Source organism: Sturnus vulgaris, chromosome 1 (assembly GCF_052056855.1).
Source record: "Sturnus vulgaris isolate bStuVul1 chromosome 1, bStuVul1.hap1, whole genome shotgun sequence".
NCBI classification, from domain to species: domain Eukaryota; kingdom Metazoa; phylum Chordata; class Aves; order Passeriformes; family Sturnidae; genus Sturnus; species Sturnus vulgaris.
Window position 1 is genome coordinate 82,359,214 of NC_142243.1, and position 129,791 is coordinate 82,489,004.

At 39.8% G+C, this 129,791-nt stretch overlaps 1 protein-coding gene across 4 annotated transcripts; it reads right to left on the reverse strand.

The window, feature by feature from the left end:
- Positions 1 to 56,449: 56,449 nt before the first annotated feature.
- BASP1 (brain abundant membrane attached signal protein 1) lies at positions 56,450 to 107,581 on the reverse strand. 4 transcript variants are annotated; one of them, XM_014893303.2, is made up of 2 exons: positions 107,339 to 107,581; positions 56,450 to 58,060 (listed from the first exon to the last, which is right to left on the reverse strand). In XM_014893303.2, the coding sequence occupies exon 2, from the start codon at positions 58,049 to 58,051 to the stop codon at positions 57,320 to 57,322; it is 732 nt and encodes a 243-aa protein (XP_014748789.2). In that variant the 5' UTR covers positions 58,052 to 58,060; positions 107,339 to 107,581; the 3' UTR covers positions 56,450 to 57,319. The 4 variants fall into 4 exon arrangements, with proteins under 4 accessions (XP_014748789.2, XP_088026923.1, XP_088026912.1 ...); XM_088170797.1 differs by lacking the exon at positions 107,339 to 107,581 and adding an exon at positions 107,081 to 107,218; XM_088170786.1 differs by lacking the exon at positions 107,339 to 107,581 and adding an exon at positions 106,174 to 106,322.
- Between the last annotated feature and the right edge of the window lie 22,210 nt (positions 107,582 to 129,791).

Sequence of the window (129,791 nt, forward strand, 5' to 3'; positions counted from 1 at the left end):
GCAGCCTTCAAAGGCTTACATTTTTCTGGAGAGGGGTGGAGAAGAGACCTTTGATTTAAAAACCACCATGGCCACAATGGATCATTTGATCTTTTGGTCCCTCCTGTTTTATTTTAATTAATGTTTCAAAGTAACGATTTAAAGTCAATCCAGCTTTATTAAAGGTTCATTGCAGGATTAAGGGAGATTTGAAACCAAGCCCAATACAGTCAGCAGAGACAGGCTCAAAATGGTCACTCAGCAAATAAAAAGCGTAGCATGCTGGTAGTGTTTTGAGCAGTCGGCCAATAAAATCAGGCAACATTTATAAATACTGTGTAAATTCTTTTCCTCCAGCAATGAAAATCTTTTAAACTCCCAGTTAATAGGCTTTTGTGCCACTTGTGAAACATTTCTTTTCATTTTCTTAAGAGAGAATTCATTCTAGTTTATTATTAAATAGAATCCTACATGTATTTGCATCAAGTACGCTGTCATTACCCAAACTAAATACAACATGTGTTAGCAACATTTTACTATTTGATTCCACTCTTTTTCCAGATTTTCAAGTTCAGAAACATCAACTAGTTTTCTAGTTGAAAGGGGTGTCAAGGCTCTAAAATACTCATGACTGAACACTCTTCTCTACATGGACCGTGTACAGGACAGAGAAGGAGCAAGGCTTGTGAAGACAATGAATTTACTTTAAATCTTTCAGAAAAAGCAGCTTTCTAACTCTTCCAGATAGATTGCATCCACTTGACAGCCTGCCTTGGTGGTATTAGAACTTTTTCTAGGAACTTGGTAGTATTTAATATAGATTAGGTCCCAATCTATTTATTTCACTCTCCGTTAAAAGAGTAGTAAATCTGAGATCTTTTATGAAAAAGCATTGTGTTTTGTTTGTCACAGGTATGAAAAATGTCCCTTTCTCCCTTCCAGGGGTAATGTTATCCAAGTCACAATACTGAGCTCCTCAGAACACATCTATAGTACAACTTCTGTTCAACGCTTCTGGCTTTTGCTGGTTTTGAGAAAAAAAGGGAGCAGCACATCAAAACTTCACATGTGGTGTAACACCTTGGAAAACACTGTACCCTTTCCACTATTTCTTCGATGGACATGTGAGAACAGAGGAATTGCCAAATCTGTATGAGATCTGGATCCAGTGGTAAGGGAGGCAGGGTATTTATTATCAGGAAAGAATGTGTAGCACAACAATATGAGCACTGGGGCTGCTGTGCAGAAGGTCCAGGATGTGCCAGCACAGCTCAGAGTTCCTCTGCTTCATTTGGCTCAGCTACTTCCCTCTCGTTCAAATGGACAACACTTCACAGCTGTGGATATATTACCCTCATTGCTTTTCCCCTGAGAGTGTGTCTACAGTGGCTATGGGGGGCCTCCATTACATTAGTGCTGCTACCAAAGCAAGACAGTGCTTACAGAAATGTATTTCAATCCTGAGGCCTGCAGACATGCTTTGGCTACTTTTGTCCACTTAATGAGAATATAATCTAGGGCCCAGCTGGTGTAAGTCGGCACAGAAGCAATGAGCCTAAGGAAACAGTGCCAATTTACCTCAGTGAGGAGCTGGCCCAGGGGATTCATAATGGATGGAGTTGTCTAGTCAAGAAGAGGCTGGAACAGCTCGAGATGACTGCATTTCTCCCCCACTTTCACAGTTCAGACAGCTTCTGCCAAATGGTATGAGCAGCTGGACATCTCTTTCAAATCCATATTTAATTCCCTAAAGCTGCATTGAAATGAAGAATCCTACTCACAAGAAAAGAAAAAAATCAATATTTTGCACTGCTTTTGCTTCAAATTTTAATGAACAAGGAAGGTGATGCTGTAGTGCAAGAAGAAATTATATAATCAGTCTCAAGATTGAGGAAAACAAGAAAAAAAAGCATTTTAAAACATTCTTTTTTTAATTGCTTATGACATAAATTTATTTATTAAGCAAATTTAACACCATTTTTACTCAAGTGAGTAGCAGTATTACAGTCTGAGAATTTAAATGATTGTGTAAATTAAAGGAGAAAATATGAGTTATTGTCATTCATGATATTGCCATCCATAGACAGAGATACTATAAATATATCAAACTGCTTGAATTGGGATCAGATTATTATTGAAATTAATCTTTCTACTTGCATTCTCTCCTTCATCAAAGAGTTTAAAAAAATTCAAATCAGTGAATAACTAGAGCTATGGATGGAAAATAGAGGTCCTTTAAATTCTGATAGAAATTTCCTTTTTCACCTTCCTAATTTAAGCAGAAGGAAGTCCTCTTCAATACCATTTGGTGCTAAAAAATTAATGAAATATACCTGAGATTCACCTGAACATAGGGAATAGAATATAGGAAAGAAATAATGATGTCAGGTAGTGTTATTGATTTTGTTGGGACTATCTAGATTATATGAGGATACATTACATTATGGAGTGGAACAGAATCCATGTAATATAGTGTCTTAGATTATATTTATAAATTCTAGTCATAAGAATCCGGTTTGAGGTCTCTCAAGTTCAATTTTCAGTCTCCTTAAAAAAGGCATTGTAATGGTATGCCCCACTAGACTTGGAAAAAAAACAATCTGAAACCCTCAGGTTTCAATTGATTAGATTAAAGAAGTCTGGTTTAACATATAGATATTTCTGAAATTTTTGTTAGCATTAAATACAACATTCCATCAAATGGACATCTGATCTCTTCTAACGCGTCACTTTTCAAAATTTAAATCTCTACATCTTTTTAATTTTCATTGATAGTCTAAACCAGAATAAGAAATTTGACCCCTTAGCAACACAGATGTAAGCTTCCACCGGAGACTATAACAACCATTCGGACTTTTTTTACAGATGGATCAAACCCTAAAAGCCCAAATAACCCTACAGTCAAACATAAGATTATATTAATCTCAATTTCTCTTTTTGTCCTTTTAAAGCTTGAAAGTGGCTTTTTCCTCTTAAACCAGTAGTTCATTTGTGGAAATAAACACAGGGAAATAGTTTTTCAGAGAAAGAGGCTCCATTTCTCAATCAGATGCAACTACACTGATCTTTTCTGCAGTGAAACAACATCATTTCAAACTCCACCAGTAAATAAACTGAAGGTGCTTTCTCTTTGTAAGTAACTTTCACTAAAAGCTAAGATATAAATGGTACACATACCTTATAAAGAGGGCATATTTGAGCAAATGTGCCTGGGCATGTCTTTTAGAACTTGTATTTTCCTGGTATACAAGGGATTCCTAAGACTGCCAGAGCTGGTGTGGTTTTGAAAGGTAAAACTGCCTAATCATCAGGCAATGAGAAATCAGATTACCTGCTTGACACAGCTTCAAGGACGACGTGCACACTCTGTTCCAAATCAAACTTCAAAAGAATACCATAATCAAACAAACTGCACATACAAGGTATCCAAGGACAGCACAACAAAGGCTGCTTTGCAGGGACAGAAAGAAAGAGGAATGGGAAGCAATATAGTTAACCCTCATGGGCAAAAGGATACAAACTCATAAAGGAAGTGAAAATTGAAGTATCCAAGTGTATTTGAACAAGGTAAAAAATGTGGAGTGAGTTTTTAATTAACTGCAAAAGTGAAAACTCTATGCACCTCCAGACCCATATGAACCAATCAGCTGTTCTTCTAAGGGTTTTCTTCACATTTAGAAAAAAGAGGAAAGCCAGAGCTGTGACTGAACTGTGTAATAATCCAGTAACTGAAAATTCTGAAGATTTCCCACCTCTGGTGACTGTTCACACCAATAGAAAAACAGTCATTTTCCATTACTGTGAGTGGGATAAGATCTGTGATAGATCTCTAGAGGATCTAGCCTTGCCAGGCAAGCATACTTCTCTATGAGTGAATCTTGGGGGGAAAAAAAAACAACCAAAAAAAGAAATCTAGAAAGCAGAGTCAGTGCAACTGCATGAAAAACCTACTTTGGATGTTGGTTGAGTCTAAGAAAATCCAATTTGGAGCAATGTTGGGTATTCTCTGTGTATAAATGAGGTTGGTGCAAGCATGACTAAACATGTTAGTTTTTCAAACCTAAGCATCTCAGTCAAACCGAATGAAACAATACAAAGAGTCTGAAAACTGCCCCTTCAAAAGGAAGATGTGTGGGTGGGGGTCAGGTGTCTTTGATGCAGGCCAGATACAGCACAGGAATGTGCAATATCCTGCTTCCTTCAACACCAGAAAAATCAAAGAGCTAGAGATCGTCTCTCTGCTCACAGCTCCAATCCTTCCAGCCAAAAAGTTCTCCACAGAGGGGACCTCTCTCAGGGGACTGCTCCAAGGCTGTGCTTGGCCATCTGTGCATCTGCTTTTTCTTTTCTTTACGTTTTCCCTTGGGGGATTTGTTGTTGTTGCTGCTGTTGTAGTTTTTTCTCTCCGCCTCCACATCCCACCACTCAAACAGCCCAGTGCCAGTCTACCCTGTCCACGGTCCTGAGAGGTGTTGGGCACATCTTTAGTTTGGAGACCAGTTCCATGCCATAAAGCAATTTAAGTTTTTGCACTCAGTGGGGTATTTATACTTACCTACCTTCTGTCTGCCTAAGCCTTGATGCTGCTGGGGGTGGGGATGTGCAGGGCATTTGGCAAGCACTGCACAGGTCCCTCCAGGCTGCAGGGCACTGAGCAAGCACAGCAGCTCCCTCAGACCCCCCTCTCTCCCCGGGAGCTGCCTCTGCGACCGGCGTGAAGCTCTCTGCCGACTCTAGCTGCATTCAGAGCAGTCACAAGGACTGCACACATATGAGCTCCAGCATTCTGCAGCTTAACACTCCACCTGTAAAGCAGCAGTCATACACCTCGACCTTCCAAAGGCTGTGGGACAGTAACATAAATTATATTTGTGAAGTACATACACGGAAATGTTATTATCAGCTGCAGAGCCCACACAGAAATTAATAATTGTTTACTCAGAACAGGCTTAGCTCTGAATGTACAGAAACAAAGGGTATTGAACAATGAAGGCTAGTGATAAAGGAAAAAAAAAATATGGCCACTTCCTCACCATCTCATGCATTGAGGCATGAGGAGCAAAATATCAAGTGATTAATCATTGAAACAATGAAATCTGCTATATAATATATGTGCAGGGATAAATTCTAGACTGAATAGAGAATATGTTCTCAAAATTCTTTTTTGTTATTTTTTCTTAAATTATCTTACTTCTACATTATATAAATTTTGCAAATATTGCTTTAAATGCAATGCAAATATTACTTGCAAAATATATTTTGCAAATTCTATTACTTACTAATGGAGTATGATGCATTTATCCACCCAGACTGTCAATCAGTAGTCCAAAACTTGCAGACACCCTTTTGCAGGAAAGTCTTAAAAGTGCCAGATAGTTGTATTTCAGTTCATACATTTGAATAGTTAGGACTGAGCAAAACCAACCATTCAACAATCTCAATAAATAAAAAAGAGCTCAGTGAAGAAGAGAAACAGCAGGAAAAAATGTCAGTGTGTGAGGGAGAAATTAGGAGAGAACACTACTGGAGGATGGAGCATACAAAGTAAGCAAGCAAACCAGAAAGTCAATTTTTCCCTCTTCCTCTGCCAGCTGCATGCCAGCTCTAATGAGAGCAGCAGCTAAGTATTCCTGCCAGCCCTCCAGGTTGGAGACGGCTATGATGACAAGGAATGTGAGGAATGAAGCACTGCTGCTGCTGTTACATCTGTTTTAAAATCTGACATCAGCCTCCCTTCAAAGCTAACTAACCCAGTGATTTTTGCAGCTATTAACAGAACACACTCGGTATTATTGAACTCAAGGTGCTGGAAGAACCAGACCCAAATCCATCCAGACTCACAGCTGGTTTGTTGTTATTTTACCCCTTAAGATTTTACTGTCCATACTTTTTGATAGAGGTGGTTCTTGGGCTTTTTTAATTCAAGTCCAGCTCATTAAAAATGGTAGAAGACAACTGTAAGCATGGTCTCCAATAAAGGTTAGAAAATGAAAATAATTTGGTCTCCGTAAAAGATACCAAAAAGTAAAAAGAATGAAGACAAAAGGTGGGAGATGAATGGCTGAGACTGGGAGTCCCCAGCCCAGTATGCCTGTCACTAGTAGTGCATTATGCCATAACAAAAAAATCAGCAAACTGGAAATTCCTCCTGCTGTGCACAAATTAAGCTAGAAATGACTGTCTCTGCTGCCTGTACAGAAAACATCAACCTCTATGTGATGCTTCACAAGCTGGGTATGTTTGGGTATCTCTAGAAGACAGAGAATGAGCAGCAATTTTCATGATTTAGCAGCACACTTAGGTACAAGGTGGTTTTATATCCATTCTGATGTGGTTCCTGTTAAAAGATCTTTTCGCAACCACAGGAGGATCTAAGATAGCCAAGGGGAAAATAATAATAATAATTTTTTGAAGTTCCAGACAGAAAAGGACTGAATGCCACTCACTGATTTAGAGCTAAAAACTAAGGCAAATTACCATTCTTATAATGCTCTTTCCCCTACCAGTTGTTCATGTTTTACCCAGGGCTTTTTAGAGGCAGAATGCTGCCCTTCTGGTCAACAACTCTACAGCTTCCTAATCTGTGCATTTGTGTGAACCACTCTTATTGACATAACTACAAAATATCACAGTCTCTTCTTACAATGTAATTAGACATTAGGCATGATAAGAGTATTAGTAATGAAAATTTATTGCCTGCCAGTATAGTTGCTGAAAGTAAGGTTATTGAACTCTCATATTACCTGATTGTATGAGGTGCAACAGCAAGCTTTATGCTTTGTATAGGATCCATGAAGGGTTAAACACAAAATTTAGACTATTAAGCAGAAACTGGTATTGCAATGTTACCTACTCCGTGATTTAGTGCCAGACTATTATCTGGAAGAGAAATTTCAAAGACTTTTTCCTTGATATATTTAGAAAGTAGACAGTTTTTACCATCTGGCAAGATTTCTCCCCAAATAAATTTCAAATAGAAGCAAAAGAATGGCAGACTGTAGTAACAAATGGAGAAATCATCTTTTTAAGCAAGTTAGAGGGTATATCTTAGGTAAGGGACAACAGGAGAAGCTTAAACAGAGCAAATCAAAAAATAAACAGTTATAAATGACCAGGATTAAGTTGATATTAAGCCCACAATTATACAGGAACTTAAGCAAACTGCTGGAAAAAAAAGAACTGTTTTTAATCTCTCTTCTATTAGTGTTTTCACCTGAGGAAAGGTAGAAAACAGGATGTCAATTTTTTAAAGGATTTCCACAAGGCAGTGCAGACTTCTAACTCTGGCCATATCTATGCTGGGAAAATTAGTAGAAATTATAGTAAATGACAATTAGTAGACATGTGGATAAAAATTATAAATTTGGGGAAAAAATAGCAGGAATTTTCATATAGATCTACCTAGAAAATTTATGGGAGTTCTTCACAGGGCCAGCAAGTACATTCATCTGATATAAACTACCTGGCTTTCTAAAGGTTTTTAACAGTATCCCTTCAGCACATTTTCAGAAAACTAATTAGTTGGGGCATTGCATGGTGAATACCTCGTTAAAAGTCAGGAAACACAAAACAGAATAAAAATAGAACAGAACAAGATCATTAAGACAGAAAAATCTTATGTTGGTGCTGCTCCACAGAGTGACAATCAACCAGAAAGGATGTGAGCAACAAGCTGAAAACATCTGCTGATGACATGAACTGATTTGAGTAGGAACAGGAGAGAATGGAGGTGAAAGAGTGCAGAGGTGATTTGCACACTGCATAATGAAACGACAGTTTTAGTTCAGTAGAGATAAATGCAAAGGAATGCAAAAAAATGCACAAGGGCAAGAAAAATCCTAAATTTGTATACAAAATCATGGGCTCTGAGCTGATTATTAAGAAATCGAGAACAAAACATTCCATGTAAGGAATCAGGGTTCCCTGCATACTAAGCTCTGTAATTCTGTCTCTGCATTTTAAAAAGGACACAGCAGAACCAGAATAAATGCATGAAAAAGATAATTAGAAATGTGAAAGAGCTCCAATAGCGGTGATGACTAAGTAGAGTAAGACTCTCATCTGGCTCAGAGGGAATCCTGGGGAATTAAGATAAGGGTCTCTAAAACCACAGGCAGCAGGAAGGAGAAACATAGAGATCAACCATTCATATTTTCTTTTAACTTAAGTACTAAATGTCATTGAAAACATTGAAGGAGCACGCTTCAAGACAGAGGCAGTGCTTCACTTAGGTGTTGTTAACTACTGGAATTCCTTGACAGAACAGTTTGTGGACCCAGAGTTTACCTGTCTTGAAGAGAATATTAGTTAAGTTCATACGAGGGAAATCCCTCAAGAATTACTATCTGTACAGAAACCACATCTAGCTCATGTCTTTTTCAGGATATTGAAGGGGGAAAAGTCCCTTTCCCCTTGCCACTTGGTCAGACAACCTGGAAGTTAATAATAAGCAGATTTGTCTCAGAGGTCTCTCCAGAGACCAGCACCAGCCAAAAAAAGTCTTTGGAGAATAGCAGGACAGGAGAGGGATTTTGAGGTAGTCCTCTAGGACTGAGGCAAGGATGTTAGAAATCTGGATTTATTATAGAATAAGTTGAACAAATTAATGAACTCTGGCAATATTAGAATTTTCTATGAAATCAAGGGAAAATCAGAGAAGTCCCTGGAGAAACCACTATATGCTCGTCCTGTCTTTACATTCTTAGCAGTAGATATCTATCAGTGGATATAGCAAATGGAGCTAGACACAGTTTTGGTCTGACCTGCTACAGGTATTTTGTTTGATCTGAACTCTGTTTTTATGGCATCATGCAAGCAGGAAGTGACATGGCTGAAAGCACATCCCCCTACTCCTGAGGCTTTGACTGCTGGGCTCAGGGCCAGCTTAGAGAGAGCACAGCTGCTGACTTTGAAAGCTGCTGTGAAGAAAACTAGAAGCTCCAGCAGACACTGCTCCTCCTTCCCTTGGGAGCTGCTTTTAGCTGTGCTGTTGCCCTTGGCCTCTCCCTGAGCTATGTTGCAGCTGTGTTATGGCCATGCCTGCACCTGGCCATGTACCCCACTGGTCAGAGCTCCTGCTCCTGGCACACAGGCTGACTGCCCACTGCACCCCAGGACCTGTCTTGTCACCTCGGCTTCACCTGGTGACCACTGGCCCCAGGTCTCCCAGCCCTTCTCTGCTTACCTTGCTGGGCAGCGTGGGTCTGCACCCAGCCAGGTGCGCAGCCCCTGCAGCCTGGGGGCACCTGCTGTGCCCTGCCCATAGCCCATGGGCCCTGCTGTACCCCAACACAGAGCAGCAGCGAAGAAGTTTGATCAGTATCTCCTGTTAATATCTACCCTGGATCAGAAGAACTCATCAATAAAACTCATCAATCTGAACAAGGAGAACTTTCATCCTTAAAAGAAGAAGTAACTCCTAGCACACAGTCACAATTCAGAAGAGCTTCATTTATGTAGATATCTACTGTGAAATTCCATTGATTGCATAATACATTTCCTTTTGGAATTGGCAGCTAAATACATAAAGCTCTTTATTGTCGGAGACTTGTGTCCAAAGTTAGTATAGAGGAAAAGTGGAAAGAAGGCTAAATACAGGCTGTTCTCTTTTTCTTTGCAGTGCGTTTAGAATAATGTTCCTCATTCCTGTGCATTTCTTCCTCCAGAAGCACTGTGAGAATAACTGGAACTGTCTGCTCTAGTAGGGTACCAAAATTGCAAAGCTCTGGCTTCTCTCTGGAGATAAAAAGTGGCTATTAGGAAGAGAATTAGAGAAAAAGACAAAGTTCAGAACAGGCTTTATTTTAATGCCTTGTATCACCAGAAATAATTCCACTTGAATTCTAACAAAACCAGAATGAGATTTCAGGTAAAGCTTTCTGAAATGAAGTTGTGTATGTAATTATGATAAATTACACAAAAGGAAAAACAAAGGTTTGTATTTGCAAACTTTGCTCTCCTTCAGGCATTACTGCAGATCAGAATTAAGACATGTCTGGGCTCAGGAAAAGCTGCTGCTGCTAACTCAGATGAGCAGCACAGGTTGCTTTCCAGCTACATTTAGATGAGAGTTCACGTGTAGTAGCAACTTTCTGTTTTTACCTTTTGTCTTCTGTTGCTAAGTGATATTTGGCTCTTTCCTTCCTTCTGCCTCTTGAGTTGAGAAAGACAGGCTAACCTCTTGTGAGCATAACTGTGAAGTGTTTAGCAACTAAGGTTTCCTTGTCAATGCCCTGCAAGGAGAAATTCACATACCTGAATTTCCATTCACAGTGCCAAAACCTAAACATCATGCCCTCACATAGTCTCTTTCTCACTATCTTTTAAACCACATATTAACAAGACTAAAAGTTTCTTTCCAAAGAAGCCTTGGAGCATTTTGGCTGGCTCACATAGGGGCTGATTTCTTCACATCTAACAGAAATACCATAGTAATCAATCCAAGGGAGAAAAATTAAATATTCCCCCAGTTACTCAACTTCTAAAGGATTCCAGCAGTTTCTGAATTTAATTACTGACGAGTTTAGATATGCTGGGAGATTCCAGGGCTGATTTTATGCACTTTCCCTTGAACCTCTCTTGTCAGACTTTCTCACAGTTCTTCATAAATGGAGGCCCCAATTGTTTAGACTAAATTGGAACACTGTGTTTATGTCCATACAGCGTAATACTAAACATAAACAAAATCACATGAAAATTCTTGGTATGAGAAAAGAACACATATCTCCAGTGTGTTTTATCAAAGAGCACATAATTTATCTTAATATCCAGAAAACAATATTGTTCTTTAAATCCAAATAAATTATACTTCAATGCAAAAGAACATATACAGATTTATTCTCAATAAAGCAAGTGAGCACTGATTTTTTCCACCAAGTATTCAGACAAGTTACTGTGGTACAAATATGTTCAACACTAAACAAAAATTCAAGACCACTGCTGAGGTTCAATTGCACATAACAAAGACCATTGAGCAAACTTGCACAAAGTCAGCTATACCAGTGCATGTATTTTCCAAGCTGGGGGATGTTTGTATGTACACAGGACCTTTGAATTTGAAATCAGAGTTCCCAGCTACTCAGAGCTGGCAGCTCTTGGCTTATGAGTACTGTAGCCTGAAGTCAAATAAATTGTTCAAAGACAGTGTAGCTGTACATTCATGCTCAGCTACGAAGGTCACGTGCTTGAGATGCAGAGATCCAAGAAAAAGAGTGAACAAGAGTTTGTGGTTGGAAGGAAAGTTCTTGAAAGGATTTTGTCCGTACATTCATAGCAAAATGCTCTGAGTAGAGCCATTTCCCTTTTATTGTTATTTAAAACACTTTGTAATGAAATACCTGAAGTTTCTTAAAATTAAAAAGTAAGATTATTAAAATATTCTCTTTACCAGAAAAAATTTACATTCCTCTTCACTCTTTCCAATATAATTATAGAGCAGTCATCTTTATTCTTTTCCTTGTACTTAAGTAAAAATGCCTAGCAGAGGGAGCTCACAACTAAACAGATACCCAACTGTAAAAAAATGCAAACATCAAGGACTGATTTCCTGACCCCTTCTCTATTCATCCTTCCACCTTCCTTCTTACTGGTGGTCCACAGACCACCAGCAATTACATTTGTGGTCCACTGGTGTTTGAAACTCCAACAAGAGGCAATGATACTCAGGAGTCATAGAAAGGTTGGGGTTGGATGTGTTTATCTTAGATGCTTGTTAACTTGCTCCATCTGGTTAATAAATTATCAGCAATCACATTATTACCAGTGAGCTACTGAAAATACTAGGAATAAGTGCAAAAATTTATGTAGCTTGAACACAGGAGGATTTGAAGGTGTTACCCTTTGCTAACGCCTATAGTGAGGTTTTCATTACCAAGGACAAGAGGTCTAAATGGATGTCTCTCAATGTCACTTGTAACTTTAACCAAACCATAATTAAACCAGCACTTTCATCTCTGAAGAATCAATGGAGCATGCAAACACACACCACAAGAGAGAAACCAAAACATGTCTGTATTTTGAGGCATTTTCACAAGATGTTTGACATACCTACTATGGGGTAATTACAAGGAAACAAATAACTGAATGCAAAAGGATTTTTTTTGTTGCAAGAGCAAAACTCAAATCCTTTGCCCTGCTTACATTCCCATGTGTGAGAACTCGTAAATCATTGCTGTATTTCCAAAGACCTACATTTTTAGCCTATGACACTGTGTTTTACCCTCAGTACACAAATACACCCATGAATCTATTTGGAGGCATTGGAAACACGCTTACGCATGTGTAAGCATGTTTCAGATTTAATGAGCAGTGAAATATTAAATGACAATGATAACGCTTCAACACAGTTTATAAACTGGTATTCGGGTATGTAGATGCACTGTAAGGGCAGTGCTATACTATCAAGTGAAACAAAAATAAACAGCTCTTGTACTTCCCCATAGAAAAATACCTCATTGACAGCCTTACTTAATGTTGCGTAAGAACACCAAATTTAGAAAACAGCAAGCAGCAGAGAACTATTTTGCAGAGGCAGGTCCTCTCAGGAGCTAAATTAGATGCAAAAGGAAATTATGTTAGCTAGAACTTGCCTTGTACCAGAACTCATTCTCTGTTGATGGGAAACAAAGATTAAGTTTCAGTTTCTTTGTGAAGATAAACTGCCTTCAGTATGAAGACCTGAGCAGGAGACCCAACTCAAATTGAATGTAAAATCACCGTTTCACCAGTAACTGCTAAGCTGGATTCTCAGACACATCCTAAGACAAGCATGATTTTTTTAACAGCATTAAAATGCAACCAGTACATGCCATGACCTCTTCACTGTGCTGTGCTAAAGAGGCAAGAAAAAATCAGAGCTTGTCCCCACAGACCCTCATCACACAGATTATTTGGCTAGGTTTGAGGCCACCAGGTGCTCTCTCATAAAAAGGACTATAAACAGGTGTTATCATGAGGATAGAGCCAGACCAGAAGATGAATTAACTTTACTTGAAATACATTAATTTTGTATAAAGGAGGTATAAAATTGAGAGAACCAGAGTTGATATATAGGTCACTGAAGTAAAAGTGGAAAAATACTGCAAGATAAAAGAAATCCATTTGTTAAAGTTAAGAACTGGTGAATGGAAGGAAAAAATACTGTACAGATGAAAAAATGCCCAGTCAAATGAAAGAGTTAACAGAAGATTTGAAATAGGGAACTACGAAAGTGTTTCCTACTGGGGATGGCTGGGGAGGATATTATTCTAATTCAGAGAAACATGATTATGTTCTCTTCTTCCTTTTTTAACCCAGCATAAAACAAACCACTGGACTTTTGCATTGTCCTTGTGTGTAAATAGAGAAAACCCCAATGAAAGATAAGGGTTAACTAGTATATTCTTTAGGGGGAATCCAAATTACCCCTAGGTGGTTCAGAATATATAGCAAAGAGCAAGTAAGGTAGAACTGTTTCTTTAAACAAAAGGGTTTGGAAGTCTGCATGATCCCAGTTTTGAAGCTGTAGCTAGGAGACATCAGCTAGCATTTTAACTACACTCAGCAGCTATTTTCTTTAGTAGATGGCTTCTCATGGACTGTGACATAGAGGGAACCAGACAAAAACTGAGCACAATACAGCCTAAGAAATAGTGCATTGTGATTTTATTGTAAAACATTTATACCCAAGTTTACAGCAATAAAAGAAAACAATAAAGGTGTTGGATGAAATTTAGGTGGAACTCTCCAGTAGGCACGTACTACAAGACATCTTAGCTAAAGAAATTGGAATGGGCATTTCCAAAAATTACAGAAAGAGAGGTGTTTGTACACACACCAACTAAGGTTTCCTTTTACAAAACAAAAGCAAGAAACAGAGACAGGAAGGAAATCATGGGGAATAGCTTGAGTAATAGCCAAAACACAGTTTCAGATCTGTGTAAATGTCAAGGTAGAGGAAAGAAAGCAGGGAGATCTCAGATGGAGAGGTTAAAACCAATTCTCCAATCAAACAAAATTTTGTGAGAAAGAGAGGAAAATAGAGAGAAAGGAACAAGCACTTTGAATAAGATATTTTCTCTCAAAAGTTATGTTTTCCACCTGTAAAAATAAAACTCAGAGTCATAGCAGTGCTGGTAGATATGAACAACAAACTGCAAACATTAGCTAAAAGAGCAAAAGTGTAATATGATAACTAACGTACAATGCACAGGAAGAAGAATTCAGAGTAAAAAGTAGTCAGATGGAGAACACTCCCAGATTAAAATTTTGTAATCTTTTTCTCTTTCAGTTCCCAGATGAAAAAGCTTGACTGAAATATTAGAACAAAGAAGGAGGAAGAAATACTAACAAATACTCTTTCTTCCATTTTCACTGAAAGTAATGAAGACTAAAGAAAATCAAATTACTGCCAAAGGCAGGAATTAATGCAAATAGGAGAACTATTTTTAAAGGAATATAAATAATATTAGAAGGAAGCACACAGTGTGAAGGCTCTCAGGTGTCAGAGAGACAGAGAGTGCAGTAGATTCATTAATTTCCTGGGTTCCTTTTAATCTATGCTTATAAAACACTATTTTAAAACTTTGCTGGGTAACTTTTCCTCTGAACTCTTTTGCATACATATTTTGTCAGATGCCAGGAAAAAAATTAGCCTCAGAAATCATAACATCATCTCTCATAAGAAAGTTTTATTTTCCCATGACCAGAAAAATGAAGTCTTACTGTAAGGTGAGAGAAAGAGAAATTAGTAATTATAAAGTGAATATGTATCATGTGACTGTAGTGGCTCTGGTGCTGCCTTCAGTAATAAACAAGAAACACAGAAACAGCCTTTTCTACAAGATCAGGCTACGTATGTTGCACAGAAACCTCATCCAGAGAAATTCTTGGAGTGTTGGCATGGGAGTGCTGTGCTCAATGTATCTTTTTTCATTCTGTATTCTTGTCCAATGTATAGCTGCTGGCATGCTGAGGCAAAATCTAAATATGGAAAAGAGTTAAACGGGAAGTACTAGAAATAAGATCTAAAATGGAGACAGAAGATGTCTTGTACTAGATCTGCCTTTTAGACTTTCAGGTTTTAGCTTTCAGCACAGCTCAGAAGCTGAAGCATACTGGAAAATCCTTCTCAAGTTCATTCAAACCATAATCAACAAATATAATCATGAAGAATATTATGCCAATTTATGTTGCTTATCAGTAACCATGGTTAATATCAGAGCCAGACTACATAAATCGTTTTGAAGTCTAATTTGAGGAATAGATTTTTGACAATGAACTCTTTGGATTAACAGTGAATGTTGAGGCATTTACTCAGTACGCCTAAGGTTTCATCATTCTCACATAGGAGTATACAGAATACAGCTTTTTGTTCCCTTAATTGTCATTTCACTGTGTGATCCAAATGGTTTCCTTCCAGTGGTCCACTGAGTGATCCACACGGTTTCCAAATGATATCAAAGTATTTAGAAAATGAGAGTGAGTTTTCACACTACCTTCAGAACTGAAGAAGGAGGTTGACAACCTGAGATGAGCATTTGGGCAATCTACACATCTGACCTAAATTAGGAGCTCTTTATGACAGCTGGAAGAAAGTGTCTGTAAAGAAGCAGCAATCTTTTCATTTCAAAACATTCAAAATATAAGTGGAAAAAACCCTATGTTTTCTTGATTGGGATTTTACATGTGTATTCTTTTTTTACAAATATAGGTTTAGAAATTGTCCAAGAAGTAGGAACACAGGAGGTGCTTAAATCAAGACTTGGGGCTTCCAAGAAACAAATAATGGCAAAAAAAATCTGGAAGGCTTCTTTTTTTTTTTTTTCTCCCTGAAATACTATGGGTAGATTTTGGGGGCTTTTCAACCTAACAATCGCCTTTAATTTTTGAAAGACATTCTGCTTGCTTGCCCTTTTTTGAAAATTCAAGTCAAGGTCAGTTAAGAAGACTGTTTAGATGGTTACCTTTACTTTTTAAAGAAAATATGGATTTAACAAGAAATTGCACAGAAAATCTTACTGTGAAGTTCAGATGGCACGTGGGCACATTAACAAGCTTGATTACTTACAGATTTCCTCAGTGAAGAAACCAGATTGAGGCCCACCATCAGTTTCCTAACACGATGCATTTCTGTGATTTGAGAAGGCTGATCCTGACAGCACTGGAATGGCTGCATTGCAGACACAAGCCATGCCCAATTACAGGTCCCGGCCTGGTAATTTTTAAAGCAACAGATAAAAGGATGCAATCCTTTCCTGGGAAAAAAAAGGAAGCTCTTTTGTCAATTAATGTGAGGAATATTTGACCTTAAAAGCCTAAAAATATGTTACAGAACTACTGACTGCCAAGTTCAATTGCAGGTGAAGCAAACGTTATGTGGTGGGAAAGAAGAGTTTCCTTTTCTGCTGCCTCTCTTTTCATGCAGGCACCAATAAATGACATCATACTATGATGCACAGTTTTTCTATGTTTGCTTTTTTGTCAGTAAAAGGTAATATTCATACATCATGTAGAACAAACACAGGGTAGAGATTTTCCACTCTAAACAAAGAAAATCTTAAATCCTTTTTAAGCACGTACAAAAGTTAAGATAAAGACAGTCTGAGAAGTTCTTTTCCCAAAAAGGGGACACAGTGGTTACTGCTACTTCTATCCAGTGAAAGGCTGAATTGTGTCTCCACATGAAACTGCTCCCTGAACACTACATCTCTTCCCCTGCTTCTCCTCAGCAAGAGAAAGAATGTACTAAACTTTCCCCAACACCTCTGATGAAGCATGCTCATTTACAGGCAGGTGTCCCATCCTGATCTATTTTACCCAGCTTTGCTGTCCCAGCAAGGGTTATTCCAATGCCTAATAACTGCAGCACCTCGGAAATTCGGATGATAGCTGAAATAGGATGAATGGTCTTTTCTGAACCTTATTATATAAGGAAAGAAATTGGCAATGAGTCATGTCTGCCTGCACATAATTTGATATTATACAGATAGGAAGATGAGCATTTATGGTACTGTTTTGGCATTAGTAGCTATTGAGCATCCCCAGAAAAATGCAACCTACTATGGGAAAGTAAGGATCACAGGACTTCAGTCTCTTTTTCATCTCTAGCTGATATGTTCCAAGTCATATGCTTTTATAAATTCTTACTGATCTCCATCAACACGTCTCTTTGATGTTTAAAGTCTCAGCTGGAGTCACATTTGTAAGCCAATAGCTCCTTTCAAAATATTTATGTCCTTTGACTCAAAGTTCAAAACAGGGCAAGATTCATTTTGCATAATCACTTTGAGCAAGCACAATATTTCTTTTACAACAATTTGAGGGACAGGCATATTGAATATTTTAAGACACTATACCTCATGCAAATTTTGACACCTGTGCCAAAGAACTATAACATTTTAGTTAAAGATAACAGTGTGTCCAGTTCTTTGCACAGTAAGAGAGTTTTGACTGTACTGAAAACAGCTTCACTGATCTATAAGCTTTCCATGACAAGAATTAAACTATAACAACATTCTGAAAGTGGTAATTGTGTACGTACTTTACTGTGGCTCCAATCTATACAAAAACTACCTATGAAAAAAATGCAGTGGAAAGAGATGGTGATTAAGTCAATAGAATTAATTAGGCCTTAATCCCACAGAATTTTATAAATAATGACATCCTTTCTCCAGAATTTTTTAAGCCATTTGTACTTTCTCTAGTAGGAAACAAAATGGTGGATTTCAGTTTATAGAGCTGTCTGCAGAATATGAATTTTATGTATATCATCACAGGATTTGCTTTGCAAGACTTTTAGATTTATGATTCCAGTGTCCTTCTGCTTCCTAGGTATTCTTGGCAAGATGCTGAAGCCCCCAACAGGATGTCAGTACTTCAGCTAGATGATCCAGAGAGGGTGTGAGACAGATAGAGAGGAGGAGTAGTTCCTTCATTTCCCATCTATTTGCATAGCTCATTCTGTCTGGGCTGCAGGGCTCAAACCAGATGCTACACAAGAGATGGCAATTGCCACATAGAAAGACACACTCCAAATCATTCCATAATCCACATCCCAGATACCCCTGCTCTCAAAGCCAGAGTCAAATAGAGGATTATATTAAACATAGGTGTCATTTTCAACCTCTTTGCAGCTGAGCCCGAGAGGCGCTGCTGTCTTCTCTCTCTCATTTGCATTCTCCCATCTGTTCTTGCTTCATTTCCTGACATCCCTCACAAATTATTACACTCCTTTCTCAGTCCTCCTCCATCTCCTTCCTTCTCCCACTGCAGCCCGTCATTGCCTTCTCACTTGCCCTTGCCTTTCCAGACTGTCACAACTCTTCCTCCTTCCCCAGCTCCAACCACCACAAGTCCTTCCCTCCCTTGCTCTGCTTTGCCTCTCCCCATCAGCAGCTGTTCCAGGGCCCAAAGCTTCCTGAACCTGCTGACTTTATGACAAATCTGTACAAATACAAAAACACGGTATTCTATAATCCTTTTGTGACAGTACATTGCAGTTTCATCACTCACCAAGCATACACATAACCTTGAAAACAGTGGTAAAGATAAAAGATGTGTCATTTAAATTAGATGTCTATTTTCTTTATGTTTCAGTTAATTATTTTTTTTCACATATTGCAAAATTGAATAAATATTTGGGTAAATTTTGCAGAAATTCTAGTGAATTTCTGGCTAGGCTATTTGAGGAACATGGGAAAATACCAATTATTTTTCAATATTTTCAGTTTTTTCCACCTGAGACCAATCTACCACACACAAAAAACCTAATGGAACATGGCTGCTTCATTAAATAAATACTTCCACATTGTCTTTCCTATATGAAATCCATTAAAAGGCAATCAGAAAATACCTAGATGATCCAACAGAGAAGGTCATGACCACTGAGGTGCTAGAGCAGGTCCAGATGTACTACAAAGACTGCTTCACATTGAAACCATCAACTACTCTCACAAGAGGCTGCCTTAGAAGACTGCCCAGTTATTGAGGATTTACCCTGCCATACTACAAGACAGAGCTTTTAACCACTGGGAAAACTGAGCTGACAGCTACAATGCTGTAGTTCTTACATCCTATATACTGTCATCCAACAGCAGCAATCCACAGAAAAATCCACTTTTTAGGACCTGCTTCTGCTTCTCTCCTGTTGCATTCACATTCTTAATGTTTCTAAAGAAATGGCGTGACACAAATCCACTGTGAAGCCAATGGGCAATTTTGTCAGTAAGGTAAGGGAGCAGAAGAGGATTTCATAAGGACATACGAGATCTACTTGACTTACACATCTCACTGTCATTCTCTAGCAAAGACAAGTCAATCCTGTGAGGAAAATTAAAATTTAGAAAAAATTGCTGTAATGCAAATTGCCTCTACTTTATTTCAGGAAGGCTTGTTTTTATCTTGTGAGTGATCACATGGGAAGGGCCTGTGGATTGATGCTCTGTGGAACAGGTTGCAAAAATATAGAAAAGAAATGTCTCTGCTTAAGAAATTTCTTCTCTCTGTGATCTGAAGCATTATCCCTGGTCTGCAGGGGCCTAGAGATTATTAGGAAAAGTTAATCAGCTTATGATATAGGGCTCCACTCCATACCAGGATTTTTATTGCTCACCAAAGAAAGTTGAAAATCACTGCTTTAGGTCCCTTACAAGCAGGTTTTGTCTGCATGGTAGCATTCCGCCAGAACAGTTACATAAGAGGAATTAACCACATTTTCACAGCTTGTTTCTCTGTACTGCCTTGTGTGTCACTATTATTACCTAATTTTACTGCTAGCAAACCCTGAGTTCAGATAGGGTCCAATGAGAGTGTGCAGAACCCACCCACACAGAGCTCCAGGAAGTTTGCTGGGATTTCCCACACTGAATCAGGAACAGAAAATGTATGTGATGTGCACAGCTGGTTGTATTTATACTCCTCTGACCAGTCACACAATTGGGGATTTTGGTGTTACAGAAGTTGCTCTACTCTCTTTGGTTTATATTAGGTGTCAAGGAAGAAAGTTGTACTGGGTTGTAGAAATAAGATGACATAAGCATCTCCACTGAGAGCACAAAAACAGATCCATTGTCATAGGGTGGCCTTGAATTAGGCCCTCGAAAAGTAATTCTACTTTGACGTCTCGAATTTTTGCTTTGATTCCAAGTGAGGAAAAGGGGATTAACACGCATGACATAATTTGACTATGAATGCCCAAAAAAGAATTTATTCTGGCTATTTACTTTGCATGCAGTCTTGCATAGGTTTATTTTTATATCTGTGACATCTTTATTTGCTGCTGCCTCTTCCTAAAAACAATAAGCCCTTCCTGTGCTTTTACAGACCATTGTAAGTAAACAATTCTCCTTTTGGTTTTAAAATTATCTTTTGCACAAGAAACATTTGTCCTACATAAAAGCCAGTAAATTAAAGAGGACGTTGAGTGGGAGATACGTCTGTGTATAATATATTACAGAAAGTTTTATAACTTCTTACATAGTGACTTCTCTACTATTTTATTGTTGTGGTTTACAGGCTATTCTGTAGTGATCCAGAAGTCAGAAACTTCTCAAGAACCATATTGAAAAAGAAAATTGCAACATGCATTTGATGTTGTATGTAGATCTGGACCTTCCATACTTTCAAGTCTATTCTTCCACATTAGTTTCTTTAGTTTATGTACATATTTTCAAAAGAGATTGAACATGGTAGTACACCACCTTGAAGACCTGTCCCAAAACCTATAAAAATCTTGGAAGCTTAAAAAACCAAACATCAGAAACTTGGAAATCCTGTCTGTATCTAGGACCTGACCTAATATTCTAGGCTATCTCTTTTTTGAAAGTTTTCAAAACCACTTGAAAAAATCTGAAGAAAAATGTTGAAACTGTTTCTGCACAAGTCTTACTCCAACTATATGGGACCCTCATAATAGTTGGAGAAAATAAAATAGATTTAGCCAAATTTTTAGCCAAATAGCTGTTTGTGAATGATTGCTCTTTAGGGTGTTTCTTTTTTCCTTAATCCCCACCACCACCCACCCAGTTTCATCCTTCTATTCTTCCTTCCATTTGCATCATTCCGCAGCTAAACTACATACTGACCCTTCTCATTTTCAGCCCACATTTCATTAAATATAAGTCCTTTACTCATGTATTCTCTCACATTTTAACAACTGTAATTACAGTCTTTATTTTCCATCTATCAGGCATGAAAGGGATAATTCTGCTTGGTAGAATAAGGTGACAAAGAACTCTTCATCTTCCATTCTCCTTTCTGCCCATGTGGAAGTGGACAGACATCTCTGATCTATGCTTTGTGCTTCTTACAAATACTGTTCCAGTTTTCCAGTTTGAATAGCTGCAGGTTTTTTGTGCAGGGAGAGACATGAAGGCAGGCCTGTGCTTAGAAGAGAGACAAAGGGTTATGAGACCACTGGAGATCAGTTTTGTTCTGAATTAGAAAAGCCTGATAGAAAGACAGCCTGTGAGCAGAAACAAGGCAAAGACAGGCTGACAGAGCCAAGCAGATTGTTGATCTACAGAAGCAATTATCAGAACGACTTTGTGAAGCACATAGAGCAAACAGAACATGCAGGACTGGGAACAGAGAAATCAGGCAGTGAGCCTGGATGAGAAGACAAGATGCACTTTGGCCAATTCCACAGGTTTGTGCTCAGGGGTTGTCAGCACAGATGCAGACCAGAAGTGACAACACAGATACTAGCCATGGAAACTTGACCTTCTAGTGCTGCTATCAAAATCACAGTGGGTTTTTGCTGACTACTGGAAAGTAGCTTCTGAAAGAGCCATGCTCTCTCATACCAGCCAGCCTGAGCAGGGGGTGGGTCCTGGCAACATATCAGGAATTCAAACATACTGCTTTATAACTATCTGTGACTTTTCAGCACAAAAATCCAGCTTAACATATCTGTCATGGCTTATCACAACATACTCTGTGATAACATACCAACAGAATAACAATAGTCAGTCAGCACTGGTATTTTATCAAGAATGTCTTTCAAACATTAATTAGGTGGGAAAAGGGAGAGGAGAGCTGCAATAACCTGATACATTTGAATTTTTTAATTTTATTTTTGCTGTCTTTAAATACATTAATCAGCTTTTTACTTTTTCCAGGTTTTTCCTCAAGTACAAATTCTCTGGTACAAATTATCACATACTGTGGTATGGAGTCTAAAAGCTTTTGCAGAATTAAAAGTCACAAACACATGCAAGCCCGGAGCACAAAAGTTAAAACTAGAGGGTTGTATGGGGAAAAGAAATGAAACATGAAGAAGTATGTAAGGGGGCACTGGGGCAGCCACAGCCCTGGCATTGGGGACCTCCCTGAGGATTGGGATGGGCCAAGACCAGCCGGGGACGTGGACCCAAGGGTGGTCTGGCTCATCAGGGCCATGGATCATGGCTGGGTAGAGTAAACCCTGCATATGGATCTAAATAATATATATATATGCATATAAATAAATATAAAAAATATATTTATTTATAAACACCAATCATTCTGTGTCATTTTACTCTAATCTGCCCCACGGGATCTATTACAAGAAGAAGAATCTATTAATAGATCAGGGACAAGTCATAAGAGGAACCATGCCCTCTCTCAGTTCCCACTGCTGATGGGGTTACCACAGCTCCCCTCACAAGGGTGCCAGCTCTCAAGCTGGCTGCTGTTGATCCCTGGACTGTGCCTTTTCCACGTTCCTCCACTGCAAATATGGATCCAAAGACTGCTGTCTGGGTGTGTAATTACAGATTATTGTCATGTAGGAGAAAAGGCATGATTTACCGTTTCATGCTATAAGTAAAAATGAATGGTTTTGATCTCTTTATCTGCCTGCTTTCAGCACTATCTTTTTTTCTCCCAGTATCCCCACCACCAGGTTTAGAGGTTATGTGTTCCCCATACTCTCCTCATATTGGCTCCACTGCTTTGCTCTCAGAGACTTGGGTGCTCAGAGACAGAGACTCCTCTGCTCTAGCATGATTTTTTTGCCCTGTGGTACATCACTGACTCATGCTCATGCTTTCCTGCATGCTTGCTGAGCTTCCAAGTGACAGAGCAGAATTTATGTACTGTGTAATGTGCACGAGTCATTTTCTATGCTGGCAACTGCAAAATAGGTGGCTATTCTCACTTGGCAACCTGTGCTGATTTTATTAAGAATTTTACTTTAGTGTATCATAAGTTACTTAATTGAGAGCAATTATTCTTTTAATTATTCTCTCTCTTTTAATTTTTAAAGTGTTTGGCTTTCTGATATCTATCATATGCTGCTTTCTGAAATTTTGCTATTCAATATGTGATCTTGAAATAAATAAAAAGATATATTAACTGTTTTTATTGTCTTAAGAGGGGGAACTTGATAATTTATTGTCTCAAAAGTCCACTCCTTCATTGCATGGATGCAGTAGGGTGTTGGCCACATGGCATGTGGTTTTTATTGGTGTGTGTCTCACAGGAATCATCTATAATTTAGGTTTAATGAGCAGGCATAATAACTCTCTTATTTTTGCTAAATGTCTTCCTGACGTCTGTACTACTTGAACTTTCACTTTGTCTGCTTCTAACTTGATGTTCTATCTTAATATACTTGGTCTCATGGCATTATTGTTATATTATCAGTGTGCCAAAAACTTGGTTGTGCTATTTTTCTGTCTCTTTATGTACACTTCTGAAGAGGTCTTTGTGCTTTTCACACCCGTTGATGCCCACTGTTCATTCGTATACTCTTTCTTACTCTGTTCTGCTGCCCTGTCTTTGCATCTGGTGTTAGTCTGAACTTCACAGTCCATTTATTTTTTTGCTCTTTTACACTTCACTGATGTCATATACATGCAAAGATCTCTGAGTCACTGACTTCTTTCTCATTATGGGGGCATTTTTTTTCTTGTCTGCTATCCTTTGCATAATGATCCTTCAGAAGTTTCGCACATGGTCTCATGTAAAGGGAATTTCATTATTATCTTTTTTCCCCCTCCTCAATAACTGTAGGTCTTTGGATTTTCTTAATCTCTTCTGCTTTGTATTTGTATATCTTTCTTCACTGAATTTTCAGTAATTTTTTCTGCTTTCCTTTCTCTACCCTCTTAAATACCTTTGTGACAGCTTTGTTTGTGTTCTCTATTTGGATGTGAGTTTCTTCACTAGCTGTGCACATCTCTGGTTCTCTGTAGAGTTAATGGGATCTCTAAGCATTCACATTTGAGTGCCTGGATTTTTGTCCTGTCATTATTCTATCACCAATTAGTCCAGCCCGTACAGTTTGATAATTGCATGAATCAGTCATCTTTGTGTAGTTTGCCAAAACTCTGACCCATTGTTCTGCATTGATGGTTTTTGATTTATGCAAAAAGGAGTCTTTCATGTAACAGGATTTTTAATGAATTGAAATGCTCAGGAGCATTAAGATTTATCCCTGCCTGCTGCTGATGTAGTGGGATGCCACTGAAGTATAAGACGCCCTTCACCCATAACAACTGTACCAATCTGCTCCCCTTGTAGCTTTTTTCCTTTTCCCCCTTTCTAGAATCATGACAAAATCTATTGTTTTCCTTCTATGTTTGAGTAGTTCTATGCATTCTCTCTTTAAATGTCCATGTGCTGAGGCACTGGACTACATTGCTCCTCAGCTTATTATTTTGGTTGTCCGTAGGATCACTTTGAATTTCCTATAATTGTCCATAAGCACAGACTAAGATAGTCAAAACAGGTCCACATTCATATCTTTTTCCTTCCCTCATGTGTAATGTCTTCAACACTCACAAAGTTGAGTATTTTATCCTGACAAAGAACTCTACATTGTTCTGACAATGTTACTCTCACCTTTCTTTCCTCTCCATCTCTTCACTCCGTTACTGGACTCTAGTCACTTGTTCCTTATCCCCTGGCTCTGTTCTGAATCTCTCACCATTTTGTATTGTGGCATCTTTGCCTCATCAGATCCATGCCCCACTTATCCATGCTTACCAAATCTGTCTCACCTGTCCCTTATGACATCTTTCTGCTGGTTTGCAGGTTTGCTGCTTCTACCCATCTTTTTGCTCCTCCTCCAGTCACCTCTTCTTGCCATATCTACTTACCTTATGTTTTGTTCTAGATAGATTCCTGTTCCTTCCTTGGGATCTGGTACATGAAATGAAGTTGGGGTGGCAAAGTGTTGCTTTATCCCTGGAAAAATGGAACAGTAGTTTTACCTGTTGAACCCTAGATGACCTCTACTATACATATGGAAAATGGAATGATTCCCCCAGCACCAGAAGCATCTGCCCAATTCCTGTCTGGAGAGATGGGACAGGCCCTGCCTGCTTCTCTGCTGTCACTCACCTAGGGGACCTCTGCCACTCCCAACACTCATCCCCAAGGAGCCACCACTGGTAATGTGCTCGGGCCACCATTCAGGCAAAATAAAATCTCATAGGTCCTGCATCAGGTATCCTCCATGCTTTTCATACTGGCAAGTTAAACAGAGTGAGGACACAGCCTGGAGCCCTCGCCCAACTGTTGAGCTGCCATCCCTGACAACCTCATTTATGAGGGGTGGGAACAGAGCAGAAGGACAGTTTTAACTCTATGGAGGTGAACCATAAAGCCTGTTTCATTTACCACTACCAGTGAAAGCCCATGATGTGCCACTCAGGTGGGAAAAGTTCAAGCTGTTTGTTCAAGGGGAGGGGACTCTGCAGGCAAAGTTTAAATACCTGTGACTACAGATAATTTTTAAAGACTGGTGCCTGTTACTCAATCTGCAATGTTAAGTATTTGATGCATGGTACACAACACAGGTATGTACTTACCAAGTTTTGCAAAGCAGCCTTACACCACAAAATAAATAGCAGCTCGGTCACAGCCCAAGATCTTCTGCCAGCTAGTACTCTTTCTGTCCTTCTATAACACAGAAATACAAAATGTAAGGCTAAGGGACTTTCCACCACACTGCCAGGGCAAGGGGATAGAAAGAGTCTAATAACAAATCCTCCAGAACAAACATGAATACATGTTCACATTTGTTGTGTTGGACACTTGCAGAGCGACCTCACCTGTCTCTCCAAACAGTAGGATTTCACATAAGCCAAACGTGTAGTGTTTTTCCCCTATATTCTAATAATATCCACACTAATGAAAGCAGAAGATCTCTTAAGCAGAGATCTCTGATCTCTCTCCTAGGAGATCAGAGTCACTCTGAAAATAGGCAAGAAAAGAGGACCATGAAGAAGCCAACAGTGGAATTCATCTTTCCTAATTATAAGCATACAGAAGTTACACATGTCCTCTAAACTACTTGCTTACTCTGCTCTTAGATATATAGACAGCTATCTATGGATGAGTTAACTGTCCTAGAGGCCCCTATTTCTTCCAGGTGATTTAAGGGGGAACCTTATAGTCAGTTTAGAGTACAGACTGGCCATTTTTCAAAAGGAAGAATCAGCAAAATCCAATTCTCCTAATACCAGTCAGAAGAACGAGCTAATTAAAATTTATTATCTACTTCCAAATGAAAGGTGGAAAAGCAAAAATTTGCAAGATCCCAGAATGGTCAAGTTGGAAGGGACCTCTGGAGGTGATTTGGTCCAGCCCCTTGCTCAAGCAGGTTGCCCAGGATCATGTGGTTTTGTAGTATCTCCAAGGATGGAGACTCTACCTCATCTCTGGGAAACCAGTGCCACTGCTCAGGCAACCTCACAGTAAAGAGATGTTTCCTGACTTTCAGGTGAAAACATCATGTCATCTTTCTTGTATTCCAAGAGATAATAATAAATAATCATAGAAATAATCATAAAAACCATGGGTCAACCGCTTTGTGACAAACTCCCTGTAACAAATAATGGCCTTGATGGAACAGGGTTGTATTTGATCAAGCCTCAGTTTTTTTCTTCACTGCCTAGTGCACCAATGTATCACAGCTGATTGTTCGAAATGCTTGAGGCAACTTGTGGAGTTCATGGGGAGTTCATGCCATAGTAATTTATAAGACTGTTTATGAAAGAAATTTTGCACTGAGCAAGAAGAGATTGAGTAAAACAGGACAAATGGCCTGATTAAAGACAACAAGTAAAACCAGAGCAAACTCTCAGGGAAAGGAAAGAGACCACATTTACTATACATGCTCTGTAAGAGAATGAATTTGATGGCAAGTGAAGGTAGATCCCTTTAAAAGGAAAAGTAATACATTTATATTCACAAAATCTCCTATATGAGGCAACCCAGTATTAAATTTGTATTTTCACTGGCAAACAAGACTGCAACATGACTGAGAAGAATAGTAGGAAAAGAGAATAGTAGGATTTAAGGTGTTTTTCTGAAATTCACTTTCATTTGGTCTTTAGCAATAAGAAGCAATGCCTTCAGTAAGTCACGATTAAGAAAGGGGTCCAGACATGCGAACTAATAAAAAAAACCCACAATGCCTTGGAAACAGTCGTCTCAGTAGGACTACTAGCAGACAACTTCTCAGAAAATATATTTCCAAATAAGTCACCAAGTTTCAAAGGCTTGATGGAATACTTTCACTTAATCTTGTATAGAAATGAGATCTTTCTTAAAATGGGCTGGCAAATTCCAGACATTACATTTTTTCCCAATACCAAATGACTCTGCTTTGAGGAGTGCACAGATACACTCCTGAAACTCTTCTGCCTTACAGGTCCATCTTGACAACCTAAAAAGCAGGAGCACATGGCTTAGCATGTGGTTGTAATGGTCAGCTTGAGTGATACTCAGGTAGAGATCAGATCAGTGCTGGGACAGCTCTTCTTTTGTTGCTTATGATGCCCTTTGTCAAAAAGCAGCTAATAGCTGTTAGATTCTAACTTTTTAAAAAACCCCAAATGTCTTAGCACAAAAATTGGATATCAAAGAACTATAACAATGGAAAATGTACCCCAAAATTTAAGGAGGACCACAAAACTGATGAAAGGGATGGAAGGAATGTCTTCTGAGGAGCAGCCAGGGATTTTGGGCTTCCATAGTTTGAGTAGAAAGAGGTTGGGTGGTGAACACATTGCTCTCTACAGCTTCTTGAGGAGGAGAAAGGGAGAGGAAAGTGCTGAGCTCTTCTCCCTGGTATCTAGTGATAGGACATATGGGAAAGGTTCAAAGCTGTGCCAGAGGAGGTTTATACTGGACATAAGGAAGCATTTTTATTACAGAGGGTGTGGTCAAACACAGGAGAGGACTTCCTAGAAAGTTGGTTGACGCCCCAAGCCTGTCAGTGTTGAAGAGGCTTTTGGACAATGCAATTAATTATATATTTTCACTTTTGATTAGCCCTGAAGTGGTCAAGCAGTCGGACAAGATGAGCATTATAGATCACTCACAACTTAAAATAATTTATTGTGTTCTATTCTATTCTATTCTATTCTAAAAAAGCATTCTTCAGACAGTCCACCAGTCTGACGTAAATAAAACATGAGACAAAAAGCAATAGATGACGAAATAAATCTAACATACGCCAGCACAAGATGAAGCAAGTAAAAAGCAGTAGCCAGTCCCCAAAAGAAAAATCTGATATTTTTTGCAGCATCTTGATAAATAAACAAAGGTTTTGTACCAAGACACAGAAGATATTATTCCCAAAAAAAATCTATTGAACTGTTGTGGTTTTGGAATGACATTCCCCAGTCTAGCATTCTCCCCAGTTTAGTGTTCCCCTGAAAACACTTTAAACCATCTGCTGCTCATTAACTTCCTTCTCCCCCTCCCTCTCCCTCTGCAAAGGCCTGGAGAGAATTGGAGGCACAAAAGCTAAAAATCACTTGTGTAGATAGGAAAAATTTATTAGAAACAATGAGATGAGAAATGAACAGTTAACAACAGCAATATTAATAACAGAGTGTACAGGAGAGGTGAACAATTCACACACAAGAGCTCAACATGCAGAGTCTGGCACTACCCTGACCACTCACCCTTGTGAGCTGGGTTAATTGGTCCCAGAGTCAAGAAAAACACCATGTATTCTGTGGAGTGATCTTAAATCCTAATCTAGTTGGGCATGACAGCTCTGTAGCAGAATTTTAATACAAAGAATCTGTACCTTTCAGCTCAACACTTCCTGAAATTTTCCCAAAAGTGGAAGCAAAGCACGGAGATGCTGAAGATTAAGACGAGTGTAATGAGAAAACAGCTTTTAATGGAGACAAAAATGTCAATTAAAATGTTTACAGTCATAGCATTTTGCTTTTCATTTCTTCATGACAACCCAATATTTGTTCAAATAGCAGGGATACGCCAATTCTACAGCCTCAAAGGAACACAAGTGAGCAAATTCAAATAATACCATAGAAAAAAAACTATAATTACCTCAGTTAAAGAAAATTGGATCCCCCTGGATCACTATGTGAACACTCAAGGTATGGACACAGAAATCCTAAAACTGATAGAACTGAGTTTAATGCATTGCTTTCATTTTTTTTTTCCTCTAGTCATCATCTAATTAGAGATGACATAAGTGGGTTTCCCCATTTTTCTACACAGCACTTTCCCGTCATGCCAGAATTCCCGGTAATTGATACAAACCTGCTTCAGCCCTGAATTGTTATCAGTTACAGCCTGGTGAAATTCTGGTTTAAGTCCATAACAATCTAATATACTTTTGAAACACCAATCAACATCACTATTCAAAGTGAAGGGTAAAAGGGAAAATGTGAAGGTCATTGTTTCTGGCAAAAAAGGACTTAAATATTTTCCCTCAAGATTAGATGAGCTCATATATGCTGGCAAGGAGGTGTGCAACATCAGAAATCCAGGGGTTCAAAACTGGAGGCAATCTGCAGGGGTCAGCAAAGAACAAATGTCAGTCAGTCAGTCACGTTTAAACACAAATAGACTGCAGCCAACTTCTGTGTCATTTATGGAATTTGCCTTTCACCTGCATGCCTCAATGATCACAGCACCTTCCCTTTCCTCCTGAAGGAACAAGGATAAGATGAGGTAGTTCACTCACTTCTGCCTAACTGAAGAGTCTGGCAAAAAAAAGAACTGACCAGGGCTGACACATGTGGCCAATGTGCCATCTCAGAGCAGATGATTCAGCTGAACACGTGCTCATGATGGATTGGGTGCTTCACATACCAGAGCCAACAAAAGGTAAGATCAATGAGAAAACAAAACAAACCCTGAGATCAGCTAAAAGTTGTACTTCATGACAAAATCCAGAAGTGTTAAGATGTGCACCCAACCTGGAAAGAAAGCCTTTTGCTCATTTAGCATAACCATTTAATTTTGAAATAGACTTAGTCTGACTGTATGTGTCCATATCATGGTCCATAAATATCCTGGCTTGAAATGGATCTCTCTATTTTGTATGGGTATCTCTTTATTAGTAGCACTATAAAGAGTGTGATTATTGTCTCTATATTGCAAATCAAAACCTCATGTTCACAGTGACACTACAATGCTACAATCTTTGACTTTTAAAATCTATATCTTTCATTCAAATTAGTGATTCTCTCTACTCAGTAGGTAAAAAAATCTTACAAAGAAAATTCAGATACCTGAAGAGGGATGCAGATGTTCTCTAAATTAAATGATTTTATTTCTTGTCATAACTACAGGAGTTTAAAAGTACTCTTAGAAGAAGAGACTTAAGATTATTCTCTTTTGCATAAATTTGTCTGCATTTACTGCATAGCTGCTACTGAGGAATATTCTTTCACCAATAGACATTTTAACTTTTAAGCAAGTCAAGAACTAAAAATATAGGTGTTTTGATAAAAGCCCAAACATTACACATATTAAAACCATCTTTTATTCTTAGAAATCGAATATACATTGATTAGAAGTTTGAGGTTTAAGTTTTATTTTACTTTCCTGGCATTTCTTAAACTGATTGAGGAACATCAAAAAGCCTACCAAATCTATCAAGTAATTAATACAAATGGAGAAAGGAAAATTACTAAATATGCTATTTGGACACTTAGCCAGCAGTTATTATAGTCCCTTCCCTCTAAAAGAAGTTTAATATACTATTGATAATCCAGAGATTTTATTCACTTTCAAAATTTAAGTGATCTTATGACTGCTACACTACGTTAAACACACACATTTCCAGCTCCAGTAGAAGGATAAAATCTAGGACAGCAGGACAATAACATCCAAGGATCCAAGATTATGCTCAAGTGGTTCCAAAGAACAATCATCTATTGCATGTTTTCCCTTTCTTTAAACATTTTTTTTTAAAAGCATAAAAGAGGAAGATGACTTTTACAAGGAGCAGTTACAACCATTTACAAAACAAACAAAAAATTGCTGTTGTTAAAATAAAAATTTGTATTTCTAAGATATCAGACTATATTGTGCAGGATTTGTTAGTTTCTTGAACCAGATTTTATCATCATGTGGGCTGGGTTCCTCATGATATCCTAATATTTACAGGATTCTCCTAACATATGCCCAAATGGAATCCACAGCCTCTGAAATTTATTGCATCCTCCCATATTAAATTATTTTACCTTAGCTGGTTTTTAATGGTTTGGCCTTTTGAGAGAAGTTCCTGCAGAAAAAATCCAACAAAACTAGACATTCTAATATGAAGCACAGTAACAATGTACAAAAAATTTCTTGGTTAGAAGAAGGAAACATTAGCAGAGAGGCAATATTTCACCTGAGATTCCAGTTACTTGAAGAACTTTTCACTGTGAATTAGAGTTTAATTTCTTACATAACTGCTCTTTCTGCTTTTTTCCCCCACTCTTCCCAAGACCCCACCACAAACTCTTAAATTTCTGCTATTTCTTCCAAGCGGGGACATGATGGAAACCAGAACATAAGGTTTGAAGAATATGGATTATTACCTATTATTTCCTATCAGCAATAGCTGCCCTTGGTGCTTTGACTGTGCAAGATTATGCTCTCAAAATTCGAAATTCAAACTCTTTTCTGTATTCTCATGATTTCCTACCATGACGAGGTTACAGAGTTTGTTTTCAACTCCTCTTCACATCCTGTAGTAAATATATGTGTCTTAATTAGTAGAGCAATGATTCTTCTGCTCAGAGAAATTACTTCCATCTTTTTAGACCACCTGTGTCATCTGGAAACAAAGCCAGTGACTAAATACAGACTATTAGTAACCAAAATTTGTGGTTTTTAAAGGAGTTGGTGGACCAAAAAGTATTATAATGTTTGAGATTAAAAAGAGATAGAAAATGTAAGAAGTACTTTTCCCCCAAACATATTTCTATTATATAGTAAAAAAATCAAGACAAAACATTTTTCTTGTATCTATCTAGGAGCATTGTCCGAGTATTACTTCAAAACAAAGAAAGAATTTTCAAATTTCATTCATTTTCAGTATAGAAGTGAGGTTCTGTTCCTGCTGGCTCACATAGTACATCTGCAAAACTATTGGGGGAGAGAATCAACCAAACACAGTCCACCCAAACACAATCCACCTTGTTGCTTATTCATTTAAAAATTACAGAAATACTGACTTACAGGACAAAAAAATTAAATCTCAGCTGAAGGAAAACAGAGAACTTTGGCACTCTGCTTCAGCACCTGAAGACCTCTAGAAATACTTTTATGACTTTTTAAAAAAAAAATATTTTCCTCTTGGAAAAGATAATAGCAGGTAATTACTCCCAAGATATTTAGAAAATAAAATTTATGCTGCAGTTCCACATATTAAAACTTAACGTAGGAAGCGTAATCCAACTGATGTAATTTTACAAGGAAAGCAAGTACGTTGGAAAACAAAACACATTAGCAATTTTTGGTATGAAATCATGGTTTTACTTCACCCACTAGTTTCAAGACATCTGTATTTCTATCAATCAGTGTTTCTGAGGACTCATCAGAGAAGACAGAAATACCTTCCAGAAGTTCTAATGGGAACCTGGCAGAAGTGAAAAGCTGTTGACCCATAAACACACTTGAAACAGCCATGATTGGTCAGCATTAATATAAAAGCAGATTTTTACTTAATTTAAATCAAATTTGGCAGAGAAGATTGTGGTTTTCATCTTGGAACATAGTACTTTGTACCAGATGAAATTTTCTGGCTCAAGCTGAGTAGGAAATTAGACGAGATAAGCTTTTAAGGTGACCATTAATTTAAAGAGAGTGATTCTTGGAAATCACAGACAACCATGAAATTGAGGCCCAATTTAAATTCACAGCTAAATACTTCATCACAGAAAAACTATGACTATGAAAAAATATGACTATGTAGAACTGCAGCAAATATCACAAACACAATTAAATTTCTTCTTCTGTTTATCAGTGTCCTCTAAGGAAACAACAGCAACAACAGAACTGTTTGGAACTGTTGCAGAGAGATGGGAAAAGCCCCAAGATAATTATTTGGACATTTTGGGTGTTTCTCTTCTCTTTGTCAAAAGCAAATACTTAAGCACTTTTCAGACTGATATAGTATTCTAATTTTACCAGCATTATTTTCCTATCAGAGAGTGAACATATTGATGAGAATATTTGCACTGCAAAATATTCTTCATGTTCTAATGTCCAGTTAATGTCCAGGGTTAAAACATCTAAGCTAACTTCAAAGAAAGAGACTACTGCATATGATGGTGTTTTGGAATTTGCTTCAAATTGGAATGCTTAATTGTTAGCAGAGAAGGAATCTCCTGAGTACCATATTTGCTTTAATCTGTTGCAAGAGATACACTAGCTTCATTAAAAAGACTGCTGCCTGTAGACATGGCTAATAAAAATGAGTTTATATCTGATAAGGCTGTTGAATGCAGAACCCTATCCTACCTTGCTTGCTTTGAATTTCTAGATATGTGCATATATGTACCTCAGCACAGATCCATTTGCTTTTATATGAAATGTATATGTTCACATATGTATCTGTCCACACATGAACTGGGTGGCGGGAAGTCCTCCCATTCTGTTTTCTTAGCATGCAACAAATACTAAAATAATACAAAGGAGGGGGGGAAAAAAGACAAAAAAACCTTACAGAAATCTGAAAATATAAATATGTATTAGACTGGAGATTTTCCTCCCTGCAAACCCAGGACTGAAGTATATTTTCTATCATTTCTACAATAAAATTTTCTAACAATTACTTACATATCTTCCAACCTTTACCTGTTTATACTGAAGCATTCCTTATGCTTGTTTTTCAGAAGTAAATAAGTGATTCCCTCAGAAATTAAACAATATGTTAGAACCACCATGGTACAGCTTTTTAAGGATAGTTTTTAGGGCTCCTCTGTTCTTTTGAGCAGGAGCTTCACATGGATCACCTGTAATAGCGTTTTTTTCTGTTCTGAGTGTCCATTCAAACAAGTTGATTGGCACTGAATGTTTCCATTTGTATCTGTTCAGTGGTTTGATAGCTAAACCTATAAAACTCTATCCTCTCTGCTCAGATGTCTACAAAGCCTGGACTTTCCCTGGAATTGCATCTGCCATGGCATAGTACCACTGCAGTGGCAGAACTACTCAGTGGTTGCTCTAAAAAGACCCAGGAGACAGAGTGATGGAAAAAGCAGCAGACTATTTTAGAGCAAATAAGAGAAGCAGAAACTGAGATGCAAAACCAGAACAGATGCTGGAGGTGTGTTAGACAATGTGATAAGAAAGTAAACAAGCAGCAAGAAGTTGCAGAACTGAGAGATAAAAGCAAGATTATCCCACGGAATATTTTCTGTGACACTCAATATACCACTGAGCCAAACATTTTTCCCACTCCCGATGATCAATGCACAGAGTCTTTTTAATGTCTATTTGCAAACTGATTTTCTGATCTGAAGAAGTGCAAAGTCTTTTATAACTACTGGGGGCCATGAGAGCTGTATTCTGAGAAGAGGAGCTGCTTTCAGGGAAGCAGATGCCTAACTTCCACGACTTCATTTTTCTGGGAACTGAGAATCTAAACATCCTTTTTTTGAGTTTTTTTCCTTTTTGTTTTGTTTCTGGGGGTTTTTTATTTATTTGGTTGTTGTTGTTGTTGTTATTGTTCCAAAAAAAAAAGATATCACTCCCAGTTTTATCTGCCAAATGGCCCAGATTTTATATCTAGGACTATTATCCAGGTGTGCCATATATTCGTCTCAATCTTTTTTACAAATCTTGTTAGTAAGTAATTTGTTCTTAGAAAGTGTTAAAATACAGCCAGAAGGGAGAGATGAAGATCTTGATTGCACAAGGTTTTCTGAATCAGCAGTGAAATCCTTTGACTACATTACTGACGCTGAAAGTCCTCACTGTTGGAACATGTTGTTTTGCTATTTCACACTATGGAAGGCACATTGTATGAAATTCACCAGCTGCTTTAATTTGAGAAATGTATGCTATAATCACAGTATCAGTTTACTCATTTTTATAACAATTTTGTATTTCACATGCTTTACAATCTGATGTGACCAGATATGCTAGAAGATATGCTCTACTTGTCAGCTTTGTTGTATCACTTCAGTTAAAAGAAGGGGGAAAAAAAAAGAGGGGAACCTTGCTCTGACTTAGCACATGACTGCTGACCTTTCTGCTATATATAATTTTTTAAAAACAACCAAAAAAATCCCCCCAAAAAACCCACCTAAAGTGGAAACTTTCTCTGTGATTTCATCACATACACAAAAAGTCCGCAGAAGTCCATATGAAGAATTAATTATATATAATTATCACTTTATCAGCTGATACTGTAATCCTGGCAGGAAGGACAAGAATAAATGACTGGATATTTCAACTGACAGCCTTTCCCTACAGAAATGGCACTGGCTTCCACCACAGGACATGTGCCTAGGACCTAAGCCATACAAGTGAACCTCTTTGTCCTACCACCATCCTCATTCTCTGGACCCTCATGTCAGTTGTTTTGTAGTAAACAGCTGTCTGGGGAAGCAGAACTCCAGGCAGGTAGCTTATAAACACTGACTTTAGCAAAATGCTTCAGCTAAAGCAAAAAACTTAATTTAATTGATTTTGGGGTTTGCTTTTATCTCTGTAAAATAGAGACCTGTCTAACTATAATAAGGAGCTATCTAATTATATCAATGCAGTCAGAAGAACACAATAAATCTAGTATCAGGAAGCACTACAGCAAAAGCCTCTCAAAGCTTTCTCAACCCCTTCCTGAAACACTATTCAATCAACTAAAGCATTATTGTGACTTACCCTTCAAAGTAAACCCACTTCCTCTTTTACTCTCAGTAAGAAAATATGTGAGCTTCATTATTTAACAATTAGCAATTGAGTTAAAGATGGAAACTGTTAGCTGAAAAAATGTACAAGGATTGCAATGGGCTTTACTGAATAAAGAAACAGCTTTTGAGTGATGGTGTGAGATATTTGGAGGTTCTGATGCTGATATTGTATTTAATGACTATACACTTACCTACAGATTCTCCTAATTTAAATCTGAGCAGAATTGTATACTCCCTAATTTTCCTCTTATCCTGAGCCATTTGCCTCTGAGAAGGTGTTTCACACCATCCATATCCCTCCCTCTCAGCCCTACATGTTCCTATTGTTATATGTCTAATTTCAGACATCTAAATATTCCTCTGTTGTATGTTAATCATCCAGAAGAAAGGACTCAAAGTGGTCTCAATTAATCCAGAATATCAAAGCTATCACATCAGAGAGACACATCATAATGGAGAACATTTTCACATGATAGTTTCTGGAGACAAAATAATTTGTTTAGAAGAATGTGAGCTTATGTGGATATTCCTCATTATTTCCAAATTAATAGTGTACATGTAAAATTAATGTAGCTTCATGCCCACTTTTATATTTTTTCCTTATTATTATAATAGTGTTGATACATGTTTCCATGTGCTTGTCAAGATAAGAGGTTAGCTCTGATTATTTAAAGGCTTCACTTAACTGATTTTCTGATACATAGCTAAATTCTCTTCTGGCTCAAATTAGAACAGCAGCACTGCATTTGATACAGGCATTTAGAGGGTCAACAGAGTTTATTGGTCAAATTCAGCTTTCAGTTGCCATAAATTGAGAGTGACTTAATTGATTTCTGCTAATGTATTGGTAGAATTGCGCTTGTACATTTAGGGGCCAAATTTAGGCCAAGGACAGTTAGGACTGCAGCCACAAAATTATTGTGACAGAGAAGTAGAATTTAAATTCAGCAGTTTAGGGGCAGGTAATAAGCAGAACAAGGCAACACCAGGCTGGGTAACTGACCTGTCAAAAAAGAAACCGGAGTTACTCTGTAGTTGGTATACTTGTAGGTTGATCCCAGCTCTAAATTTCTAGCACTACCCAGTGTATTAAGCTGTAGGAGAGCATTTTGTGTTGTACCTGCAGCATAGGTAGGTATTTCCCAGGCTATAAGATTATGAAAAACCCCCACCGATTGACCAGTCACCTACTGCTGACAACATTTTTTGAAATTAACCTCAAACAGTTTGTTACCACAGCTCCATTTCTAAAAGAGAGCTTACCACTTTCCCATGGTGTCATTTACAAAACAGCATGAAAACAGCAGCCTCCAGGTGCTGTGAATTTCAAGCTGTTCCTTGTGAGATAAGTGCCATCAAGATTCTTTCATTTAGTGTTGGCAATCCCTTATCTAACCATGTTGTTGAGTGTGCTGAAAGAAAAATCTTAAAAGGTTTTTCTCAGTGTTCATGTGAGTGTTGCTAGAGAGATTACAGAATGATTATTTTCCAAATTTCCTTTGAAGTACACTTGTTATTTGGGCTCTTCGCTTACATAAGAGCTGTTTCTTGGTTGCATTTTAACCTTAGCTGAGAGCAGGGAAGGGCTTTCCAAAGTTGCACACCAAATGTGTGCAGAATTTCTAAGACTGAGATACTTTGACTCTGGTTTCAGGTTTTAAAGGATACTGCAGCATGGTCAAAACAAGGAAAGTGTGCTCAATCCTGTGCTCAAAATCCATGCTCAAATATAGTCTTATAGATACAGATCCTGTGTTTAATATGAAATGGCTTGTTTTAAATTCACAATCAGCTTTTGGGGTTCCACTCTTCATTAATTTGTGTTTTCTCCTTGAATTAAAAAGATACAAGTATCAATGAGCCATGTAGAAGCAAAATCTATGCTTTTCCATTCATAATCATAACAATGATCTTACCAAAACCTCAGCATGATGTCCTCTCAATTTACTGGAGACTGATTATAGTTGTTTGACTTTGGCTGGATTCCAGGTGCCCACCAAAGCCGTGCACCAACCTCTGCAAGTGGATAAGGGAGAGAAAATACAGCAAAAGACTCAGAGCTGGGATAAGTGCAAGGAGAGATCACTCACCAATTACTGTCGTGGGCAAACCAGACTTCAGTTGGGGAAATTAATTTATTTCCAATCAAAATCAGTGCAGGATGACAAGTATACCAAATCTTAAAAACACCTTCCCCTCAAGCCCTCCCTTCTTTCCAGGCTCTGCCACCCCCATCCCAGCAGCACAAGGGAGACAGAGAATGGGAGTTAGGGTTAGCTCATCATAGGTTCTTTCTGCTGCTGCTCAGGGAGGGAAGTCCTTTCCCTGTTCCAGTGTGGGGCCCATCCCACGGGAGACAGTTCTTCAGCTGGTTCAATGTGGGTCCCTCTCCATGGGTCTGCAGGTCCCTGCTAAGACTCTGCTCCAGCACAGGCTTCCCCCAGGGTCACAGCCTCCTCTCAAGCATCCACCTGCTCAAGCATGAGTGCTCTCCGTGGGCTGCAGGTGGATCTGTGCACCTCTGCTGACCTCCATGGCTGCAGGGACACAGCTCCCTCACCATGGGCTGCACCAAGGGCTCCAGGGGAATCTCATCTCTGGTGCCTGCAGCACCTCCTGCCCCTCCTTCTGCACTGACCTTTGTGCCTGCAGAGCTGTCCCTCTACCTATTCTCACTCTTCTTTTTCTTCTTCACAACAACCTGTTTATTCATTCTTAAAAATGGTATCACCAAGGTGCTACTGCTGTTGCTGGTTGACTCAGCCTTGGCCAGGGACAGGTCCATCCTGGAGCCAGCTGGCATTGGCTCTATCAGACATGGAGGAACTTTCTGGCAGCTTCTCACAGAAACCACCCCTGTAGCTCCCACTGCCAAAACCTGGCCATGCAAATCCAATACACTGATGAAGAGCATCAGTGAGCACAGAGCACTCTGTGAAGCCATCTGGCTTTGAGCCAGTAAAAAGGGAGACCTTCTAGGAGCAGAGAATGGGGGATAAACCAAGACCTAAAGGTGATCCCATTATGACCATGCCCCTGATGAGAGGGAACCAGCCTGTGGCACCTCAGAAGGACTGGGCTATGACAGAGAGGTCCCATCAATGGCCTAGTGGTCATTTAATAAATGCAGATGGGTGACTTGAGACAAGTAAGGGGTCATCCCATGAAATCATAACAATTCAAAATAATCACCTGTGAAACAGCTCAAGAAAGAGCTTTAATTAGGTCCTGAGCCATCAGAATCATGAGAAAAGCCCCAAGACAGGCTAGGCAGGGACAGTCAGGGCTAACAGTGCCCTCAGATGTCATACAGCAGCCAAAATAATGAATGTCTTGGACATTATGCTTATACTATGATTTTTGGGTTCGGTTAAGTGTTACTTAAGCCAGACTTTAGTGTTCCATTCCAGGTCCAATTATTATTTCCATGCACAAATCCTAAGTCTTAAAAGCTACTATTCACAGATATTTGAGAGAAGTGTTTAATCTACAGATGGATCAAGAACAGATGCAGTTTAGTCTGTAAACTAAAAACACATCAAAAGTATACCCCTTTATACAGTATACACTGTTACAATCACCTGTAACTGTGGCATCTCTTGCACCTTAAACTTAGCATGTGACATGAAAATTACTTGATCACAAAATATCTGCTTCTAGCAGATGGAAAACTGTCCTGTACCTCGTGTTTCTGAGCCAGTGAAACTGGTGAAACCCCCTAAAAACCATCTCAGCTAAAGAGCCATTGAGAACTTCCTCATTTCTTCTTTATATGCTGTGCCCAATTGAAGCATCATTTCCAAAAAGTGCTCCAATTAGGAGGTTTGGTAAAGTTTCCAAGTCACATTTCTGTGGGATGAGGAAGTCCAGCATAATGACTCTCTGAAACAGACACAGCACATCCATTGAGCTATGAATGCTGCTTCCTCTCCTGCTTTTCTTTGACCACTATTCATTTATTCAGTAAAGAAAGCATTACTAACTAGTATTAGCAACTGCTGTGCTTTCAGAATTTGCCACTTCATGGTTCCAGAGATGAAAATCCCCTTTCTCCTTTCACACTTGGTAGGAAATCTTCTGGTGTCTGTCTCCTGGTGATTTAAGCTTGTTCTGTTAAGCCCGTGTACATCTGAGAAGTTGTTTCAGTGGCTTTAGTCATTGCACATTGAAATGGTGGTTGCCATACTCTCTTGTACATGAAGGACACAGAAGCAGCTGCCCTGCTTATGTCCAAACCATCATATATCACCCATAGACGTCTGCAAATTATTTTGTTTTCTGTATAAATGTCAACATGTCACTTACCCTTGATCTGGTACAGAACCATGTGCAGTCTGTAGGTCACGTCTTCCACTAAACATATGTGGCTTCATGTGTATGACCTAATGATATTTATCATATATTTATTATTTATTGTATCAGTTATTTGTTGGTAATTTTAGGTTTTTTTCCTGGGTGGACTATTGATATCCTTAGTTTTATTCAGCCTCTTTAAATAAATATAATTCAAATGTTTCTGAGCATCAAGCAGTGGTGATTCATCTGCAGCAGTGTAAGTCACTGTGGTTCCCCAGAAAGGGAACAGCAGGGGAGTTATGCATCGGTTCCTGGGCTTTCCCACTCTCATACTCTACACAAAACCTCCTAAACAATTTTAAAACACAGGACTGTGATTTAGAGCAACACAGTCATGCTTCCAGCATAAGAAAAGGACAAAGGACAGAGCAGAGAGAAAGTATGGGTGCATGAAGCCAGTCATGTTTTAAGCTGCCGTGGTTAAATTAACAAGTATCAACTAAGATCCAGTGCTCTTCCTAAATGAAATCTGATTTAATCAACTTCATTAAAATTCCTGATTTGGAAATGCTTTGAGGTAAAAGAAAGCAAGGCACTAAACCCAGCCTGGAGGAAAGTCTCATCCTCTCAGTGGTCTGGCAGGTTGCTTCCTGGGGATAGAAGACATAAGCCAGAACTGCAGTACAGACTTGTGAAATGGAAAATGGAAGGGAGAGACTAGGTAACTTCATAGAAAGTTTCAATCTTAAAATAGAGTTGTTTTAAGCAAGCAGTATCCTGCAGGGAGCAGAGACTCTGTGTGTGCTTATTTCTGTTTCTAAGACTCCTCTGCTGCCCGCCACAGGAGATCTGTATGAACATGATTGGTAAGGGCTGTAATTTAAAACCCAGAACAATGCATTAATAAATCTGACAAAGAACACAATGAGCACAAGTCGGACTTGGGAACTGCAGCAAATGCTGGAAAGCTGATGTGGCTACAAAAACTTTGTCTCATGACTGCCTGGATTGCTTTTACATGAGTCACCCGACCTCAGAATGTGGTCCTGCGAGGCTGAACTTTCCGATTTCCCTTATTAGGGGTTTATTGTTTCTCAGGTTTCACACTACAGAGCTGTCATTCCAGAAAATGACAATGGATCTGATGGAAGCATCCCCCGAGGGTGGCTAGTGATTCATTTTGAGTGCTGTGATAAAATTGCATAAATATTTTGCTTACTAGATGAGCAGGATGCTAATGTGGTGACTACACTTACAGAGCCCTCTAAAGTGGTATCAAGAAAACCTAGTATATATTTGTGATCATGTTTTTACTATGCATTTAGTATGTCTGCATCAGAACAGTAAAACTGGTCCACAGAACCAAATCACTGTAAAATGGCTAAACTAAAACTAGAAAAACAATATACTGATTTAAGACTCCCAATTTATTGAGGGACATGAAAAGATTGCACTTGCTAATAACTAAGAAAATTATCCCTTCAGAATATCAGTTCTACCACTGAATTCAAATCCTAACTTACTCAAGTGCTGTGTCATCAGACTTCAGATTTCAGCCTTTACCATGAGGTTTGAATTCTGAAGCCTGCCTAGATCCAGATCTGGGAATTCAGTTCTAATCCATCTCGACTTATTACCAACTTCATACCTACTTTTCTCCCCACAGAGCCCAAGACTATATTTTCTTTAATGTCAGAAAGGAAATGGTCTCTTTGAAAAGTTCAATATTATTTCAATAGCTTCTAGCTGCTGAAATCCACAAGTCTGCATTTTAAGCTTTATTTTAATTTCTATTGGTATTTAAGCAGTTCTCCTACTCCTATTTTTAAAATGAAAACTATAATCCATTTCTCACTTGGAAATAGATCTACTGTGGGTGAAGCAGGCTTTGGCATGGAAGCAACATGTTGTTTTGCATTTTTTTTCTACTTCTGGAGCAGATACACCATGAATCAAACCTTTAATCTGAGTGATTGATATACCAATTTATACCTTCTTTGCTTTGATCTTTCAGTCCTACCACAGAGCAAATTTGGTCTTGTATTTAAAACTTGGAAAATCCCATGGTTATAACGTCTTCTTTTTCTCACTTCCCATTCTGAAATAGTTGACTTTTTGTGGTTCCTTTGAGAAGTGTAGCCCAGCATCTCCCTTGAACTTTGTTTCTCTGTGTATTTAGACAACAACTAAAGGCCACTGCTTCAAGGTTTCTCTTTTTATTACTTTGCAACAAATGACATGGTAGAGACCTTAATAAATTTAAAAAAATGAGCATGCATTCAAAAAAATTGCAAGTGTGCATGACTTTTAAGTACCTGCTAAAGTCTCATTAAGCTCATGCCTGAAGTAAAATCCACCAAAGTATTTTGCTGAGCAGAGCTTTTTTGGATCAGATCCAACACACATTGCAGCGAGTCAAAAATTCCCATTGACTTCAGTGGGCTCCCAGCCGATTCCTGGGAGGTATTGTGTATGTGAAGTTCAGCACTTCTGCCAAACTTCAGTTCTTGCTCTGACATGTGTTCTTTACCTTTTTTACACTGTCTCCTCACAGCAGAAAAATGTAAAAACTTTAAAGCCTCCCTGAAAGGTCAGAGGAGTTTTTCACAACTGCTTTAAATGCACTCTGGTCAAAACTGAATTATTTAAGAGCCATTCCTTTTGTCCTATGGGGAAAAAAAAAGAAGTAAATAATTTCAGGTCTAATATATAATTTTAGGTCTGATAAATATCATTACAGCTTTACAATTTACGTTATAACTTCATGGCATGTAATTTTATAGGTTACATTAGTATTTTTATAGAAATATTCAGGATATTAATTACTAATACCATATACATATATAAACATAGAATGCAAACACATTATTGTGCATAATCACAATTTTCTAATCATTTAAATAGTTAACAGAATATTTTTCTTTTTCAGAATTACTTTCATAGGTTTATATTCTGTTGTAAATTTTAAAATAGAAACATTTTCAGTTCAGATTAAAACCAAATTTCTGAGCGTTCATTTTCCAATAGAAGAAAAATTTGGGTTTTTTCTGTTGATGCAGAATACTTTTAGAGTTTTTCAGGTGATATAATCTTCTATATTTCTCCCTGCATCCTTTTACTAGTAAACTTGGTAATCCACTTTTCAACATCCTCCTCTATTAAAAATACTTTTTCGTTATATGTACAACCAGTATCAGAATACAAAACTCAACTTGCACAAATTAATCTTTCAAGAGCACAATCCATCAGACATTAACTTTAAATGAGGGCTCACTGTTAATTGTAGTGTAGCTCAGACTTGGAGATTTGTGCTGTGACTATTCTGTTAATTAGTGAGTGTGAGTACACATGGCACTTTCACTTGGTTTGCCTGTTTGAAGCAACTTAGAAACACTAATAAATTCCTTCTAAAATAGTCTAGCAGTTAAATAAATGTACTTTGTATACAATGTGACAAGCTAAGATAAATTCACCAGACAAGAGCTCTGTTTTCTGGGAACTGTGTTAATTTTGTAGCTGCTTCATTAAATATAAAAATTGAGTCTAAAATCTTAAGAAGTCTTAATACTAATGAACATCTGAAGTCTAATAAGCTGTACTGGTCCAATGAAGCTGGAAAACCAGTCAGTTGAATATGAAATTGAATAACAAGAATCAAAGAGAAAAGAAAGAGAGAAAGAGAGAGAGAAAGTGAGAAAGCGAAAGAAAGAAAGAAAGAAAGAAAGAAAGAAAGAAAGAAAGAAAGAAAGAAAGAAAGAAAGAAAGAAAGAATGTACACAGTCAGCGTATCTGAGAGATGAAAGGACTGAACTTTCTCCAAGGAAATTTGTCTCTCTGAGTGCCTGAGTAGTCACTTTGGATTGGTCTTTAACCATAGCAAGGATTCAAAGTGTGTTTGTCCTTCAAAGAGAAAAATTTAAATTATTGGCAGTCATCTTCTTCAAGCATTTTTCCTCCTCCAACTTCTCTGCCTGCCTTTTATTTATAGCAGTGACTCTTCCAAGTTGAAGAGAAAATCAGAGAAAATAGTAATTTGAAAAATCAGCTGTTGATATAACTTTCAGCTTGTCCTCTCCCACACTAAAATCAGAGGTGGTGTAATTAATTCTTGCAATGTTTTGCACAAGCTGATGCCTTGTTCTGCAAGGACCTTGTTCTTCAGTCATTACTAGTCAAAGCAAAAATTCCCTCACTTTCATTCAGAACAAAATTAGGAAATATATTCTCTTTTCATTCTTTGTTTTTTAACATGTGAAGCAGTGCTTAGTAGGATAAACACAGATAAAGTAGAAAGGTTATTGGAGCAAGCAAGAGCAGTGACTTCTTTTACTCAATAACAAAAGCAACAGATTCATTGGGAACTTGGTCTCCAAAGAGAGGGCAGTCATATTCTTTCTGTCAAGATTTCAAAGCAGTTAAAACACAACCAACCAAACTAACAGAAAACCAAAATCAAAGAGAAATAAGAAAGCCTTTAAAGAAAATAAATCAGATCACCACTGTAGACCCTGCAGCATGGGGAAAGTGGGGTCCTGGTATGTAAGAGGAAAAGTGTAGATAATTTATTTAGATCATACTTGATTAATTCTTTGAAAGAAACAATGATCAGGAGAGCTACAGAGTAAAGCAAAAGTCCACAACAGAGGCTCTATACTTACAATATGTCAGCAGTGTCCACCTGCAGAAGATCATAGAACTATTGCAAAGGGAGAAGTGCCAAAAACTGCTGAGTCTATAAGTAAAGGGAGAAAATGAGTAGGAGAAAGCAGAGGAAGCCTCCACCCTTCACGCTTTCCTGAACTCTTAAGTTTAGGTAGTGTTTTTAAATCCTCTCACTGTCTGTTTCCCTGGTACTTCTCTGGCAACTTACCCCTCTCACAGACTAGGTAAACCAACAGACAGTAATTTACACTTCTGTAATTCACATAATGACTCTTCATCGTCCCAGGATAATCTGAAACATTTTCTTTCTTGGTGGAGCATTAGCTTATGTTGTACAGATATCTACATAAAGGCAGCTTACCAAAATACCCAGTTGGAACAGCATTGTACACAGAGGTTTAATAAATCTCTGTAAATTCAGATAATTTAATAGAGTTGGTATTATTACAAATACATGAAAACATAAACCCTTAAGCTTTGTATCTCACCGGCATTATTTCTCCCCCTGTTTTATCAACAGCTATACCAATAGTACAGCAGGGCAGCCACATCACCTTCTTTCCCCTCAGATGACACTGCCTAGTCAGAGTAGTATATTTGGCTGCAAGTACCCTGGAATCTGAGAGGCAAGGGAGGTGAGAGGAAAAGTGGGCTACATGAGTAACTAGAGCATGCCTGATTCCAGAACAGCAGCTGATAATGAAAGGCACAGATATCTTCTCCAGGACCAGGCTGTGTTGTTTTCAGTTTGATTTTCCAAAACCGAAGTGAATAAGGCCATCATTCTGTAATGCACACTACTTCTTTACCTTCTGTATTGCTTCTAGGCAGCTGAAACCCAGACTAGATGTGACTGCTTTAGACTGATTTCAAGCTTTGTCTTAGAGTGAGACCATTTTTTAACCTTCTGTGTTACTTTTCCCTTCATTAAAAGTAGAGAATACATTTGAGAACATCTACAGAATACTTCAGGCTCTAAAATTTTAAAAATAGAGCTGATCTCCTAAAAATAATATGTATTTGTAAAGCAGCTAAGTGATGCACAATAAAAAATCAATAATAATAAAAATATTTTCTCTCCCTAACTGCCTGCTTCACGCCTCCAGCACCTCTCGGGAGCTGTTCTGATTATACTCTTAGGCAGTTGTTTTAAAACTAAGCAAATCCAGGGGAGAAAGTTTTGTTAAAATTGTTTTGTCTTTGTCCCAAGATAGAAAAATATCTCATTAAACATAGAGTCATGATAGAGTGAGGACATCTGTCATTGTCTGGGTTGCCAGCTATAGTTCACTGTGCAAAATTACTTGGCTCATGGCAACAGCTATATGTAATGGGTATATATACACTGCCATTTTTCTTCCACAGAAAAATCAACATATGAAACATATCTTGTAGTCCATAACTGGAAAATGCAAAAGTACATGTTGTATAATTCTATTCATTTAATGAGTAGAAATAGCATCACTTCTGAGCAGTTAGTGCAGATAATGAGCATTGTGAGCTGTTGCAATCACTGTGATACCAAATACTTTATACATAGGAGAAGTTTGGAATACTTCCCTAAATGAAAATTATGAGAACTAGAAATATTGAAATTTTCCAGAGGGGGAAAAAGGTAATTAAACCACAGTGTTATTTCATCTCTCTTAGATCTTTGTTAACCACATCAGGAAAAGAAAAAGGAGCCGTCTTCACTTCATTAACCATGTTTAGCTTTGATACAATGGCTCAAGGAACACGGCTCTCCCTCTAGTTATTCAGTAACTTCTTACGACGATTCCAATTGTACACTCTGTAAGGAACTCATGTTTCTTATTTGTAAAAGATAAAGCTGTTCAATAAAGATTAGGGACTTCGTGGGAGTATTATAAATAGGCAAGTATGAAAGCACTTTACGTCTGCCTGTATCTGCAAAGTGATAAAACAGAGGAGAAAACCCACACAGTAACAGCGTAAGCCATCCACTGTTTCAGATACCAGAGGAATCTTTGGGAACCACCCAAGAATAAATAGTACAGAACTTGTGGAAGGGCATGGCTGATTGTTTAGCAATTCCAGTTTTTCTCATGGAAAAGATGCATCTTGCTTAGATGTAGGTGTGCCTGTTGAACAAATTTTTCCTTTTTAAAAAATTTTAATTCCAATAGCTTTAATGGTTATTTTCACAGCATAATTTTCCTGACAGAGTAATTTTCCTGACTAAAATCATGGGAAGTTGAATCTGTAGTCTGGTCCATAAGTATACTGAAATTTGGAAGAATTTTGACAAACTGAGACAGGAAGTGTGGGGGACACGTGAAATTTGTGGTGGTTTCCAAAATCTTGATATAAAATCCAGAAGTTTCTGCAGCTATTTTGCTCTAAAGCTTTGGTGTTGATAGATGCCAGAACTCAAGACAAAGTTCAAAGGGAGAAGAATCCATAGAGCTCTCAACTAGAAAGAGTTTGAAAGAATCCTCAAAAATGTTAGTTCCTGGGTTTTAAATGGACCTAAGCACTCTGACGCATGTGGCTGAGTCACTTATGAGCAGCTTCTTGTGCCCAAACTTGGCAGTGTGGAGATGCACGAGGACTCAAGAGAGTCTGATCTAGCCTCAGTTTCTAATCTTGCTGCTCCCTCCCCACATCAAAAATGAAAGACTTAGAAAATAATTTTCTCTTCAGCATAAAAAGAGGGAATTTAAAATTTTGTGGTTTCCTTTGTGCCTATCCCAGCTCTGAATTAACTCAGTACTAGTATATCTATGCACAATCCAGCACAAAGGAAAAAGCACAGAACAGCAATGATTGCTCAGCTGTCAGCACTGTACATGAGGCAGGGATTTTCCAGGTCATTTTTATCCAATTCATCACTACAATTTAGTGGTCCAATTCTGCCAAATCAGCAGAAGTACTTCTTAAAAGAAAGCCTCACCCAGATCTGCACAGGCAGCAGTCTAAGAGTTCGCAGGGTTGCTGGCATTTTTCATCAGAGATGTGTTGTGAATTGCACTTTTAAATAAAGCACACAAAGATTAGAAAATTCTCACTACTGCTGGACATATCCCCAAGGGAATTTATAACGACTGATGATTTTGCCCAGTTGAAATAGCAACATTGTCCTTTCCTATAGCAAGCTGAGACATGAAGTGAAGAATGTGCGAGGAGGCTTGTGACCAAAACACATGCTGTTGTTTCTCATTTGAGGAGTGATTGATGTACACAGAAAAAAAGTAAACAGTTTTGCCTATTGACGGCCCGGTGGAGAAAAGAATGGCTGGAATGAAACCATGGAAGAGGAGGAGGGGAAAAGTGAAGTAAAATTGAGAAATATTTCTTTGCAGGCACTCACATAACACTTCAAAAATCCGTGTAAGAGTACCTTGTACTGCCCTTAGTCCCGCTGAAGGCAATGTAGAATGAATTATTATTCCATGAAAGCAGATACAGTCTAAGTCTTATTCAGATGAAGGAAAACAGTGCTTGCTGGGACAACCTTTGGTAATCACAGAACTGTAGAAAACTTGAAAGACTTTGACTTTCAAAGTCTTTTAGGGCTTTCCATTCCCCTGCCCTAAGGGAGAAGCAACCATATCCATGTAAATCCTGTCAAAGAGTTTTCTTGCCATCCTTAAGCTCCCTCAAGGTGGTTCCACGGCCTCCCCAGATAATTTACTGTCCTCCAAGCCAAGTCTCTTCAGCAGGAGACTGGAGCAGCTATGTCCCAGGAGGAAGGAAGAGCAGCTGGAAGGCAGACAGGGTCAGGAAGCCCTGGTGAGCTAAAGGTGGGCAGCTCTTCTTGCCCTCATGGTCAGGCCAGGCCTTGCAGCACATGACTGCAAGAGAAGCTGCTCATAAAATGGCCCCACTGCCTTAAAAGGACCATTATTTTTAAGAAAAATACTAAAACACTACACATCCGCCTGTATCTTCTTTGTGATAAAACAAGGGAGAAAATCTATGTGGCAGCAGGGCAAAGCATGTGATGGTTTTGGGCAGCAGGTGAGCTGGTACATTTTTGTTTTGTACATGGTGCAAAAGGCAAGGCTGCACATGAAGCCTTTTCAGAAACACAGGAGATCTCTGGAAGGCATTTGATATGTATCATGTTCCTTTTAAAGGGTGCTTTGGTCACTTTAGGAAGATCTGGCCTATTAAATAAAGCATGTACTGAGGGGAAGAAAAGATCCTTGATGAAAGGTTAGCCTGAAAGAGGAAGTAAATATCAACATGGGAGAGCTGGAGTGAAAGGAAAATTGAGAGCGGTGTGTGACTTTCTCTGTGCCTTCTCATGCAGGAAAGCCCCTCTGCTTTCTTTTCGCATACTGTGGCTAACCTGCAACCCATGCTATCTAGACCAGACTGCCAGCTCGTGTATTGCCTCCACATTCATTTAAGGAGTTGCTCTGAAAATCATTATCCTTGCCTTTCACACTGATTGCAAACTTCTACTGACATCCCCTGGTGAGTGACTCCTTCCCAAATGATTGTCTGACCTTGTAATGTTTTCAATCAGCTTCTCTAGCTACACATACCCTGTCATTGACTTGCCACAGATAGATTGATTTTTACTTTCAATGTCATCAAACTAATTCTGGGATTTTAAAACTGGATAGCAAGGTATAAAATCAATGGAAACTGCCATTCACATAAAAGTTGCTCCCTTCAAAAATCCATATCTATGGTGAATCATTATGACTACAATTGACTGCAATTGAATCTAATTAATAGTACCGTTGGATCTGACAGTATCTCATGACACCATCGCTAGAATAGGAAATTCATTGAGTATTAGCTCAGATCACTGTGTAGAATTTTTGCCACAGCTTCCATCCCATCCTCTCATTTTTATTGGAAACACTGCATGTATTCAGGGTGCTAGAGAGGAACTTGAATTTCACTGACATCACAGTACATTTCTTTTTGCACTTCTATATCCTGCTGTAGAAAGGTTTTGCTTCTGATGCTGAAAAATTTTATGGAGTACACCAAAACATATTTTATTGCATTTGTCATCTATCTAAATTTAGTCTCAGGAATATAAACACCATACAAAATATCTCTTTAAAGACATTTCAAATGTGATCTCTTCTCTAAAAATTATTGTAACAGTGGAAATGCCTTTCTGACAAGCTAGATGCTCCTCCAGTCATTACCAGTTTTGCTTTTGCCTAAAAGTGGTATTTGTTCTTTCAGTAACTACATTTTTATACTCAGCTTCCTCCTCTACAGCACTGTCTGAGACTCCATTCCTAAGGTGCTGCTCTTCTCAGGACACAGCCCATGTCTTTGTCAATTTAGTTCTACCGTGAAGTTAACTATCATTTTTATGTTTATACCAGCTCTCAGGCTTTCAAACTCTTCAATTCTCTGCTCAGCTTGATGAAGGAACTGAATAGCTTTTTTCCAGATTTTCAAACTTCCAGCTGAGAGAAACACCCTCTAGAACAGAATACTAGAATATATCAGCCACGTTTATTTTTGGGGCATTTGGAAGAGAGGGAAACAACACACATTAAAACCCTCTGAAATATTTTCCCAGTCCCTGCCATTGGTAATTACATATCAAAGCCAGAGGTAACACGCACAGATGGAGCCCAGTACCACAGAGCTGATCTGAATGTTAAAGGTTCATCTGATAGTTTGGGTCATCACCTGTTTAGGTCTCCATTAATGTAGCCAACCTGGTCCTGGCAGATTAAGCAAGAAAAATTGATATAAAACTGGGTCAGGTATAGCTAGAAAAAGTGGCAGTGCAGTGAATAGTCTGGTCCAACATGGGTGTGATACAGCTAAGATAGAACACCAAGACACAGGGAAAGGCAAAATTCAGGCCCAAGATAGGTGCAGCATGACACACCAGTTTAAATTTAACACTTAGGAAGTATAAACCACTTCTCCCCACTAGCATTAATTTTTATCTTCATTTAATTTTCACATGCACATGTAGAAATATATTAATCCTTATGTTGCCCCCTATGACTACCAGAAACACTCTGAATCATTCATAAAACCTCACTATTTAAAGTCTTAAATAAATCCTTTAAATGCGCCATTTCAGAACTTGTATTACTTTCTTAATTAATATTCATACACTGCTTCAATTCAAATCCAAATCTATTATTAGCTTGTCACTAAGGTTAGCAGTTTAATTTATTCATATCTGACCATTCAGTGCTACATAATATAATGTGACATTCTATTGCTAATGCTTTTTTTTTGTCTTTATGGAATAACTGAAATAAAATTATTTTCATACAGTTCAGTGGACCTAAATCAATAATTTTGTCAGCTGATGATCTGCCCTTCCATGTTCCAGATTTTCTTTACTTAGCCTGCAATGAGTGGCCAGAAGCCATTAGATTGTCCATTTACCATGCATCAACAGTTATATTATAAAAATATGATTTTATGAACATGTCCTTGAAAAACTGGCTATCAGAAAACTATTCAAAATTTATTCTAGATAAAATGGTGGAAAATATTTCCAGGTAGTTTTAGAGCTTCTTTTACTGGGAAATGTTACTCAAGTTTTAATAGGATTGACATTTTCTTTTGCAATGCAGTCATTATGAGATACTGTTGTTTGCCTTTTGAAAAAAAAAGTACTAGCTTAGGAATGTTGTCTTTTATTTAAAAATGAAAAAAAATGAAGTGCAGCTGAGAAAGTTCAGATAATTGGACAGAGCACCAGAGCTTAAACCAACAATGTATTCAGCATACTGACATGTGATATCTTTTGAAATCTCCATAGAGTCTTTTAGCTTACAGTGAGCCATTGCAGAATCCTGGACTGTTGCAGAATAAAGGCTTTGCTCTTTCAGGCATACACTAATTTCCAATAACATAATTATTTTTTCAGTTTTTCCTTTCCACCAGATCAATTAATATTCTACTTGGTAAACATAGAAGTCTTTCTGGACTGCCACCTCAGTCTAGAATCCTGCAAGTAATGCCAGAACCTTATAAAAAAATTCAAATCCATAAAAAATGTGATTTGTGTCTGTCATTACTGCACACTATTCTCATTAAGGCATAATATAACCATCACTGGTAGAAAGAAAATAAAACAAGGATGGGGAAAATGGATGCTAAAGAGAGCCACTGGAATAGATAGAACAAAAGACCTCCTGCCACACTGGGTGCCTCTAGTAGCCCTGCTTCTCAGGGGTTTGTGTAGCCAGTGATTAAAACATCTGCTATTCAAGTTTAAGGCTTAAAGTACTAACTTTAAAGTTTTAAAGACCATTTTGTGGCTAGGAAACTTATGGTCATGCTGCTGTGAGATTTGCCCCGTTCCCAAAGTGAAAAGGCCAGCTGGGGGTGGACCTTGTTTCTGAACAGGATGGAACTGAATAAAGTTTAAAAAAATTATTCTATTACCTTTCAATCTCCTAATGTGAACAGTTCTGTTTTTGTCCTTGAATTGAGCCCAGTACAATTTGTTTGATTCTCAAGGGAGACCAAATGTCAAACTTTACCAAGTGTTAATCTAAAATTACTGGCCAGCTGAACCAGCAGTGATGTTTAGCAAGCTATGCATTCTGCTGCAACCTGATGACATTACAAAAAAACAGACTGATAGGACTTGCAGGAAGATTTCTCTCTAACCTCGGCAGGAATATCCTGTAAAGCCTTTGAATTCTTGCTTAGTAAATGAAAAAAACTCGTAACCCCATCAAGTCTGCATCTCACTTGACTGAACAATCTCCAAAAAATCATCTCGATCAAGCCGAGACATCAAGAAATTCAGTTAGTCTCCTGATGCAATAGGAGGCACGAAGAGATGTCAGACCTAAATTGTGGAAGGAAGACAAGCTAAAGATAGAGACAATACATTTAAACAGCCATGAGAGTAAGAGCTGGAATTAATACTTACTTCCTAGACAAGCAAAAATGCTAAGAGAGACAAGAATCCTGACAAGCTGAAAGGACTTGGTAGCCCTGTGGTGGCCAGCTAACATACAATAGTGTTGTCTCCAGGAAACAAAAGGATTGCATCATGTGTTCTGTGTCTCAACTCCTGTGGCCATGTTTCAAAACATCCACTCCTTTCCTCTCTTCCCCAACAAACAACAAAAACAAACAAAAAAAGAACCTCCTTCTGCTTACCTTACTCTATAGCCAGATCTTGACCCCACCATGATAAATGCAGCAAGCAAAGCTCTGCCAGTCCTGGAGTAGACATTTTTTTCATAGCAGTGAAGGAAACCACAGGTACATTGCTCTTCTTTTTGCTGGCTGTGTTTTTCCCACAGCTGGAGTGCCACGGTTTCTAAATCTGACCACTTAACAGCTGATATGCATTCATGTTGCATGAAATATGGTGAGGAGGTTAAATATAAAACAGGATGTAAAAAATTTATATATATAAATAATGAAATGAAAGACAGAAATTCAACCAAAACACAGTCAAGATAAACGTCAAAAGTTCAATGCAGAAAGAAAATATGTATTGCTGAATAAAAACAACAAACCACATGATTAGCATCTCAAAAATCTTGAAAAATAATCTTAAATATGAATTATGTGCAACAAGACAAGAATGAAAGCATAGCAGAAGATGTACTAAAAATGTATTGTTAGAAAATGCTTTCTTGCAGCAGGGGCAACAAATCTGAGGCATTTCTTTGAGACACTCCCTTATTAGGTTTAATAAGGACAAATTCACAGAAATGTGATGTAGGGATAAGAAGCTCCTGAAGGAAGACGGAGGACTTGATGCACCCCTGATTCATTACACTTATATCAAGCTGGAGTTCATGGTGATCTGGAAAAGGCAATGGTCGGGTGAGACAGAGACTGGACAGATCTCCTAGTTCAATGCTGGGAAAACGGAAGTACCAGCAGAAATTCAGAAGTCACTGACTGTTTAGATACTAGCAGCCAAACAGACATGTGCCTGGAAATGCTATCACATAGGACACTAGCACATCCCATAATGTTTTGTTGTACTGTTTCTTCAAGGAGGTGCCTTATCCTGTACAGACACAGAAGTCAAGTGTACTGAACCAACTACAGGGCAAGTAGTAGGCTTTGCTTCTACCAAGCCATTTCATTATGAATAATTTATCATAATTTTAGGGTTTTTACCATCCCCAAAATTCACTATGAAAATAGTAGCAGGAACATTTCAAGAAAAGAAAAGAGAAAAGAAAAGAAAAGAAAAGAGAAGAAAAGAGAAGAAAAGAAAAGAAAAGAAAAGAAAAGAAAAGAAAAGAAAAGAAAAGAAAAGAAAAGAAAAGAAAAGAAAAGAAAAGAAAAGAAAAGAAAAGAAAAGAAAAGAAAAGAAAAGAAAAGAAAAGAAAAGAAAAGAAAAGAAAAGAAAGAAAAGAAAAAGCTGCTTCACATTTAAAGGCACCTGAGCTCCTCTTTGCTGTGCAAGTGAAGTATGAGCGAAGTATGAGCAATGTATGAGCAAAGTCAATGGCACTGACCTTCCTATTGTTGAAGGGAAAGCAACAGATTCTTGACAGTTTCCACGGCAAAACAAGGGAGACCTTGCAAAAGGGTCTCTGTGGGGGCTCTAAACAATAGCAAAGGTTCTTTCCCAGGGCTGAATTTCTCTATTCCTTTGGCACATTTTCACAAAAGGGTTGGGTCCTTTGAGGTTATCTGCCATGCGCTTATGCTCAGAGCATTAACATGCCTGTTAGCTCTGTACCCTCAGCATACTTTTACTGTCATTAAAGAGTGATTATAATGCAGAAAAAAAGTGTATCTTGGAGATGAGACACTGGGCTGAAGAAAAGCAAGCCTCTAGGCTCTCACCTCTTCACATGGTTCTTCAGGCAAGCAACATGCATCACATTTCTATTAGCCACATATATTTAGTTCATAAGCTGTTTGAACAGAGATTATTTCTTTCCTTGTGTATGTAGGTATAGAATAGCAGCATATTGGAGCAGTGGCCTTGGCCAGAATGCCTTTTAACCATCAGTTATAGACTATAGAAATTAAGCAACTATGAAAAGAAAAACAATTTTGCAGGCCTGTCTATTAATAAAAGTATTAATAAAAAGTATCATATGGCAACTTTCCTTTTATATTTTTTGAGACTACTGAAGACTTCCAAGTGCACTGATCTTTGGCTGTGCTGACTCCCAGTTTCCCAAACACAAGTGCATTTTTTTTGACCATATGTTATTGATTTCCAGCCATGTGGGGCACAATATTTCTTTGCAGTATTGACATTGTTGGGACAAAACTGCCATCAGCAAGCAGGTTGTGAGAACCTCAGCACGTGTGTTAAGACTTTGTTAAGCTGAGGTGAGAACCTCAGCACGTGTTTGTTGTCTACAGCTGCAGAGGCTGCTGGGTTTGGATACAGCTGTGGAGCACAGGGGTGTTTTTCATTACCTCAAAGAATTAAAGTAAAACTGCATTCAGCATCATATTAAGGATGTAAAAGCTTCACGGTGGTGCGAGATTCATGGAGTTGAATGACCTGATCTAAACCGAACTGAACTATTCCTGCCTGGTCCAGTAAGCTTCTCTCAGGTGCACGGGTGCATAACAGTACTGCCAGCATGGTATAGCATGTTTGTATTTCTGAAAAAAATTAGGATTAGTATTATGCAAATCTGTAGAGTGAATCATCCTCACTGCATAGAGAGAAAGTATTTGAAATAATTTATATCATTTAAAAACACCATTTTCCATATTTACTAAATACAAGCCTGCTCATCCCTTTGGTATGTGTACCAGCTGTGTTTCTATTTACCACTGCCCACTTCTTTCAGAACTTCTGCTCTGCCCAAAAGTTTACTAATAGGCAGGCCAAATATGCTGCTTTAACTGGTTTTGTGAATCCTGGGCTCTGCACTGAAATCGTTGCCAGTATCCACCAATGATACCACCCAGCAGAAAGTGCAATTACTCAGCTGTTCTGTTGAATAAAAATAAAGCAAATAGGCAAAGTAGTGACAAATATTTATGCTGGGCTAAACTACTCAGCTACACAAGGCTGTCCATATTTGAAATACATAGGACTGGCCTTTTGTGGCAGCAGTGGTATATCTCCTACACAGTAGTAATGGGGAAAAAAACAAAGTGTATCAGCACTAGAAATACTTTAATAGGACTAGGATTAAATTTAATTACCTCATTTTAAAAGATTAGTTTCTCAAATCTACTGTCTTAGTCCCAATTAAAACTCAGTCAGCATGCCTGTGGCTCTTCAAAATAGCAATAAAACATTTTTTTCCCACATGTTGAGACAAGCAACAGCCATGTCTACTTTGACTGGGATAAAGCATATATGAGATGAACTGTTCATTGGCCACTTCTTCCAACCTCACCTAAGAATACTTGTGGCTGTTGGAGAGTGACTATTTATAGGAAAATAAACAACCCCGGAAGTAATACTTCTCTAAGTGTCAGAACCTCCTTTGCCTAGTTCTCAGGGGGTGGAAGTGAAGATTTAATCAGTCTTTACACTTATATATTTTTTAAATTATTTAACTTTTATTACTGTTGCACCATTTATACAATTACATATAATTTCAATGCATCCATTGTACATTTTGTTTTTTCATTTGTTTTCCAATGAGTGTGTGTTGGTGTCTGTGACACAGAATGGAAGAGAAACTGGAACTGCAATGAACGCAGACTTTTTCATTTCCACTGACCAATAAACAGAACTACAGGTGCACCCAACCACGGACATGCATTAACTCGTCATGAGAAATCTAGGTAGGCTAAGTAGGATGAGAATGCTTTTTACTCCCAAAAAATATTTGGAGAGGAAGAATTGGAGGATTGGCATTGAGAAATATGTGGACAGCTAAGTGGGTTTTGTCTGAAAGTTGGCATTCATCCACTGCATAAAAAAAATATCAAAATAAGAAAGGCTGTAAATTAAAAAAAAAACACAGAAAATACTGCTTTCATAAAGATCTGATTGCCTTGGCACAAACCTTGTGGGCAGAATCAAATGCATCACTCCCAAACCCCATTACAGAACAAAAAGAAGATTTTGATACACTGGTGGAGTGCATTTACAGCAGTTCAGATACAAAAGATGTGCTGTACTTTCAGACATCCATTTATTTATTTATTTTAATCCAGGACTTGTGTCAAGTTGGCAGAAAGTATATTAGATATTTCCCCACAAAAATACTATTTGGATTCTCCCCCCTCCCTCCCTCCCAACTTGATGGGACATCCTTTTCATTTTTTCTCTTTTTTTTTTTCTCCTTCTTTTCTGGGCAATACATATTTACTATTTCAGATCTGAAACGAGTTAGTATAGCTGAAAAAATAAAAAAAAGACACAGGTTGTTTTAAGTGGTTGTTTCAACAGGCTGTCCAATTTAATCTTGCACTGCTATGGTTTGATCCGAATTAGTCGCTGGAACTTCAGAAGGTTTCGCTTCCTCTGGAGGGGCTGCAGGGTCCGAGGCCTTAGCAGTCGAACTAGGTGCTGCTGTTGCCGCGGGCTCCTTGGAAGAAGGAGCAGCCTCGTTGCTGCTAGGTTTTGAGTCTGAAGCTGGGGCCACTTCACTTTTAGTTTCTTGGGCTGCGGGCGTTGCGGGAGCCTCAGTCTTTTTGGCTTCCCCTTCCTCTTTGCTCTTGTCATCTGCTTTACTGGGAGCTGTGGCTTCTGAAGGCTGGGAAGCTTTTGCATCGGTGCTAGGCTCAGAGGGTTTGGGTGCTTCGCTACTGGCAGCAGGAGCAGAGGCAGCAGTCGGCTCCTCTTGCTTGGGTGCCTGTTCAGTGTTCTTCTGTGGCTCTACTTTCGCATCGACAACGGCCTCCGACTTCTCAGGTTCTGTTTTCTGGGTTTCTTCCTGGGTCACTGTTTTCTCCTTCTCCCCTTCTTTTTCTTCTGTCTTATTGGCAGTGACCTGAGTATCCTTTTCTCCCTTCTCCTCCTTGTTGTTCTCCTTCACTTCTGTGGTCTCTGTGGTTTTCTGGGCATCCTCAGCCTCCTTTGGAGTCTCCTCTTCCTCAGTTGCTGCTCCTTCAGCCTTCTTGTCTTTGTCTTTAGCTTTCTCATCATTGACACTGTATCCCTTCTTCTTCTTGCTCAGTTTGCCTCCCATGTTGGAGCTCTGTAACAGAAAAGAGAAAGGATTGATTACTCAGAGCCCAGTATTCATCACTAAGAGAATCAACAGAGTGCAAAGGAAAAAATTTATTCTGGCTCCTGAAAAGGAGACCACATGAGGTTTGGTAAGATGTCGTCAGCTCAATGTACCCATGCTGCAGAGCACCATTGCAACTGAGCTTACATTCTCCTCAGCCCTGCAGAATATCAATCAGCAAACACCTTTTGGTCACATTCCCTTGTGAACAGCCCTCTGAACACCTCTAACCCTGGTTACAGGTCAGCGGGAAGGAAGGGGATGGAGTAACAAGAAGTAACAAGATGATGGAGGACTAACACACAGTCACAATCTTTTGTGGCCTGAGAAACAGTGGAAGTAGAAAAAAGACATATTCAGGTTGGGAATGAACAGAATTTGACTGTCAATCGTGTCATCCAACCCTAGCTAACACAAAGTCCACCAGCAAAGGCTCTGAATCACCTTTCCATTAAGGTGTGGAGAAATCAAAGGAGGCCTAGAATCAGTGAGAAGGCTAATGTAGAAAACTGCATCTACTCCGTAGACCTCCCAGGCTGTTACCCTTATGGCCAGTTTCCCTTGGATATACAGCCTTTGTGGAGGGCTGGAGGATCATGTGCTTCCTCACCCAGAGGGATGTGGGCACCCACATCCAGCCGCCCCAGAAGCAGGAACAACTCCCACGCACAGAGTGCCACCCAGCTTTGCAGCTTCCTCAGGGATCACCCGCCCAAAGCCCTGCATTCCCACGCTCCACACCAGGATGGGAGACACAGAGCCTGAAGCACAGCAAGACTGTGGCCACTCCATAAGACGAAAGAACCAAATACAGTACTTCTGAGCACAAGCTTGCACGTGGCACATGACATGGTGCAATAAAAAATGGGAGAAAAGAGGGGCATATTTGTAGCCTCTGCTCCCAGTTTTCAAGAGTGACAAGCAATCAGCTACACTGCTCAGTTATTTAGAAGTCGACCACGTGTGCAACCATATCAGTATTTATATAGCCTTTATGTGGGAGTCTTAAATAAAAATATACAAAAGCTTTCACAGTACTTCAAAGTAAACTTCGTCTATGAAAATAGGAGACACAGATATATTGGGTCATTAATGAAAACAAAAATCTCTATGACTGGAGAAAAAATTGCATTTCTAGTATTAAAGAAAATATTTAATTCATGATTAATGAAAGGTTAAGAAAAAAATATTTCTGTGTTTCCTACTATTTGAAAATAGGAGAAGGTGACTTTTTTCAAGGAACTGTCAAACAAATGTTAAATGTAAGAATTTCTCCAAGGAAGATGAATCATTCTAATTTTCTGTTTTGCACAGGTAGATATAATTATAGGCTGTATATTTTTCACACATTTACTAAAACTGTGAATAAAAATCAGTAAAAATTCATAAGATTGCTCATAGCAGGCTGAATATAAAGTAGTATTATGTACAACTAAGAACTGGTTGCCTCTCAGTAGATTATCTGCTACCACAGATATAAGCCCCAGGCAGAACCCAGCAGCCAAATATCCACATGTCTTGGGCAAAACTGAGATATAATGGTCAGCAGAGATCTTTCTGACTTCAGCTTTCAAAAAGGGCAACAATTTGCAAATACTGTGTGAAACATTATCACACAGCCCAGCAAAATGGTAATGTGATGTTACTGAAACACTGCTTTATTGTCCGAAATTTTACAGGAACAGCAATAAAAGGATTAGCTTCCAGAGTCACAGCTGAGCAATCTAATCTCTCCCTTCATGACAGAGTTATCAGGTTTTTAGGTATTTAGGGTAGGCTGTGGACATTAGTTTGTTATCTGACACATGTATAGCCTTCTTAATTACTCTATAAATATTGCCCTGATTATTGTTTATGTGCAGTTACAACCAAATACTTTGAAAGGGTTTTTGCAAGTCTGTCAGATTGCAGATTTATATTGAAGCTATGTGTGTATCTCAATTTGTAATTCCTAATTAAGCATTTATCTGTTTTCCAGCAAAGCCCAAGTACAGTGAACCAAATTTCATTAGTTGTGTCTTATGTATTTTTCAAGATTTTATTATTTTATGGCTCACAGTAACACAGCACAATTTATATTTCCTTCCAAAACAGTCTTTTGACCTCGGTTACAGTTGGATACAGAATGTCTATGCCAAAGGACCTTTAAAAAGTTGAGAAGCATGCAAACGAGAAATGTGGTCCCAAACTAAGAAGAGAAACAGGCACTGTCTTTGCTTGGAGGTACACTGTGAAATCTGTGTCTCAGTTGGCATCACAACCAGCTGGCTCAAGATGCTATAGCAGAAGATGGAGAAGAGGTTCAGAGACTACCATTACGTCTGTTAACAAATATTTACACTTACAAATGGACTGCCATCTTCCAGCAGAGTTTCAACTACTTTCTAACAGAATAAATTTACTCTTTGGGACACTGAATCTCCTATCTCCCTGTTAAAAAGCTGTCTAGATCATCATGATTACACCTGTGCCAGGCTATGATGCAAAAGCAGAGCAATCATTGGGGTCATCACCCAGGTAGCAATGCTACAATGTCCCTTTTTCCCTAGATCTGATTTACAAACATTCCTCCTGTCCCCAGACTTCTGATAACACATCTGGGCTTCCCTGTAACCTTTTTCAGAAACAGTCCCACACTCCACTCCTTCATCCCTGTCCCTGCCTGAGGCACAGCTCTGAACCATCCAGTACAGAGTCCAAAGGTGTGGCAGACACAAAGCAGGCCTTAAAAAGTATTTTAAAATTACAACCAGCTGTACCTGCTAGAAAACCAGCATGTGGACCACTATACCTAAGCATCTCTGTGATTGTGCTGGATATTGTGGGGATAATCCTGCATGGTACTAAACGAAAGTGAATGCCAGTGAAATGTCTCCCAAGTGAAGAAAAGTGCAAAAAGTCATTGAGATGAGAATTCATACACTCTTAAATTCACTCTGTGTTACTACCTACATGTGAACACTTGAAAGAGGACAGACATCTCTTCCACCCCTCACAAAGGGACTAAATTATTAGAAAAAATGAAGGTACCCTCTGTCCCAGTGAGACTAGGGTCCTGACTTCACTGCTCAGCCTCTTCCACTACCCCTGCCCCTCCCTAACCACATAATCATTGCATTCATCTTGTGAATGACTGGCCCAGGACCAAACTTTGCCTACAACTATTGACCACAATATACACAGGCTGAACCCCAATATGTCTTCAGTTATTTGCACTTCTACTGACAGGTACAGGTTTTGAGCTAGCTTGAGCAGCTGCCAGCTGAACATAATGCTTTGTGGCAAGCACGTCCTGAATGAAGATCCTTGAAAATTTTGGTGCCGAGCACCATTCCTATAAAATGGCACAGCATTTGATGACTGAGTCTTCTTACTGCTTGAAAGAAAAGGGTCTAGAGAGAGAGAGCCCAGAAGCCAACTTTATATAAGAAGTTACAATATATCAGTAATTTTCAGAGAACTTTGGCGAACAACTCTGCGGAGCAGTACTTCAGAAAAGTGAAGTAAAATATAACACTTGGAAGCTACAATAGACTTTGTCTACTTCCCAGGCTGTTCAGTATTCTTTGTATTGCTCTTCTTATGGAAGAAGAAACCAATCCAGAGATCACTGGGTCAGACTGTAGAAGAGCTACTCCTTGCAACAGGCACAAGGATTTCCTCAGTTTCTAGATGCTGCTATACATTTTCCACATCCTGAAGTTTTCATTCTCCTGCAGGAAGTATGAACAGAACCAGAAAGCTTGCATAGTTATCTTTCTTATTGTATAGTAGAAATAATCTCCGGAGTGGATCATTTAGATTAAAAAATATACCGTGTACAGGTCACTTGGAGAATGTTAAACACTTTGAAATTTTTATATTTGCGATAATCAGTATTCAAAGATTCAATGTCCATAAGACCATAATGCAAGAGGAAGAATTCATGGAACATTTCTAATTTTACATCTGAAAACTCACAGACATGAGTCCCTGGAACTTAGGCAGCACACATTTGTACAGTTTGTAAAAAGAATTATTATTTGGAAATTTTATACTTCCAATTGTACATCTATATTGAAAAAGTCCCTAGAACTAAACTCTTACTATCTCTTTCGTCAGTAAAGGTTTGTCTGCCCAATTAGTTTTATGTGCTTATAAACGTCTAAACGTTTCTTTTAGCACAGGCTTTCACACGCCATTAAAGAGTCCGACTATTCCAAGAACGGGCTTGTTCTCACCCTCCCTCCCAGTGCTGCGAGCAGGGCGACAGGAAAGGACAGACACACAGATTGCACCTGATGTTACCTCTGTCTGACTGCCAGAGCTAAGCTTCCAGAGCTCCTGTTCGACTGCATGCAAAGCGTGGGGAATTCAGTCCATCGCCAGAAAAACCAGTTCAGGAGCACAATTGGTACCTGCCGAAATTCCACTGCCTCCAGCGCAGGGCAGGCACGTGCAGCGGGTCAGGCCAAAGTATCCCTTGCACAAGCCTGTTCCCAGGCATGGGCTGGCTCACACTGCCTGCAGACAAGTGCTGTAAAATGCACATCCCTCACAAGGCAGAGTTTCAACACTCCAAATCAAATGAAATCCCAGAAACTGCCCCACCCCCCCAGGTGCTGAAAAGAAATAGAAAGATCTTGAAGAGACCTCTGTACCTCCTTGATTCACCCTACACCTTCATTAAAAAAAAAAAAAATTAAAGGGAAAAAAGTTGTAATTAAGGGATATATATGAAAACTGAAAAAAACAAGGTGTAAGGAAATGCTGGTTTTGAAAGATTTTCTGAATTTTTTATGAAAAAAACAAACACCCAAAACTTACGACTTCTCAAAATATACAACAGAATTTCATGTTCCCCATTGCACATACACATGCACACATACACACACATACACTCTGAGACATTCCTATCCTTGCCAGGTCAATCAGTTTTCCAGGTTAATGTTAGAAAACGTCTGTTAGTATACACCTAGATAGAATTAGACTTGCTAGCTTTGCCTTTTAGCAGCAAAACCATGTTTTTGTGTTCTTTCTCTATTATCTTCAGTCATCTTCCTTTTCATCTGATTTTACTTGGAATTAACAGAACAGAAATGCTAGATCTTGTTCAGATTCAAGCCTTTTCAAACCTCAGAATCAGTGACTCCTTTTCTTTTCTTTTCTTTTCTTTTCTTTTCTTTTCTTTTCTTTTCTTTTCTTTTCTTTTCTTTTCTTTTCTTTTCTTTTCTTTTCTTTTCTTTTCTTTTCTTTTCTTTTCTTTTCTTTTCTTTTCTTTCTTTTCTTTTCTTTTCTTTTCTTTTCTTTTCTTTTCTTTTCTTTTCTTTTCTTTTCTTTTCTTTTCTTTTCTTTTCTTTTCTTTTCTTTTCTTTTCTTTTCTTTTCTTTTCCCTTCCCTACCTTACCCTATCCTCTTATTCTATGTTACTTATGCTTCAGAGCAGTGATGGGAACCAGGTCTCCTAGAGTCAGGCAGGCTGGTGTGAGGGTGGCAGAAGGAAACACACCCTTGGCCACCTCTCCCTTCTGAGGAGATGCTGGGCTGGCACAAAGCTGTGCCAGGCAGGCTGAGCACATCGTGGAAATCTGCACCTGTGGGGCTGAGTGTCACCTGCACACACCTGCAGCGAGGTGCCTGGACATGAGGTGCACAGAAAAAATATGACCTGGTTGTTCCTTAGCACCATACACTTTTGTGTGTTTTGTGCTGTGAGACACAATAGAAAAATGGGAACATCTCAGCTTGGCACTTGTACTGTTTTCTTCACGCACCACAGAAAATTTTTAATCCCTCCCTCAGCATGTGCACAGTCCTGTAACTACTGCAGGTCCTTTCCTTCTTCCAAAGCCTTGTGAATCTCAAGATTTAGAAAAGGGGTATAGAGTAAAAGAATAGCAAATGCTTAAAGCACAGAAATTATGCTCATTTGATTTCCTAACCTTAATCTTAAAAGAAGCCAATTCCAATGTTGAGACCTACCTGTTTTCTTTTAAAATGCTGACAACAAAGAAATTCTAGGAAATAATACTGCCAAGTTTAAGTGCTTATTTTGCAGCTAGATTTCAGTTCTAGTTTTCTCTGCTGAGCAGTGGAATACATTTAATGCAAATTTCTTTTTTAAAAAAAAGGAACTCCAATTTTTATATTACTTTAAATTTCTCAGGGACATGTACACCACATAAAAATGGGAAACATGATTTTTAATATGAGCCATTTATTATTAATATATCTAAATTATTATTGTTGCTATTAGAATTTAATTATAAGATTATAATAAGTTAAGCACACTGCATACTGATATAAAATGATCTCTGTCTATTTAAGAACTCGTACATGAAAACTGCTTCATTTGAGAAGCATAACTGCTACTAATACAGAAAGCTCTCAGAAAAGTCACACATTAAACAGTCACATGGCAATTTTTTTGAGAGCAAATTAAAAAATTGAACCTGAGATACTGCTAAGATTTATGTGATTGTGGTCAGAGATATGTATTAATTAATCAAGTGGGAATCAAATTTTCCAAGAGCAGATGAAGGGTGATGGTCAGCAGTTTCATAACAGGTGAAGGTTTTGCCAGAATTATCAATTCATAGAACATCAACCTGAAACCACAAGTATTTCACAAGTGTAATCCATCATCGCACACAAGTAAAAAAGGTAGCTAGCTAGGCAGAATTCCTGAATAAAAGCAAAATTTGTCCATTATTTGATCAAAGAGTGATGAAGAGTTTATGGGTTACTTTGACAGCCACTGTTGGAGACTCTAGACTTGCATCCTCCTGACTTGGAGGGCCCTACAGATGAAGAACCTGGAGCAGAGCAGTGACTGAAGATCCACCACTCAGCCTGACTGTGGTCAGGCACCAGCACTCCCTTTGCTGTAGGAGGGTCTGTGGGAACAAGTGCATGACAGCCCTGCCTTATGCTGTCGGTGTGTGTGTGCCACTCCACGTGAGAGACATTAGAGTGAAGCACTGACCTGTGTGCTGCAGTCACTCTGTCCTGTCGGAGCAGGTTCCCAAATACAATAAACCTCATTTGCACAACACACAGGTAGCCTCTCCAGCTACAGAGCCATCTTGCAGAAAACATAAGCTGGAAAGATGGGCCATTCTTGCCTTCCTGAGTCAATCAGCAGCATGGGAGAAATGCTCTGCTGTGCACAAATTCCCTACTCACCCCAGGCAAGGCTGTGCTTTGTAGGCAGAGATAATGTCTTTTATTAGACCACCTAATAGGGACAGAGATAACAGCACCCTTATTCTCCTTAGACAGTTATCTACAACTGACACGTTTTTGTGTTAATTTTCTTCATTACTTTCCTACTGCTGGTTTCAAAGCAGAATTGCAATATTTTGCCAGGTGTGGGCTTTTTTCACTGATCCACCACAGTACAGCTTTGCCCAGCAGTGCAGATACAACTTCCAGCACGTTCAGTTTCAACCCTGGCAGCAAATCCAAGGCTGTTTTGCATTGTGTATAACAAAACCAAGTCATATTAAAAACCGAGCAAAACAGAAGCAGCATAAAATACATTATTTTTACAATTCAGTGGATGTATTGCTCAGCTTTGCATTCAGTTCATCTGATTCTCTGACTGCTTAAATTAAAAATGCTGCCATCAATTTCTATTTATTTGCATCATCTGCCCCATTCTGTCTACCAGTGTTCTTACAGATTCAAGACCCATTCAAAGCATTTCTCCTATATTCAGATTAATTGCATATGTTCTTTTTGTTGAATAATAAAAGCAGCTTGCAGACATGCTCGTGCAGGCACACACTTGCAGCCAAAAGTCAGCCTGCCCCAGAGTGAGATCTTAATCACACCATTGTTAGGCACATGGTTGGAAGAGGAAACCTCTGCTGTAAACACCTGCTCTGCAGAGACTGAAATTAACCTTACAAGAACACCTCTTGTAGAAACAGCTTGCAGGATTCAAATAACCTGAAAGACTACACCAAGACATATAAGCATATGTGGCCTCCTTCTCCTTTCTAAATTGCCACATCATTTTGGGATTTGTGCATGTCTCCTCAACAGCCAGTCTAATAAATATTTCCTACTGGTCAGTTTTCTAACCTGTATCCTAGAATCAAGTTCCTAAGTAGGAAAGGATGCAAATTTCACACCTTTGAAGCTGTTTAGGTACCAGGACATGCAACACTGAGGGAGAGGTGAGATTCCACACATACTATTCCAATTATGGCCAGACACTTTTTGCCTCCTTCAAATACATAAGATATCACCACCACATATAATTACAAAATCACATAAGGTGATAAAAGCCTAGATAATGGCATGATTTCCTTTTAAATTGCATTTTGCTTGAATTCTGTCCCTCCAGTGCAATCCCTACCATGGATCTCAACACCACAAATATGCTTAGACCCAGGAACTGTTCCTCCTTTGGGTGCCTCCAAAGGCTACCTTAAAAATGTAACAGTCAAATGCTAGCAAGCAATGAAAACATTATCCTCCTCCACACTACAGTCCTACTGAAGAGCCCTGGTGAGAAGACTTCATTCCTGGAGGGACTTCACACTGGAAAAAGGAAGCAAGCTTAACACCTATAGCTTAGAATTTTCTAGCCTCTTCCTGAGAAAAAAACAAATAGTTCAGGGAACATGAAGAGAACTCATGCTTTCTGTACTAAAAAAAACCATTATCATATGATCCTAATTTACATATTTTCTTCAACAGGAAAAGTTCTTGGTTACTGTTTGTATAAATAGTATACTTACCTGTCATTTCTTAAAATAGTCACGGAGAGCCACATTCACATTTTGAATAAGGTATTTAACTAGGGAACTCTCACTTGAGAAAGTTATTTATATTTGCATTTTACTTGTCTAACATTCCACACTCAAAAACACCTCTGTTACTTTAATGTCCATTTAAATGGTCAAACTAGTTTTAATCAAACTTGAAAGAGTCCTTAGAATATAAATTACAGTATGCTATAAGAAATAGATGCATTAGCTTTGAAATCTAGGAACTACTAGTTTTGCTTTGAAAATGGATTCTCCAAGTCATTGCTAAATTCTTCCTCGTTTTTGTTTTCCATCTCATGGTGCTGCTCACTGAAAAAAAAATGGCTGTAAAAAAAACCATTCTTAAACCTTGGCTGTAAGAAAGAATCCTATACCTAGAAACAGAACTTTTAACAGACAGCTCAGACCTAGGATAGGTCATGGCAATCCTTAGACTGCGTAATTTAATTCTTCTGTTTGCATTTCACCCTCACCGCAAGGAATGAAACCCCATTTACTATTATAAACCAAATCCAGCTCTCAGTTTTGTTTTTCATTTTTAAATATGAGGCACATGGACTGCATCACACCATTTCTGACTGCAGCACATGACTTCACAGTTGCACCACTGAAAGCAGGAAAACAGGGAACCAAGACCTGCTGCCGCTGAATTAACGCCGCGCCTGCTGCTGCTGTGCATATCATGGTGTTCAGGAGAGCACTGCAAGCTCTTCCTTCCAAAGTACACAGTATTTAGTTTACCCAGCAAAACGAAAAAAGAAGCAATTTAAATGAAGTATTTATTGCTGACTCCTTTATTCCATAATGTAACTATTTAAGTATTTTAAGATTTAGTATCTAGTTAACATATTCGCTGGTTTTATCTGTTTTAGCTCTATAATAAGCTGTAGGAATAGCTTTTCTCTCTTTTTCCTCAAAAGGAAATGATTGCACATCCATTTGATGCTTCTGGATGTACCACGTTTTTTGGGTTTAGACATTAGAAGAGGTTGGCTGATTTTAAAAGAACACTGACAGCTCTTTTCTCCCAAAGAACATGCATCTACTTCAGTCACTGATGATGTGCCCACCCTCCCAATAACCTCAGGCCTGAACATGTGAGCAACAGCATTCCTCACAAATTAAGGCATATGCTGCAAGAATCGCAGGATAAAACCAATTTCATCCTCCAGTTGGTACACAATTGCTAATGATAGTTAAATTAGTAATTGAAACATTATTCCAAAAATACCTGTACATCTAACATTGCATTAGAAAGCTGAGCATGCTTACGTCTTTAGGATAGTGTTACACTTCGCTCCTCTGGTGGAATTTAACCTCCTGTAAGTAACCAGCACAAAACCTACTCACCACCTCAGCAGCACTTACAGGGTATTTTACACCAATTCTCTGAAGAGCTGCTGCATTTCTCCTTGGAATAAAAACTTCTGACTTTCAATCCTGTGTACAAAGTTTCACTTTAAACAAAAAATGTTGTACTGAAGTCAGAGTATTCAAGTCAAGTCATGCATTGCGTAACATCAAAACTACCTATAATTAAATCTGTGAGACTTGGGGCTGAATTACAAGTATTTCTCATGTTGCTAAGAAAAATTCTGCCTCATGATCGCAGTACCAGTGTCAGCAGCTTATCAGCTCTCTGCTTCTCATAGCTCTGTTGTAATAATATTTTCTAGTAAAGACGTGCTCAAAAGAAATCAGGAAAATGGAAGAATGAATGCCTAACACCTTGGAAAACTTTCTATATTTGTGTTTCTGAGCACTCATTTGTGCCATATACATTTTCTACCAGACTGCAGCTTGGTCTATTATATTAGGTTTTTCACTTCAGTCTCTCTCACTTCCTGGTTCTCACACTAGCACAATATGTGGGGGTTTTTTTGAACCAGCATACATTAAGACAAAAGAAAATCTCATATTCCAGACTTTCTTTTTGATCCTATTTAGAATGCATATTTAATACGTCATTTTGACTTTTTTTCTTTTTCCCCCCTCCTTTTTTAAACAAAACTTTATATTCAAGCTGGATTACCAGTTTCGCTTTAGTCATTGGGGGAGGTTTATCAAAATAACATGGAACAGGTACTCAAAAATCACCGAAAGAAAAGAGCATTTATCAGCTCATTTTTATTTGTGTCTCATCCCTCTCCATCTTTTCCACCACTACTCATTTGCACTCCTCTAATATTAAAAACACCAAGACATCATAGGCAATTTTTAATTCAGACTTGCAATATTCTCCAACACTTGAGAAATGAGAGCTGTATTTCCTGACACAGAGGGAGAACCACAGGTATGCATCAATGAGCACTGTCAGTGGAGCCTTTTACCCTCCTTCAGTGCCACATGATGGTAATAAGGTAAAGCATATTCTGTGTGTGCCAGAGGGTTGAGAGGGAAGAACCACAGTTTGCTTTTTGATTTCAGTGGTGCAAGATGACAGTGGGAACTGCTGAACAAAACCAGCATCTGTTAGAGAGTTTCATCTCCTGATCCAACAGGACAATGGTCAGCTTTAAAAAATTCACTTTAAAAACAAAAAGTGTTTCTAATCATCCCAAAGAGCCATGGCAGGCAGTAAGCTGCACCATGTCACATTTTAAGCCATCAGCTTGGATTCAAGATTCCCAGGCCAAGACTGATTGCCTAAATTTCTTTCTGAAATCTTCCCTGACTGTACTTTCTCTTTTCTTCTTGCTTGTTTTGGTTCAGGTTATATTGGGATGTCTGACCAGCTCTGCTAGAGGGAAGGTTATGTAAGATCAGAGGCTTACAAGTCCATTTGGCAAGATATGAAGTGAGCAGGTAGTGCAATCCATGAATTGCACTAAGAAATTTATGTTCAAACCAGGAAAGGCAGAAATCCAATTTAATAATTACTCAGCCAGAACCATCCCAAGCTAGCAACTACCCAAAAAGAAGAACAAACATTGTAGCAGCAATGAAAAGTAGAAATCAGGAAAGATGATTAGATGCATATCTCTTCTCAGTAAAACAGCCTGGTTTACATTGCCATTTAAGTATCAGTAGGAAATCTGTCCATAAGAGCGATCAAATTTAAACTCACTAAATGAAAACAAAAATAACTTTGCAGGGATGGCTGTGGAGTTGGATGCAGTCCCTTTTCCACCCCCTCACCTAAGCACTAACTTGCATTTTATGTCAATGAATTTAGTTAATACCTAATATGGCCACTATTCAATTTTAGCAGCTCAGAATCCATACCAATTGTCGAAGATATAGCTCTAAGATAGACCTCCATCAAGGCTGTATGTAGGTCAATCTGCAGTTTTGGTCACCTAGTGTCAGACATATAATGGAAAAAAAGCTTACTTTCCAAAGCCCACATGTTATTTATAGAAAATTCTTACAGTCATTCCTTCAGTTTAAGAAGATTTCAGCCCATGGCTATGTGAAAAATTATTTATTCAAACCAAAGAAGGTAAACAGATATCAACATAATGTATAACTGAGTTATTTCAGGATTTAAATGAGAGAAGTCTATCAAAGCAATGGAGACCTCAGAAATACAGAAAACTGGTTTTCATTTTTCAGGACAGACACATAAATAAAAAGAAAAATACCACTAGAAAAGTTCTGCTAGCTGTTTCAGCACTAATATATTTTAGTAGTAGCCCATGTTTCAAACCAGCACTGTGGTTCCATTTCTTTGTCCCCCATGCTAGCAGATACATGGAACCCATCTGTGCCCCAGGAAGCCCATGTTGTAGGAGTAAGAGGATATAAATTTGTTTTAATTCATTTTACAGAACACAGCTGCTGCAACTCCCAGTAGTAACTGGCTTTTCTAGAGGCTTTTTTTATAATCAGTTCTCCTGACTGATGAGGTTGCAGTGGTCAGACTGGCCAACACTTCAATTTGGGGACTTTTCCCTTTCTGCTCTAGCAGGTCAGCTGGTGGGATAGGGCCCCTGCATTCCTCTGTGAGATCACATCAAGAAATGTGAACTGAGTTAATACCCCTGCCCTGCTGCCACAGCTCTGGCTCCCAGAGTTTGGCAATTCATTTGCTTGGGCGTTGGGGAGAGGGAGCTGCACTTCATAAACTTTAAGATGTTGGCTGTCAGGAGCCAAGAGGCATTTAGCTCTGCAGAAATCATGTTCACAGTTCTGTTCACTGCAGTTTTCTGGGTATCCCCCAAATGCACAAGTTGAGCACTAAATTCACACATCCCAAACAAGGAGGTTGGGTTGAAATATGATTCAAGTGCATGAAATTCTCTTATCCATATTTGGAAATATTACTTTCAAAGGTCTCATGCTATCTCAGAAAATGTTAAGTGAGCCAGTTTCAGGAAATACGTCGCAAGAAACACCTAACTATTTTAAGAATATTTGCAACCCTAAATATATTCATTTAAGTCTCTTACCTACCACAATCTCTTACTTTCTATATATCTTTTATTTTTAATCACAGGTAACTGGTAAGCAATACCACAGGTAAGGTTATTCTATGATTTATGCATAAAGCAAAACACAATCTTTTTTTTCCAGAAACAGCAATTTCCCTGTCCACTTTCAGCTCAGCAATTCTTCACTATAAGTGGACAAATCTATTCAAGTATTTATTAGTTTTTACAATGTGGTGATTTAAAAATAGTTTTCTTTTCAAATTCTACTCCGTGTGAATATATGAGTCTAAAAACGGGATTAATTTATGTTGTTTGCCAATGACTGCAAACTTTGCTCATATCACAAACTTCTCACAGGATATGACATGAGCCACTTCCAAAACAGGTATCAGATACAGAAGGAATTACTTTCCTTACTCAGGACAACTTAGTTAAATAACGCACAACAACAACCATCCCATCACATTTTCCCTAAAATCACAACATGCTCATTTACAGTAGGAGGCATCTGATTCTCAAGGTGAAATAGCCATCCTAGAGCAGTGGGACAATATACTTTGGTTTAAGCCTCTGGGACCCGTCATAGTAAAAAAATGTACCATGGTGAAAATGACAGATGAGCTTTTCCCTTTCAAGGCAGACACAAATCACTGCACTAAAACTGTAACATGTCACAAAGTCATGAGAATACCTCTCTCCCTCTTTCTATTTTCAGGGACCCACAGCAGCCTGGGGTCGGAGGAGGCAAGAACCCAAAACCTACTCAATCTTTCCCAGTTGCTCTTGCATGGAAGGCCATCTAATTTGCAGCCCAACTGCCCATTTGCAAAATGGCAAATTATCATATCCCTTTTCATTCTCAGATAAGTTCTGCCTGGTGCTGTAAGGGCTTGGAGATATTTCTCCTTGTTTTAAAAAGCAAGCCTATCTCACACGATTCCTTTACCCCAGCTCTCTGTTAGAGAAGGGTGTTTTCCTGCATATTGGCACTGTACTGAATTGCTCTCTCTGAAGCTTCCCACTGTACACCACAGTACGTATGAGCAGCATATATGGGAACAGCATAATAAGCAAGTCACTCGTGATGATTTTACAGTACTATGTCAAATCTGGAATAGGTAGTTGTAAAGTATCTCTGACCAATTTCAGGTATTGCTGAAAAATCCTTCTGGAACCATGTTCCTTCAAATTTATGCCTCTAGGCTGAGAACATCTGCACATGGACATTTTGATTTATAGTTCCAAATATGCACCTTTCACTCAGTTTCGGATGACTTGCTGAGAAGGATTTTTTCTCAAGCTAAGAAAGCTCCAGTGTATCCAGCTGGATGAAGATGAAGCTACTGCTTGGCAGCCATTTTAGTGCTTTATTGAAGACAGATGTAAGAAAACAAAGTTATTTTCTCTTAAACATAAAATTTTGAATGTTTGAAAAACAATCATAAGCTCTTTTTAATTTTCTTGCATTAGATCCCTGGGCATTGGGCACATTCTGGTCACTATATTTATTTTATGTTTATCAATTAGATGCATGTCTCTGTCTTTTAGGAGTGATTATTCAAATTTGAACAGACACAAGAGGAAGTTCTAAATTAGTTCACTAACTTTCCAAGACCTTTTTAAAGATTACACAAGCTTGAAAATTCTGAGTTATATTTGTCACACTCTGCAGAAGCTTCCTTTCCTACCCACAGATCTGAGCTGTAGCCATTACATTATTACAGACATAGAAAGTAATGAAAATGGGAAGTGTCTTCCTTTAAAGTGTGATTAAGCATCAAGTAGACACAGCAACATGGCAGTGCTGGAGATGAAATTCAACAGAGCAGGATATGAAAGGATCATCTGGAAGAAACGGCAGAAATTAGGGATTTGAAGGGTGACAAATTTTGGTACGTTCCCCTCTATGACAGCACCCAAATCAGTTTCGATCCTGGAATTTCAGAAATCTTGGTAAGTAAATCAAGATCAGCAGTACAAATCTGACCATGTCAATATCAAAGGAATGAAGAACAGCCCCACAGCTCTCAGTTCTTAGTACCTGCACCAAGGGACAGACAGCTACAAAGGACTGCAGGCCTGGCTCAGAATCACAGACTGAATTTGTGAGCCACTAACTTTGTACATTTTGAGTTTTTTTTTTCATTATGAGTAGATTACGTGACACTGAGGGACATGGTTTAGTGCTGAACTTTGCCATGCTTTATTAAGGGTTGGACTCAATGATCTTAGAGGTCTTTTCCAGCCTAAATGTTTCTACAGTCTATGTTTCTACAGGTTATGTCAGAACATTTACATGATGTAAACACAAGTCTTTTGAAAACATACTTTCCATGTAAAAAGTTCAAAAGTTACAAAGGAAGAAAGAAAAAATTAAGATGCTTTTTTTTCCCTTTAAAACTAAAAGAAAACTACTTGCATTATCATATTTGTCAGAGACCAGTCAGGAAAATATTCATGTGTGCCAAAAAACATTAGAGATTCTAGCCTGAGAAAGAAGCTCAAAGTAAATAAATAATATGGGATCATAACCAAATGACACTCAGCTTCAAATTTACTGAGTTTCTATGAACTCTTGTACTTGTAAGTTGCCAGCTCATACATTTATCATAAACTCAAAGCATTTGCATTTTTTTAAAGCACTGATTACAAAAGTAATCTAGATTTCACTTTTAATCTTGGATTAAGCAAGAAAAGTCTTGAAAGAGTCCTAAACCATAAGGCAATTTTTGTCTCATGATTTCTTACATCATTCATTTTAAATGTTTATGCCTGGCAGTACTGCATGTTTGCAAGGAAGGTATGTGAAACATTCATTTTAAAAATGGATGTCAATTTATTTCAATCATTCATACCTGTTAGGCTAGTATTCAGATAAATTCAAGAAACACAAGAGTCCTTTAAATTTATTTTTAAGTTTGTGGGAAGGTTCTTAGCATGCTTTGTTCTGGCAAGTTAACCGTATGTACTCAGAAGCCAAGAGATGCAGCACCATTTGAAATAAAGCGAATAAAGGACTGTAAAGCAAGGCCATAGAGAAGACAAGAACTGTAGATGGAAAGCAGAGAACTGAGTCTCTGGTAACTCGTATGTCAGGAGCACGGGCATAGGAGTCTGTCAAAGTCAGCACAGGTAGAGAAAGAAGATATCTCTGGTATTTTTCCATTTCAAACCTACACATAAAATACAAAATTGCCCTAAAAATATTAAATTAACTTTATAAAGTCGGGAATAACTTTGTCATCTACAAGCTAGATATAGAGAATTACTGTAAGACAATCTATGCCATTAACTCTCCAGTTACTGAGCATTCTGACATAAATTCCTTTGGTCGTTTGCACAGAACTAATATTTTTATTTTTGGTGCTCTTGAGTGGTTTTCCAGATGGAACACAATAACAATCATTGGATTTTATTAATTTTATTTATAGATTTAATTCATCCACAAATGAAAACATGGGAATCTTACCTGGGTGCCTATTAGGCCATTTCAACTCTTTTTCCTGGATATTTTTGAACATCTTTTTTTGTATCTTATTCTTATTTTTAGCAACTGTAAAATAACAATTTTCTATCAGACCAGATTAAAAGAGCAACTCTAAAACCTTTTCAGAGTAATGTGGTAATTCAGATATAAATCAGCATGCAATTTCAGTATTGTTGAAGAGGTGAGAGCTTCCTCACATCTTTTTAAGTTCCAGATTTTATTTGCATGAGTTAAATTTTCAAAATTTAGTTGAGTGGTGTTGAGAGTTTTTCCTTATGATCTTTTCCTCAAAGATAACTATAGATAGCAGTGCAAATCAAGAAGTCAGTCTTTAAAAAATGCCATCATCATTAAGAATAATTTTACTCAACTACAAAATAATGCTTAGAAATGCTAAACAAAAGTAATCTGCAATGAATGTAATTCAGTACTCAAATAAGTATTAAAAAACTAAGTTTTATATTTAGGAAGGTGGAATTTAACTGGTATCTTTGATCACAGCTCCAGCATTTATTAGTACAATTCTCAGTAAAAAAACCCAATAAGATATAGAAAGACTCCAGCACTGTTTGCTTGTTCTATGAATGAAGTTAGAACCTGGAGCAAAGAATTCTTAACCAGAGGCTTTGAAGCCAATTGGTTTTGTTGAACCTAAAATTCAACATTTTCTTTTTCAAAAATCAAGTGTTTCATATTCAGCTCAACTCTATGACATCTACAGTTACTCCAATGCAGTGCTCAGTTGCCAGAAATATTCTCATACTAGCATGCAGCAGCTGGAAAACATTAGTCTCAATGGAAAACCTGGGTGGATATCAGTATCTGCAAGCTAATAGCCAGAGAAAAGAAATATTGCAGCTATACATGACCACCTACCTATACAGACTGAAAGCAATTAAGTCCCTTCTCAACTGAGCGTCACTCTCCTCAGATCACTGTAGTGACTTTCAAACAGTGTCTAGAAAGTTAGTGGAAGCAAATTTTTTACATTTGCAAGACACATCACCATTTCTCCACTGTAAATTGCTGAGATTTTCAGCCTCCCCTTGACCAGCACCTCAGCACAATGATGAGTAGCAGGGAGCACCACGGAGCCTATGAAAGCTCAGCACATGGAATTAAGCACATGGAACAAAAGACTCAATGCTCAGCTGCAAAAACATTCAACAATTAATTAAATATTTAACTACAGAAGGATGAAATTAAAAGCCTGAGTTTCCATTAGCCCTCTGTAACTCTACCTTGGACTTATGTCTAAGAAAATATAAAGGCCTGTCATCTCTCATGTGACATGATCAACCACTTTACATCTCTGTTAATATGTAGACAGGAGAAGAGACCAACAGGAGAACAACCTTTTGTATGTGCCCATTTTTTGTGTTTAAAAATGAGACATTAGAGCATGATTGCAATTAAATTTGCCAGGAAACAAAGTCTGGAGGTTGAAAAGAGGTAATAAGATGTAAGAAAAGAGTGATTTTTCTCCTTCCCTTGGTACTGGAAAGGTAGAGGGGGAAAAAGAAAAAAAAAAAAAGAGTAAATATTAAATGTTACCACTCTCCATTCTCATTCAGTTGTGGGGACTTCATTGAGTCTATCAGTCTGCACTTATTTTGACTCGATGATTACCCACAGAAAATAGGAATGCATTGCTGAAATGTTTCTTTTCCTTTTAACACCTCATATGGAAATCTTGCAGCTCTGAAAGGGTCCATGCTTCATTGCTGATCTTGCTGAGGTTTGAGAGACCACCAGCACTCCAGAGCTCTGTGCAGGTTTATAAGCACTATGGAATGAATAAACAGTCACAGCCTGAAACAATGATGTGTACATGAAGACGCTTCCATGGAATTATTGTATGAACATCTCCAAGCCATACTTCTGTTCTTGGAGCATGATATTGGACCTGCTGGGAGGTTTCTGTAGCACCAAGGAGACACATTTCTTTCAAGTATTAGGATAATTTTGGTAGTACAGATTCATGAAGATTATATTCTTGTTTACCTAAAACCTCCTAAATTTTCAACTCTAATTTAAATGCAAAAAGAAAATAAAATATACACTATCCTACCACATTTTTTCTCCCTGAGAAGACAGAGGACTTTGCATCTCATCTGGATTTGGTATCATGAGGTCACTACTGTATGGGAGACCTAGAAGCCTGAACAACCTATACTTGGCTAATGCATTCCGTGGAAATGGGATATAACCTTTGTTAAATAGTTCTTTCATTCCAGGCTATGTTATAACGCTTTTCTACAGCAGTGTTTTAGATCTCAAAATTATTAAGGAATTAGGGCACTAATCTGAATATTACAAGCATAGTTGCCAAGGAAAACTCTTATGTAGAATCTGCAAGTTAAAGGTACAAAGGAAAGTTAAACCACAGATTTAAACTGAGACTACAAGCCAGAACATAAGGTACTGAAGCATGAGTTATGATTGTAATTCAGAAAACTAAGTTATTCAATTATACTGTCCATACTGAGCATGTCTAATAGAAAATGTTTAGCAAACAATGTTGGGGAAAGGTTACTAAACTGGTCCTTATGCTTTTCTGATAATACAAATATTGTGTAAGTATCTGATAAATGGCAGACATCTCTGCAGCCCCCAGGATTAACAGTCATTTTAGGATGCCACTTATTATTTTTTAGGTCAATCTGTGTAAATGTTAAAGAGCGAAACTGCTTTTACATCCAACAGAGTTTGCAAAAGAAGGAGAAAGGACAAAAGGGTGACCCTTTCTCCTCAGAACATTTCTGAAGGAAGGATGTATTTACCAGCTTTTAAGTGGACATTGGAAAATGGCAGGTCACCTCCCTCTCACTGTCTTTCCTCTGTTTTTTTACCATGTTCCTTACTGCAGAAATATCCAGCAAATTATTCTAGCATGCAAGGTAGTGTGGACCATCACACAGAGAAGACGTCTTCTTTTCTAACCAAAAACCTAAATCAGTTTGTATACAAGATCAGTATGGTTCATAACATTCTCTAGTACCATGACTGGAAGCACCTCAGCTTCAAGCTGTTCTGTGCATGTTCAGCAGAGGATGTGCCCTATTTTCCTTTTCCTGGCGCCATTCAACATCTTCCTGCTTCTTCTTCATTGGCACGTAGCAAAAGATCCCATGAAAAGCTGGAATTGCCAGAAGCAAATGCACCCTTTTACTCTAGGAGGGAGGGGAGGAGAGGGACAAAAGAGAGAATAAAAAGCTGGACAAAAGGATATATAAGAAATTTATCCTTCACATGTTCAAAAAGAGCAAGAATATGCTAACACAAAGATGAGCCTTCAGCTGTTTTGCCACGGGATCTTGGCAAAATAAAAGTTCTCCCCTCCCCATAAGTGGAATTTAGATACACTCTCTGTTGTACACAGGTGTGAGATGATGCTCTGGACTAGGTAAGTAAGGTACAGCATTAGCATTGCACCAAAATAAAACAGCAAACCAGCAAAGAACCAAAGCTCTCTCAGACCACTAGTAGCAGCTCTGGCAATGGAGTTTGGCATCTGTTTGGACACAAGGCTGGCTTGCCCAAGTGCCTGGTGCTGGTGTCATCGGGGAAGTGGCACAGTTTGAATGCACAAGGCTGGCCCAGCAAGGCATTAAGTGAAATCTAAGCAAAATGTACAGAGAAAAGTGCTTTACATTGGTAAATGGCTCTTCAGTGCACTTGGATTGAGATGCAGGGCTGACCCAGGAACCTGAGCAATCTACATTTCCCGTAATGTTCAGCAGGAAAGGGGCATGAAATTGTTAAATGTTTTGAAAAAATCCTCACTTACAGTTTAATCTAGAGCAGATAAAAAATAGTAGAGTTACTTAGCAACGTAATTTTAATTTTTTTTTATTTTAAGAGATAGATGAAATTAGAGGCAATAATCTACATTTCTAAAACTACTTTTATAATCGTTCATATTGCTATAGTTGCATAAACTTCATTTATATGCTGAAAGCAATTTCTGTGCATGTTTTCTGTGACAAGCAGGGATAATAAACAACAGTCTTCTGTTCTTCACTGTCACCTTATGCTGTATGTCACATTTTGGTCTGTACAGTACCTTTCATAATATACCTCTCCTTTTACTTACAATACCCCTTCACTTTTATAAAACACAGCTGTCAAGATCTTCAGTAACAGAGAAATTCCCAAGTTCTCTCACTCTCAAGCATCTTCCTGTCTAATACACTGTCTATTACAACGCCAGAGTGGTATTCTGTGGAACAAGGCTGCATTAGGAGTATATCTGCCACTATCTATTGACACAGGACACTTTAAAATGAGAATGTAGTAAGAGACAGAGTTCAAGAATTGTACACTCAGTCCAGCTGGAGAACATACAAACATCTTACAACTGTCTCATTAAATGAGTTCAGGGAAAGGGCATTGCTAAAAATGAAGAACAAATGTCTTGATTTACAGATCTACAGAGCATTTGCTGCAGTACATTAAACAGCAACAAAAGTTGTTTTTAATTCAGCCTCTTTCTCCGAGAAGCACATAATGACACCACATCCCTGCTGCCCAGAAACAACATGTACAGAGTAAGTCATTTGTGCTACCTTTTACTTAAAGCCCGTACCAGTGGAAGGTGATGATGGCAGAATGATTATGTACAAAATATTGCTGCAGTTACTAAAAGCAGGACCTGCAATCCTTGCTCTCACTTTCTGATCACTGCCTGTCCAGCAGCCAGGAGATGCTCTCAATGGCCACCAAGTTGCTCAATGCACTGTACGTCACCAACTTTAAGGGACTTAAATTCATGCATATAAGCAGTAGGATAGAAGATCAGAGATTGCACATTCATATTTTCACAGTAGGGATATACAAATCAGAATTCTGATTTACCATTTACCAGCAATAACCAGCTGGTCCATACCAATCATATTGGTTGTTGAATAAAGGCAGTTTGCTCTCTGCAGTGTGCACATACCTCTGTGTCAGGGCAATTGCTTCTGAACTGCTACTCCACTCTTCCCAAAGATACCTAAGCAGCTTCACACATATGTTTTATTTCTCTGTTACTGCAAAAGGCCATCCAGCACAGGGCACAGAGCCCAGATCCCACTTGGATGGATGTGAAGCATTGTCAAATGCATCTGCCATGGTGAAACCAGGTCAATATGTTCGTGGCTAATTTAAAAGCAAGCTGCTTGGCTTTAGGATTTTGGGAGAGGGGCAGCAGCTCAATTCTTTTAAGCACAGCATTAGTTAACTTTCTGCAGCTAAGCAGACAATCAGAAAAAGACTCACAGGATTATAAGGATCATGTATCCATGGTGATTTTAATAAGAAATCTTACTTGCAGTAGAATAGATAGAAGCAAGAAACAGAATCAGGCTTCAGGGATGATTTATTTTAGTTCATCTCCTAGGAAGTAGAATGTTACTGGTTTGATTTGAAGCCAAAAATTGGAAGCCTGGATCAAGTTCCTGAGGTTCAAACTCAACTATATTCCACTCTCAAATACCAGGACACTGTGGCTGTCTTTATCTTGAATATACCAGTTCTCTTAGGTAAATTGCTTATAATGTACTAAGCCAAGTTTTGACAGTCATGCTGTGAACATTAATTTCATCAACATAAGTATCTTACTTTAACTGCCCTGTTTCTTTTCCTGTAGCTTTCTGACAGAGGAATATTTATGGTACTTCTGTTCCTTCCCAAGGCCACCAACATTTTAGAGCAGTCAGGCAAAGTAGCCTAATATACATATACCTAATTTTGTTAATTCTTCAGCCAGGAAAGAGCAGGAGTTTTGCTGGATATGTCTAGATGCTGTGTAGAGGAAAAAAAGCACTAAACAGTTACAACTTTCATTTGCATTTATATTTAAATTACAGTATTATAACTCCTTGCAGCTGATTGCAACATTTTCTCAAACAAGTTCATTGTTACTGTTTATTTTGACAAGCTTGTCTATCATGCATTTTTAAAATGCTCCCTACCACCATGTTCCCCGAGATCCAGCAGTACCAGAACATTTGGATTTGCAATACCCATGGGATTCTGCGACTGAACTGTCCAACTGCAGGTGTGTGCTGAGCAGTGAAGCTATTTGTGACACTGTTCTATGCCCATTTGCTTTCCCCTGTTGTCTACAGCTATATTTTACTCAGTGTCCTTGCTCAGTCAAAAAAAGTAGAATTTGATAGAAAGAGAAACAAGGACCTGTTTGCATTGAGACTGACTCTGTAGGAGGGAGATGCCATGGTTAGAATTTCAGGCTTGAATGAGCTAAGACTGAAATAGAAATTATGTTAAGACTTCTGAGAAAAGGACTCTGACAAATGGCAAACCAGCAATGAAATGTTTGCATTCCTTTTGCAAGGTCCAATAGCTCTATTCCCATAGCTACTGTAGGTTGAGATGGATGACGTAGCTACAGCAACAGAGCCAACATCCATGTTCAGTGTAAAATTCCTAAGTCATTACTTAATCCTTCTTTTACCTCCCTGCAAACTTCTAAAAGAGGGAAAATATAGGATTATCTTGTCCTTTGAATGAATTAAAGCTTTGCTAAAAATATTAGAATTAAAAGATGCACTGCAGACAACTGGTGCTAGAACATGCCTCCCTGACACAAACTACCTCATCCCATGATTCCCCTCTCCACACTGACTGAAACCATTGCTTTTTTGCTAAAAAAGAGCTGTCTCTGCCTTCCTCAGTGAGTGATGTTTCGCAGTCTGCAGCTCCTCCAGGTCCCACTATATTCAAGTGAACCACACAGTCACTCATAAGACAATCCTTCCATTGGGTATATTTGGCTGTTTCTTATCTCCCACCACTCACTACGGTTTTGAAGCTAAACTTGTATTCAGAAATTATGCACTTTTTCATAGCAATTATTTTCTTCCACTTAACAGTGCTAGCTCCCAGCATAAAAAGGGAAATATTACATCAAGCACAGAAAGTGTTGTTTAAAGCAGTCTTTTAATCTTCAGCATGTTATTTGCCATGTGATTGCCAGCTGGATAATGTTTGGCAAGCCAAGGGCATATTTTGTTATACGTATGTACAACTAAACAGAAAATAGTTTAAAGTTCAACCCAATATAATGATTTCTGCTTTAATACTCCAATTCAAACCTCACCAAAAACAAGGAGTCTCATCTAGGGGGATTTATATTGGGTCCATAAAAGGAATAGACAGCACAAGCCTTGATTTCCTAAGGATCCTGTACAAAAATATGCCTTATCATTGCAAAACACCAATGTGAAAATACCAGCAAAAGCCAGCACCCTGAGCTCTACCTAATTTACTTCAATGTCCTATTTCAAACTGGGTTTTTTGTAAGCTACATAATCTTAGTCAAGTGGTCAGTCTTTGCCAGAATTCTAAAAGGATTAAGCAACACTTAAGCCCTGATTTAGTATAAATTAATCTGTAACTGTTGATTAGAAGAGCACTAAAGCAGTTTTATGTTAAAGTCAACTTTAGAATATTCTCAATTAGAAAAAAAAAAATCCTCAATGTTTAGAAATAATCTCACAAGTGTCCATAAGGCAGCAGATTCTCAGCATAAATATTTAAACTTTTAATAACAAGATGTTTATGCAAGCCCATAAATCCATGTGTGGCATAACTACCCAACATCTACACTGACGTTGCTAATTTTGGTTTGTGTGGACAGAAGGAAGGCTCATGTAAATACTGCAGAGCATTTCTTTTCGTACAGTGTCTTTCTGTCAGGTCAGAATTGCTAAGCCTTTCAGAGACATTCAGTTAACATCAGAATAAGTTTTTTTCTGTCTAAAAAGCTACAGCACAGGTAGCACAGGTATGCAAAGTTATTCCTTCTGCAAGTGTTATTAGTCAACAGTTTTCCATTAAAAAAAAAGTGGAAAAATAATACAAACACAGCCCAATCTTCAGCATTTTCAGGGGAGAAGATGACCACACAGGTTCTGAGAAATGACCATTTTGTAGTTGAGGCTGGTGTGCTTTTTCCCTCCTCCCCAGCATTACAACACATCTTTCCCACACCACCCCGGGGCACAGCTTCTGAAAGAGGAAAGTTTCACAACAGGCGCCGGCATACCACACACCAGCCTGGGACTGCAGAAATGATGCAGGAAGTGAAACTACCTTAAGTTCACAAGTTTTCAAATATACAGCTGAATACAGATACCATCTAGCTGGAAGGAAAGAAAAAAAGTAGAGTTGATTGGGTTCATGCAATGCGAGACAGAAAAACTCAGAGAAAAGAATTTACGGGGTTTTAAATCACTTGACTTCAGGTAGCCAAACTAGTTGATATTCCACATGTATTATGTTTTGTAAAGAGAATTTACAAATAATATCTCTCTTTTTTGGTTTGTTTTGTTTTGTTTTCTTGACAAACTGTATGAGCTTTGAGAAATCTAACAAAATGAGAACCTTGTAGGTCATCAGGTCATCACTAGCCCTGGTGTTGTAATACCTTTGAAGTACTGCAGCAAAACTCGTTTAAACATCTAAGGCCAGCTATCAGGTTGCACTGGCAGAGTTCTCAATATCTACAAATTTAGGATGATTGTAGGCTCTGAACTAATTAACAGCAGAGCTGGAGATAGGCTGCTCCATACAAGACCTGCATACAAGCAGGCACTCAGGCATGATTGGAATTTCAATCAGAACCAGGAAAGGCTTCTTAAGGCACAGAAGTATTTGCCACCACCCTGAAAGTAACAGTTCCGAGGCCAAATGGAAAGAGCAGGAGATCATCAACATTTTCTTTCAACATTTGAGATTCTACCTGCATACCACGATAATGTGAAACATGTCTGTACAAGCCTAAGCAAGGAGAAAAGAGGATTCAGAGGGCATTCTTCTTCTTCCAGACCTAAACACAAACAGGTTTTCACCTCAATTTTACCACCAGATTCTCTAAGAATCAATGATCTGGATGACCAGGACTTCTTCAAGCTGTGTCTATTCTATGAAACGAACAGCTACTCATTATAAGGAACTGGGTCTAACTCATCTGGATTTGGCTTGCTTTATTGCCTTAAAAAGACTTTGACACAAAGAATCCCCATAAGACAGAAAGCAAGCCACAGTTCCAGAGAAAGCCAACATTCCTTCCTGCACTCTGGCCGCTGCAAGGGGATAGACAGGAACTCCAAATGAATATAACCTTTTCAATATAGTGACAAACCCTGTAAAAGTGAAGTGAAAAACTGCAAAATAATTTGCTCTGGGATTTCCCTTGACATGCAAAAAGAAAGGAGTATCACTTCTTTCTGAAGGAGAGATGGAAATAACTGCAATAAATTGGATTTCAATGCTAGAATATCAGTATGGAGACTAACAACAAGGAATAAATTGTAAACTGCCAGTATCCTCAAAACTCAACACTACCAAGGTATTAGTTTTGTGTAATATAAAATAAATTTTAAAAAAAATCCTTCAAGTTCAAGAGAACCTAAAGTGGTACTCACTCTCGTTCAAAGAGGCACCAATCTTATTATTAAAAGCAGTTGCAGTGTTACTGTACACAATAAAAATGCCAGATCCAGGATAATATTTCTTCTGTTCTTCATAAAATTTATCCCTTAAATTTTAGACACTGATTCCTGGAATGATTTGAAGGTGTCTAGCCTATATGAATTACACATTCTGGTGTGTTCAGCATTAACCAGGGCTTTCTCACAGGAGTGAAATGGACTTCTATTGCAGCAACAGAGACTCAGCACAATGATCTGAATGAAAAAGAAAGTAACACCTCACAGACACAGTCAACTCTATGACTTCCATCCTGCATTGATTTTAAGAAATGCAGTAACTTACTCTAGTCTACCTGTGGTAGGAGAAAGGTATTTTACACACAAAAGGTGTTGTACATGAGAGCCACAGCATTATTTGATGAATATTTTCACACCTTCTCAAGCAAGAAATTGTCATCCTCTGATCAATGTGTCAAAAATGAAGCTTGCATAAATGGAAATGAAAATTCAAGTATAAACAGAAGGCGATCTGCCACCATCCTATCATAAAACTAGCAAGAGAATTAATCTGTATTCTGGCAAGGAATCTGCAAGTGAGAGAGGCAGTATGGAGGATCATCCCAGAGGCCATCCCATTAGTTGTGACATAATTCTAAAAAAGTTTGCAATTTTAAGTGATTCAGCATTCTTCAATAAAGTAAAATTTTAAAAGCACAACAGTGATGTGGACAATATTTAATCAGTATTATTTTAAAGGAATCAGCCACGTTGTCAAGATTAAAAAAAAGAACTTTATTCAGACATCTCCATTTTATATATTCTTGTTGTGTGCACCAACAGATTAGAATAGAATGTCTTTAAAGATTCAAATGGATGCAAATAGAAGCTGTTTACAGTGAGCAGTCTGAAGTGACTGCAGGAAAACTCATTATTACTCAGTGTTGACAGTGGTAGCCATGAGGTGTTCCAGGAATGGAAAGGAAAATAATTAGGAGTTGCTGATAAGGGTGAAGTCATTCATGTATAAGAACATATTTCAAAAGGCAAGATGCAAAAGTGATAGCTGAAATTGTTCATTAGAGAGTGAAAAGCATCCTAAGAAATGACAGTGGGAAAAGATCATAACAGATCTAGAAGCTATCAAGAGATGACTGGTCTGATACACTTTCTATGCTTAATCAGTATTTGCAAGGTAAAAACTAGAGAGCTTCATGCAGCAGAGCAGGGCTCAGCAAATTCAGGTCTCCCCACAGGTCTGTGAAACTGTGTTATGTAAGTTCTTTCCATTCTACATACCTCAATTATTCACTGCTTCCAACATACCAAGCTCACAGGATATTTTCTCTGTATCCAAATGAACGTAGTTGCCAGCTAAAAGTAATTATTTTCTCCAGTAAAGGAAGTAATCCAGAGACAGAGACTTCTGCTTTGAGATACTCATTTGCACCTCCCACTTGTTGGGGGAGGTTGTGGGGGTGTAAATTATCACAGAGAATTTCTTAACCCATGAGAGGATTTCAACTCAGTGTAGCAGAAGACATGGCTGATAGTCAAGGAACAAAAGGAGCTCCTTGCTCACGGATGTGCTGCACTTATGCACTTAGTGTGTGCCTCCTGGGCTCCTGCATTCCTATAGCCCACAGTGGAAAAGCTGATCCCATAGAATTTAAGACATGTAAGAGAGGATTTGAAATAAACCAAAAGTAAGGAAGGACCAGTATTTTTTTGAGATGCTGCAAATACTCAAAAAAAACACTGCCAGCTGGCAGGCTGGTGACCATACAGCCTGCCAGAATAAACTCTCCTGTGCCCCAGCACAAGGCTTTGGCAAGCTTTGCAATGTCTATTGGAAGTATATTTCCCGTGAGCCTTGGCAGCACCAGGCAGTCTCTCACCTAATCTGAATCCACGCAGGACTGAACACAAGGGAGAGAGGTTGAAGGAGAACAGATGAGCACAAAGGGAAGCCCATGGTCAATCAAGGGTCTGGGACTACCTTGTGGAGGAAAAGAAGTAGAACTTAGATGGGAACTGAGTGCAAGAAAAGCCCTAAGATCCAAGGACATGCAGGATTTGGAAGAAGGTTGAGGAAATGGCACAAGAAGGATTCTTAATGGCAGAGATGCAGTGCCAATAGTTCACTGGAGAGGATTCAGCACAATAAAGCCATGTATTTGAAAGAATCTGTTGCTGTGATAAGGAATAGGACAATTGTGACAGATTTTAAGGGCAATATCCACAGAGCAGAAGCATAAAAACCCCAGACAGGGGAGAATCACCTTGTTAAGGGACAAAAAGAGATGAAGTTCTAGTCTGAGAGTCCCTGGGTGAGTACAATCTTACCTAACTTCTTTTGGTTTGGAAACTGGGAGGTGGAGGGGCTCAAGGGGAAAGAAGATAAAAGAGAAAGCAAACTGTTCAAGGTAGCAAGGCAGTCCTTGATTCACATAAACAAATTTTGGTCTGTGTTCCAAACTCCATAGAGAACAAGAATAAGTGCTTGTGCCTGCTTGCTGCCTTGCAAAGATTCACAAGGTCTTGGAAACAGCTAGATCGTGTCTGGTATTGTACAGAAGTCAAAACCATGGAGTTTTGGACGATCAAACTTCTCTCTAGCAAGTCTTTCTCATCTGTTTTTTTTACTTTCCCATTATCTGAGCTAATGAAGAATTGTCCATTATGCTGGTCCAGTCCCAAAGCAGTTCCCCAAGAGGAAGAGAGGTGAAACAATCTCCAGTATTGCAAAAAAACTCACATACTGGCAGAGAGCAATGGATTAAATACGAGCACAGGGTTCATCTGTTTTTCCATTCACTCTAGTATTTCATTCTATTAAGGTTATTTTAAATAAAGAGTTCTCACTCATACTGTAGGGGGATATTTTTTTAAGTAATTCCAGGATATTTTCACTGTGCTGCTTTTTTTCTTCTTTTCACTCTAATGGGAAATCCTCACACACACGCACACACACGCACGCACGCACACACGCCTCAATTTTAAGAAAACATGTCAGTTCTTTTACGTCCTCAAGGATTTGGCAAACAGGAAGATTTTTCAAGCAGAGGGATGGCCAGGCAGCAGCTTTTAGGTTTATGGACACAAAGGCCAGTGACATAAGGCACATACACTCTGTATCACAACTGCCTGCCGCTGAATTTTCACAGTGGGTCAGTGACTTGATTACATAAACAGTGGAAATAAGAGATCAAACAATCCCCAACACAGCCAATCTATTAATAAATTAAAGTCTTCTTGCGTATGAAAAATCAGGAATTGGCAAAAGATCATCTAGGAAGGTTATGGGCTTAAAAGACAACACAAATCCGAATTTAAATCTACTAGCTCCAGTAAAGTTGGCTTAAATCAATTTTCATTATCTACAACTTTTTGAAATATGCTCAGCTTCACTGAACATCCGGTATTTAGGATTCTGGCTACACAAAGGGGAAAGGCAGTAACTTAGAGAATTTGTTTCTGACTCACACTTCTCCTCTTTACTTTGCTTCAAAGAAATCCTAAGATAATTTTCATTGCTGTCATATCTTAGTTATGATTAACATGTACAAAAATGGTCAGCAAATTATCTTCAGTGGGTAATTAGGAGTACTGACGAATGTGACTTTCTCCACCAATGGTAGATGTCAAGGCTTCTCATTTTAGACATTTAAGTTTGCTTCTTAAGATATTTGGCAAGAACTGCCGCACTACATTTTCAATTTTGTAAAACCTAAACAAGAGAGCAAAATCTTTTATGTAACAATGATGTGTTTCAGAGCACTAGGCCTTTGGTGAAAGGACCTTCACACATGATGAATATAGGCTTCAAAATACCATCTAACCCAGGTATGTCACTGTAACTGAATTCAAATACCTGCCAACCACAGCTAGTTACAATCCCCTACTGAGACCCAGGTCACACTGAAGGGATAAACAGAAGCAACAAAAAGGTGGGAGTTAAAGCATCTTCTATAACAGTCAGTTGAATATCTTAACCAGATGGTTTCTAATGATTTGTTGCTTAGCTAAGGCAATTAAACAAAAAAGTCAGAGTTTCATTTGCAGTCTAGGAAATGAAATTTCAGGTGTCAATATGCAGCGATCTTCAGATGTAATAACATGATACACTTTTCCTAGAAACATGGTAAGGGAATTGTAAATTGCCACCACACTTTGTCAGAGGGAATCCTTAAATAGCACCAGCAAGATACCCTGTGCAGTCTTGAAGTGCCCCAGAATTGTTGAAGTAGCAGCAGTTGAAAAACAAAACATATTCTCATCTTTGCTTTATTCTTGATGTGTATTATATCCTTTTTAAGGCTACTTTATGTGTTGTTCCGTGCAAAAATAATGGGCTATTTTTCTGAAATAGAAATTCTCTGTAGAGTGAAAAAATGTTTTAATTTTTAATTTTCTTTTAAGATGATGTGAGAAAATTATTTCTGAAGCAGTACAATTTACATGTACAGTTGAAATGGAAAATAGAAACCTTGTTCCAAGAGAAAGAGGAAACAGCTTCAGAATACTTAATGAATTTTCCATGCACTGCTTCATCTGACCAGTTTCATTACTCACACCATACAACATGCACTGCACCTTCTCACCTCCCAAAACCGTGCATATTTTAACAAAATATGAAAAAGAAAATTAAACTCATGTAAAGTTAAGAAATTGCAAGCCAATGAAAACAGGTGATTAACAAGTCTTATCAATCACACTCATTAGCAGTGCTAAATTTGGACCTTGCTTTTAGCTTAAACAGATACTAGTGAGGGATTTGTCTTTGATATTCAGTGCTATTTTTTATTTCTCTGCTGGAGTACTTCATAGGGGAAATATCTGTAGAAAAATTGTACTTGTTAGCTAGGACAACGCACACAAACCAGTTGTTGAGGCCAACAATGCCCCTGAAGCAATGCTTCGGTGCTAGACTGCGGAAATGGCAGAGCAACCCAAATGAACCCAGAATTTCAAGGGAGAGCTCTTTATATGCCTCTAATTGGGTGGACACATCAATCCTTGTTAGAGCACCTCAGTGATTCATTTGTTGTTTACTGAGGCATGTTCTGGAAGAGTCCACTGGCATGCCTTTAAGGGTCACAGAGAAGTCTCTTCCATTGAAATTAAAAATCTAGTTGTCTTTAGCAGCTTTTTAATAAACAGGATTTCCATTTGACCCACATTAAAAGCCTGCTTTGTTGAGATTTAGAAAGAAATGTTTGTCCTCGCAAAAGAGCAAAGGGAGCTGTTAATATTCAGATTTTTGCAGTGATTATGCATTATTAGCACTTGAGTTTCAGATAAAAATTCATGTAACGTCTTCCTTTTTGAGAAGAAGTTCTCAAAAAGTCACCTTTCTTCCTCTCAGAGGCAGCAGCTTTTATACCTACTGGAGTCTTTTTAAAAGGCAGCTTTTCAATCAGACATGCTAATGCAGGTAAGGAGCTGCTCCGAGGCCCCATCAGGCACAGGCTCGCACAAGAGCGCCTGCAGCTCCAAGGCACGATGCCTGCCTTTAACACCAGCTACACCAGGTGCTGCTGGTCATGTGGCCACCCAGAGCACAGCGTGGGCTAACTTTTTTTCGTGTGTTTCTGGTGCTGCTTGTGTGGTTTCTGCAGGTTGCTGAGCCCTGTGCTGCCATGCAGCTCTAGCATGCACCTTGAGCTAACTCAACACCACTCAACACCAGCAGCACCAGCAGTGTAGATGTGCAAAGGAATTCACAGGCAGAAGGAGAAGGAAGCAGGTTTTGGTGCAGCAGCACAGCTGTGCAGCTTGCCCAGCAGGATCATGGGGTAAGCTCTCAGGCACCTCAACACCCAGGTTCACTCAGGTTCCTCACACCCCCAACGCTGGGAAACTTCCCCACCAAGAAGCCATGTGGCATCGCCCAGGGGTGGGCAGGTCAGAAAGATTTGTGAGAACACAACTTCTCTCCAAGCCAAAAAACAGCTTTTCTTTTCAGTCTGTTCTCCTTGACTGCTTTTAGTATTTTTATATCAGGGATGATGTGCTAGCCATACACTTGTTACCTGAGTATAAGTTACATCACAGTTTATAGAAGCTTCATTCTTTCACTCAATGTGAGTTTGGTATACAGAAACAAAACTACTAGAAAACGGGACAGGGTCCTGCTCCCTTTAACAGAGGGAACACTGATGTGCTTTAACCTGCGTTTATGCTGATTATCTGTGCTGAAGGAATGATACTGGACCCATTAACACTTGTAGGATGGATTCAGTCTCTGTAGTGCCATTCATATGTAGAAGAGTGCAAATGTAAGGCAGCAGGATCTCCATCATTACTGTCATATTTCATGCTGCCATTTGGCAATTACTCAGCTTTTTAAGACTGAAGAAGATCTGTCAGATTTTATGAGCATTTCTGAAAAGCTGCCTGTGCAAAAAAAAAAGTTTTATAATGAAAGACAAAACTGGCATGATTATCACTGATTTTTTCATATGTTACTTTTATTCAATTTAATTCAATTTAAAAGAATGGAACAAGGACACTTACTCCAGGCAAAGCAATACTGAAACTGGTACTGAATCATGCAGTTGGAAGGCAGAACTATGGAGCACAGAGAAGTATAGCATATTGGTGTCCATGCTAGTGGAAGCAGTAGGGCAAAATGCATGTGAAATTCTACAGGAGGAGGTTAAAATTCTCAGAAGGATAAAATTAGCTCCCACAGAGCTTCCTCATGAATGTGGCTATGGTGCTGCTGTAAACAGACCCAACTCCTGCACTTCTAAAGCTACCAAATGCATGATGGACAGACTCCCACTTTTATGACTGCAATATAAACAAGCAGAAAGCTGTAGATCTGATGGATGAGGCTGGTCCAACTATTCTCCACTTCCAGATAAAATCAGAAAATGCATTTACTTGCAGTTAGTTTCTCAAAAATCCCATCAATAGGCCTTTCTTTTTACTGCATTGCCTCAGGACATGGTAGAAAAGACTTCTCCGGGCAGGAAGTGTCCAATGAGTTACTGCATGAAAAGACAATATGATTGCTGGGCTCACCTCATAAAACACAGCTTTACACAAGAATAGCACACTTACCTTGCTGTCCTGACAAACTGCCTAATTTTTGGCTAACAGTGCTAAATTCCCCTCCCTTGAGCAAGTGGTACCGTTCTCCAGCAGCCAAATGGCTGACACAGTAGACATAAATACAAAGCCCCTGTACAAAATGAAGTGCAGATTTACAGCTGTTTCATAAATACGCTAAGTGAGAAATCATAAATTATGCTGAGCAGCTTTCCACAGGCTAAGACATTTCAGAAAAAGTGCTAAGTTCCTGTTTACGGTAAAAAAGATTTCTTAAACCAACACCGGTGTAGCAATTTGTTATGTGCAACATGTTTTCATTGCTGCTTTACTGAACTAATTCTATCAAGGAGTACAGCCTGTAGTCTGAACGACCTGTTTTGTAGGGGGAATCAAGAATTACAGATGAAACTGTCAAGCTAAAATACCCTTTATCTTTTGAAGCAAACTGTAAGTGACTCTTATATTAAACAAGAAACTGAAACAAAAACCCCACAACTCCTTTGAAGTGATCATAAATAGGTATTAGTAATTAAAATATAGGCCCTTGATTAAAACTGATGGAAATCCCCCCAAACTCCCTGCAAATAGCATTAAGCAAACACTAAGAAACTTGAAATTATGAACCCAAGTTTCCAGTTTAACATAACAGTTTTATAATAACAACCTACTCACTCAAATCAAAAGGCAACATAAAATGAGAAATTTTTGAGCCTTCTTCAACTCTATTGCAATGCCAGGATCACAATATCCCTTGAACAGTCTGGCTCCTGGCCAAGACACCAAAGCATCGAATGGTCAGAGGCATCCCTTCACTCACCATCCCAGTTTACTTACACCTGAGTTTTACACATCAATCTTTCTTCACTCAGATGTAACCAAAACGATTGTATGATAAACCATAAGGGTTATTGCTTGCTTTAACAGGAAACTACTTTAAAAGACAAAAAAAAAAAAAAAAAAAAAAAAAGAGAGCAAGCTTAAGATTTGATTCATTCTTCATTTACACAAAATAATGGAAGTAAGAGATGCAGACAGTCATTAAAGGTCACAATCTGAGCTAACTCAGTTTTGATTTCCCACACTAGAACTGCCTTGCAAGACATACAGTGGTCTTTGAGCATATTTAGCCCTTTGTGACTGAAGTAATTAACTTACTATACTTTAAAGCAAATGCATTTTATTGGAAGACTTCACAATTGGGTTTAAAGGACAATTGTTTTTAAAATTTCATAATTTGATATTTCCATGTTCTAGTCATAAGATGAATCATCTTACAAATGTGGGTTTAGATGAAAAGCATTCTTAGATGAATAACATTAAAAATCTTTACAATCTTGGAATGGAGGTATATTTAGGTGATACAGCTAAGCTAAATGAAATAGTTTGCTGTCAAGTGGGACAGCCACTGCCAGCTCCTCTTCTCTTGCAGCTGGTCTGGCTCTTAGCTGAGCCTTGTGTGAGGCGATTCAGTTCACTGAGCTGTGAGGAAAGGAGCTCAGCCAGAAGAAAAACAAAATAAACAGGGGAGAGCATGAAGCCAGACCACCCTATGGAGCTGCTGGTTCAGGTCAGCTGTCATACTTGAACCCTTGGGGTGGAAGTATCTAACACCATAGATGGGATTAGTTCTCAAATAAGGAAAAAATCACAGACATTGTAATGTAAATTTTAAATTTTCACACTATGATTTTGTCTTTAATGTAAAATAATGGGACCAGCTCTGTGGGTAAGATTCATGCCAGGCATTTAATTTGCATTTGGGGACTTGAACATCTTCCCAGTAACTCCTACAAATAAAATACTGCAAAACAGCATAAGGAGTACATATTTAATTATGAATTCAAACAAAGACATTTTCTTTATACTAGAAATACATGATAAAAACCTGTTACAGTCCCCCAAAAGATTGGTATTTTTGGCGTTTTTATATAAGCTTTCACTGTCAAACAGGCAAAAATTTAGCTCCCCTTTGCTTAAAGATGGTCACTTCTTCTGTAAAAGAGCATATTTCAATTCTCCCCAGCTGATTTTAGACTTGAACCTGAGCTTTCAACACCTCGATGAGGGCTCAGACCAGAGACATTCTCTTGCCAGTTAGTACTTTGTATAGCACAGAGCAGACAGCTCTATCAGTAGGGGCTGAGCCTGACCCAACCAAAACAAGATAATAGTCTGCTGAATATGTTTTACAGGAGACGAGACTAATACCCCAGCTGAAGTCAGCAAGACCAAGACTATCCATGTTATATATGTCTTTCTCTCATCAACACTAATTAGTCCATAGGCTTTGTGTCATATTACATGGTTTAGGTCTTAAACCTAGAAACTCTTATGAATTGTACTCTTTATTAAGTGGCCAATTACCCTACAGCAGAAAATTGAAATGTTTTAACTATCACAGAATGGTTTGAGTCAGAAGAGACCTTAAAAAAATTATCTAATTCCAAACCTCCTGCCATGGGCCAGGACACCTTTTACAAAACCAATGGCTGAGTTATCCACAGCTTCTCTGGGCAACTTGTTCCAGTGCCTCACCTCCCTCACAGAAAAGAATTACTTTCTAATATCTAATCTAAATCTACTCTTTTAGTTTAAAGCCATTCCCCCTTGTCCTATCCCTATATGTCCTTGTAAAAAACCCCTCTCCTGCTTTCTTATAGGTCACTTCAGGTACAGAAAGACTGCTCTAAGGTTTCCCTGTAGCCTTCTCTTCTGCAGCCTGAACAACCCCAGCTTTCTCAGCTTGTCCTCATAGCAGGGGATATTGCAGATAGTAGTCTCAAAAACATACTCTAGTCACAAAATACAAACTTGAGTGTTGATTTGAAAATTCATGTTTATTTTTCTTGGCCTGTCTGTTCAGTAGAAAAGGTTTCTGTAAAAGCGACTAATTGTGTCAACCATATCTGACTGACACCTCTGAGATATTTATGACAAATCAGACCAGCTCTGAGTTTAAGCATCAGCATGCACATAATACTTAGAGACAAAAACTGTTTTTCTAGGATTTATCAACCTGTAAATGAAGTTCCAACATGTCATTTTTAGCCCTTCATCTTGCTTACCTGTTGCTTGCCCTGCAGAGCTCCATAAGGCAGCTGATGAAACAGGCTTGGTTGGATTACTTGTGAATAGTTTTAACAAAACCAGATTAACCACCAAAACACAGCTGAAGGCAGCTCTGAGGCACGATGCTGACTCAAACCCAGGACAAGCAGTGAAATCCCCACAACCACTCTAACCCACAGCCCTCATTCAGTAGCTCCCACACAGAGATCTCCTGCAGAGAAGAGGGCACTGCCTGTGTCTACACTACTACTACATACTCCTTACCAACTGTAGTACTGCTACTGCATAGTAGTGCACGCTTGCAGATCCCAGTTTATCTAGGGCACACTCCTTTTCCTCACTGCCATTATTACCAGGTGTGCTCTTTCTCATGTACAGGCCCATGAAATGGGAAAAAAAAACCATTTTGCAGTACTTTGTGTCAGTTTATATGAGTTTATTAATATTAAAAAGACCTAATGCCAGGGATATAATAATTTTAACCTAAGGCGTATTGTTTTCTGACCTATCTTCTCAACATGAAAACTGCACTGCTGCACACACTTACCTTGCAGAGATTAAAAAGATAATGCTTCTTCTCATTCAGGCAGTAGAAAACTCACCTTCAACATCGATACTATTCAAATTAAGCTACCACTGGTTTCTCAAAGGAGGCAAGGAGAAAGGCAGAAAAGCAAACAGATGACAGAACACTGGGATTTAGTGTTCTGGTGAATGCTTTTGTATTCTGACTGCAAACACAAGCAAGTATTTTATATTTTTATATATAGCTGAACATCAATCCCATTCAGTGCTGCCCAGTCAACCATCCAAATTACAGTGAAATTCTAGTGGCTCACAGCTCTGACTTTATTAGTGCAACTCAATTAGATTCAAATCAGATACTCACTGATCAACATGAATAAAACCAGAATCAAGCCCACCACTCTAGTTATGCTCCTAAACATGCCTCCCTCTTGGAAAGGTTCACTTTAAAAAGTGCCAACACACTGCTGTGCACGACTATGACATCCATACGTTGCTGAATAATCTAACAATTGGCAGCTAAATGAAGGTGAGCATTCCCTTATCTCTAATAATACCAAGACATGGGCAACTAGCCAAGAACAGAAAAACACAGGCAAAATCTGCAAGTGCTTCTTGAGAGCTCACTATTTCCAGTAAGCACATATGGAAACTAAATACCTCTTAGGTTGCCCTCCCTCAGGTAGGAAAAGATTGACTGATTGATTGATTGATTGATTGATTGACTGATTGATTTCAAACACACAGTCCATAGCATGGATAGCCCCTGGTATTGAATCAGGAACTTCAACGGCAGTTTCCCACCTGCACACAAAAGATAAATTGCACAAAGATATTTGTTCAGCTAAATATTATGTTTATTTGAAAGCATTTATGAATGCACCAAGGATTTCTTTAGAAATTATATCACTTTCCAAGCTACTGTTATTATACCGTTAAATTTCAGTCATCATGTATTGAAAACATGTGAATAGCCTTCTCCACTCATCTGTGGAACAGCCCAGCAAACGTTTCTGCAGCCTATAAATAAAGTAACAAAAGACATCCTAATGTCATATCAATCAGAAGTATGCAACTGTCCTCAGATGCAGTCACAAAATTTCTTCTTTCTTCTAGGCTTGAAGACTAAAATTTTGAAACACATGAACACGATTACTTATCACTGTCTTGAAATAAAACTTAGGAGGAGAAAAGCCTCAGTCATTTTTGTAAGCTATACTCCCCTTCTTGCACATTAGCCCCATTTTGAAGAATAGCCTCGAAATTATAACTCATTTAAAGAATTCTGTCAAAAGTACTGTGAGAAATCGCCATTTAACAACCTATGCTGTTCAGCATCAATAAATTAAATAGCCTCTTGCCAGCTCTAGAAAAGCCTTATTTGTGTATTTATTTCCAGCATTTACCATATACATAAAGTATCTTTGCAGAGAGATCATCTTTGGATCTCAATACTAACAGAGCTCAGACACACTGCCCATAAATCAGTACATTTGGGAAGGATTTTATTTCAACTGAACTAATTTCTCTGCACTCAAAAACTATCTCACTCCAAAGATTCCCCATGTCCCTGATCACACAAACCACAAGACTGAAAGATACCTCAAGAGAAGTCAAGATATTCCCTCTCCTTGCCCCAAGGCAGAATGAGTCATATTTAAGTCATGTCTCAATGGTTATTTCTTACCTAGTCTTAAAAGAATCATTCGCTTCTTTACACTGCACAAAACCAACATGTTCATTTCTCCCTTTCATAGGCCCTGTTTGATCACTCTTATTGCTTACATGTGCATCCACTTGAACAGTAGCTCTCTTTTATGTGGCATATGACCCATGCAAATAATATCTCTAAATGTTCAAAGCACAGTATAAAAAGGAAATTCTTCGATGTCCAATTTAGGATAGTTAAAAGGCAATTTATTCTTTTCTGGTTCTAAACACTTAACACAGCTAAGGAATGGACCTCTGTTATCCTTGTTTTCCCTTTCTCATCAACAAAATCTTCTTTATAGTAATTCTGAACACATATTCCCAACTACCCCATGCTGTCTTTATTAGAAATGATTGCACAGACAAGGAATTTTTACTATGATTTATCCATTAAAAATTATTTAAAGAATTTTAACTCAGCTTACTGATCATCTGTCATCTGTCACAGAGCAAAGAGCAAGTGTTTTCCTCATGCAGTCCAAAGTTTTATCTATGTGAACAGTGGAAATCCCATTTCTTGTGTACAGCTCAGTTACTTGCCAGTCTTAAGTGACAGAACACGGAAAGATGACTCTGTTTCCATGAAAGGCTCTAATGTGATTGCTGTGAGGTGTAGTACTAAGATTCAAAAATATTCCGCTGTGTTAGTTAAGATGAACGCTGTATTTTTTATTTCATATGAAGGCATTCCTGGCTGTGACTGTAACTTTGAAATACAGTCTCTTAGGAACCGTGAGCAGATTTAACCACAAATAGCTAAATGTACCCAGATACATGAAGTTATATTTAACTATCTCCCTAGCTAATTTGATCAGGGGACCAGGATCATATGGCTAGGTTAATTAAGATAAAAGAGGGCATTTGTAATAATTAAGTCACTTTTTTGGTCTTCTTTCCAGAGCAGATAGTCAGTGAACATCACTAGTGCAGCAGCCAGTGACTGGCACTTCCAACCATGGATGCAGTCTCACCAAAGCCACTGTTTTTGTAAGACAGCCCAGAAGGTTCCCTTGGACAGTCTGATTTTATTTGTTTGCTTTCAGAAGACCAGAGGAGCTCCTTCCCAGGTGGAATCCCTAAGGCTGCTCAGCAGTGAAGTTTCCAAAGACAGCGGGGTGAGACAGGCAAGAGATTCAAGTCAGGAACTAGAAGCTTAGGAAAAAAAACCTTAAAATGCTGAGGACCAGGTAGTAGACCCGCAGTCAAATTCCAAGGGTGTTGAAAAGGAAGTTCGGGGCTAGGGAGGATTCTGGTTTTTCACTCCAATGCCCAAAACTTCAGCATACTTGAAACAAGCATTAATATTCAAAACTTGAAAGGGCTTGTGGGCGGAGATCAGGCTGAGAATAAACCTTATATTTATCTACGATTTTGGGTCTATCAACACTGTAAGTTTTCTTTGTGTATGGAGTCAATTAACTGAGATGACTAGCTATAATTCTAATGGAAATAATGTCCTTTGAGGGGGTTTTTTGAGACCACAACATACAGCAGATGATCTAAATCAATACCCTTAAATTCCTTGGCCCCCTACTTGGGGACCCTCCAGAGAGACCAAAGGCTATTCTGTGTCTTCACCCTGTAGCTACAAACTTGTCCTTCAGAACAACAGATATATATATATATATATCTGTCATCATGAACTCACTTGGCCTGAGCACGGTCCTCACCTTGATGGCATCATACTCAATGTCCACAGCAATCACGTTGTTGTCTTCATCATTCATAGATATTATGCTTTATTTAAACACAATTAAAATCTAGAGCAATTAGAAGTGGATCCAAAGAATGGTTCTCTAAAAAAGAAGCCCAGGCCAGTATGACTGTGGCAGCTACTGGCCTTTATGCAATATTCAACCCAGCACAGCCACAGCTTGACAGACAAGCTTTGTCTTTTTTAATAGCAAATGTTTTCCCCAAAACTGTGTTCTGGAAGGTTTTTCAACTCACTAATGCAATCTCATTATGAGTTTGCAGCAATTTAATTTTCTACAGGAATCAAATCTAGTTCTTCTTGAAAATGAGACTGACAATTCAAGCTATCACAGAAGGATTGGGTTTGCTGGTGGATTTTTTTTTCATTTAGTCAAGAGTCACTTTTGTTTAAAACTAAAACAATGTGTAAAAAGGAAAAAATCTCTCCTCCTCCACCCAGCAGAGGGAATCACATTAATATTCCTTCAACAGGTAAGAAGTTTAAAACTGCTGAATGCTTTCAGCTGGCAGAGCTCCAAGTTTTCCATATTGTTACAGAATTTGCATGAAACTTTGTTTAAGACCAAGTTCTCATGTTGATATGATCTCACTTTAGTGAACATCTAGATTTGGGAGCCATATGCATGCAAACCGTTGGGGTCTAGTAGCATGAATTATAGAGTTCAAAATTAAAGATTTACAAGAAGTGGTTCCGGACTCGTACCTCTGCTCATTACATATGAATGCCAGCACACAATTAAGCTGATGGCACAGATCTTCCTGTGTTCTGCATGTCTGCTAGTGCACACACTGCATGTTACTGTGTGATTATCAAGGTGTTCCCTGAAATAGGCTGGGTTAGTTCATGGCTGAAAAATATGTGAAAATACAGTTCATGTGAAAATATGGACTTCTAGAAAGGATAAGCAAGGGAAATAGCCACCATGCTAAGTTAATTTAAATACATGCAAGTGAGCTACAGTAACGTGGCAAGGAAGGCTGCAGAGCCAAAGCTAGAAGAAAAATTAGTTTGAAGACAATGAAACTTTTTGTAATGGGATACACTTATAAATATGGACAGAGAAAATAGGGTATATTCCAACAGGTTAGGATACAGTTTCTAACAAGGGACATTTCAAATAGCTTCTTTAGTCAGGAGAAAATGTGCCAAATAACTTGTTTTTTAAGTGGAAAGGAAATAAAAGCTGCCGAGATAAATATTTCTATTCTCAGCCTGTAAATTTACTGTAATTGTTCCACAGAAAACTCCTGGACAGATATTTTTTTCTGAACTACAAATCTGTCAGTGCAGAATTTCCTTCATTCTCTATCACCTCTGTGTTTCGGATGGTGAGGCACTCGGATGCTCCTCACAGGGTCAATGGCTGTGGGAGAGCATGCAACACCAGCTCATTTCCCTCAGCACCATACTCCATACATCAACTCCAACTCAGAACACACATGGCAAGTATTTAAAGACACAATATTTATCCTGCTTCAAGCATTTGTCATCTGTTAACTGATATGTTTGCTCTTCTGCATAATGTCTTGGTAACAGTGACGCTCCAAGAGATGTTTGCAAAAACACCTGCAGGTGACTTGCAGCCCAGTTTGAACCCTTGGTAACAGAAGGTACCTCAGTGCTGAAGGCCACTTTCAATACATTGTGGCCCAGTGGATTTTCAATACAGTGTGCTGCTCAGTCAGGAAATGAGACACCATTCCTATTGCTAGCAGCATCAATCATTTCTTCATGAATCTGTCAATCACTGACCCATCCACAGAAGAGGATGACAGTTGAACTTTCAGTGACCTAATAATCATTCTAGTGCTTATAAAAAAATACTGCAACATTAGTTTTCTTGAGCTCTGTTGAGGCTTCTACTCACTATTACATGAACAGGAAAAGAGTGCACTCTGGTGAACTATCATATTTCAGTGTACATGGCAGATCTTACTTAGCTTGGCTCTAAAAGTATTATTCATTAAGGTAATGTCATCCGTTCAAGGCAACTGGATGGAAAGGATGGGCCACTATGCAGAAAGCTGAATGTTCCTCTAGATATCACTAGGGAAACTAGCACTGAATAAATCATTAAAATGCACAATACTGTTGGAACATCATATGGCTACAAGCAGCTTAAAAGGTTTCAGCTGGTACCTCTTCACCAGAGGATGGGTAGGAAATAAGAAAAAAAGGTATCCTCAAGGACATCTTGTCACTCTGCTTGAACTCTCACATCCTACGTGCAGCATTCTAGAGCTACCAGAAAGCTCTCACCTATGACTGCTGGAGTTACATAGAGCATGTGTGGACTGCAAACAAGGAAAGGGTTTCCACATTTCCACATTTGCTTCATTCTGCTAATTTAAGCATTTGAATTACAGGCTCAGGGGCTATCCTGAGCACTCAGGTACCATACAGAAGCCTCATGTGCTCCTAGTAAAAGCTCCAAGTGAAATAAAGTTACAAACCAACAGTACTCTCCTACATCTCCAGCAAAGTGTGGAAGAGCCCAGGAAATCTGGCCTGAATTTGAATTTTATCCTCTGGAGAACTTCTGTCTCCCTTGCTTTGCAAGGCCTGAAAAAAAAACTGAACTGAAACCGTAGAACTGAAAAGAAAAGCAATAGCCAACACGCATCTTTCACCCTCCCTTCAGTGACATCAGCTATTCCCAGTGCAGACCATACATTCACTGGTGCAGGGTTTACATGCAGGGCTGAGTGATGCTGCTGCAGGAAAATGAGCCCCACTCTCCCAGCACATCTAGTTAGGAAACGTTGGTCAGAGCAGTTAGCACATCTTCCTCATTTGCTTCAGTTTTTCTAGTGACAGCAAGAACTGATTTCACCACCTCAAATCTCACTGAATTTGCATCCTCCCACCAGATCTGCACAATTAGCAGCAAAAGTCAGTCGTGCACTTACCAGCACTGGCCAAAATACAGCAACTTTGCGTTACTGGAAACTGTGTAGAAAGGGAAATGTAGAAATAATCTGAACACCTCATCCAGTGGTGACAGGTTTCACCCTGTCCTTTTCCAGACTTAATTTTATATCACCTCTACCCTGTTTTTGTTTTTGTTTTCGTCCTCTGCTAATGACGTGCTTCACTGCCTTGAAGAAGGATGATTACAGGAAGCTGATGTAGCAATTCTGTGGCTCCAGTCTATCTCAGTCAAGCATATACCAAAGCATTTCTCATGGTGTAACTCTTCCATGTTGACTATGTTTGTAATTGGATTTTCACTGTTTTCTATATCCTGATTTGTGCACGTTTGACATATTTTCTAAAGTAGGAAGATGAGAGAAACTTGCATCAGTTCTATCATTGTTGATCCATTCTTTGTTCTGTCTAATTTTGCTTCATTTCTTCTCCAAATTTCAGCAATCATCTTAAATTTGTCTAGCAGATGCATATCTACAGGATCCCACTATGTGACCATCTACTTCATCCTAAAATAGTTAATCACATCAATATGTAATTTTGAATATGAGCCCCTCCATCACCAACCAACCACACAAGAAAAACCATAATAACAGAAAATAAGTTCAAAAACTATAATCAGGCTCTGTCCCTCTGCAGAGGCTGTGTTCTGCATCCCATTGAGTATTTAAAGACTATCGAAACAGGAGATAGCTAGCAGCCCCCTGATTTCACTACTCGTACAGAACTAGCTTCCATTTGTCACACAAAGTCATGATGGCCTAGATTTCTGTCATTAAAATTAATCCTTGGGAAACTCTGTCATTATAGCTGCTAGGCTTTTGCCTGAAGGAAAAGGTTATGCTTCAACAGTACACTCATATCCTCTTCATGCCAAGGCATCAGTAGCTTTACAATCACCATCATGACATCATCCATCAAGGTTGGTAGATAAGGCTTATTACATATCCAGTGTTGTATCCTTTGTAAGGACAGTAAGTCTCTAATCAAAATGAATATCCTGCCATCAGTGCCATGGTTTACATGAAGTACCAAATCATGCTGCTCTGAGCAACTGCTAAGGCAGTGTGCACAAAATAAAATCTTTTGAAAATATGTTTAAATTCCTAAAGGTAAAAAAATCCCTAGATCAGCAGATCATAATTATATGTGGCACCACTTACCAGGCTAAAATCTAAACTATGCAACATGTGACTAAAAAGCATGTGGCTTTCCCAACGCTGTAGCACTGGTGGAGTACTTGGCAGTATATATCCAACAAGTCAGGCAACTATACAGACTACTTCATTCCTATTCTGCAGAAGACAGTACCAAACACATCAAAAGAGATCAGTCTATGATTTAGATCCTAAGACAGAAGGTTTTTATTAATAAAACTGTTTCCTCAGAGTTAAATTCCATTAACCGTACTTAAGACAGAATTACTACACATCTTGCTCCCAGGCAAAACCTGACCATTCCACATGTGTTACAAATCAGTATCTCTTTACATTTATTCGTGTGCAGAAGAAAGGAAAAGGATTTATTTTCAGATTCTGGCAAGTCAGGAATCTTTCATGTTTGAGGAATCACATTGCTATCAATCTATTTCTATTTTAAATTTATGAATTTTCATACCAAATAACCAATAGATACATTTTTCTATTAATCACATTTCTCCATCTTGAAGTAAGAAGCTTAGGTGGCATCACCTTTAGGGAAGAGAACTATGAGATACAAGATATTGTAAGGAAGATTTTAAGGTCCTTTCCATTCTGCATGAGGTTTCCCCCTTCTTCCTCCTGCATATTTTTTTAATCTTGAAAGCATTTCCTACTAATGCATGAAACCCCCATTATGCTGCATATGGTTTCTATTATCAAGCCTATAATGCTTTAGGAATTTCTTTGATTTCTCTGGTTGATACCTCATTCTTTTCATTTCTGATTGACACAGAAGCAGCAACCCAAGTTATTCCTAAGTATCTTTCTTTAGTTATAAATCAGTCTCCATATTGCTATAACATACCTCAAAATGGCCTGCCTTTACTACCCTTGTATGAATGAAGGTAAGGCTTTGAATATTGGTTGATTATTATACTCTTGATTATGTATTTGAAGATCATCCAGTTTTCTTGCTTGAAGAACTAGATTTTGCCCAATTAATTTACATTGCACCAATGGACACTACACTACACACCTAAATCAAGACCTGGGATTTGTCCACAAATGTGTACAAAAAAACTGAAGAATACTCTTTATAAAGACGGGACAAAAAAAAACAGAACCAAAAAAAATGCAAAAAAAAAACCTCCAAAATTCTCAAAAATTTCAAAATTAGTGCAAGATCAGCTTTCCATGGCAGATTTCCAAATAATTACTAGCTCAATGGTAGCTGAGTGTCTGAAAATTTAACCACACAGAGCTCTTCCAAGATTTAATGGAAAGGTCTGTTTCTACTCTGCAACCAGCTTTTTTTTTTTTTTGTACCCTGCTCATTGGATGCCATGGGGCCATGGCTGGGTGCTGGCACAAGGGAAGAATTTACCATTGTTCAGACAGAAGCCATCGTGTATGCAGGAGGTTCTGCTGCAGGACTTCATGGTTCACTGCATGGGGCAAAGCTACCAGTGGAACACAGCACAAACAGAAGAAGCTTCACTTGGAAAATACAATTTATTCCACAGACTTGATTTTGAAAGATCAAAACACAAATACTCAAGGACTGGAGACAGCTCTAGATATGGTTCAGAAATTATGGAGGTTGCTTACTCTGTACTCTTAGGGTAAGGGTATGCACCAAAGGTATTCCACTTTCTGAAATAAATCAACCTTGTATCATCATGTTGCTTCAGAGGGTGTTGTATTTCAAATGCAAAGATGTATGGAAGAGGGTGGGGAGGGGAGAAAAGAAAATTTCACCTAATCATTGCTTCAGGCAATAACTTCAACAGTGATTTTACCATTTTTACCCTTTTAATGTTGATTTTAACTGGATATTATATACTCAGAGGTTCAAATCACCGAAAAAAAAAACCTGCTGCATTATTGTATTTTGGCAGCTACATGCAATTCCCCTGTATTACACAATCAGCTATTTCATACATGAAGCATACAAGAATAGACAGAGCCACCATGAATTTCCCAATGTTTTGTGTTTATTCTGTCCACTGATCAGAGTTGGTGCTCCCTGGCTAAACTGAAACAGACAGACAAAAGGAAAATACCCACTGCACACAACCCACTAGCAAGGGAGATCAAAAAACAAAGCCTCTCCCTCACATGAAGTTCTGTGAGACAATGAGTAGACAGCAAGTGCAAAAACCTTTGGCCATTCCCTCATCCCTAAAGGTTGCCCAGAATTCTCAGAAACATCCTGAATACAAAAGGATTTTGTGGGACAAGGCATCTCCCCTGGAGAGAACAGTAGCAGCAGATGCTGCATCTTCCTTCAGTATGGCACTCCCACTCCAGACTCTCCCTGGCTTAATGGGGAGCATCTACACAGGGAAAAAAAACCTCAGCGTTTGAAGCCTGGCCACCAGTTTAGGTGGTGCCTGGCAAACATCTGGCAAGCAGAGAGGGGACATTTAGACATATTTTAGGGTTCTGATGGCTTCTTCAGAAGAGATCTTAATTGGAAACACTGGAAATATCAAGTAATTGCTATGCAAGGGGCCTTGGGGTGTATGTTTTCTAGTGAATGTTCGCCACCCTCGAGGGGGAAGCAATAAAATCCACTGCCATCGCCTGTTTAGCAGCCCACCGGCAATATTCTTTTGTCAGCTTTAACTCCAGCCTGACTAACACACCAGTCGTCTTCTGTTCAGAAACCGTCATTAGCTTACAAAATTATCAATTTCAAACAGGCTTAAACATGGTACCTCTAAGGAGAGATATGTATCCGAATTTTGGACAAGAGTTGGGAAAGAAGAGCGGTGAAGAAGGAACAGGCATCAATGCCAGCATAGAGACGCAACAATTCGAACAAAAGAGATCTCAAGATGTCGCACTAACACGCACGCACACAACCTTCCTCTTGATAGATTGCTTCCCCTCGGCAGAGGGAGATGCTTCAGGAGACCGCCCTCCCGGGCACGCAGAGCACGCGTGTCTCCTGCACGGAGCCCGGCAGGGCGCACGTCCCTGCGGCGTGGCTGCTCCGGGGGCTGCCCACTGCGGCACGTACGCGGCACCAGCCTCGCCTTCTTGGCTCGGAGCGACCCACGAACGACCCCACAGTGCTGCACAGGGACCCTCTGCCCCCCGTCTCTGCCCTCCAAGGCAGAGAGGAGCGGGGGCGGGTGTGAGAGCCTGGGGCGGGGGAGCGCTGGGGACACCCGCGGGCGCTCGCCGGCCACCGACCGAAACCTGCTGCGGGCGGGGAGGGGACGGGCAGGGGGGCCGGCCTTTCCCCTTCCTAAATGCCAAATTTTGTGTCTCTGAGGTGAGGGGGGGACACGAACTGGGGGACACGGGTGCGCTCCGCCATCGCGCACAGTAACAGACGCCAAAGCTAAGCCAGGCGCAGTGCGGGGAAGGAAGGGTGCCGGGGTACCCTGGGTCACCCCGAGGATCCGGGCCGGGGCTGGCGGAGGGCGGGTGGGGGAAGCGCCCGGGGGTCGCGGCGCAGCGCGGAGCCTTTGTTCCGCCGCCGGCCCCATCCGCGCCGCCGCCTCCGCGCATGCGTCGGGCACAGACAAAGGCGCGGGCAGGGCGGCGGGGGCTTCCCGCATCCCCCTCCGCTCCGCATCCCCCTCCGCTCCGCATCCCCCTCCGCTCAGCATCCCCCTCCGCTCCGCATCTCCCTCCGCTCCGCATCTCCCTCCGCTCCGCATCCCCCTCCGTTCCGCATCTCCCTTCACTCCGCACCCCCCGCCGCTCAGCATCGCCATCCGCCCCGCATCCCCCTCCGCCCTTCATCTCCCTCCACTCCGCATCCCCCTTCACTCCGCATCCCCCACCCACTCCGTATCCCACTCCGCATCCCCCTCCGCCCCGCATCCCCCTCCGCATCCCCCCGCGCGGCGCCCACCCGGCGTGGCAGGAGAGTGGGGGTGTCCCGAGGGTGTGCATGTGTCCGCCTCCCATTCCCCCGCATGAGCCGCCACGCCCAGCTGAGGCGCGGGGAAAGAGCCCTGCGGGAGCCGCGTTTGAAAGACACGCGTGTGCGTGGGGGAGAGGCGACACGGCGGGTCGGAAGGGGAAAGAAAAAAAAAAAAAGGTCGAGGGGAATTGTAGCTTTCTTTGGTGGGAAGCAAGAGGGGTGATGGGGACCTGTGGGAAGCGGGGGATGGCAGTCGGTGAATATTCATAGAATAGGCGCATCGGGGTGCAGGGCTGCGGGCGGCAGCGGCGGTCCCTGTCGTGTTTGACGGCGGGTCCGTAGCCCCTGCTCGGGCAGCCGAGTCCCAGCGTGTGCTGCCCCGCCGAGGGCAGCGCTTCAAGCCCGCCACACGCACGCGTGACCGCGGAGGCAGTGCCGCTTCCGCGCTGCCTCGCCGGGGACAATCGCGTTGTCGCCGGCCACAATGGGCAAGAGCGGCTTCCCCGCTCTTCGCCCGCCCCGACGCCCCCCGCACCCCCCGGAGCACCCCACCAGGCGCCCGGCCCCCCGCGATACCCCTGCAGCACCGCCGCCCCCCGCCCAGCCGCCCTGCCATCTTCCTGGCGCCGTGTGTGCTCTTCTCCCAGCGCTTCCTTTCATGGAGAGCTTGGGGCATCTTCCTTTTTTTCTTTTTTCTTTTTTTTCTTTTTTTCCTTTTTTTTCTTTTTTCCCCCCTTTTTTATTTTAAATTATTATTATTAATTAAGCAGACTCCCTTTGGAAAGAGGCTAAAAGCACCGAAAAGAAATTCGGCATAAACCACTATTATTCCCACCACACCCACCGCTACCCCCACCCTTCCCCAAGAGAACCTTCCCGGGCATTTAAATCTCACGGAATCGCCTTCGGTCCGTTGTGTGCCTCGATCCCGCTCCCAGGTGGTTCCCTCTCGAGGAATCGAGCTCCTCACAGCGATATTCCTAAAATGTGCCCAGGCAAGCGCCTCCCGGACTGCTCCGCTCTCTCTGCTCTTAGCTATTCACACGCACATCTCCTCTCCCCACAATCGAGACACAACAGAAGGGGGGAAAATGGCAAAAAGCTCTCGAGGGCTGCTGTGTAAATGGCATAAGTGAGACACACCGCTTCTTACCTTTATGTGTTTTTCCTCTGTTCCTGTCGGTGTGTTTGTGTGCTGGGGTGTCACAAAGAGAGTCCCAGGTAGCCCAGAGCCCCCTCGCCTCGCTCGGAGCGCTCTGGCTCTCGCCCGCTCGCTCGCCGGGACTGGAGTGCTTAGTGCCTGCTGGAGCACTGCCGCCGCTACCGCGGCTGCTGCCTCTGCATTTCTCACTCTCTCCCCCTCCCTCTTTCCCTCCCTCCCCCCTTCCCTGTGACAGTCTGTGGGCAGTTCAAAAGCCACACGCTTTATTTATTTATTTTCCAGGCTCGCGGGCGGGGGATGCGCTGCTCGGCGCTGGCGCTTAGGGGGCGCACGGACCCCAGGTTTAAATATCAGCCGTGCAGGCTGCGGGGGGGGCTGGATCGCGGGTCTGCGAACACACCTTGCAGCATTACCCCCCCAACATCCCTCAAAGAAAGGGAAGGGAGCGGCCAGCCTCCTTGCCCCGAGGAGAGCGGGCGCGGCACGCCGAGGTGCGGGGCGCTCCGCGACCCTCCGCACCCGAACCTTGGGCGGAGCTGGGATGCTGCGCCCTGGAGGGAGCGGGCAAACCGGGCCGCCTGCCTACACCTGCAGCCCTCTCGGGGAGCGGGAAAGCCGCTTGCACGGCGGAGAGGGGCGGCACGGGCGGAAGAGGCTAAAAATTCACCGGCCTGGATGCTTGGCACGCTTAAGGAGAGGGTCTGCCGGTTAAACACAAAAGGCAGCAAAACAGAGGAAAGCAACACATTTCTCAGGAGAATGGATCTCTCCCGGGCGCTTCTGCAGCTGAAGAGCTGGCCTGAACGTCGCTGGGGCTTCAGGACTGGTATCCCTTCAGCTCTCCCCGTGTTCCAAAGCATCCCTGAGGCCGCAGTTTCCCACCGCCCTCTTTTTACAGCCTGGCTGTGGCGGGGGCCGGGTGCGCCCTGCTCGTTGCTCCGCGCCCGCTGCAGGCTGCGGGAGCCCGGCGGCGGCGGGCGATGCGCGGGGCTGGGGCGCCCTCTGCTCCCCGAGCGGCGGCCGGGCCGGGCTGGGCTGGCCTGGGCTGGGCTGGGCCGGGCCGAGTGACCGGCTCCGGACCCGCAGCCCGGGAAGGCCGGTGGAGCGGAGCCGCCGGGAACGGACCACGGTGGCGGCACGCCTTGGGGGAACATCTGTCTCAAGGGGCGCGATCCGGCTACGCCGGGGCTTCAAAGCCAGCAGCACCATCTTTCAGCAAGAACAATGGAAGCTGTTTCCCATTTATCTGGGGACAAGGACCGAGCGAGAGACGCGTAGTGGGCTCGTGATAAGGTTAAGTCCTGTTTGCATTTTCGACGGATATGGAGCGAAAGGGGAGCAGCACATGTGGAGAGGGAGGGCGCGGCCGCCAGGGTGTTCTTCTGAGGGCTGTGGTGTGTGGTGTGATGTGCTGTGCGAGGCTATCGGGCAATAAAACGCATTTGAGTTTGTGTTTCACACCCCGCACCCTGCAACCTGTAGCTGTGCCGAGCATCAGCCGCTGCTAGGGCGGGGAGCCGGTCCGAAACGCCAAAGGAGAGGCTCAGGGACGACCTGGCAGCGCGACGAGAGCCCCCGTTGTCTCCCCGCGGTCACACAAAAGCCCCGGGAGTGAAGGGAGGAAGGGAGGAAAGGAGGAGCACGGACACGGCGGGTTCACCGGGCAAGGACAATTCCCTATATTTTCGTGAAAGCGTTCGCAAACCAGCCTTTTCCTCGTATTTTTATTTTATGAGGTTTTATTTTCCTAGCTCTCCTTCGCATCTCCACGTTTTCCTGGTGGTTTAGCCCTCGCTCTGCAGCCGCCGGGGCGCAGAGCTCTCCATGCCACACCTGCCCCGATGCAGCATCCCACCTTCCCGGGGCGCGGTGCGGGCTGGCTGCGCCCAGCCGCAGCTGGGGGAGGGCAGCGGGGCCCTTTCCCCCGCGCCCCCGTCCGCGATATCTCTGCGCTCACGGTAACCGGGCTCGGGCGGGGCGGCTGCACCGCACGGGTGAGGCGTACAGCAGCCAGCGTTAAATTGGGTAATCGAGGAAAAAGAAGAAAAGGACGGGGACACGCCCTGACACGTCCTCGGCTGTCGGAGAAGGAGGTAGCTGCTCCCCACGGAGGCGAGGCGCGTCCCGCCCCCGCGCTGCCTCCGCGTAGCCCGGGGGAGAGGGGTCCGCCCGCCCGCTTTCCCGGGAGCATCCCTGTGGAGGCAGCAGCACCGCCGGCGCCTGCCCGGCGGTGGCGTGCTGCAAGGTCGGGGGAGAAAAATCTATCTCCTCTGTTTTATTTCTGAGCCAAGAGTATTTGTGAGGCAGGACTGGCGAGAAGTGAGAGGCAAGATGGGTCCAAAATTTAGCCACGGAGTAAAGCAGAGGCGGCCAGAACACCGCAGCATGTCCGCAGAACGGCTCAGTGAGGGGCTGAGGGCCGGGGCTGAAATCAGTCCTGGACCATGGGTAGGGCTCAGTTTAGGCTGGGCCGGGACGATCAAGGCTAACAATGCCCATGAGACCATGACGTTCAGACTGTTGAGATTGTCTTGTAAGATTGCCCAACCACCACACAATTAGCGTGAAGCAATATTAGAGGGAAAGAAAGAGACTGTTATTTAAGCTTGTGTTTAAATGTGGGCTTAGGCAATGAATGCTCACCTGCATGAAATCGAGCACTATCAGACTTTGTAGCTGAGTTACAAATTACACAGGGTTCACAATATATCTCAGAAATAAAATCGTGTTCTGAGTCATTTGCTTGGAAAAGCCTGTGCAACTAAAAATGGCACAAAAATAGTCATTGCTACTATCAGTTTGTGAGGGGTTTTGATCCTTTTACTGTTTTCAGCAGCTAGAGGGCTGAGATGGTAACCACAGTTTACCAGCTAGTATTCTTTTAAAGACACCTACACGCTAAATTATGTATCTCAGAAGAGCCAAATTCAAAATTCGTCAAATGCTCGTTTCAGTTACTCAAGGTAAGATACATATCTGAATGTCTTGTTAAATAAAAGTGATACTTCTAGGCAAATGGGTATTCTAAACAGCCTTTGAATATCTTTGTCTTAACTAAGGGTGTGTAAGGCATCCTCTCCTTTTACTTCTGAAATGAAAAAATGGTATATGAAAGAAGAAAAAGTGCAGAACAGAGACATCTGCAAAAAGATCAATAACCGGGTCTGTTGTGGAAACAGGCAAGTCCAGGCTCTTTTGTTTAATTAACAGCTGCTTTTCTGAAATCCACACTTTTACTCTGCTTTGACAAATACCCAAGCTACCTCCATCTTCTTAGCCAGCTCTTCCTGTCACCTCTTGACACTAACTGTATCCTGGTGTTCTTCCCTCCAGCTTCAACATTTCAGGCCCAGCCTGTCTCACTTACAGGTGTCACCTGTCATATTTCCATCTTTTCCAGAAGGAAAAAAATCCAATCCAAAATATTCTTTCCTCATCTTTAATTTTTATTGTTTGTTCTTCTAATTAATAATCAAGTCTTTATTCTGTAATTATATTAGGTATGACAAGACCCACCAGCCACGTCTCTTAGCCCAGCATTTCTACAGCACAAGTCCAAAACACTCACAGGCCCACCTTCCATCTCCTTCCACCCCTCTGTCTCTATCCCTGTCACCCACAATTCCATTTTTGTGTCTGATCACTCTTTGGATTTTTTCCTCAGAAGAAGCTAGGATCACTGAGGAGTACCTATGCTGGGGTAGCAGGGGAGCTTTCCATTTTTCTCCAAAGGAAGAGAGAGATGACAAGCAAACAAGAAAAAACAAACAAACAGAAAAACCCCCAACAAGTTAAAACCCTCACCTGTGCCCCTCTTTCAGCCTTGCAAATCAAACACCACCTTCCTCGCACTTACAATCACAACAAAAGAATCGAGGCTTCTCGCAGCTCAGAGGGCTTCCCAAACCTGCCAGCTCCGGCTGCAGCTGCAGGAACAGCCGCTCTCCCCCCGGCATCCAGCTGCTGCCCTGTGCCCTCCTATTCCCGAGTTTACACCACGAGAGGGAGCATTTTGTTCAGTTTATTGGTAGAACCTGGATTTCCCGGTATCCAGGCGAAGGGAAAAACCGCAGTTTCCCGTATGTAGCTATTTTCCCAAGCCCGTTTACCCCATAAGCATTTTCGTAATAATGGGTTTTTTTCTTTCACCATGCTATGCAAATTTTAAGTATTTCATAAGATTGCTATTCATATAAAGTAAATTTTATAACGAATATCTAAACTGTAGTTACAGTTTAATTCCCTGTTGATTCTCTTGGTTATAGAGTCATTTATTCTGGGGCAAATGCAAGATGCTAGTGTAAGACATATCTAAAATTTCCTATTTGCAATGGATATCATTCTCCTTTCTCATATAACTACTAGCTACATAAATTTCAAAACTTGACTGCAATGGCATAGGCAGACACAAGGTATTATTTCATAAATTTGCAGGCAAAGTGCATAAAATAAAGAGCTTTGATCAAATCCCAAAATAACAACTTTGATAAGTCACTACTGGAACACTTCAATCCAAATTTAAGTTCTGTTGTAAAGACAGATGCAAGCCTCTGATAACAATTTTAATTTGGACAACCAAAGTCCTATGGTGGTAGGTGTATCTGAGTCTAGTTTTACTAGACTGGTTCTGTTTATACCATAAGAAGTGGTGCTTTGTGCCTATAGCCAGGTAGGGATATATGGGTTGTGAACCCTGCTTTACCCCAACGTTTCTGGCTTCAGCTCAATCTTTAACACAAAGCATATGTGCCTCCCAGGAGGCCCTGTACTAGCCATCGATTTTAAAAGGCTTCTCTGCCCCACTGAAGTCTGCATGCAAGTTTTTCCAAAGATGGATATATTTGCTGTTCTGACAGTACAATCATCTGGGTTATTTCTGTCTCTTACCCCAGTTACCCTAAAGAGTTAGTTTTACTTATGTGCAAAAGAAGCAAATGTGTTCAACTACCATAAGCTTCTCTTATGATTTATTCATTCCAGGCTTCTCCACGACCATCTGTAGGTTAGATCTCGGACTCTTTGCTCCATTTTCACTGGCAAGTTTCACCAAAGAAATAGCTGAATAAGGTATTCACTGTTTGGCTTCTATGGCCACAAAAATGTCTTTCAGTTAAGAGCTGGAGTGACCATATCAATATCTTGATAGTGATCTGAACTGGCTTCTCTTGTAGTATTTTATTCTGTTCTCATTCAGCTACAAGAATGTCAGTAATGCAGGAGCAAACACACACCTGACTAGATGATCAAACAGATGTGACAGCTACCTGCAGTGTACCTCCTAAAAGGCAGGAGAAGTGAGTGCACAGAAAAGAGTGTCAAATACCCTCAGAGAAGAAAAACATAATTATTTGTTCCAGTACTTGGTGTTCTGATCTCTGCAATGAAGAATGCTTACATACTTTACTTATTGAACTAAAACATTACTCTGTCTGAAACATAAGTTTTTGGATTCCTACCTTGAGAGAGAACTTCTGGTTGTGTACTCCAGTACCATGGCCCACTGTTAGCCCTGACTGCCCCTGCCAAGCCTCCCCTGGGACTTCCCCCACTCCTACCCATGACCCAATACCCCATTCCAACTCAGTCCAAGACATCAGTCCCCATCCCAGCTACACCACTCTTGTCCTTGATCCCATCCCTATCTCTGACCCAATCTTCTACTTCTTCTGAAACTTCTGGATGGACCATGAGTCTGGTTTATCTCCTTATCTTGTCCCTCTCTCAGTTCCTGGCTCCTCCTCCCTTGTGGATTAGCCCTATGCTTGCTGCTCTGCAATATGCAGTTTGTCACAGGGGCCTGCTGGCACCTCAATTAGCTGTGTAAAGACAGCATGACATGCAGTTCCTTGAGGTAACTCCAGCTTTGGCTTACCTGGCATACTGCTCCTTGGTGAAGGCACTCATGACATTGGTACCACAGCTTAGCTTTTGGATTCACATAGGGCCACTTGAGGATCACGTACATCTGTACCTTTGCAAACACAGTCTTATAATTAAAGCTTTCCTAACAGTGCCAGTATTTCCGCAGAGTCAAAGAAGAGAAAAGATGGACAAATTTTTCTGACAGGGGCAAATATTCCTGAGAGCCATCTGTTGTTGCTACTGTTGACATCTGTTGACACCACTCCCATCCTGGAAGGTGACTGTGGAAAGCCCTGGGGATTCATTGTAGGAGATAAACGTATAGGATCATTTGGTCTTCTTTCCACTGTCTTCCTACTGCTTATAAATTTATTTTGTGTACCTTGCCTGTCCTTTCCCACCCTCTCACAATGAAGGGTATTTCTAGGTCAGGAACTGACTGAAATGAGGCGTTCTATGGTGACTGAAGTGGGCATGGGAAAGAGCTTAAACCTTCATTAATGACAGCAGGTCTTGTCCTACACCTATACAACCATCCTTCTCAGTCTCCTTTATTCCTTCAACTTGGAGGCACTAGATTTAAAGCTGTTTCTTTATTGTGCTATTTGTGCCAAAAGCAAGCTGCAAATCGCTTGTGAAGAGTCAAACAACTAGAGTTGAGGAGGCTAAAGCTAAAAATATTTGTAAATGCTGAGATACGTGGCTCCCAGAAAAAGAGTCAGATTGTACTTACGCCTCTAACCCATTATTCCTCAACTAACATGTTTATAGAGTTGTTGAGAACACTTCTGTGTGCAAAAACTCTCCTCTTCCAATCAAGAGCCAGTTGTGGAGATTCATCTGAAATCAGAATGTTAGCAGTAGATGGTCACACAAACGACCCAGTGCTTCAGACTACCAAGAGCAAGTGTGAGCAGCTATGTGGTAAGTTATGCACCTCACACCTACAGGACCTGTCTTTTCATACCAGAGACAGCACATTCTCAGAGCATGGGCTGTACATTCAGCCACGGGATTCTCCATGTTGGAGCAAGACAGGCTGTCTGCTTCCTGAATGCTTCTTTGAAATGCTACACTACACTGATATTTTTATTTTCAGATTTTTACATGCCAAGTTTAGTTATAAGAGAGGATGGGTGAAAGTGCTTGATCTTTAAATAAGCCTTGTAATGTGCACTACCAGCTGTTTGTAGCTGAATGACAGAGAGTCTGTAGCCAGGCTGTACCTTTTGCCTTTATTGGGTGAATTTTGTGGATGCTACAAATGAAAGAGCATATGGGGATTCCTGACATATGGTAGGATCAAGGTTGTCACAGTACATAAATCTAACACTTACACACACAAAATGGTTCAAGCTTTACTGATAAACTTCTGAAGGAAAAAAAGAAGGCCAGTGGGATCTGTGGAGATGCAGAAACTGATAACTGACTGCACCCCAGCACAGAAGTATCAGACATTGCCTGCTTTATCAGACACAGTTTGTTGACCAGTGTAGCTGGACAAGTTCATGTAGTAGGAGCAGATGCTGCTTTTGCTTGCCCAGTAGCTCCTATTCGTTTTGAGATTGGTAGCAGCCTTGGTGACAGACATGGCTGCTGTTGCCACCACGCTGCCATACCGTCCTTCACTGAAGATCAGTTAATTTCAGTAACAGCCACTCAGACCATGCAAACAGCACCTCTAGCTTCTAATTAGTGAGTTAAAAAGCTGATAACTTTCTGATGGGACAAGGAGGGCATAATCTTTTCTCATCAAGATCACTAGAAGAGGCCTCACTGCTGGTAGGTCTGACAAAAAAACTCAGAGGACAAGCCATCTGTTGGAATGGAAAGTTTTAACTTTCTGCAAGTATTTTTCAAGTGTTCTTCCCGTAACACAATCATTTCCAAGATGGCAAAAGTCCCAAGCACCTTCCAGAAGAGCTGTGACCAGCAGTCCATGTGTGACCTTACAGTCTAGACTTCCTTAACGTGGGATTTTTGTGAAGAGGAATATGGTTTTATTTCAGGTCAATCAAGTTCACAGATTCCAGCTTGTATTGGCCCCATCTGCTCTTTGCTCCTAAGGAAACTTGTGTGTTTTAATTCACCAGTCAGGATAACAAGGCTAATCCCACATCTGGATCTAAGTGCCGGTTTAGTAAATGTGTCCTGGGTTCCATGAGTTCCATAATCTTGAGGCTGAGCTGTCAACAAGCAAAGGTTACTACTCAAATCATTAAAGGGTTTTTGCTCCAGACATGGTAGCCACTGCATTAGCAGGAGAGCTTTCAGGCAGCTATTTGTTTGAACTGAGAAAGTGAACTGGGAATAGAGACCATGAAACACTGGCAAGTGAACAATGAATTATTGGAGTTTAAGATATGTTTTAGCTCTTCTTTGTACTCTCCCTCTCCATTCTCTCTCCTTCCTACCCTTACAAACCAGCACTTTGGCTCCTTGGCAGAGATAGAGGTTTAAACCATTTTTCACCAATGCAAAGGGAGTGTAAGGGATCTACAGGAATTAATAATGTAAGTAAAATCGAGTCAAAATTGACTGAAAAATCAAGTCACAGTCATCCTGCTTTTCAGCCTTCCATCTGCACAGTCTGTCCTGTTGCAGTGTGAGGCCACTTTTCCCGCACACCTGTGTGCTGTGGGTGCTAACCAAGGCAAGTAAAGCAGTAAGGTCATGATGCTCACTAGGCTGCTCTATGGTGTGAGGATCATAAACAGCATAAATACGGGTGATATCCCTGTAGTGGGAATAAAAGAGCCTAAGAGGCAACAAGGCTGGCCCTAGTGGGGCTGTACCCCTCTGTTGTATTGGTAGCTGATGGCTGTGATGTTGGCTCAGTCACCTCCTGCTGCTTGTCCTAACACAGGCAGATGACTGAAATTATGCACCAGGGAGGAAATACTGCTGCCAGAACTGCACCTAGAGCAGATGATTTCCTCCTTGCAGAAGAGGAGTATTGGAAGGGTTATCAGATCAGTTCAGGAAGAAGCTAACCTACATTTTTTGGCATGGAAGCTGCCACTACTAAAAATAAAAATCCTTACTGTTGCACATAGAAAGAAAAGCTGACCACGGAATTTTGGGTCAGTTATATTCTGAGAGAATATTGGTTTTCCAGAACAGATGTAACAGGCATACTTTTGAGGATTTCATGGTGAATTTGCAGTGATGTGTAATGAATGCATAGGCATGTGCATATTCTGAAGTTCCAATCTTGTTCAGTCTACAATCCAGATCTCGTTTTCTTGTTCTGCCACTTCTACTCAATGTGTGTTTATTTTGTGTGCTGAAGTTGGTCACGTAACAAAGCAAATCGTCTTGCCTTCTTTCTTTGCATATTATTTTTTCAAAGCCTGTTTTTAAGAAAAAGTATATCCTGGCCTAAATAAATAGGCTTTTGAATACAGATGAAATTCAACAGTAGAGGACAAAATATAAACTTTCCATGTTGTTTTCTCTAATGCTTTCTTCTGTCTATAGAAGCAAATACTTGCTAGCCTTTTCTATGGCATTTTGGAAATTTTGAATTCTGAAATTATTTGCAAAAATTACCAGTTACATAGTAGGCCTTTCTCATGGAGGAGCAAGCCTGTAGCCAGAAATTTACTTTACAGCCATGAAGCAACTTAGTCATAAAAGCCACAAGATGCCCCAACCAGACAAAGACATAGGAAGCTTGATTTCTCCTGTTCCCTGCAACCACTGACATTTGTAAAGCTGCTTTCAGCACAAAGTGCAAAGGCATTTGAAGCTGATGCAGCTCATTCCCAATACCGTGCAATGAATGACAGATGCTGAAGGTTTGCCTCCACTTCCAGCCTGCTGCTGAAGATAGAACAAGATTTACCTCAGTCAATGGCAGGAATGTTGAGTTCACTACAAGGTCGTTGGCCTGTAAGGAATCATGGGAAGAGTATTCTGCAAGCTTCTCCACTGTTACGGTACAAAGGCTGAACCAGACCATTTTTTACTATGGCATACTAAAGTCAATATTGTAAACAAAAATTACATGTCAGCAGTTTGACTACAGGTTGCTTTCCATTTGATTGCTTAATTATCAGTGTCTGGATTTACGTGCAATCCAATTTTATTGATTACTGAGACCTTTAAAAAGAAATTGCTTGAATATAATATTTCCTCTTCTCTCTGCAAACAAACAAGTCTAAAAAATATCTGCTTTGAGATAAAGGGGGAGAAAAAGGCCATAAACTGAAATTACTTCCTTACCAAGAAATCTTCCCTGACAATCTGAATTATATATCCTTCCCTGATACACAGGCCAGTATCAAAATAAACTCCTTGAAATGCCAGATTATAAGACTAGAGACACATCACAGCATATTGTAAGAGCTGTTTTGAGGAATTATATAGTTCTGTTTTCTGCTCAAATCAGGGCAATCATTGATACTCTATTAGACCTACCATGGCTTAGTCTGGAGAAGTCTTGAAAATCTCTAAAGTTCAAGACTCTACAGCATCTTTCATAGTTTCTTCCAGTGCTGCATTCCCGTCTTGGTGAATAATGTTTTCTTAGTGTCTTATTTGAAACTCCCAAGTCACAAAATTTTTTCCTATACTCTTGTCTGCTTTGTGCTTGCTACTGTAAAAAGAAATCTGACTTTTTCATCTTCATGACTTCACTTTATGTGGTTGTAGGCTGTTCAATCTCCCTGTTGTCTCTTCCTTACAAAACTAAACAAGCCCAGCTCCCTAAATTTTACTTCACAGCTTATGTGTTCTGTGTCCCTTGCCACCTTGGTAACCTTGTGCAAGACTATCTCCCTTGTGAAGTGTGTCCCAGAGCCAGACATGTTAGTCCAACAGTGCCCTCCCAAGCAGCAGATTAAAGCGAGGAGTAACCTCCCTTGATGTGCTAGCCATGCACTCCTGAGAAAACCCTTATCCTTTTGTTTATATATGATGGGAGCACTCAGTTGTCTCATGTTTAGCCTGGCATCCACTGTCACACCAAATAACTCCTGTAGGCCGAAATCTTTATCAGTGAGCCTGTTGTTCTTCCAGACAGTTCCCTGCTAGTACTGATACATTGGGTTATTCTGCCCCAGGTGTGCTTGTCATTACTGAGTCCCATTTTCTCAGGTCACTGTGAGCCTGTGAAGAACTGTGAAATTCTGCCATTTGAGGTGTCAGTAGCTGCTCCCTAATTTAACATCATCCACAAATTTGTGGAGGGTGTGTGCATCATCAAGACTGTGAATGAAACACAGGATAGTATGGATTGTAGTGCTATCCTCTGAAGAACTGCACTAGTTAGCAGTCAGACCTCAAGCCATTGAATTCTATCCTTTGAGCCCAGATTTCTACTCTGGTCAAGACCAAACTTCCTGAGCTGCTAGGCGAGATTTGGGTTACAATAGGAGGTGATGTCAAAGTCTTTGCTGAAGTCAGATATATTATACCTATCAATCTGCATTTGTCTTCATAGTCGGTCATTTTGTCAGAGAAGGTAATTGGCTATCAAAAAAGGATTAACCCTTTGGAACTGCTGACTAGCCCACATTGCCTTCTTTTCCTTGGGTTTGGAAATGTCCAGAGGACACAGTCCTCATCTACCTTGCCTAATTTATATGGACAGAGGCACCACAATCACATTAGCCATCTCTGTCAGCATCCACCTCTTCCCACGAACTGAATAGTTCCTCTAATGTGTTGTGCCCCCTACTCACCACCTCTTTCCAAACATATGCTAGTACACACAGGGCTCTGAGAACAGGTTTTGTCTGTAAAGCAAAAAGGATTCATTACTTTAGTACTTCAATCTTCTCCACTTTTGTTACTAGACCCTCTCCTCATTCATCAACTGACCTACCTTTCTCTGAGCTTCATTTTTCAGCTAACATTAACTTGCAACATCTCATTGTCCTTTCTGACTGTAGACAGTTTTAGCTCCAGACCCACCTCCTGTTTTGACCATCCTGATTTTGTCTCTACAACATTTGTCCTAATGCATTGCTCAGCAATATTGTTACACAATTATTTAATTGTCTCTCTTTGTTTCCACTTCTTGTGCACTCTTTTTTTGTGTGTGTGTGTTTTAGTTCATTGAGAAACTCCCGACTTAGCCAAGCCAGCCTCCTGCCAGAATTCCCAATCTTCCTGTCCAACAGGATGGCTTGTTCCTGAGCTCTCAAGAAGTTTTCTTTAAAAATTAGCCAGCTTTCCTGGGCATTTTTCCCTTTAATGGCTGCTTCTCAGGGCACTCTGCCTAGCAATTCCCTAAAAATAAGCTGTAAGTCTGCTCTCCTGAAATACAAAATCCAAACCCTGCTGCTATCCTTCCCAGCCCTCCTTCAGATCCTGAGCTCAATCATCCTGTGGCTACTGCAGCCCAAGCTGCCAAACATGACTGCATTTTCCACTAGCTCTTCACAGTTTGTGAGCAATAGGTCTGGTAGTGCTCAACCTGTGGTTGAGCCTCTAGTGTTTGTATTGTGAAATTATCACAATGCAGTTTAGGGGTTTCCTGGAATGTTGCCATGTTGCTGACATCTAGAAGGTTGAAAAGCACAAGAGTGAGAGCATATAACCAAGAAACCTTTACTAATTTTAGAAAGCCTCCTCTTCTGTCTAGGTCAGGTAGTTCTTACAGACTCAGTGAACCCTCCTCCTCTTGACATAGGGAAGCTTCCAGCTTTATGCTAAAACATTGGACAGTCTGACTCTTAATAACTCTCTTCTTCCTTGCTTGTCCCCTCTTTTTCCCTGCTCATCCTTCCCACAAGGCATGCCTTTACTCCTGTCTGATCATGGCCTTTTAGTTACTGTTCAGCAGGGATTTATGCTATACAAAGGGGAACACAGTATCTGCATTCAAGTTGTTCAACCTTGAAGCCTGTTTCTAGCTAGCTACCTGTTCACTTTCACATTATGCATAACCTGCTATGTTAAATGTTTCACATTTTGGAGTGAATAAAATTCTAAGATTTGTCTCTCATTTTTCTGCACTCAGGGGTAGATGTTAGATGTAGTTGTGATTTGAAAGGGAAAAACACAGTTTTTCCCTGTGACATGTTTCACAAGCACAGGCAAGGCGTGAAATTAGTCACCAGGCAAGCCCCAGAACTCAGATTCAGTTTTCTACCCACACCTGCATTTGCACCCTTGAAAAAGCAAAAATGGTTAAAATAACAATAACTTTGCCTACACTGTGATACTACAGTTATGCTGCACATAAGAACATTCAGGCTGAGGAAAAGAAGAAAGAGAACTTATTCTCAACTTCAAAGTAGTCAGCACATTCCCTTAACTCAGGAAACTCTCATAAAAATGCAAATATATCCTATTTCCTATTGTATTCAGTAGTGCCTATATACATACAGCAATACAGTTCACAGCAATCTTTTATAGAGCTCCAGCCAAGCTAAATGCTTTTGAAATGCTAATGAACACAATGAAGCAATTCTTCATAACCCAAAACACTTGAGTGCCATGCACTCAATAAAAGGAAGCATCCTTAGGAAAGGCTGTCTGTCCCCCTTCACATGGGAAACACTGTAGAGGTCTGGTCTGTAGAACTTTTGAGTGAGAATCCAGAGCCACCTTCAAAAACTCACATGGATTTCATTATATGACTGATCATTTATAAAGCAGCTATTTTAAAATGTGTTTCAGCAACAAATAAGGAAAATTATACTTGCAGTCCATGTAATAAGCTGTAACTGAGACTGTATGTGGCTTGTGTGTGCCTTTTGAATTTCTGATGCCAAACAAATTTCCCTACCAATGGACTTAGTAATGCAGCTTCCTAATGGAAAAGGTACGTGGGAAAAATCAGATCCCCCCCGAAATACTAAGAATCACTAATGTCAATGAAATAGCATTTTAGATTACTTTGGATTTGTTGTCTTAATCTTAGGGCGAATGCCAGTTGTGGAGAATTCACGTTTTATGCACTTTCTATTTGCTGACAAGACAAAGAGCTTTCTGGACTCCAGGTTACAGAACAGTGTTGACAGTGCCACTGCTGATGTTCCATATGAATGAAGGTATGGAAAATAAAATGTTTGCAAACAGAATAGCAAAATCTAAACTTCTTTCCCCCATCCCCTTCACAGCTTTGAACCTATTGGGCAGTTTTATCCAACAGTGACAACAGAAAACTCACATGAAAAGCTATCATGTGTTCATTTCTGTAAGGACTCCAGTTTTGTTCCACATTAGGGAAAGATTTTAATGTCAATTTGCACCTCAAGAACATCAGAAAGTATTGATATGAGCATCTTGAATGCCTTGGGTTTAGGAAAATATTTGGACGCATCTTTGGACAGACAATAGAGAATAGAGTCAGGAGGCAAAAAGTTATAAAAGGCACATTGAAAGGTTTCTCTTAAGGCACACGTACATAGCAAGTCAGCATCTCCCATAAACGAGACCAGATGTGCTGTGCAGATGTTGGATGGTCTGATTTTACTGCACACGTGCTTTGCAGTTGCTGTGTGCACATGCAGCCCAACATGGGTGTGTGTGTGTGGTAGACACTGGATCCCAGCCACAGGGATCTGGAAAACAAACTTCCACTTGTTACAGTAACTTCAATTGCTCACAGAGTTCCTTGCTTCCTTGCACAAAGCTGTTTCTCTTGATATTTTAAATCTAGCAAGGCCAGCAGGAGGATCACTTTCTTCAAACGCTGTGTAGCTCTGTAGTGCATAATTCTCATAGCTTCCCAATGGGTTCCTGCCTTTTAGAAGGGATCACAGAGCATCATAAACTTGTGTGCTACAAATATCACCCACCGCTGTCAAAGGAGTTCAAGGCAATGTAGTTTTAAGTCCAGGATGGTGGGTGGTCTTCCTAGACTCTTGGCTTTCTGCAGTGTGTAAACCCTCTCCAGTAGTGTCTTAAGTAAAATAAATGATTTGTCATGTGTCTGGTCCCTGCTTTGAAAAATCAGGCGTAGCTTTCGGACTGCCTCCCTGTGAATAAGCCAAGCAGCACTGTTTGCTGCACTAGTGTGTCCTGCTCCATTAGGAACTGAGGATCTACCCAGTTGATTTAATGTTGGTGACAGATACCATTGGAGACAATAGATCAGCACCATTCTATGCAGCAGACATTGCTAGAAACAGCATTATCAGAAAGCTTCATGTTTCTGCACAATTACCAATCCAAAAATGAAGCAGGATCCCCTTAGGGCTGGTTTTGAACAGAGTGAAAAGACTCATTTCAAGTATTTATAATTCGAATGAACTTTTAAAGGACAGAAATAGCAGATTTAATAAGAATCAGACTCTTAGAGCATGAAAAAAAACATTTTTTAACAAGTAAAATTATTTAGTCTTTCCTAAAATGATTACTGGCACTACCATTGGAAGTGTATTTTATGCTTCAGGAACATGGTGCTATAGTGAGTCTCTCAACATCTTTATAATTTCAACCCAGCTAACTACCACCAGAACTAAACAAGATCTAAGTAAGTTCATAATAGTGCTTTCATTAATAGACACGGGTCTATTTGAGAAGTATAAAATATGTGAGATTTCTCAACTGCATTTAAAAGTATTGGAACACAGGGTGTTATTTTTGTTGACATTTGTTGGGCTTCTAGTGAACAAACAGGCTAGAAAGATACAAACAGGAAATTCTGTTCACAAGATAAGCAGCTGCTAGCCCCCGAAGCTTCAAAAGTTCATAAGGGCTAAAAATTTTTCTTTCTGTGCCTGATTTAATGAATAGTCAGCATTCCACACCAGCCAAAGGAAATGCTTTGGGGACAGTTTTTACAGAGGCAAACAAATCTTGTGTTTGTGTGAAGAAGGACAGAGCTTGCCGTTTGTTTGTCAAGTAACAGTTTCAAAGGTTATGCTTTCACCACAAAAATCTTGAACTGTTGTCATTTCAAAATGCTTGAGAACCAGCCTATTTTGTAACTTACTGTTTAGTTTCTGGAAAGAGTCTTAGTCCAGAACATGTCATTGTTTTCAGTTTGGAAACCCTTATGATCTTAAAGCAGTTTTCTTGAAAAGTGTGCTGGTCTGGCTTATGATCATTCACAAGGAGCTAACAGATAGCTGAGTCAATCTTTTGGTCTTTTGTTTGTGGCCTATAGATGCTACAGTTTTCAAGTAAACCCAGAAAGGAAAGAATAAAAAAGCGCATTGGTAGTAGACTGCATGATCCATTAGTGAGGTCTTAAAATGTGTGTGTCTTCAGCAAATTTCTCAGGGCTGTGTGGTAAGAAATCTTCAGCTGATGTCGATGACATAACCCCCTTTATTACTTCTGTGCTTATTTGCATCAAAGCTTCAGACCTCGTGAGTCACTGTTAACTCTGGAAATTCTATGTTTCTTTGGAAATATTTGCTCTTGGAAAAGTGATGTTGGATTTTTTATGTTCAAGGACTGTCCTTGATAGCAAAGAAGTGATAAATTTAACTTTAGACAATATCATTTCATATGAAATTGTGAAATAAAGATGAAATGCAACAAGTTAATGCAGGGCCTGCATGATCTATTTGTAGATGGGTGGTGACATTTTAGAGCCCTGAATTCCTTCCAATGGAAAAAACATGCTGTAAGGAGCTTGGCATTCATGAAATCTTAATCCAAAAGGTAATAAGCCATGGTCATTGCGGGGAGATTGGCATAGTAACTTCAAACCTTTCACAAGCCCAATGACAGAAAACGTGGTAGGCCTTCAGTCAAATTGTTCTTCAGTTCTTTTCAACACATAAGAAGAGAAATCATAAAATTTGTGTTCTGCTGAACTTTGGTAAACTGACAATGGGATCTGACAGCCTAGACAATAAAGATATCTACATAATGCAGCATTAATTGCTTTCACAAATGCTATCATTAATAAACCAAGAATTTTCTCAAGGCTTATGGAAGGAGGGAACAGAGGACCACACAGCTGCTCTGACCATGTTGCATTCAAGCTGCTTCTGGGCCATGGCCATTCCAAATTGACAGGGACTTGAGTATTCAGCTGGCTTGGACCAGAATGGATCCAATAGGTCCAACCATTTTCTCTGATTTTCCTATCAGTAATCCAGCCTCAGAAGGTGCAGTTATAACTCATTTTGGAAATGACACTGTGGAAAGGGAATAAAATTTTTTTCAGGAACACCTTGGTTTCAAAAAGACAAATTATACTTTTTTTCCTCTGTATGTAACACGTTAATTTCTTAATAATGCCCAAAGTGCACAGCAGTACAAATGAGTTGTCGCTCATTTCAGTACATCGATTTCTGTTTATATTTTCAATATATTGAAAATATATTTTCCCTGGAAAAAGATGAATAGTTTTATTTTCTTCTTCACTGTTGCTTTATTTCTTTTTTTTAATATAAAATGCTCTTTTCAAAACAGAAATAGATGCTTCTGTTTTATTCGAGTTTGAATGCTTGAATTTTATTGGAAGAGAGGATGTTCTTTGAATTTTGTGGTGTTTATGTGCATGTGCATTTCATTATTGTATATTTATATAGAAGAGTTTGTATAAAATTTCACTAATTAAAATTCACTGCATTGCTTTAGAAATATATTTAAATGTCTAGTCTGCAGGAAGCTTGAATTTCACCTGGATCATATTTTAAATTAGTCTTCTATATTTTGAATAAGCACATTTAAATCCTGAACCACTGCACTAGATCATACCTCACTGAGCTTGGACAGAAATGACACCTTTTACTTCATGCCTTTTTTCCTGACTTGGGCTTTTGTGCTGCTTTCATTGCTTTCCTCAGAGTCATTACTTGTGTAAATTGAAGTTCCTTCCTTCCCATTGCTAAAAGCAGCCCTCTGGGTTTAGCTGAATGTTAGCACATGGCATCTTCTTATAGTACTCTCACTGGATTAAGTCCATAGGTTCTTGTGCTTTTATTTATATTGTTTTCATTTGTGTCACTGCATAAAAAGTGTTGAGGGTTTTTGTCTGCATTAGCAGAAAAGACAAATTTCCCAAAGGTTCCTATGGAAGTGGTAAGACTCCCATTTTGTTCAATGGGAAAATCCGGTCTGGTCTGTCTCTGGGACCCAAACACAAAACTGAGCATATCACACTTAGCTGAGGCGCTGTCTGAGGCTGCCTGTCACTGCTCTTCCAGAAAATGCTCTAATTCAGCTTTCCAAGCTGTCCTTCAAATTCATCCAAACAGCTGCCAAGAAGCTTTTTAAAGCAATGGCAAGTCTGAGATTTGCTGAGACAGACGGGGAAGGCAGCTGGTTTCAGTCATCAGAGATCATTTGAATGTGACCAGGTTTTGCCTGCTAGGTGTAGAGAGACAAACCACCACAGAAACAGGGAGCAGCACCTTTTACAAAGACATAAGTGCTTGCTTTGCTGTCACTGAACACAGTTACCTGAGTTCATGCCATCTTTCTTCACACAGGGAATCCAGAATATTTTGAAGTGGCATGCTTCAGCCTACGCTGAAATACTCAGAGACCAGACGGCTTTCCCTCCCACTTAGTTATTCCTTCTCAAAAACCAATTTTGTAGGGTAAATTTTGTAGGCATTTTGTGGGGTAAATTTTCACTTCAGTATGGCATCATCCATGTCACTATTCCATGGACAGCCATTGAGCTAACCCATGCTGTTCCACATCCTCACCCGCTGTTCCTCAGCCAACCTTGGTAAATACAGTTATCTAGAGGATGCCACTTGCTCCAGCTCATGAATAAACTTTCTGCATATAAACTTTCTGCATCCTCTTGTTAAGTCAACCACGTCCAAATATTTCTTTTTCCTCTTTTCTACTCCTAAGTGATTGGTTTCACACAAGCAAACACTGTCTGATGTTTTGATGTTTGCAGACCACTTTCACTTGCAACTTTGAAATTCCTTGTGTTATTCATACAAATATGTGGTGTCCATTCATGTGGAATTAGAACAGGAAAGAAGTTGTAACTATGAGGCTCTTTGTGATGCAGTTAGAAATCCAGCTGCTCTCCTGCCTCCCTAAGCCTTTTCCCATTGCTCATAATTCAAATTCCTTTTGGCTTCAATTTTCCACACTCAACCTCGCCCAAAAGTGATTACATTGGACATTTGAGCAAAATCTGTTGAGCCATTTTTGAATAATTCAAGTGTGAAAAACCTCTGCCAAATGCTCTGGCCATGTATAAATAGAGGGAAAATTTAGAGCCCTTTTTAAAAAATAATTTGTAGAGATCACTAAAGAAAGTTTCTCGAGTCTTTTCAGAAGAGGAAGTTTAGAATGGGAAATTTTGTCACCTTGTGTACCGCAGCAGCTTCCTAACCCAGCCTCATATCTCCTACTTTTCCCCAGTTCTACAGCCACACGCTGACATTTTACCCATAAGTGCATATGGGCACACAAATAAAGGACTTATTTCCATCTGTGCTGTCTGTGCTGACAGCAGCATAGCTTAGGTTTCCTCTCTGCATGATGGAAGTTTACCATTGTGCTAAAAAGGGAAACCCAAAGCAACACACTGCTATTTGTTCCAACTGAACTTTGTTCATCCAAACAAAGTGTCTGAAGGGAAGACAGGGCAAGGACAGTACCTGGCAAAGCTTCTCTCTCAAGGACTATCTAGAGCTCTACCCCTGGAGAGCAAGAGAAGATGCTTGATGATTAAAGACAGGCAAAAACCATATGTATCTTTAAAATAAGAAATGGCAAAAGGTTCGCCCAAAGAACTACAGGCTAATCTGTCCCACTTTAATGGTTGCTGGGGGGGAAATTAAGCATGGATTTTCTAAGTATTAATTAGGCCTGGCCCACCTGACTGCCTGCTGTGATCAGGATCTCCATTCTGGACAAAGGCAGTGCACTGCATGTCATTTATCTTGGCTCAACCAAGGTTTTCAGCACAGTCTTGCATGATATTCTTGTATCTAAGTTAGAATGTTATGGTTTGGATGAATGGGCAACTAAGAACTTATTCATGAGGCTCATAAGGGTAGGGATTAGTGGGTCAGGTTTTATCTAGGAGCCAGTTACAAATGGAATACTCTGGCTCTTTTCCTGCAACCTGTCCGATTTTACAGTTTTTTCAATGGCCTGACTGCATTTTCATCCAGCTGGGAAATAACACCAAATTTAGGGGCAAATTTTGATACATTCAGGGTGTAGAATTTAGGGGTGTAATCTATAGGGAGCTAGACAGGTTGGAGGAATGGAACAGGAGGAATTAGCCGAATTTGTGCAAGGACTAATACCAAGTGCTGCCCCTGGACAGGAAAAACAACCTGGTGCAAGGACACGAGGTGATGCCAGCCTGACTGGGTGCAGCTCTGCAAGAAGGGACCTGGGGCCTTGGCTGGCACCCATCGGCTGTGTCAATAGCCAGGACATCGAGGGGAGGGTTTATCCTTGTCTTCTCAGCATGTCTTAAAGCACTTCTCAAGTACTGCACCCACTTTTGGCTTTCCAATACAAGAACATTAGCAAACTGGAGCAAGTGGAGTGGAGGACACCAAGGGTCTTGTCTTGTGGGGGAAACTGAGGGTCCAGGGCTTGTTCAGCCTGGAGAAGAGATGGCTTTGAGGGGACCTAGCAGTAGCCTGGCTGTACCTGCAATGACGGAATCAAGGAAGTGGATCCAGTCTCTTCAAAGCAGAGTGTGAGAGGACGCATGCGATGAACATAATATGAAACAAGAGATGTTCAGGATGGAAAATTGAAAAAGAACTGGAAAAAGAACTGGAAAAAGGACCAAATAGTCTTTCCCAGAGAGGATATAGTATCTCTCTCCATCCTTGGAGACTTTCAGGACCACATTGAATAAAGCCTTATAAAACTTGGTCTGATCTCACAGATTACTCTGCTTGTAGCAGAAGATGGCAATACAGATCTCCTGAAATCCTCTGAGCCTGAATTATCCTATGATCCTGTGTTGTATTAAAGAGTAAAGTAGTCTGCTATCTGATGATACAAATCTGCTCTGCAGCCCGAGGGTACCAGTACTGTGTCCAATATTGTGTCAGGACGCAGAGAAAGAAACCAAGAGAACACACTGTCTGCAGAGTGTCATGTGCTCAGCACCTGCCTTTGCCTTTAGTCCCTCCTACAATCCCACATGCAGGATTTGGAGCATCTTTCAATTTTACTTCTGAAAATCATTACAGAAAATTATTTCATAATCTGCTAACAAGTTCTGTTAATTCCATGTGTAAGAGTAAGATTCAGCTACTTGGAACTTGGGGTATACATATTGATATTTATTTTAAGAATAATAATTTAAGGCAGACTACAGATTAAGTCAAATTCAGTGATATAGCTCTCCCTTTTTTTCCTAAAATCAGCAGGTAACCACATTAGTCTAAGAATCAAAATGGGACTTCTAGGATATGAAACATTAAGTATCATAAAACATGAGGGCCACTATTATTATAATTTGAATATAAGGAATTTTAATATGTGAGCAAATGATCATTTTCCAGACTCATTCCGAAGCTGAGTTAAGTAATTGGGTTTTCCCATCCACTGCCATCTGGCACTAAATCAGACTTAATGTGCACTACTGGGAGTAAGGCTGGTAGGTTTGAGTCATATTTCAGTCATGACAATAGATATGCTTGTATTAAAGAAGCAGTGGACAGGGCTGTAAAGAAGGTTAATTCCCAGGCATATAAGATGGATATGGATAATGAAAGAATGTAACAATGAAAGGTTGTGAGAGAGTAAAAGGAAACCAAAGTTTCTGGATGAGTGAGTGAATGTCATATCAGAGATAGCTAGAACCTAACATGGATGAATGTCTGGAAGCAACAACGTAAGGAAAAGCTATCATCAAAAGGTACCAGGACAAGAATTTTTCCAAAAGCTTGAGTCCCAAACTGGAGACTAAGTAAGAATTTAGGTGGCTAACCAGGAAGACTAAGCACTTAAGAATTTAGGAATAGTGTTGGATCAATGGTCTCATCTTCAAAATGAGGTCTGCAAATATTATTTCAGCAAAGGGTATATTTGCATGTAGAAGCAACAAAACACACTTAGGAGGAAGCCATATACAGCATGCAGTAAGTTTTACTAGTCTCATACAGTCCAAAACTTTATTGACTCATAGTGGTGGTATGTGATGTAATGATTATGAGGTATTAGCCTTACCTTCTTTTCCATAACCCAAGAACGTCACAGGAAAATTAATAGAGTGATAAAGTCTCTGTAGCTGTGATAGCAATTTGTTTTCTCTTAGTTATTTTTAGTTATCCTGTATTTAAACATAAGACTTTTTTTTCTAATAAAACCAAGAAAAGTGCAAAACATAAATTATCTGAATGCACCAGTAAGTGAAATATATGCTTTATATTTGCATCTGACTTTTAAAAGAGGCTTACTCTTAAATGAAGTTTCTTTGTCCTATAGGTCCTCCTCATTATCAGTAGAGCCACGGTGTATTAACAATGAACTCAAAGACACTACAAAATAATACAACTGAAAGAACAAAACCCTAACAAGTAAGACTATGTTGCTTTGGATTATGTTCTTGCCAGACCTGTTTAAATACTTCTTAAAAAGGAATTTTGACTTGGAAAGAGGGGCATGCCTGATTTGAAGTCTGAAAACCATGTCTAGGAATGAGAAGAGTAGATTCAGTCTGTTTAGTGAATTTAAGTCTAAAGAACTTAATCACTGTCCTGTGATATAT

What these genes read in the sequence shown, in the direction of transcription:
- BASP1 (XM_088170786.1), bottom strand. Translation starts at nt 106,239, where the DNA reads ATGCGGGGGAATGGGAGGCGGACACATGCACACCCTCGGGACACCCCC. An exon ending in CCACTCTCCTGCCACGCCGG is followed by an intron (nt 58,061 to 106,173) that starts GTGGGCGCCGCG and finishes TTTCTGTTACAG; the next exon opens with AGCTCCAACATGGGAGGCAA.